At 36.2% G+C, this 144,179-nt stretch overlaps 11 protein-coding genes and 1 long non-coding RNA gene across 14 annotated transcripts in view; 7 read left to right on the top strand and 5 right to left on the bottom strand.

Annotated features, from left to right (window-relative positions):
• The first annotated feature begins 1,870 nt into the window (after positions 1–1,870).
• Positions 1,871–6,063, top strand: LOC114519768 (deleted in malignant brain tumors 1 protein-like). The gene is made up of 8 exons (XM_028539940.1): positions 1,871–1,937; positions 2,269–2,434; positions 2,516–2,589; positions 2,865–3,263; positions 4,021–4,341; positions 4,691–4,746; positions 4,850–5,003; positions 5,792–6,063. Exons 1-8 carry the CDS (start codon positions 1,871–1,873, stop codon positions 6,061–6,063), a joined length of 1,509 nt encoding a protein of 502 aa, XP_028395741.1.
• An 11,958-nt stretch (positions 6,064–18,021) lies between these two features.
• LOC114519767 (deleted in malignant brain tumors 1 protein-like) lies at positions 18,022–24,700 on the top strand. Its single transcript, XM_028539939.1, has 7 exons — positions 18,022–18,049; positions 18,269–18,576; positions 18,926–19,235; positions 20,515–20,763; positions 22,043–22,282; positions 22,693–23,007; positions 24,309–24,700. Exons 1-7 carry the CDS (start codon positions 18,022–18,024, stop codon positions 24,698–24,700), a joined length of 1,842 nt encoding a protein of 613 aa, XP_028395740.1.
• A 6,389-nt stretch (positions 24,701–31,089) lies between these two features.
• LOC114519766 (deleted in malignant brain tumors 1 protein-like) lies at positions 31,090–34,721 on the top strand. Its single transcript, XM_028539938.1, has 5 exons — positions 31,090–31,180; positions 32,628–32,942; positions 33,934–34,248; positions 34,424–34,651; positions 34,714–34,721. Exons 1-5 carry the CDS (start codon positions 31,090–31,092, stop codon positions 34,719–34,721), a joined length of 957 nt encoding a protein of 318 aa, XP_028395739.1.
• Positions 34,722–34,745: 24 nt separating this feature from the next.
• Positions 34,746–38,041, top strand: LOC114519680 (putative DMBT1-like protein). The gene is made up of 5 exons (XM_028539850.1): positions 34,746–34,822; positions 35,355–35,675; positions 36,045–36,371; positions 36,646–36,966; positions 37,735–38,041. Exons 1-5 carry the CDS (start codon positions 34,747–34,749, stop codon positions 38,004–38,006), a joined length of 1,317 nt encoding a protein of 438 aa, XP_028395651.1. The 5' UTR covers position 34,746; the 3' UTR covers positions 38,007–38,041.
• Positions 38,042–40,812: 2,771 nt separating this feature from the next.
• LOC114519823 lies at positions 40,813–52,413 on the top strand. The gene is made up of 13 exons (XM_028540002.1): positions 40,813–40,836; positions 42,291–42,420; positions 43,134–43,351; positions 44,736–44,819; positions 45,605–45,664; positions 46,025–46,083; positions 46,829–47,022; positions 47,750–47,914; positions 48,123–48,378; positions 49,168–49,385; positions 49,687–50,747; positions 51,250–51,378; positions 51,621–52,413. The coding sequence occupies exons 2-13, from the start codon at positions 42,297–42,299 to the stop codon at positions 51,726–51,728; spliced, it is 2,676 nt and encodes an 891-aa protein (XP_028395803.1). The 5' UTR covers positions 40,813–40,836; positions 42,291–42,296; the 3' UTR covers positions 51,729–52,413.
• Positions 52,414–54,760: 2,347 nt separating this feature from the next.
• On the top strand, positions 54,761–57,025 carry LOC114519779 (DNA-directed RNA polymerase I subunit RPA43-like). Of its 2 annotated transcripts, none has more exons than XM_028539951.1 (2): positions 54,761–55,320; positions 56,735–57,025. In XM_028539951.1, exons 1-2 carry the CDS (start codon positions 54,767–54,769, stop codon positions 56,985–56,987), a joined length of 807 nt encoding a protein of 268 aa, XP_028395752.1. In that variant the 5' UTR covers positions 54,761–54,766; the 3' UTR covers positions 56,988–57,025. The 2 variants fall into 2 exon arrangements, with proteins under 2 accessions (XP_028395752.1, XP_028395753.1); XM_028539952.1 differs by having other exon boundaries at positions 54,761–55,321; positions 56,742–57,025.
• Positions 57,026–59,510: 2,485 nt separating this feature from the next.
• On the bottom strand, positions 59,511–59,935 carry LOC114519780. The gene is made up of 3 exons (XR_003686612.1): positions 59,908–59,935; positions 59,663–59,779; positions 59,511–59,569 (listed from the first exon to the last, which is right to left on the bottom strand). It is a non-coding gene; the product is annotated as an uncharacterized LOC114519780 (long non-coding RNA).
• A 310-nt stretch (positions 59,936–60,245) lies between these two features.
• Positions 60,246–62,690, bottom strand: LOC114519765 (protein kinase C-binding protein NELL2-like; the record flags this gene model as incomplete). The annotated part of the gene is made up of 4 exons (XM_028539937.1): positions 62,490–62,690; positions 61,195–61,204; positions 60,720–60,845; positions 60,246–60,412 (listed from the first exon to the last, which is right to left on the bottom strand). Coding segments are annotated over exons 1-4 (357 nt in total), but the record flags the coding sequence as incomplete, so codon positions are not given.
• Positions 62,691–73,432: 10,742 nt separating this feature from the next.
• LOC114519778 (fibrillin-1-like) lies at positions 73,433–104,405 on the bottom strand. Its single transcript, XM_028539950.1, has 27 exons — positions 104,354–104,405; positions 102,350–102,451; positions 101,077–101,297; positions 100,409–100,418; positions 99,898–100,023; positions 98,964–99,086; positions 98,336–98,452; positions 78,842–78,958; positions 78,588–78,704; positions 78,325–78,441; positions 78,109–78,231; positions 77,883–77,999; positions 77,627–77,743; positions 77,366–77,482; positions 77,140–77,256; positions 76,883–76,999; positions 76,657–76,773; positions 76,395–76,511; positions 76,139–76,255; positions 75,913–76,029; positions 75,651–75,767; positions 75,395–75,511; positions 75,139–75,255; positions 74,913–75,029; positions 74,662–74,778; positions 74,451–74,567; positions 73,433–73,873 (listed from the first exon to the last, which is right to left on the bottom strand). Exons 1-27 carry the CDS (start codon positions 104,403–104,405, stop codon positions 73,548–73,550), a joined length of 3,306 nt encoding a protein of 1,101 aa, XP_028395751.1. The 3' UTR covers positions 73,433–73,547.
• A 16,116-nt stretch (positions 104,406–120,521) lies between these two features.
• LOC114519800 lies at positions 120,522–127,028 on the bottom strand. The gene is made up of 6 exons (XM_028539976.1): positions 126,950–127,028; positions 124,667–124,777; positions 123,563–123,777; positions 123,174–123,183; positions 121,811–122,043; positions 120,522–121,310 (listed from the first exon to the last, which is right to left on the bottom strand). The coding sequence occupies exons 1-6, from the start codon at positions 126,999–127,001 to the stop codon at positions 120,930–120,932; spliced, it is 1,002 nt and encodes a 333-aa protein (XP_028395777.1). The 5' UTR covers positions 127,002–127,028; the 3' UTR covers positions 120,522–120,929.
• Positions 127,029–136,764: 9,736 nt separating this feature from the next.
• Positions 136,765–137,697, bottom strand: LOC114519839 (protein ANTAGONIST OF LIKE HETEROCHROMATIN PROTEIN 1-like; the record flags this gene model as incomplete). The annotated part of the gene is made up of 1 exon (XM_028540018.1): positions 136,765–137,697. A coding segment is annotated over exon 1 (921 nt), but the record flags the coding sequence as incomplete, so codon positions are not given.
• Positions 137,698–142,437: 4,740 nt separating this feature from the next.
• The window catches only part of LOC114519825, a 6,962-nt gene continuing 5,220 nt past the window's right edge, over positions 142,438–144,179 (top strand). For both annotated transcript variants that reach the window (XR_003686618.1, XM_028540005.1), the window contains exon 1: positions 142,438–142,929. Coding sequence is in view for 1 of the 2 variants with exons in the window: in XM_028540005.1 (XP_028395806.1) it covers positions 142,512–142,929 (418 nt within the window). In the remaining variant the exon portion in view is untranslated. The remainder of the gene's footprint in view (positions 142,930–144,179) is intronic.

Here is a 144,179-nt window from a genome sequence, read left to right as displayed (position 1 = left end):
TTAATTGATTAAAATAAATCAATTTATTTTGAAATGTGTTTTCATCTCCGTCAAAGCCAAAACATTAATGAAACTACAATCATTTTTAAAAGTAGTTGGGCAATTACTATTTTTAAACAAAATCTACTATATATGATCATTGCCATACAACTCCCCCACCCTCCTTCCCCAATCAATGATGGTTACACGTTTCCAAAAAAATGTCCGTCTTCTTGGGACACAAGATTAAAAAGGGGCGTGAGGGATCTCAGCTCGTGTTTTAAATTGGAAATTTGGTTACCTGCCCCAAGCCTTTAGAAAATGATTGTAGGCTACACGGCAGAGGTCATAAAAACAATGACGTAATGACAAATGAAGAATATCACACAATATATCACGTCATAAACATTTGCCAGCAAAACTGCAAGAGGTCTTCATTTGGACACTTTACACCTAAGATGGATATCTATCCAACTTCCATTTATGCCAGGGTGTAATTCCTATAATCTCCAAGAATAACTTTACAAAAATTTATTAATATGATTGGAAGTTAGAGCTGTATTAATTTAATCTGACTTACGCTGGAACCGCCACTGGTCGCTTACTAGTCCGTTGTCGTATATTCCAGGTGTATCAATCCAGTTAAAAGGGCCTTCAAGTTCAAATGGTGTTGGTCGTGTGGAGATATTCTATAACGGAACATGGGGAACAATCTGTGACGACGAATGGGATATCGAGGATGCTCAAGTTGTATGTCGTCAACTTGGTTATCAGAAAGGTTTTGCGGCTTTTCAGGGAAATCTTGTTCCTTCTGGTTCTGGGCAGATATGGTTAGACGATGTTCGCGTTGTTCTGGGAATGAGCAAAATCTGGCCAGTTGTTCCCTTAAAGACTGGGGAGTCCATGACTGTCATCATTCTGAAGATGCTGGAGTAAAATGCTTTGGTAATCGGCATTTACATTTTTGTAACCAAATCTTATCAATCAGCTTTCTTCAATCTTCAGCCTTGTACCGAAGTGCTTTAGTAGAAAAACATATAACGTTGCGTTGAGCTACTATTTAAGTTCGTAATCACCGAGCTTGAGGCTAACTGGAAACAGCAAAACAACTACAGCTGTAGATTGTAAATTTTAACCAGGCATAAACATTTCCTAGCAATTTTTTTATGTTTATTGTAATATTCAACAGTTTCACATAAAAGCTGCGCACATTGGTACAAGTCTGGCAGGAGATTTGATGGAATTTACATAATAAATCCGACACGTACCTTTTCAAAACCCTTGAATTGCGTATTTTTATAGTTATCGCTCAGTTTTATGCTATCTTTTCACATTTGATTTTGTATTAAGTTTTTAAAGTAATTTTAAAAAAACGTTTGCGAAATTAGAGTTCAGAAAGTTGGTAATTACCAGTTTTTATTTGTTCAGATTTTGCGTGTACGTACAAATTTTGATGACCACGGCCCATTATATAGAATTTGGGCAACCTGTTACATACCCGCGTCACAGAATACATAAATAGGGAGATTTAGCATGAGGACGTGAACGTCAAAGACGACGTGAAAATTGCGAGTAAATGACGTGGCATGTCCATATTTGGGCGCATCACGCCATTTATTTGCCATTTTCACGTCGTCTTTGACGTTCACGTCCTAATGCTAAATCGACCTATGATCAGAAATATAACTTCGTGTCCCAAAATTTTCCAAAATGCAGACGTCATACATTGTGTTTTCATCTCCGTTAATGCCAAAACATCAGTGAAATACAATCATTTTTAAAAGTAGTTGGGCAATTACTATTTTTAACTAAATTTTGTAATATAGGATCATTGCCATACAACCCCCCCCCCCTTCCCCAAATCAAAAATGGTTACCAGTTTGCGAACAAAATGTCCGTCTACTTAGGACACAACATTGAAAAGGGGGCGCGGATGATCTGGGTTTGTGTTGAAATCGGTAATTTGGTACCATGTCCCAAGCCTTTTGAAAATGATTGTAGGTCACACGGCAAAAGTCATAAAAACAATGACGTAATGACAAATCAGTGAAGAATATCACACAATATATCACGTAATAAACATTTGCCAGCAAAACTGCAAGAGGTCTGCCTTTGGACACTTTACACCTGACATGGATGTCTATCCATGTTTATGTAATTCCTATAATCTCCAAGAATAATTTTACAAAAGCCTATTATTATGATTGCAAGTTAGAGCTGTATTAATTTAATCTGACTTACGCTGGAACCGCCACTGGTCGCTTACTAGTCCGTTGTCATAATTTCCAGGGCTATCAATCCAGTTGAAAGGGCCTTCAAGTTCAAATGGTGTTGGTCGTGTGGAAATATTCTATAACGGAAAATGGGGAACAATCTGTGACGACGAATGGGATATCAAGGATGCTCAAGTTGTTTGTCGTCAACTTGGTTATGAACAAGCCCTTGCAGCCCTTTGGTTAGACGATGTTCCTTTTCGTTCAGGGCAGATATGATTAGACAATGTTCGTTGTTCTGGGAATGAGCAAAATCTGGCCAGTTGTTCCCATGGAGACTGGGGAGTCCACAACTGTGGTCATTTTGAGGGTGCTGGAGTGAAATGTGCTCGAAAAGGTAAATTATCTGACGCTTACAATTTCATATCATGATATCCAAAACATTTAGCAAAACACTCATCTTCGGTCATACTGAAGATGCTGGAGTGAAATGCTTTGGTAATTGGCATTTAGATTTCTGCAACCAAATCTTATCAATCAGCTTCCTTCAATCTTCAGCCTTGTACCCAGGCGCTTTAGTAGAAAAACATGTAACGTTGCGTTCAGCTACTATTTAACAAGGCATAAACATTTCCTAGTAAATTTTTTTATGTTTATTGTAATATTCAACAGTTTCAGTTAAAAGTTGCGCACATTGGTACAAGTCTGGTAGGAGATCTGATGGAATTTACATCATAAATCCGGATGGTAAGGGTTCTTTTCAGGACTGGTGTGATATGACAACCAATGAAGGAGGATGGACGGTGATTCAGAGAAGGAAAGATCCAAGTGTGGATTTTTATCGTGGTTGGTCAGAATATAAAACAGGATTTGGCACTCTCTCTGGGAATTTTTGGCTTGGTTTAGACAAAATAAATCGTTTAACAGAATCTGGTCAAAACACATCAAGAATTATACTAAAGTCTGGTGATGCGATAGCTTCTGTAAACTATTCGATGTTTTCTGTGAGTTCTGAATCTGAGGGTTATAAACTGAACGTTGGTGGATTTTCCACAGAGGGTAAATATACAGGTAGCTACTGTCCAGAAATAGGCCAATCTCAACTAGGCGGAATTTTTCGTCTGATATTCTTTTCAATTATGAAAATTCGACCGTAGCGGATTCCCTTCACCGGTCAAAATTAAAAAGAAAATCGAAGGAAAAATTTCGTTTCGAAAAATTCCGCCTAGTGGAAAACTGCCCTGACACTGCAGTTGCGGTTGCAATTCGGTCGCGGTCGACCGCAAATGAAAGGAATACGTTTATAGCTTCTGTTCGGTTCCTAACGAAATTTTAAGAACAGCTGAGATATTCGACAGCACAATAAACATATCGAAAAAATCTTAAGAAATGTCTGTCAGACCGAGTTAATATAAGCCAAGGTGTTAAACCTCCGTCTCACCACGGTTTGACCTTGGTTTGAGCTCGATTCAACCGCGATGAGACCGAGGTTTAACGTAGATTAACCTTGATTTGTTAGGTTACTTCTGGACAGTACTGTAGTCAACTGGGTTTTCGAGTCATTTCACAATTTTAGTGTGGAGTCAACCCTGTGTATAGTAACTGAGGGTTTGTTGCATGCATGGGTTCTTGCAATCATAATTTATAATGTATCAAAAAGCTGGTCAACTCTCTTTCGTGGCAAGTATTTTGTATTTAACTAATGTTTAAAATGGCAGGCAAAAATTTAGGCTGAATTTTAATTTGCCAGCCATAATTAAGAAGATGATAACTATGACGTCATCTCAAAAAGTCAGCCGTTTTATTATTATCGCATCTTCATTTTCAGGACCAACTATCAGGCTGCGGGGGGCATTAAGATCAAATGGTACAGGTCGTGTGGAAGTATTCCATAACGGAAAATGGGGAACAATCTGTGACGATAACTGGGATATTAAAGATGCTGAAGTTGTGTGTCGTCAACTTGCTTATAAAAAAGCTAAAGAAGCCTTGCAAGGAAAGTATGTTCCCTCTGGCACTGGACCGATATGGTTAGACGACGTTCATTGCACTGGGAATGAACAAGAACTAACTAATTGTCCGTCTAAGAACTGGGGAAGCCATAATTGTCAACATTCTGATGATGCTGGGGTAAATTGTTCTCAAAAAGGTGAATTTGATAATCCAACATTCCTTGGAACGAAATCATTGCAATTAGCTTTTTTCTGCTCGCTTGTCTTGGTCAAGAGCTAGTTCAATGAGGAAACACTGAATGTTTAATTGTTTACGTACTGCAGTTTAATGAACACGTTAATAAAGGCATGTCAAAGTCCGCAAAAGCATTTTGATTGAATCCTACTCAATAATTCTAAAGCAGAGAAAATCGTAATTCTTAAGTTAGCCCGGAATTACTAAATAATTATTTTGCTCTTTGGAATGATATTTAGGTCCTAAATTTACTAAGTGTTGGTTTAGTGAGCTGTTGGTAATAACCCTCAGGATCATTGCCATAATTTTAGATCAAACAGTGAGGCTGCAAGAGCCATTAAGTTCCATGGGTATTGGTCGTGTGGAGGTATTTCATAAGGGAACATGGGGAACAATCTGTGACGACAAATGGGATATCAAGGATGCTCAAGTTGTGCGTCATCAACTTGGTTACCCTTGCGGTCCTTCAGGGAAATCTTGTCCCCTCTGGTTCAGGGCAGATATGGTTAGACGATGTTCGTTGTTCTGGGAAAGAGCAAAATCTGGCCAGTTGTTCCCATGGAGGCTGGGGACTCCACAACTGTCATCATTCTGAAGATGCTGGAGTAAAATGTGCTCCAGAAGGTATGTAATATGTAATCCATCATGATATCCAAAAAATTTATAGCAAATCAGTTTTCTTCACGTTTTCACGTGGAAAACAAAATGAAATCACATGCTTTACCTCGCTCTTATTGTTCTTGCTTAGGCTCGCCCCATGATGCTTAGCATCTTCCTAGGTCTAGTTACAATGACAAGGCAAACCGAATAGTGGAGAATTAATGGCTTGTTTTATAAAGCATGATAACTTACGAGAAACTCATGATAAAAAAGTGGAATTGCTTTTAATAGAAATGTAATTTTTTGTCTAGGAGGTGAATTTGCACTAGTAACTGATAAGATTGATGTAATAGTAAAAGTCTGGCCGACTTTGGACTGCCATAAATTTAGGGCTGTTTTCCATGGTGGCGTTTTTTGTTCGTACGTACACGCACGTAAAATTAAAAATTTAAGGCTGCTTTTCATGCACTTACGCGTTTTTTATACGCACGTATTCGTACGGAAAATTTTATATGCTTTTAAATTTTTATTATTTAACATCTAGGTCAACTAATGCGTACTAAAATATATATAGAAAACTAAGTTCATTCGATTTATTCACTTGACCTTGGTGTTAAATAGTAAAAATTTAGGAGCATTTAAAAATTTCCGTGCGTGTACCTGGGTATAAAAAACGCGTAACTGCATGGAAAGCAGCCGTAAGGCCTAAAAGAATAGTTAAATTTAATATTCTCATGATACACTGAACAAGTTTGTGCCGTTGTATCCGCTATAGTAAATACGAACTGAAAATCAATAAAATTTAATTTCAGAAAATGCTGGAGATTCGTTGATTGATAATAACGGGGCAAAATTCAGTACCAAAGATAGAGATAACGACATGTCAAGTGAATTTAACTGTGCTGTTCTCCACACTGGTGCATGGTGGTACAGTAACCATGACAACACATGTGGAAACTCCAATCTCAACGGTTTATTCCCCAGGGCAGGTATATCTTCAGGTGGAATGACATGGTACAACTGGAACAACAATCGACGATCTATGACAAAAAGTGAGATGAAACTCCGGCAGGCTGATTTGTAGAACAGCATTCCACGCAAGATTGTTGGTAATTTACAACACAGGCCTAGAAAACATTATTTCACTGAGTAATTGCAGTTAAATCCTGTAACAGAGGGTTGTAGAAATGATCATATTAAGGTTATTAATTGCTGCGGAGCGAGCGAGCCTGAAGCGAGCGAGCGTAGCAGTAGTCTAATTTGTGCAGAGAGGGGGTTTTGAGCTAAATTTTATTTAGCGCAAGGAATTGTGGTCGTGCGCGTTTTTTATGCGTAGAACACAAATTTTAAACTCGCTGAATGCTCATATCCATGTGCTTTTTTATTTCGATGGACAGGGTCTTCAAATTTTTGTTAAATTTTAAAGCTTCTGTTCTATTTTGACTATTCAAGGTAAGATATTTTCATCTTTCGTTCACATGTTACGTTTACAGTTACGTTTACAATTTTAACTTGTATATATTTATGAAACGCTAAAAGCATACAATCAATCACAGCTAGATTCATGCTGTTTATATACGAACTATATAAATTCTTCTAGAATATTAAGATGTACTATCCAATTTGCTAATTCGCTTTGCTTGAGCAGTTGAGCTGTCAGTGCTGTGAAGCAAAAGTCTTTTTTATCCATTGACATTTGCATTGTTTTGTTGATTTCCATATTTTGCATCAAATGATGTTTCAAGTATGCGGCTTGACGCTTGCGAGTCGTGTTTAATAACATCTGGAATAACATGACATAGTCGCAGATAAAATATGGAATTGATCGTCTAAATTGCCTGACTGAATCACTCAGATTCGTGCAATGTTTGACTTATTTTATATTAGGTTACTGTAAGCATAGGCATATGTTTTTATTCCTATTTTACAATGAGCTAAATGTTTTTGATATTTAGTGCTTTTACCGTGGTTTCTGATTACACGTCTTCTCGAGCGCGTTCAAAGTTCAAAGTATTAAGGAGAGAACGTTGTCTTGCGAGTTACAGCTCGTTGAAGTCAAAGTCTTTAGAACTTAGAAGCAGCTAGATTTAAAAATATTTTAACATACGAATCACAACAGGAATATTAAAGTGCCTATATCACTTGTGGGGTCTTTACGGATTTGAAAAGGCTTGAAAAATTAGTTTATAAGTTCTACAACCTTTTTTGATATAATTAAATAGTTTTGAAAATACGTCGGTTGGGGGGACTGGAACTCAGGAATGATTTGCAAACACGCCCGTCTTTTATAATGTAAACATGAAGAGTTTCACTGGCGATATAGTTTGCTCTTTTCAAGAAAAAAATGCGGGAACGGTGCGTTGTGTATGGCTGTAGCAACTGGGCGAGTTTTTCTCAAAATATTTTACGTTATTGGGAGATCGAAGTAAAATTACAATTGATTATATTATGTTTGAAAAGAACTCAGTCGGTTCCTGAGTCCCAGGCCCCCGAGCACGACGGAAATTTAGGCAAATCGTCATGTTTGGATGTAAATATTTCCGAAACTATTCAACTTTATCAAAAAGGGTTGTAGAACTTATAAACTAATTTTTCAAGCTATATTTAGCCTATTTAAATCCGTAAAGATCCCACTAGTGATATAGGCACTTTAACAATAATAGTAATATTTGGTAGAATTTTGCGCGCGTATTTATAGCGACATTTTCCCCGCAACAAAGTTGAAAGTATTGTACTTTTCAGTTTCCGCGCAGAAAATATTGTTTGGGCGCAAAATTCCGCCTAGCGAAAATACAGGCCCTGAGCAGTAGCATATGTTTAACAAAATAAAACATTTTTTTGGAACATGGATATTTGTTTTTGAAATATGCTATTTGTCTTTGTTGTAAGAGCCCATGTAAGTGTTTGGCCTCATGTGAAGAGTAACAAAACATCACTTTACCCTTGACAGCGGGAAAAACACTCCCGGGTCTATCCAACACCGGAGAAATTGCTATTCATGACACTGTAAAATGGCTATTTTCTGATGATTCGTTTTTGCCGAGTGCAATCTACAAATCTTTTGGGCAATTGAACATTTATAAATCTTTTTTCTTTATAGCAAATTTACTCGCGAAATCATAATACAGGGTGTATAAAAAAAAAGTAGACAATTTTGAAATGTTTAGAAAACTATGAATTTATCAAAATATCTCATAGATTTGTGCTAGTATGGGTACTTTGGCATCTTCAGGTCATTCTAACACTAAAAACAAACAGAAAAATTAACCTCGAAAAATGGAAGAGCGGTTTGTGGAAGCATCATTTTGAATTGCTTGTGCAAACATGAATGAGAGGTTTAAAATCCAATTTGAATTCAAGGGCTGAACGTTTGGGTATTTTTTTACAAAGAATCGAAATTTCAGAAATTTTGATGAAAATTAAGTCAGCCGCGCAACTGCGTAAAAGTGGGCTTTTTTTTTCTGCTACTCGCAGCTTGAGTAACTTTTTTCACAACACCATTGTTAGTTTAATCACCCGAGCAATCACTCATACATGAAATCGTTCGTGCATGAAAAAAGTTACTCAAGCTGCGAGTTAAACGGAAAAAAGCCCACGTTTACGCAGTTGCGCGGCTGACTTAATTTTCATCAAAATTTCTGAAATTTCGATTCTTTGTAAACAAATACCCAAACGGTCAGCCCTTGAATTCAAATTGGATTTTAAACCTTTCATTCATGTTTGCACAAGCCATTCAAAATGATGCTTCCACAAACCGCTCTTCCATTTTTCGAGGTTAATTTTTCTGTTTGTTTTTAGTGTTAGAATGACCTGAAGATGCCAAAGTACCCATACTAGCACAAATCTATGAGATTGATAAATTTATAGTTTTCTAAACATTTCAAAATTGTCTACTTTTTTTGATACACCCTGTATAAACCAGCCTATTTCAAAACAATTTCGAGATAAAAGTTAGAACTTGATATAGCATGTAATTACCTACATATTGACGTCATTGACAGTGTTCTCGCTAACAGGTGTTAATTCGTGTACAGCCCCAGCGAGTTAACGCTCAATAGAGGTTCACTTTACGTGTTTTAAACCTGCTATTACTATTAGTTAAAACGGATTTCGTTTACTAACATTTCATATAACAGTTCACTTGTAGCCTAAAATGCTTGCAGCAATCCCTACCTTGCAGGTAACCTAGTTATTAGACTAATAATGAATGTGTATGATACTATGATATACAATTGTAGGAATATTTCACGAGGCGAAAGATGGAATGTTTTTTCACTGAAATAGACATGGAAACATATAATACGACAGGTGTAGCCTTTCTTAATCATAACTATAAATTAAGAATTATGTTTCTTCTTCTTCTTTTGACTTATAATTTATCATATTGAACGCGGGGATGTTTATTTTAGAAAATCGCTATAGATTTGAATAAAGAGATAAAGACAAATTTATATCCGGATTATTTCTCAATGACAACGTCATTGTACAGTATATAATATTATTTTTAGTATAATCCTACAATAATTTAGCTAGACTCGCTTATTCAATAAACAATAAGAAAAACCTGCAAAAATAAAAACGTTTTTCAGAAATCTATCATTTTCTGCCAGGCGCTTCCTCACAAAATAAAACCACCCCAAGCACCACCGCGTGCTTGGCTTCTTTCAGCTGACCTCTATATAATAACTGAATGCAACGTTATATTATTTACAATGTTTTTTATTAAAGCGCCTGGGTACGAGGCTAGCTTTGGCCCTCCCAGAAAACGTTTTAGTATCAAAACAAATGTGTTTTCGTTGAAAAAATCATTAATTCAAACATTTCAAAACCTTGTTTCGGGTGCCCGGTTATTGGAAGCTTGCAAATGGTTGTATAGCTTTACATAGACACATACAAAAATAACAATTTCCTAGTCTCGTGTCTTCACTCGTACTTCCGCTTGGGGTTTCTACAGGCACTACAGGCGGTTCAGGGTTAGGCGGAATAAATTTCTACAGCTCAAAATCGTAATCGCATTGGTTGATTTTTATTTTAAAATATTCTTTAGAATCCATGACCAATATCGTTGTTTTTAAGGTATTTTGAGTTTTAAATTTAACCTTTTAATTTATTCCGCCGCTACACCCGTGACTAGTGACGTCACAACAAACCTTTAAAATCAGCTGGAGATTTCAGCTGTCCTACACTTTCCCTACCGAAGAAAACATTTATCATCATTTGGTGAATTGTGAAGCATCAAGTTTTTATCCCTGGCTTGTACGCAGGTATTTTCATAACGCTATACATGATTAGAGTAGACATTATATAATATGCATTAGCCCAACAACAACAACAACAAAATTATAGGCTATTTTCAATCTTAGCAAAAATTGGATTCTGTCTTAGACTGTGCATCACCAGATGTATATGGCAAAAGAGCTGTGGCTTTTGTAGCTTGTACTTTAATCATTTTACATCTATTTTCAGTTTTATGTCGAGTGTGATTATGAAAAACTAAATAGAACTGTTGCATTAAGCACAGACCCCGGGCATTAAGCAGACCGCTATAGTTTATAGGTAAAAAGGTAGTGGTTCTGTTGTCTGTCTTGGGAATTTTGTACGATCTGCTAAACTAAAAAATATGTTACTTTAAATTATACCTCTATCAACGAAATTACGAAATCAATCATTATCCGTTCAAATATTGTGATTCTGATAGTAAATTAAAGGCCTAGGTTAAATGTCGCATTTTGATCGCGTCGAATGCAATTCGAACATTAGAGACCTTTAGTTTGACGTTTACGGCAAACGCCAAACCGCTAACAAAGTTTGTGTTTTAACTCCACTCTCCTTAAGTGTGCGGCAATTTCGCTAAATTACAAACGTTCTACATAAAACTTGTGATGTTCAGCAGTAATGTAAGAAAGCAATAGGCTATTTCTGATGTATTTAGCAAAACAGTAAATTCAGCTTTGCCGTATGTGTTTCACGTTGGCCGTATAAAATTTAATGCTTGAAAGACTGCATACACCCTCAGCCGTTCAGGCATTGAATTTTATACGGCGAACGTGAAACGTATACGGCAAAGCTGAATTTGCTGCTTTTCCAAATACATAAGAAATAGCCTATTGCTTTCTTACATTACTGCTGAACATTACAAGTTTTATGCAGAACGTTTGTAATTTAGCGAAATTGTCGCACACTTAAGGAGAGTGGAGTTAAAACACAAACTTTGTTAGCGGTTTGGCGTTTGCCGTAAACGTCAAACTAAAGGTCTCTAATAGTTAATGGATGTTAAACTCATTATCATCTATTGTTTGAATTGCATTCGACGCGACTAAAGTGCAACGTTGAACCAAGGCCAAAGTCTGATGTACGATGAAATTTCGTTCAATATAATATTAACTTTCGTATTCATGGCACAGTTTTTTCTGAAGGGAGTGTTTCTTCAACTTTAAAATAATCAGTCTCATCAGGCAGTTTAACCACATTATACACATTTGAAATGTTTTGTATAACGGATTAAGAAGGCACTTTCTGTTTGGCTTTGCTTATCTTTGCGCCCTAACCTATCTCTGTAACATAGCTTTTTGGCCCTTTTTACAATGCAGTCCCGATATCACTGAAAATTAGCAATGTCTGCATGTGCGAGTTTTAATCCCAAAATTATGATAGCATGATTACTTTAGCATGATATGGCAAATGAAGAAAATCTGGGTACGGGGATACCGTAAAACAAGTTAAACTGATGTCGTTACTATGTGAATCCGGCATAGTGTAAACGGTCTTTGATGGCAGCTGTACATCATGTTAGCAGACAGTAAAAAAATCAATTTCAAAAGAAACTAATGACGCTGAACGTGAATAATTATATTAATATTAGCCCCCAATTCAAGTGCCGCAGACATCAAAAATACGGATGCATCAGTCCGAAAAACGAAAAAATTTTAAAAGCATTTTGAATGTTGATCTATATATTTTTTAACCGATGGCAGTCAGTAACAGAACACTGGTAATAGCAATTTTCGCGACATCACGCAAGGGAGTCAGTGTAAACTCATTGTCTTATTTCCTGGGGTTATATGCTGTTTTGTTCACAGTATTTCAAATATTTTCGACCGCAGACCCAAATCTTATCAAGATTATTTTAATTTTATGTTTTGCATTGTTAAAAAAGAAAATTCTAAAGAATACGAGCCTTAATTTGAAGCGTGGTTTGAAGCGAGCCTTTTTTTTTAATAAGTGCGCCCAATATTCAAAGGTGACAACTGAAAATTGTGCTCGGTTTAGCATATCGTGAAGAGCCTCTAGCTGACGAAGAATGGACAGAAATCTATGGCGAATAAAACAAACTCATATTAAACACAGAACAAACTGCATAATTTCTAACGTTGAATTCCGACAAGCAAAATTTTAAGTTCATGGACGCCAGAGCATTCAAAATATAATATTATCGGTAAATAATCAACAAGAATGTACGTATAGGGAACGGTTAAACTTTCTTTGCTTTTGGAGTTTTTAAACTCTTAAAAATCGCACCGCGTTGTTAAAATTAACCAGCGGGTTGTCTGTGCGTCCTGTCTTTTGCAAAACAGCATTACTGAAAATCATAGAAATATGCTACATGCATCCTTATCGCGACACGTACCAATTTAAAACACTTATAAGCTTGCAGATGATAAATTATACAATAATACTATACATGATTAGAGTAAACATTATATAATATGCATGCATTAGCCCAAAAAACAACAAAATTATAGGCTATTTTCAATCTTATCAAAAATTGTATTCTGTCTTAGACTGTGCATCACCAGATGTTTATGGCAAAAAAGCTGTGGCTTTTCTAGCTTGTAATTTAATAATTTTGCATCTATTTTCAGTTTTATATCGAGTGTGATTATGAATGACTAAATAGAACTGTTGCATTGAGAACAGACCTCGGGCATTAAGCACACCGCTATAGTTTATAGGTAAAAAGGTAGTGGTTCGGTTTGTCTGTTTTGGGAATTTTGTACGATCTGCCAAACTAAAAAATGTGTTACTTTAAATTATAGCTCTATCAACGAAATTATGAAATCAATCATTATCCGTTCAAATATTGTGATTCTGATAGTAAATTAAAGCCTAGGTTAAATGTCGCATTTTGATCGCGTCGAATGCAATTCGAACAATTGTTAATGGATGTTAAACTCATTATCATCTATTGTTTGAATTGCATTCGACGCGACTAAAGTGCAACGTTGAACCAAGGCCAAAGTCTGATGTACGATGAAATTTCGTTCAATATAATATTAACTTTCGTATTCATGGCACAATTTTTTCTGAAGGGAGTGTTTCTTCAACTTTTAAAGAATCAGTCTCATCAGGCAGTTTAACCACATTATACACATTTGAAATGTTTTGTATAACGGATTAAGAAGGCACTTTCTGTTTGGCTTTGCTTATCTTTGCGCCCTAACCTACCTCTGTAACATAGCTTTTTGGCCCTTTTTACAATGCAGTCCCGATATCACTGAAAATTAGCCATGTCTGCATGTGCGAGTTTTAATCCCAAAATCATGATAGCATGATTACTTTAGCATGATATGGCAAATGAAAAAAGTTTGGGTACGGGGATACCGTAAAACAAGTTAAACTGATGTTGTGACTATGTGAATCCGGCATAGTGTGAACGGTCTTTGATGGCAGCTGTACATCATGTTAGCAGACAGTAAAAAAATCAATTTCAAAAGAAACTAATGCCGCTGAACGTGAATAATTATATTAATATTAGCCCCTAAATCAAGTGCCGCAGACATCAAAAATACGGATGCATCAGTCCGATAAACGAAAAAATTTTAAAAGCATTTTGAATGTTGATCTATATATTTTTTAACCGATGGCAGTCAGGAACAGAACACTGGTAATAGCAATTTTCGCGACATCACGCAAGTGCATGAGTCAGTGTAAACTCATTGTCTTATTTCCTGGGGTTCTATGCTGTTTTGTTCATAGTATTTCAAATATTTTCGACCGCAGACCCAAATTTTATCAAGATTATTTTAATTTTATGTTTTGCATTGTTAAAAAAGAAAATTCTAAAGAATACGAGCCTTAATTTGAAGCGTGGTTTGAAGCGAGCCTTTTTTTTTTAATAAGTGCGCCCAATATTCAAAGGTGACAACTGAAAATTGTGCTCGGTTTAGCATATCGTGAAGAGCCTCTAGCTGACGAAGAATGGACAGAAATCTATGGCGAATAAAGCAAACTCATATTAAACCCAGAACAAACTGCATAATCTCTAACGTTGAATTCTGACAAGCAAAATTTTAAGTTCATGGACGCCAGAGCATTCTAAATGTAATATTATCGTTAAATAATCAACAAGAATGTACGTATAGGGAACGGTTAAACTTTCTTTGCTTTTGGAGTTTTTAAACTCTCAAAAATCGCACCGCGTTGTCAAAATTAACCAGCGGGTTGTCTGTGCGTCCTGTCTTTTGCAAAACAGCATTACTGAAAATTATAGAAATATACTACATCTTTATCGCAACACGTACCATATTTTAAAACACTTATAAGCTTACAGATGACAAATTGTTTTTCTTACTCAGTCTTAAACTGTATCCATATTCTTCTTATATACTAGTTCTTATTATAGTTATCTTTTATCTTGTTTATGTTTTATTTTGTAAGACGTTTATGAAACGCTTTTACAAAAAAGTTTACTATACGAAATGACAGTTAAATTGCTGACGTTCTCATTGAAATACAAACTTTCTGTCTTAGCCAAACGCAAGAACGTTGTTGATTACCAGTCGTTACACGCGCAAGCGCATAACTGAAAAAATGGTCGACCGTCCACCGTCCATGACATAGAATTTGGACAACTTTGAATTCCGCTACGTTCTCCCAAATTCCGGGTGTAATTCCTAAAAATCTCCGAGTGGAATTAGTACCGATAAGGTTTATATATGTACTAGGGTTTTTAATACACTAGCGGTCAAAAAGAACTGCTCAAATGTTGCTATTGTCGTATGTAACAGGAATCGTAAGAATCAATCTTTTATTGTACACTAGCTGTCAAAAAGAATTGTTCAGATACAAACTCATAAAGAAGAAGGGAATTTAGGAGAGAGCTACATAGGCATTTTGGATAATTCTCTTATTCCAAGCAATATTCACATATATACAATATTCCATATGCACAAGAGTTTTTCAGTAATATAAGCACGAATTCCAAAGGGTAAGACAGTCATATATAAGTGAAAGTCATCTCCGTAAGTAAACATGGTTTATTTACATCTTCTAACTTCTTCTTCAATCTTCGAACTTCTATATACTTTTCGTAGTACCTTGTGCCGTCTGAATTCGAATTATGTTTGCAACGCACCTAAATAAATATGAACCGTATAGTGTTTATCCTCATGAAAGGACAAGGACATATTCACAAACATAAACAAAGCGATGAGAAACGAGCTTTAAATTTATGCATTGCTTTAATATTTTGGCCCTTTTTTAGCCATGATTCGCGAGCGCGTGTAGGCGAGGCCTTTTTGTATTTTTTACCAAATTGTACTTAAAGCCCGGTTTCGGATGAGAAAAAGGAAACATCGAGGTTTTAGACAGAGGTAAAGACGTTTATGATTTGACCTCTTTGATGTCTATATTTCATTTTATATATTATATGTAACATTTTTATACGATGCTTGCCAACTCTTTAATACTTCTATTTTTGACAACTCTTTAATACTTCTATTTTTGTAGTGATTATAGTGAATTCAATACATAATGGCAGGCCTGTAGAATGAAATTTCAAACTGGAAGAGAAACATATGATTTCGGGCTATTATATTTTAGTTATCAACTAATACGTATTTTTATACACGCTATACATAATGACTAGTTTGCGCTAGGAACCTGGAAACGAGTCGCACAATTGCAATGAAACACTGCAGTATTGTGTTGTCGGATTTTGTTGGCAGCTAATGTTGATATTTTTTACACTGATCAAAACTCGAAAGCTTGTTTTAATGTTGAATTCTAGTCTTGTTGGCGCGGACATGACCACATGAACAGATTAATATCAAGAGTATGTGTGCTCCTTTAGCTGTCGTTCACACTCAATGATTTCAAACTACGTTAGCATTTCGATTCTGAACTTCAGTGGAATATTGTTTTGTATAAATTATTAGTTAGTTCAGATTCCTGGTTTTCTACGCAAATTACACGAATAAGCAAAATAGGTTTACTTGAAAAACGTATTTTCCTGCGGGAGTAGCCTATATCGCATTGATGAAAATGAGTACACGAATTTTTATAGGGCTAATAAGAGTGAGTGTGAACAATACTGTAGTAGCATCACGTGTAGCTCGTACGCCCCGAGAACCATCTGATTTTTTTCGGTGAAGGCTATTTCACATATGTCAGAGCACCTCGGTACCAGGCCTCCAACCCGTACGCGGCTATACTTTTTACCTATTGTCAATTTTACCTATTGTCAATATTTTCATCCTGTTGCCAATTTTTCCTGATTGAACCTAATTATTTGCTGACAAAATATCGATATTATCTCAACAAAGGGTTGTATATAAACCTGTCTAATTTAAATTAAAAATAGTAATTCCATATTAATCACTTTCTGAGTAACTCAAAGGTGCTCGGGCAGTGGGGGAGCCTGCCCTATATATACATGCTCATGGACATTGGATGTATGAATCTTACCAGTCTAACTTTTCCAAGTTAGGATTGTCTAGTTTGTTGCTTTTTGCATGTTCATAATTTCAAATAATTGAATAAAGACAGACTTATTGGATATTTTAGCCGCGTACAGGTTGGAGGCCTGGTACCGAGGTGCTCTGACATATCTGAAATAGCCTTCACCGTTAACGGATTTATCAAATGTTGTAATAATTTATGGCATAAATAATTTTCATAGAATGGGAATTGGACGTAACCGACGTAAACCAATCATATTTGGCAACTGTAAAGAAGTTTTACACACGGTTATAATGATTTATTTTGCCACAAACCTCGTTATTGGGGAAGAAGATGAGACTGAGTTTTGTGAAAGACGGTGGTCTGAATTTGTTGAAGACAGAAAGCAATGGGAAAGAGAATGTTTAAATGACGATGTTATCAAAATATCGCAGTGTTGTAACGAGACATTTCACTATCTTGATGAAAGATTTAATGACTACATAAAGTTGTGTCCCATTGTGGGTAGGTTTTTTGTTGTGATTGCTAATGTCACAGTTGTTGTCATTTTGCTGATTGATTGATTGATTGATTAATTGAATAATTGATTGATTGATTGAATGATTGATTGATTGATTGATTAATTGATCACCTCTTCGAAATATTTCCCAGCTATGCAGAAGCTTGCTAAGCTTTACTGGAAAAATATTTTGGCTCTTTATGTTTTAAACGTAACAAAATAAGTAAACAACAAAAGCATTTAATAAACTATTATTCTAATCAGGATTGATTTGATTTTTTTATTAGAAGGCAAATGCACATGCGATATTCTAGAGAAAAAAATTGACCGTATTACATACCGTAACATGTCAGACCCAGTATCATGGATGAAACCAAATATTTCATGCCAGCACAAGTTTCAACTCCGTCGTCTAAAAGTGGAGCCAGACGTAAGATCACCGCACAGTTTTCCTGTTGGTTTTAATAAAATCAAGAATATATTTCAACTGTATGGAGGGCGGGAGAAATCATGTGACATTATGGTTTATGTTCGCTCCTGTAAATATGAAGGCAAGTATTTATTTATGGAACACATTCAAGAATTGGATCATTCAAAAATGTTGACGGCCACGCTTAGCTTGTTTTAATTAAGGCTGCTTTCCATACGCACGTGAAGGTCTAAATCCTTATAAAATTACATGTTAATAAAAGAGTGTTTAAATCGGAAGAACTTAGTTTTGCAGCCATGCGTCATCCCTCTATGCATGTGTATGTAAGTATCTGCATGTTAGTATACCATATGCTGTATAGAAAATCTCATTTTCATAGTAGTTAAGTTACGACATTATACACGTTTTTAACATAATATTTAGGGCTTAAAGAAATGGTCAAGAACTTTGCTAACAGAAGAGGTATAGAACTACACTAGCTTCTTATTATTGCTATCAGGAACGCCCGAACAGAGAGGACGATATAGCTGCCCCGCCCCTCCCCTTCTCTTTTTATCAGCAGGGACAAATGGGGCAAACATATAATACGATACCTTCCATTTTAAAGAATTACATTCTATATCATAATGCAATTCTATATCATTTTATGAACTTTTTAATGAACAAGTGCATTGCACAAAGTTTCAGATTGCAAAAAAGATATTTTCGTTCTTTGGAACAATTATAATTTTGTTGGCTTAAATCCACACGTGAAAAGATTCTTGAAGAATTTTATCAGAAATAAGAAACTGGGCGTGGAGGAACATGGAACACATCTTGGTTTCATTAGCTTCTCAAGCTACAACACAGGAAGAGAATTATTGAAAATCGGGGAGCTTAGGAATAAAACAGAATTGATAAAGTGGTTGGATAGTTTTGAAAATAGCACTGATCCGAGCAGAAATACGACCATCATAAGAAAATCATATGAACTCGAGCACGTAAATAATGTAAGTCAAACCCACTGCCTGAAGTACTCAGAAACTCCTGGAATATCCGTCATTTTCTCAATATTCTGTAATCAACTGTTGAAAGTTTCCCTCTTCTACTGCATTTGCTTGCTTTTAGCCTAAAAATGGTCCAAATTAAATGTGAATCAGTAATCGTTTCAAGGAAATACTGAATCATCAAACATAGACTTTTATCAGTATACGATTCCATTTTCACTGATTGTAGCCAACAATTAATTAAGGTTGAATAATTTTGTGTTCGGAATGCCTGCTCCTTTCAGGCTCGCTCGCTCAATGAAAGGAAGAGAGAAAATAATATAAACCGACAAATTCTCATCTTCAATTTAAGGTGTTCAACAACGGCAGTATCAACAAAACTTCCCGTCCTAACGTGGATGACGTCATTTTGTTGCTATTATTGAGCAACGGAACGGACGCTAGGGTGGAAAATCAAAGCAGATTTAAAGATGAGTTTATGACAACAATAAAGGAAAATGTCACCATTATTGCCTTAGTTGGAAGCATTGGAGACGAGATAAAAGACTTGAAACTTCACATCAAGCGTCGGTCGTCACCACAGCTAGTGTTTAACTCAGTACTCTCGGACAATTTTGACAATGTTGTGCATAAAATTGTCGATGCTTTGTGCACACATTCAGGTATGCAGATGATGTTAAAAGTTAAAAAATGAAAAAGTTACGAAGTAAGCGAATAAAAACTCGCTATAAACCGACTTTTTAGACCAAAACTTGTACCCGCCGTTTATTATTTTTGCTGGTCATCATTTTTAAAACAGATATATAGATATATGTAAATATTTACATCCTGCGATGTCGGAATAAAAAATATTTTCCCGCCGAGAATTAAACAAAAAGTTGTATTATATAGGTTTTACCCTGAGCTTACAAAAGGGGTCCATTGGCTTATTCTATTGTGTTCTATTGCATTGTTCGTATAATTTATGAATATTGCCTCAAATAACAAACAAACAAACAAATAACTTTATTTACAGAGGGTAAAACACATAACAGTATCAACTGATAAACCTGTGGCCCTCTAGGAATTTACAAGAATACATAGGATAGAATATTAATAAAATGAAATATTAAAAAAATTACTAATTATGAAATATACTAATAGAATAAATATTCAAGTAATGTTAAAGTGATCGACTTCCAAATATTTGTCCCTAAAATACTGCATTATTGCCTTCTTAAAGTTTGATAAGCTTTGGATAGTTTTTATTTTGTCTGGGAGATTATTCCAGAACCGTATTGAGGCAACAGTGAAGGACTTCCCGCCTTCGGTTTCTCTTTTAAATCTCGGGCACACAAGATTTATATTACCACGCCTGGTTGATCTGTTGTTTACATCCACATTTAGTGGTAGCATTTGTGTCAGATAAGCAGGACAGTCACCATAAGTCTTTTGTGTACCAGCATTGCCCTGTTTACCTTCGCTTCATCAAAGAAAGGGATCCATCCAAGTCGTTTATGCAAACGATTCAAATGCCTGAATTCCTCAATTGTTTTAGAAATGTAAAAAATTATTGGTTGGACATTACATGCAAAACTTTGAAAATCTATTTCATCACTTTCAACGTTGACGATTTATAAGGAATAAGCGTAATGACAAGTAACTAACAAGAAGGGATTTCGTTTTAGACCAATCAGCAAGTTTGTTTTCATTTTCAGTAATCCAATCAGAATGTATAAATTTTTATAACTATAACATAATTATACCTTTTTATATGATTACCTTTGCCTAAAAAATGTAAAAAAATATGGCGATTAGTTTAAAACGAAATTCCTTCTTGTTCAAGTAACTCACGTATTGCTAAATTATGGTTAGCTCCAAAAGACGCGATTCTGATTGTCCATTTATGTCACTAGCAATGAGTAACAGCTTCTTTAAACAACCATTTTCCCTTTTTCTTAGAAGGATGTGGGTGCATAAGTGAACAGGAGTTCATTGCATATTCTAAACCAGGAGCCCTCACTGGATTGGTTAATTGGACAATACCCGAAGTCACATGTTCTGATTACAAAAGGGGCCAGGTTGATCCACCTGATCTCACACCTCCTGCAAATTTCTCAGTGGGCAAGCACGTGATTACCTACCCGTACTCGTATAAACGTGGTGGCAAAATTGTTCAATTTAAATGTTTTGTCAACTTTACTGTTGTTCGTGAGTATTTAGCCGGTTTCATTTATTCACAACCGGGGTTAGTAACGCAGATACACTGGGCTAAGGTTAATGCTGCTTTCCATTGTCGTGTTTTTCATACGCACGTACACGAATGTAAAAGTCTAAATGCTTATACATGCTATATTTGAAAAAGCCAGCTGAATGAACCGAAAGAACTTACTTTTTAAAATGTATTTGTTGAATCACGTGGCAAATAATAAAAATTTGGAAGCATATTTAAACTCAGCCCGTGAAAAATTAAACGTGACAGGGGAAAGCAGCCCTAAGAGCTATAGAGACAACAATCCCTCAGTTAGATCTATTTTTTTCTCACCTAATTCTAGAGTTAACGTTAGAATTCTATTTTTCCGATTGAAGCCCTGTTTACACTACAGTCAATTTATCGGCACGGCACGGCTAAAATGGGTACCCGTGCTCAATTTTACTAGTGCTCAGGCTACCAAAACAAAGGCCGGGCACCGATGAAGTGAGCACGGGAACCCATTTTAGCCGTGCCGTGCCAATAAATCCAGTGTATTGTAAATGGGGCTTGAATTTGAAAATTTTAATCACGTATCAGTTGCATAATTACATACAAACAGATGATGACGGACGCTCGGCTACCATAGGGTGACTGCATGTTAAAAAAAGTTTGCCTTTTATATTCCAATTAGCCGTGATTTGATTGGGTTCACCATGGTGTTACATCACACCATTAGAATTATAATACATGCAATTCCCAAAGAAAACAAGATTTATCTTTTATACGGGAAACATAATTATGTCGCTTTTTCCGAAGGAGAATTGAAGATGAATTTTCTTCGACTTTGCGCCAAACGTATGGAATACCGATGTTTGCGCAAGAAACTCGTTTTGTTAAACATTGTAAAATATTTTTTCATATTTTTCCATCTGAAAGTTTAAAAATAAAATATTTTACCCAACTGCAAGCCGTCAAAACTACCTCAGAAAAATGATTTGAAGCGCTTTCCATTAAGTGGCCAAAATGATCAGACCGGTCGTATTTTGAATTGAAATACAGGATTTCGTTAAAAATATATTAGATGTAAATAACATTAAATCTGAATGCAGATTTCTTAAAATAATTTAAAATACCAGTAAGCTGTCTCTACGGAAATACAACAGGACCGGTCTGGCCGTTTTTAACGTATAAAAGGAAAGCGCCTTTAGAACTTTGTACCGATCAATTGCTATTTTGGTATACAGAATCCTTAGTTGTTTTCTTTTCTTCGTGCTTAAAAACGTTTTGCTTTTTTAGCCTGTGAATGTCCATGTCCGCAAACAGTGGAAAAAATTGTAGCCGTTTCGGGAAGGGCCTTTGTCAGTTGGGTAGAACCTAAACCGAATTGCCCAACCATACAAAGTTCGGGTAATCCGATCACAACCAATGGATATTTTGGTGTTGGAAATTACACACAGAACTACAGCTATACGTACAGCAACGAGATTCAATCATTTGTTATTGAATGTCATGTAACAATTGTAGTAGTAACTAAAGGTAGGTTAACAGCATTTTAACTAACATAGTAACGCCGATGTATTTATTATATTTTGAACTGGTTAATCTAGGGGGCTTCATCAGTTAATTAATTAACTGATTAATAATGGTAATTGCACTGTGTGGAGGGTGATTTGGTGTGAAATCAAACGCAGGATTACAAAATCGCACGACCGCGAAGCGGGAGTGTGATTTGTAGTAACAAGTGTGATTTGTAAACAAACGTAATTGGGTAATTACTATTCTTAACTAAAATCTTCTATATACGATAATTGCCATAAATCTCTCCCCACCCCCCTCCCCCCCAATCAGCGTTGGTTGCACGTTTGCGAACAAAATGTCCGTCTATTTGGTCTGCATTTGGACATTTCACAGTTGGTCGCTTACAAGTCCGTTTTTATAATTTCCAGATCTATCAATCCGATTAAAAGGGCCATCAAGTTCAAATGGTATTGGTCGTGTGGAGATATTCTATAACGGAAAATGGGGAACAATCTGTGATGACCAATGGGATATCAAGGATGCTCAAGTTGTGTGTCGTCAACTGGGTTATCAGGAAGTCTTTGCGTCTCTTCAAGGAAAACTTGTTCCTTCTGGTTCAGGGCAGATATGGTTAGACAATGTTCGTTGTTCTGGGAATGAGCAAAATCTGGCCAGTTGTTCCCATAGAGGCTGGGGAGTCCACAACTGTCGTCATTCTGAAGATGCTGGAGTGAACTGCTTTGGTAATCGGCATTTACATTTTTGCAACCAAATCTTATCAATCAGCTTCCTTCAATTTTCAGCCTTGTACCCAGGCGCTTCAATAGAAAAACATATAAGATTGCGTTCAGCTGCTATTTAGGCTCGTAATCACCGAGCCTGAGGCTAACTGGAAACAGCAAAACAACTACAGCTGTAGTTTGTAAATTTCAACCAGGCATAAACATTTCCTAGTATTTTTTTATGTTTATTGTAATATTCAAGAGTTTCAGATAAAAGTTGCAGACATTGGTACAAGTCTGGCAGGAGATCTGATGGAATTTACATCATAAATCCGAAAACCCTTCAATTGTATATCTTTTACAGATATTGCTCAATTTTATCCAATCTTTTCACATTTTATTTTGTATATAGTTTTTAAAGCACTTTTACAAAAACGTTTGCGAAATTACAGTTAATTTTGTATTTTGCCATGCGATCAGAAAGTTGCTAATTACCAGTTTTTATTCGTTCAGATTTTGCGCTTACGTACAAATTCTGATGATCACGGCCCATTACATAGAACTTGGGCAACCTGTTGCATACCCGCGCCACAGAACACGTATTATCAAAAATGTAACTTCGTGTCCTAAAATTTTCCCGAAAGATTGATGTCATACAGAAGCCATCATTCCTTGTCTTTTTTTATTATTTCTCCGTTTAATTTTAATAGTAGTTTTTCGGTTTTAATCGATAAAATTAAATTCATTAATTTTGAAATGTGTTTTCATCTCCGTAAATGCCAAAACATTAATAAAACTGCAATCATTTTTAAAAGAAGTTGGGCAATTACTATTTTTAAACAAAATCTACTATATATGATCATTGCCATACATCTCCCCCCAATCAATGATCGTTACACGTTTGCGAAAAAAATGTCTGTCTTCTTGGGACACACGTTGGAATGCAGGCGCGGGGATCTGTGCTCGTGTTTTAAATCAGAAATTTGGTTACCTGTCCCAGCCCTTTTGCAAATGATTGTAGGTCACATGCACGGCAGATGTCATAAAAACAATGACGTAATGACAAATAAAGAATATCACACAATATATCACGTAATAAACATTTGCCAGCAAAACTGAAACAGGTCTGCCTTTTGAAACTTTAAAGCTGAGATTGATATCTATCCAGCTTCCCTTTATGCCAGGGTGTAATTCCTATAATCTCTAAGAATAACTTCACAAAAATTAAATAATATGATTGCAAGTTAGAGCTGTATTAATTTAATCTCACTTACACTGGAACCGCAAGTGGTCGCTTACTAGTCCGTTGTCATAATTTCCAGGTCCATCAATCCGGTTAAAAGGACCTTCAAGTTCAAATGGTGTTGGTCGTGTGGAGATATTTTATAGCGGAAAATGGGGAACAGTCTGTGATGACCAATGGGATATCAATGATGCTCAAGTTGTGTGTCGTCAACTTGGTTATCAGAAAGCCTTTATGGCCCTTCAGGGAAATCTTGTTCCTTCTGGTTCAGGGCAGATATGGTTAGACGATGTTCATTGTTCTGGGAATGAGCAAAATCTGGCCAATTGTTCCCATAGAGGCTGGGGAGTCCATGACTGTCGTCATTCTGAAGATGCTGGAGTGAAGTGTGGTAATTGGCATTTACATTTTTGCAACCAAATCTTATCAATCAGCTTCCTTCAATCTTCAGCCTTGTACCCAGGGCTTTAGTAAAAAACATATAACGTTGCGTTCAGCTACTATCTAGGCGCCGCTCGTAATCACCGAGCCTGAGGCTAACTGGAAGCAGCAAAACAACTACAGGTGTAGATTGCAAATTTTAACCAGGCATAAACATTTCCTAATAATTTTTTTATGTTTATTGTAATATTCAGGTGTTTCAGATAAAAGTTGCGTAAATTGGTACAAGTCTGGCAGGAGATCTGATAGAATTTACATCATAAATCCGACACCTACCTTTTCAAAACCCTTTAATTGCATATTTTTTATAGCTTTCGCTCAATTTATCCTATCTTTTCACATTTTATTTTGTATAAAGTTTTTAAAGCACTTTTACAAAAACGTTTGCGAAATTACAGTTAATTTTGCATTTTGCCTTGCGATCCGAAAGTTGCTATTTACCAGTTTTTATTCGTTCAGATTTTGCGCCTACGTACAAATTCTGATGATCACGGCCCATTACATAGAATTTGGGCAACCTGTAACATACCCGCGTCACAGAATACCTATTATCAGAAATATAACTTCGTGTCCTAAAATTTTCTTAAAACACCGACGTCATACAGAAGCCATCATTCCTTGTCATTTTTCATTATTTCTGCCGTTTAATTTTAGTAGTAATTTTTGAGCTTTATTTAATAAAAGTAATTATTTTATTTTTAAACGTGTTTTCATCTCCGTAAATGCTAAAACATTAGTGAAAATACAATCATTTTCAAGCAATAGTTGGGCAATTACTATTTTTAAACTAAATCTACTACATAGGATCATTGTCATACATCCCCCCCACCCCCCTCCCCCCAATCAATGTTGGTTACAGTTTTGCGAACAAAATGTCCGTCTTTTTGGGCACAACATTGAAGAGGGGTGCGGGGGATCTGGGCTCGTGTTTTAAATCGGAATATTGGTACCAATCCCAACCTTTTGCAAATGATTGAAGGTCACACGGCAAATGTCATAAAAACAATGACGTAATGACAAATGAAAATATCACACAATATATCACGTAATTAACATTTGCCAGTAAAAGTGCAAGAGGTCTGCATTTGGACACTTTACACCTGAGATTGATATCTATCCAGCTTCCCTTTATGCCAGGGTGTAATTCCTATAATCTCCAACTGAATAACTTTACAAAAATTTATTAATATGATTGCAAGTTAGAGCTGTATTAATTTAATCTGACTTACGCTGGAACCGCCACTGGTCGCTTACTAGTCCGTTGTAATGATTTCCAGGTCCATCAATCCAGTTAAAAGGGCCTTCAAGTTCAAATGGTGTTGGTCGTGTGGAGATATTCTATAACGGAAAATGGGGAACAATCTGTGACAACCAATGGGATACCAGGGATGCTCAAGTTGTGTGTCGTCAACTTGGTTATCAGAAAGCCTTTGCCGCCCTTCCAGGAAATCTTGTTTCTTCTGGTTCAGGGCAGATATGGTTAGACGATGTTCATTGTTCTGGGAATGAGCAAAGGCTGGCCAATTGTTCACATAGAGGCTGGGGAGTCCATGACTGTCGTCATTCTGAAGATGCTGGAGTGACGTGTGGTAATTGGCATTTACATTTTTGCAACCAAATCTTATCAATCAGCTTCCTTCAATCTTCAGCCTTGTACCCAGGCGCTTTAGTAGAAAAACATATAACGTTACGTTCAGCTACTATCTAGGCTCGTAATCACCCAGCCTGAGGCTTATAACTGGAAGCAGCAAAACAACTACAGGTGTAGATTGCAAATTTTAACCAGGCATAAACATTTCCTAATAATTTTTTATGTTTATTGTAATATTCAGCAGTTTCAGATAAATTTTGCGCACATTGGTACAAGTCTGGCAGGAGATCTGATGGAATTTAAATCATAAATCCGACACCTACCTTTTCAAAACCCTTTAATTGTATATTTTTTTAAAGCTTTCACTCAGTTTTATCCTATCTTTTCACATTTTATTTTGTATAAAGTTTTTAAAGCACTTTTACAAAAACGTTTGCGAAATTACAGTTAATTTTGTATTTTGCCTTGCGATCCGAAAGTTGCTAATTACCAGTTTTTATTCGTTCAGATTTTGCGCCTACGTACAAATTCTGATTATCACGGCCCATTACATAGAATTTGGGCAACCTGTAACATACCCGCGTCACAGAATACGTATTATCAGAAATGTAACTTCGTGTCCTAAAATTTTCCCAAAATACAGACGTTATACAGAAGCCATCATTCCTTGTCATTTTTCATTATTTCTGCCGATAAATTTTAGTAGTATTTTTTGGGTTTTATTTAAGAAAAGTAATTAATTTATTTTGAAACGTGTTTTCATCTCCGTAAACGCTAAAACATTAGTGAAAATACAATCATTTTCAAGCAATAGTTGGGCAATTACTATTTTTAAACTAAATCTACTACATAGGATCATTGTCATACATCTCCCCCCCACCCCCCTCCCCCCAATCAATGTTGGTTACACGTTTGCGAACAAAATGTCCGTTTTTTTGGGCACAACATTGAACTGGGTGCGCGGGGGATATGGGCTCGTGTTTTATTACCCATCCCAACCTTTTGCAAATGATTGAAGGTCACACGGCAGAGGTCATAAAAACAATGACGTAATAACAAATGAAGAATATCACACAATATATCACGTAATAAACATTTGCCAGCAAAACTGCAACAGGTCTGCATTTAGACATTTTACACCTGAGATTGATATCTATCCAGCTTCCCTTTATGCCAGGGTGTAATTCCTATAATCTCTAAGAATAACTTTACAAAAATTTATTAATATGATTGCAAGTTAGAGCTGTATTAATTTAATCTCATTTACACTGGAACCGCCACTGGTCGCTTACTAGTCCGTTGTAATACTTTCCAGGTCCATCAATCCAGTTAAAAGGGCTTTCAAGTTCAAATGGTGTTGGTCGTGTGGAGATATTCTATAACGGAAAATGGGGAACAATCTGTGACAACCAATGGGATATCAGGGATGCTCAAGTTGTGTGTCGTCAACTTGGTTATCAGAAAGCCTTTGCGGCCCTTCAGGGAAACCTTGTCCCTTCTGGTTCAGGGCAGATATGGTTAGACAATGTTGATTGTTCTGGGAATGAGCAAAATCTAGCCAATTGTTCCCATAGAGGCTGGGGAGTCCATGACTGTCGTCATTCTGAAGATGCTGGAGTGAACTGCTTTGGTAATCGGCATTTACATTTTTGCAACCAAATTTTATCAATCAGCTTCCTTTAATCTTTAGCCTTTTACCTAAGCGCTTTAGTAGAAAAACGTATAACGTTGCGTTCAGCTTCTATTTAGGCTCGTAATTACCGAGCCTGAGGCTAACTGGAAACAGCAAAACAACTACAGCTGTAGATTGTAAATTTTAACCAGGCATAAACATTTTCTAGTAATTTTTTTTATATTCATTGTAATATTCACCAGTTTGAGATAAAAGTTGCGCACATTGGTACAAGTCTGGCAGGAGATCTGATGGGATTTACATCATAAATCCGACACCTACCTTTTCAAAATCCTTGAATTGTTTATTTTTTATAGTTATCGCTCAGTTTTGTCCTATCTTTTCAAATTTTATTTTGTATAAAGTTTTTAAAGCACTTTTACAAAAACGTTTGCGAAATTACAGTTAATTTTGTATTTTGCCATGCGATAAGAAAGTTGCTAATTACTAGTTTTTATTCGTTCAGATTTTGTGCGTACCTACAAATTCTGATGATCACGGCCCATTACATAGAACTTGGGCAACCTGTTACATACTCGTGCCACAGAATACGTATTATCAGAAATGTAACTTCGTGTCCTAAGATTTTCCCTAAATACAGGCGTCATACAGAAGCCATCATTCCTTGTCATTTTTCATTATTCCTGCCGTTTAATTTTAGTAGTAATTTTTGGGTTTTAATTGCTAAAAATAAATTCATTTAATTTGAAATGTGTTCTCATCTCCGTAAATGCCAAAACATTAATGCAACTACAATAAATCTTAAAAGAAGTTGGGCAATTACAATTTTTAAACAAAATCTACTATATATGATCATTGTTATACAACTCCCCCCAATCAATGATCGTTACACGTTTGCGAAAAAAATGTCTGTCTTCCTGGGACACACGTTAGAAAGCAGGCGCGGGGGATCTGTGCTCGTGTTTGAAATCAGAAAGTTGGTTACCTGTCCCAACCCTTTTGCAAATGATTGTAGGTCACACGGCAGAGGTCATAAAAACAATGACGTAATGACAAATGAAGAATATCACACAATATATCACGTAATAAACATTTGCCAGCAAAACTGCAAGAGGTCTGCATTTTGACACTTTACACCTGAGATAGATATCTATCCAGCTTCCCTTTATGCCAGGGTGTAATTCCTATAATCTCCAAGAATAACTTTACAAAAATTAAATAATATGATTGCAAGTTAGAGCTGTATTAATCTCGCTTACACTTGAACCGTAACTGGTCGCTTACTAGTCCGTTGTCATATATTCCAGGTACATCAATCCAGTTAAAAGGGCCTTCAAGTTCAAATGGTATCGGTCGTGTGGAGATATTCTATAGCGGAAAATGGGGAACAATCTGTGACGACCAATGGGATATCAATGATGCTCAAGTTGTGTGTCGTCAACTTGGTTATCAGAAAGCCTTTATGGCCCTTCAGGGAAATCTTGTTCCTTCTGGTTCAGGGCAGATATGGTTAGACGATGTTCATTGTTCTGGGAATGAGCAAAATCTGGGCAATTGTTCCCATAGAGGCTGGGGAGTCCATGACTGTCGTCATTCTGAAGATGCTGGAGTGAACTGCTTTGGTAATCCGCATTTAAATTTTTACAACTAAATCTTATCAATCAGCTTCCTTCAATCTTCAGCCTTGTACCCAAGCGCTTTAGTATAAAAACAAATAAAGTTGCGTTCAGCTGCTATTTACACTCGTAATCACCGAGACTGAGGCTAACTGAAAACAGCAAAACAACTACAGCTGTGGATTGTAAATTTTAACCACGATAAACATTTCCTAGTAATTTTTTTATGTTTATTGTAATATTCAACAGTTTCAGATAAAATTTGCGAACATTGGTACAAGTCTGGCAGGAGATCTGATGGAATTTACGTCATAAATCCGACACCAACTTTTTCAAAACCCTCAAATTGTATATCTTTTATAGTTATCGCTCAGTTTTATCCAACCTTTTCACATTAATTTTTACTTTGTATAAAGTTTTTAAAGCAAGAGTTTTTTATATTTGTATTGTGCCATGCGATCAGAAAGTTGCTAATTACCAGTTTTTATTCGTTCAGATTTTGCGCATACGTACAAATTCTGATGATCACGGCCCATTACATGGAATTTGGGCAACCTGTTACATACCCGCGTCACAGAATACGTATTAGTGAGCTTAAGCAAGTGACGTTTTTGACATCACAAACGGCATGAGTAACGCCAAAAGACTGGGTCAAGAATTGTGATTGGTGAAAAATAAAAACTTTACTTCCGGTCAACGTACGTGTTGTCAAAAACGTCACTTGCTTAAGCTCACTATTATCAGAAATGTAACTTCGTGTCCTAAAATTTTCCCAAAATACAGACGTCATACAGAAGCCATCATTCCTTGTCATTTTTCATTATTTCTGCCGTTTAATTTTAGTACTAATTTTTTGGTTTAAATTGACAAAATAAATTATTTATTTTGAAACGTGTTTTCATCACCTTAAATGCCAAAACATTAGTGAAACTATAATCATTTTTAAAATTAGTCGGGCAATTATTATTTTTAAACAAAATCTACTACATAGGATCATTGCCATACCTCTCTCCCCACCCCCCTCCCCCCAATCAATGTTGGTTACCCGTTTGCGAACAAAATGTCCGTCTTTTTGGGCACAACATTGAAGAGGGGGCGCGGGGGATATGGGCTCGTGTTTTAAATCGGAAATTTGGTTACCCATCCCAACTCTTTTGCAATTGATTGTAGGTCAGACGACGGAGGTCATAAAAACAATGACGTAATAACAAATGAAAAAATATCACACAATTTATCACGTAATAAACATTTGCCAGTAAAAGTGCCAGAGGTCAGCATTTGGACACTTTACACCTGAGATGCATATCTATCCAGCTTCTCTTTATTCCCGGGTGTAATTCCTATAATCTCCAAGAATAATTTTACAAAAATTTATTAATATGATTGCAAGTTAGAGCTGTATTAATTTAATCTCACTTACACTGGAACCGCAACTGGTCGCTTACTAGTCCGTTGTCATATATTCCAGGTCCATCAATCCGGTTAAAAGGACCTTCAAGTTCAAATGGTGTTGGTCGTGTGGAGATATTTTATAACGGAAAATGGGGAACAGTCTGTGATGACCAATGGGATGTCAATGATGCTCAAGTTGTGTGTCGTCAACTTGGTTATCAGAAAGCCTTTGCGGCCCTTGAGGGAGATCTTGTTCCTTCTGGTTCAGGGCAGATATGGTTAGACAATGTTCGTTGTTCTGGGAATGAGCAAAATCTGGGCAATTGTTCACATAGAGGCTGGGGAGTCCATGACTGTGGTCATTCTGAAGATGCTGGAGTGAAGTGTGGTAATCGGCATTTACATTTTTTGAACCAAATCTTATCAATCATCTTCCACTAATCTGCAGCCTTGTACCCAGGCGCTTTAGTAGAAAAACATATAACGTTGCGTTCGAATTCAGCTACTATTTAGGCTCGTAATCACCGAGCCTGAGGCTAACTGGAAGCAGCAAAACAACTACGGCTGTAGATTGTAAATTTTAACCAGGCATAAACATTTCCTAGTAATTTTTTATGTTTATTTTAATATTCAGCAGTTTAAAATAAAATTTGCACACATTGGTACAAGTCTGGCAGGAGATCTGATGGAATTTACATCATAAATCCGACAACTATATTTTCAAAACCCTTGAATTGTATATTTTTTATAGTTATCGTTCAGTTTTATCCTATCTTTTCACATTTTATTTTGTATAAAATTTTTAAAGCACTTTTACACAAACGTTTGCGAAATTACAGTTAATTTTGTATTTTGCCATGCGATCGCTCCGAAAGTTGCTAATTACCAGTTTTTATTCCATCAGATTTTGCAAGTACGTACAAATTCTAATAATCAGCAGCCCATTACATAGAATTTGGGCAACCTGTTACATACCTGCGTCACAGAATACGTATTATCAGAAATGTAACTTCGTTTCCTAAAATTTTCCCAAAATACAGACGTCATACAGAAGCCATCATTCCTTGTCATTTTTCATGATTTCTGCCGATAAATTTTAGTAGTAATTGAGTTTTATTTAGGAAAAGTAATTAATTTATTTTGAAACGTGTTTTCATGTCCGTAAATGCCAAAACATTAGTGAAACTACAATCATTTTTAAGGAATAGTTGAGCAATTACTATTTTTAAACAAAATCTACTATATAGGATCATTGCCATACATCTCCACCCACCCCCCTCTCCCCAATCAATGTTGGTTACACGTTTGCGAACAAAATGTCCGTCTTTTTGGGGACAACATTGAAAAGGGTGCGCGGGGGATCTGGGCTTGTGTTTTAAATCGGAAATTTGGTTACCTATCCCAACCCTTTTGCAAATGATTGTAGGTCACACGGCAGAGGTCATAAAAACAATGACGTAATAACAAATGAAGAATATCACACAGTATATATCACGTAATAAACATTTGCTAGCAAAACTGCAAGAGGTCTGCCTTTGGACACTTTACACCTGAGATGGATATCTATCTAGCTTCCCTTTATGCCAGGGTGTAATTCCTATAATCTCTAAGAAAACTTTTACAAAAATTTATTAATATGATTGCAAGTTAGAGCTGTATTAATTTAATCACACTTACACTGGAACCGCAACTGGTAGCTTACTAGTCCGTTGCCATATATTCCAGGTACATCAATCCAGTTAAAAGGGCCTTCAAGTTCAAATGGTATTGGTCGTGTGGAGATATTCTATAGCGGAAAATGGGGAACAATCTGTGACGATGAATGGGATATTAATGATGCTCAAGTTGTGTGTCGTCAACTTGGTTATCAGAAAGCCTTTGCGGCCCTTCCGGGAAATCTTGTTCCTTCTGGTTCAGGGCAGATATGGTTAGACAATGTTCGTTGTTCTGGGAATGAGCAAAATCTAGCCAATTGTTCCCATAGAGGCTGGGGAGTCCATGACTGTCGTCATTCTGAAGATGCTGGAGTGAAATGCATTGGTAATCGGCATTTACATTTTTGCAACCAAATCTTATCAATCAGCTTTCTTCAATCTTCAGCCTTGTACCGAAGTGCTTTAGTAGAAAAACATATAACGTTGCGTTGAGCTACTATTTAAGTTCGTAATCACCGAGCTTGAGGCTAACTGGAAACAGCAAAACAACTACAGCTGTAGATTGTAAATTTTAACCAGGCATAAATATTTCCTAGTAATTTTTTATGTTTATTGTAATATTCAACAGTTTCAGATAAAAGTTGCGCACATTGGTACAAGTCTGGCTGGAAATCTGATGGAATTTACATCATAATACCGACACCTAACTTTTCAAAACCCTTGAATTGTATATTTTTTTATAGCTTTCGCTCAGTTTTATCCTATCTTTTCACATTTTATTTTGTATAAAGTTTTTAAAGCACTTTTACAAAAGACTTTGCGAAATTAAAGTTAATTTTTGTTTTTTTGCCATGCGATCAGAAAGTTGCTAATTACTATTTTTAAACAAAATCTACTATTTAGGATCATTGCCATACATCTCCCCACCCCCCTTCCCCGAATCAATGATGGTTACACGTTTGCGAACAAAATGTCCGTCTTCTTGGGACACAACATTGAAGAGGGGGCGGGGGGATCTGGGTTTGTGTTTTAAGTCGGTAATTTGGTTACCTATCCCAAGCCCTTTGAAAATGATTGTAGGTCACACGGCAGAGGTTATAAAAACAATGACGTAATGACAAATGAAAATATCATACAATATATCACGTAATAAGCATTTGCCAGCAAAACTGCAAGAGGTCTGCCTTTGGACACTTTACACCTGAGATGGATATGTATCCAGCTTCCCTTTATGCCAAGGTGTAATTCCTATAATCTCCAAGAATAACTTTACAAAAATCTCTTAATATGATTGCAAGTTAGAGCTGTATTAATTTAATATTACATGCGCTGGAACTGCCACTGGTCGCTTACTAGTCCGTTGTCATAATTTCCAGATGTATCAATCCAATTAAAAGGGCCTTCAAGTTCAAATGGTGTTGGTCGTGTGGAGGTATTCTATAACGGAAAATGGGGAACAATCTGTAATGACCTTTGGGATATCAAGGATGCTCAAGTTGTGTGTCGTCAACTTGGTTATCAGAAAGCCCTTGCGGCCCTTTCGGGAAATCGTATTTCTTCTGGTTCAGGACAGATATGGTTAGAAAATGTTCGTTGTTCTGGGAATGAGCAAAACCTGGCCAGTTGTTCCCATAAAGGCTGGGGAGTCCATGACTGTGATCATTCTGAAGATGCTGGTGTGAAATGCGTTGGTAATTGGCATTTACATTTTTGCAAACAATTCTTATCCGTCGGCTTTCTTTAATCTCCAGCCTTGTACCCAGGCGCTTTAGTAGAAAAACATAGAACGTTGCGTTCAGCTACTATTTAACAAGGCATAAACATTTCTTAGTAATTTTTTTTTATGTTTATTGTAATATTCAACAGTTTCAGTTAAAAGTTGTGCACATTGGTACAAGTCTGGTAGGAGATCTGATGGAATTTACACAATCAATCCGGATGGTAATGGTTCTTTTTATGTCTGGTGTGATATGACAACCAATGGAGGAGGATGGACGGTGTTTCAAAGAAGACAAGCTGCAAGTGTGGATTTTTATCGTGGTTGGTCTGAATATAAAACAGGATTTGGCTCTCTCTCAGGGAATTTTTGGCTTGGTTTAGACAAAATACATCGTTTAACAGAATCTGGTCAATACACATCAACAATTATACTGAAGTCTGGTGATGGGATAGCTTTTGTAAAATATTCCATGTTTTCTGTGAGTTCTGAATCCGAGGGTTATAAACTGCACGTTGATGGATTTTCCACAGAGGGTAAATATACAGGTACTGTCCAGAAATAACCTAAGGCCGATTTTCCAGTAGGCGGTTATTGTTCGCTTCCAAACGGAATGTTAGGAACAGCTGAGAACGACAGCACAATAATCATATCGGAAACATCTTAGAAATGTCTGTCAGACCGAGTTAATTAACAGGGCGGGGTGTTAAACTTCCGTCTCACCACGGTTTGACTTCGGTCTGAGCTCGATTCAACCGCGATCAGACCGAGGTTTAACGTAGATATACCTTTATTTGTTAGGTTATTTCTGGACAGTACTGTAGTCAACTGGGTTTTCGAGTCATCTCACTATTTTAGTGTGGGGTCAACCCTGTGTGTAGTAACTGAGGGTCTGTTGCATGCATGGGGTTTTGCAATCATATAATGTATCAGAAAGCTGGTCAACTCTCTTTCGAGGCAAGAATGACAGGCGAAAATTCAGGCTGAATTTTAATTTGCCAGCCATAATTAAGAAGATGATAAATATGACGTCATCTCAAAAAGTCAGCCGTTTTATTATTATCGCATCCTCATTTTTAGGACCAACTATCAGGTTGCGGGGGCCATTAAGATCAAATGGTACAGGTCGTGTGGAAGTATTCCATAACGGAAAATGGGGAACAATCTGTGACGATAACTGGGATATTAAAGATGCTGAAGTTGTGTGTCGTCAACTTGGTTATCAAAAAGCTAACGAAGCCTTGCAAGGAAAGTATGTTCTCTCTGGCAGTGGACCGATATGGTTAGACGACGTTCATTGCACTGGGAATGAAAAAGAACTAACTAATTGTCCTTCTAAGAACTGGGGAAGTCATAATTGTCAACATTCTGATGATGCTGGGGTAAATTGTTCTGAAAAAGGTGAATTTGATAATCCAACATTTCTTGCAACGAAATCATTGCAATTAGCTTTTTTTCTGCTTGCGAACAGACTTCAGTTAAACCATGTCTTGGTCAGGAGCTAGTTCAATCAGGAAACACTGAATGTTTAATTGTTTATGTACTGCAGTTTAATTAACACGTTAATAAAGGCATTTCAAAGTCTTCTTTGTAAAAGCATTTTGATTGAATCTTACTCATTAATTCTAAAACTGATAAAATAGTAATTCTTAAATTTTCCCGGAATTACTAAAGAATTATTTTGCTCTTTGGAATGATATTTAGCTCCTAAATTTACTATATGATGGTTTAGTGGACAGTTTGTAATAACTCACAGGATCATTACCATAGTTTTAGATCAAACAGTGAGGCTGCAAGGGCCATTAAGTTTAATGGGTATTGGTCGTGTGGAGGTATTTCATAACGGAAAATGGGGAACAGTTTGTGATGATTCTTGGGATATGAACCATGCTCAAGTTGTGTGTCGTCAACTTGGTTATCTAAGAGCCCTTGCAGCACTTCAGGGAAAACTTGTTCCTTCTGGTTCAGGAGAGATATGGTTAGACAATGTTCGTTGTTCTGGGAATGAGCAAAATCTGGCCAGTTGCTCCCATAGAGGCTGGGGAGTCCACAACTGTCATCATTCTGAAGATGCTGGAGTGAAATGTGCTCCAAAAGGTAAATTATCCAACGCTTACAATTTCATATCATGATATCGAAAACATTTAGCAAATCAGCCTTCTTCACGTTTTCACGTGAAATATTTTTAGTTTTTCTTAATGTCATCAGAAAACAAACACGGATAACATAATGTTGCATGTTTCGGAAATAGATTGGAAGAAATTTTTGAAATTTTGGTCAGGAAATACGCGCGGTATTTTTGTTTCAAGGAAATCTTTTCGCTGTTAACTTAAATAGGTGATAACTCACAGGATCATTACCATAATTTTAGATCAAACAGTGAGGCTGCAAGGGCCATTAAGTTTAATGGGTATTGGTCGTGTGGAGGTATTTCATAACGGAACATGGGGAACAATCTGTGACGACGAATGGGATATCAAGGATGCTCAAGTTGTGTGTCGTCAACTTGGTTATCAGCAAGCCCTTGCGGCCCTTCAGGGAAATCTTGTCTCTTCTGGTTCAGAGGAGATATGGTTAGACGATGTTTATTGTTCTGGGAATGAGCAAAATCTGGCCAATTGTTCCCATAGCGGCTGGGGAGTCCACAACTGTCGTCATTCTGAAGATGCTGGAGTGAAATGTGCTCCAAAAGGTATGTAATATGTAATCCATCATGATATCCAAAACATTTATAGCAAATCAGTTTCCTTCACGTTTTCACGTGAAAAATGACAAAATGAAATCACATGTTTTACCTCGCTCTCATTTTCTCGTTGTTCTTGCTTAAGCTCTACCCATGATGCTTAGCATCTTCAAAGGCCTAGTTACAATGACAAGGCAAACCGGATAGTGGAGAATTAATGGCTTGTTTTATAAAGCATGATAACTTACGAGAAACTGATGGTAAAAAAGTGGAATTCCTTTTAATAAGCGTTGTAAATTTTTGCCTAGGAGGTGAATTTGCAGTAGTAACTGATAAGATTGATGTAAATTTAGGACTGTTTTCCATGGTGGCGTTTTTTGTACGTACGTACACGCACGTAAAATTTAAAAGGAAACTTAAGGCTGCTTTCCATGCACCTAAGCGTTTTTTATACGCACGTATTCGTACGGAAAATTTTATATGCTTTTAAATTTTTATTATTTAACATCTAGGTCAACTAAATGCGTACTTAAATATACACAGAAAAACTAAGTTCCTTCGATTTATTTACTGACCTTGGTGTTAAATAATAAAAATTTAGGAGCATTTAAAAATTTCCGTGCGTTTACGTGTGTACAGAAAACGCGTAATTGCGTCGAAAGAAGCCATAAGGCCTAAAAGAATAGTTAAATTTAATATTTTCATGATACAATAAGTTTGTGTTGTTGTATCTGCTATAGCAAATACGAACTGAAAATTAATAAAATTTAATTTCAGAAAATGCTGGAGATTCGTTGATTGATAATAACGGGGCAAAATTCAGTACCAAAGATAGAGATAACGACATGTCGAGTGAATTTAACTGTGCTGTTCTCCACACTGGTGCATGGTGGTACAGTAACCATGACAACACATGCGGAAACTCCAATCTCAATGGTTTATTCCCCAGGGCAGGTATATCTTCAGGTGGAATGACATGGTACAACTGGAACAACAATCGACGATCTATGACAAAAAGTGAGATGAGACTCCGGCAGCCTGATTTTTAGAACAGCATTCCACGCAGGGTTGTTGGTAATTTACAACACAGGCCTACAAAACATTATTTCACTGAGTAATGGCAGTTAAATCCTGTAACAGAGCGTTGTAGAAATGATCATATTAATGTTATTAATTATTAGACTATGATAATAATGAATGTTTATGATATACAATTGTAGGAATATTCCACTAGGCGAAAGATGGAATGTTCTTTCACAGAAATAGACATGGAAGCATAGTATGACAGCTGTAGCCTTTCTTAATCATAATTATGAATTAAGAATTGTGTTTCGTTGTACCTTTCTTTTTTTAGATATATGTTCCCCTCTTCTTCTTTTGACTCATAATTTATCATATTGAACGCGGGGATGTTTACTTTAGAAAATCGCTATAGTGGCTAGCGCATGTGATGAAACTGCACACAAATGACAAAAAAACCTATAATAAATTTTGTTCGTAAAACCAAATCCTGTGCTCTGTGGAGCCGAGCGATTGAACTTTTTTATATTTATGATTAGCTAGTCATCAATCACTTTGTGGATAATTGTAATACTCGCTTTTGGTTCTGATTCTACTCGCAACAAACACAGTGTGAATCAATTATATTTATATAATTATTTATTCCTTAACTTTCCAATAACAGTAATTAACGTCTCTATAAGATTATGACCTTAAGAATATAATATATCTTTAAACGTTTGAATTATATCTCTGTCTGAGCACAGCTCCACAAAGCCTTGTCTTCAACTTTAACTCCTTTTGTTTTTGTTTTATTGTTTAGTAATTCTTCATTTTACAATATAGTATTTAGGCACTGACTACTGAAGCCTTATGAAGAATGTTGTACGCATTTCTCTCTCCGTGGTTGGTTGTGCTCAGACTTTTTACGCTTGGCCAGGGGCGGACTGGCCTATACATGATTCACCGGGAAAAATAAAAAAGGGGGCGCCATTTGTAGCTCTAACATGAGCAACAGCTATTGAAAATACGTGTGCTGCCATGTCGCGTTTAAAATTTGACCACTACAATGTTGGCAGTTTCAATTGATACATGATTTAGAACAGATTATCTTTCCTGCATGTGTTTTACTTTCAATGGTTTTATCATTTCTTCCATAATTTTCTCCAAAATGGGGCGCCAAACGGCATGTAAATCAAGGGCGCACCGGGAAATTTCCCGGTATCCCTGTGGGCCAGTCCGCCCCTGCGCTTGGCTACACTAAAACTTCAAGTCATTTCCTCTACGCAATACAGTGCGTTGTAGCACATGCATGCTATCGTGGTTTTTGGGAAAAGGTGTGGATAGCTATTTGCTTACTCATGCATGTAACTATACAGTCTATACAGTCTATACAGTCTATACAGTCTATACAGTCTATACAGTCTATACAGTAATATATTCATATAACCATAGCATACTCTTCAGTCAGACTTACAGTCTGACTGAAGAGAATGCTATGGTTATATGAATATATTATATAAATTGTTATAAGATGATATAGTGATTATGCGTAATATTGTGAACTAGCTATTACCAAAACATGTCAAGATTACAAATAAACCAACAAATCCATATAGACGTACAAAGACATCGCGATTTCAGTGCGACTAACAAGGAATGTTCAGACTAATATAGTTTGGTTTTCATTTTGTAGTGGTAGTCAGTTGTGAACATCATGTCAAGGTGCTGATGTGTTAAAATATTTCTAGATGTATGTGCACCGATTGCCACAGAACCATGGCCGATTTGAATAAAGTGATAAATACAAATTTATTCGGATTATTTCTCAATGACAACGGGGGCATCAACTAACTGAGACTTTATGTGCAAGAAGGAGGCATTTTCTCTTGTTTTTTCCAGAATGACTCAAAAGTTTGACTTGACGGAAGCTAAAAAAAATGGAGGAAATGAAATTCAGTTTTAAGGCTCTGGATTTTTATTGGCTGATTTTTTTTTCACTCGAATTCGAGACCTTTAGCGATTAATTTTTGTTCTCACCACAACCTCATTCTCAGGGGGCGTTTAGGGACTTTATAGGGGGTGTTGGGGCTGGGAGGGGAGGCTGGGAGAGAATAAGAAACCCCCTGGGATCGGCCGTTCAAAATATCCGCATTTCGTGGGTATTTTGAATAAGCATAAATTAACAGACTCAAGGTAAATGCCCTGGGAACGAGGTTGGTGGAGTCTTGTTTTCTGAAATTTATCGCACTCGTTTCGAAATAATTATAAAATATTCCGCAAATTACACATAAATTAGGAAAATTCATTTAATAAATTAGAATTCAAATCTGGCCGATCCAGGACCTTTTACCGCAGCGCACAATCAAGGTAAAATACCCTGGGAACGAGTTTGTTTCTCACCACGATCTCTATTGAATGATTGAATGAACTCCTGAATACTGTAATAGGGAGGTTAAAATCGGCTTCCGCTACGAGTACCGATAGCAATAATCAGTCACGCGCATGCGCAGATGTAACAATCGTCCAAAATGTGACAACACTGGAAGTCTATGTAAGTGAAGTAGAGGGGGGATTGCTTCTTAACTACCCGAACCGCAAATTTCGCTCGTGTGAGCGAAATATCAGGCCCTGTTTATATGAACTAATAAAATCGTTATAAACGGCAAATGCAGAGTCGAGTCGAAGAAAACCGACTTGTCTATTCAAACAAAAATTTTCATCTCGCCATGGTAAAATTTTTTTGACCATATACGCCACTTCTTCTCCAGGCCTGACTCTCCCCTCTCTCGCTATTGGCTTTTCCATCCATCGGGGGGGGGGTTGCATTAAAAACCATCACTCAGAATCTTTTAAGATGGCGACAGATATTATATAAAGGTACGTGCTTCTTTGAGAATTTGGGATAGCAAGTTGTACAGAATGAACAGGTAATTTTGCTTGTTCAAGTCGTCCTATTGGTTTATATCTTTAGGTAAAATCAGGGGCAAGTTACTACAATTTTGCAATTTCTCCCCTTACCAAAAACAGAATATTTGACCAAGTTTCTAATTCCAAATTTGCCACTGTTAGAGGTTGTTTGCGTCCATATTGTATGTAGAGAAGTCAGTAGATGTAGTGGTCTCTAAAATTGACTTTAATGGAATTTTTAGTTCTATATAACTTATTTCTCAGTGATATAATTTAGTGTAGCTTGAAAATTGAATCGAACAAATTTTGATCGATATATATTTGATAATTTATGATGTTATACTCATTTTACTGCCCACTAATAATAGGCTAAATTTAAAATCATATAACTATTTATTTTAACGCTAATACACAACTAAGCAACAAGTGCCTTCATGTCTATCTGCCTTATACTTTACCTGTTATTCCTAATGGATATATATGTGACATACCTCTGAAGCTCAGGTCCTCTCTGTGACTCTGTCACTGGACACCATTACACCCCTAGTTCTTTCACTGTTGACAAATGTTCGCTCTTAAGCGCACCAGTGTTTCTTTTCTATTTCTCAAAATCTAGCATTTGTGATCTTGACAAACAACCCCATTATGAGTTCTTTCATTCTATATAGTATAATTAGAAATAATTAAATTAATGTTACAAATTATATTTTGTTACTTGATATTGTCTTGCTGATTGCAATTTTGTTAACCTAATTGGTTTTAAATATTTTAAAAAATATAAAAGAAGTCCTGCATGTTCATATACAATTAAGGTTCACCATTTAGTAGTAGACCTTAATATCAGGGGGAGGGCAACATCAGAGGGAATATTGTATATTAATTGTTATCACATGGGTTTAATTTAAATTAGCAAAGCCAACATAATGAAACCTAGATGTCTTTTCAGTGTCAATGTTTAAGATGGTTATCGAAAATCTAATTTGAAGTATGCACATCAATTTCACCTGATGGCTGACTCAATTTGCTAAAAGTCTAAATTACATTTTATGATTGACTGGCATAAAAAGTTAAACTTTCAGCGTGGCTATTGTTTGGAATGGATTACTAGACCTAATTAAAGCGAGAACAAAAAAATTTAAAAGAGATGAAGTACTTATATACATATTTGCACAAATAGGACAAGTAAATCTTGATAATTTAATGACTTTCAATCAGATTTAAAATAATCATTCTGCCTTTCTTGGGGAGGAATTAACAAACAGATATTATAATGTTAGCATATTGATTAACTGTATGTGACAGAGTGTTCTAATTCAATTTACAGGGTAAAAAAAATTAAGAGCACAAGAAGCGAAAAGGGAATTTTATATGAATTCAGACAATATAATCTTCCAGAGTTTATAAATTATATATATATAATTTAGATAAAAATGGATGATAGCAATGATGATTCAGAGAGTGAAGTTGGGATTCCCAAGAAACGGAAGTATAATATATTGAATGATGATGATACTGATAACAGTGATGAAGATGATGATGAAGATGAAGATGAAGGTATTGTATAGTATGCAGTGATTCAAACACTTCCATAATATTGTAAGGTAGAAAACTAAATGTTTATAGTGTATGCATGTGGCAGTGCATGTTATACTGTACTAAGATGCCTGCTCAAACATTCACTCGGGCTACAGTTATCTTGCTTGAGCTTGTAGCGCCTAATTTTTGGTGTTATCACAGAGTAAGTAATAGATACAGACTACAGAGATCTGACTAACTTGCGCACAGTAATCAAAAGTGACGTTTTTATGTACCCACCCTTTTTGTGCGCGTGAGCTAAAAGCAAGCAACTGCGCTGTCTGCGCATGCCGGCAAGCGCATTGCAACTAAAAGGCTCGGCAACTGCGCATGCTCGGCAAGTGTTTATACTTTCCATCTCAGGCACTTGCCGAGCACGCGCACTCAAAAAGTGGGTACACTAGCGAGAAACGATCCTAGGACGATTTCGATTCGTTCGAGGACTTCGTGTCGCCCACGCGTGATTTTCGTAAATTGGCGACGCAAAACAAAAAATCGAGCCTATTTTTCAACTCCTTCTACCTACGGTAGCCGTCCGGAGTAATAACCTGATTTTTCATAATATTTTGTAACGTAAAGAATTGTAGCACACTGAATCATAGAAAAAACAGCAGATAAACACGGCTATATAATTATGTTGCTGAGTTCATTCCGGGATCCACAAGTTACCATAACGTGTATGTATTTTGTAGAAAGTGACAGCGATGATGATGATGACGATGATGATGATGATGACGATGATGAGAGTGATGAGTATGAAGATAATCCTTGTGTGGATGGTACATTCACTGATGACGTCAACAATGACCAGTGTGCTGTATGTTTAATGGAGTTTACTGATCAAAAAGTGGGGATACCCAACATCTGTACCCATGTTTTCTGTCTCGTCTGCATACAAGAGTGGGCCAAGGTTTGTGTGGTTAATCGTTCTTACATCAACACCCTTAATTATGAAATAGTTCACGTGAAAAAGAGCTTAGTGTAAAAACGAACAAGCATCAGGCCATGCAAGATAGTTAAGTAGGGAGGGGGGGGGTAATATTCAAATATGTTAGCAGACCGTAAAAGCAATCCTACTAAATATTAATGTGGAAGGTGAATTAACTATTATTATTATTATTATTAAAACTTTATTTCATGAGGGGTTCACATTGTTACCTTAAGGTATTCTTCCCAATGGCCCTCGAAAGGTAATATGAAAGGTTTCATCGCGAGAAACATTGGCAACGAATGATATGCTTGCATACAGTGCAGCTAAATTCATTAACATGGTCTACTTCATTGTTTAATTGAAGAAAAAAGGTTTTAAGCTTTTTTTTAAAAGAGTTAGGTGAATAATTTTCAACGATTTTTAACTCAGAAGGTAAAGAATTGAATAGACTTGCACCACTATAAGATATCTTAGATTTAGCCTGCTCGGTCTTGACTAAAGGGATCTTTAAGTCAGTCATTGTCGATCTTGTTTGAATTGGATGACAGTCGCGAACGTAAACAAACAACCTTCTAAGATCTGGTGGCCAAGAAGTTTTTAAAGTATTGAAAACCATAAGAATTTTTCTCATTTTTATCAAGTTGAAAATAGGTATCCAATTAAGTTGGCGGAAAAGTAATATTGAGGGTACTTCGGTTGGTAATTCAAGAATTAGTCTTGCAGCTCGTTTCTGTAGTTTTAGTAGGCACGTTATTAGTTCTTTATTTGCGTTTCCCCAGAGTGTACAACAGTATAATAGATGTGGGTAGATTAGTGCAGAGTAAAACTGAATACGACATTTTAGAATAAGGTGACTGCGTATGCGTTTTAATAGATATAGTCTAGAGTTTATTATGTTGTAGATAGTGTGAATTTGCCTATCCCATTTCAAATATTGATCAAATGTGACACCAAGTAGAACAGCAGAAGAGATTTCCTTAATAGTATGGTTGTTGATCTCAATAGTTATTGGGTCAAGATCTGAAAATTTGTGTTGGGAGAATATTTTCATAATTTTAGTCTTTTTCGAATTGAGGGACATTTTGTTGTGAGTAGCCCAATGTGACACTGAAGTAACGTCCGACTTTAGGGAGTCACTATCGATCTCCCGTGCCCTCTGCAATCAAAGCTGTTATGAATATGCTCGTAGATCATAGGTTTTACTTTTACTCCAACAGCTGAGGATGCATGTGTGTATTAAAAAGGGTAGTCTGCCAGGGAAGTGAAAGACGTTTTGTGATAGCCATTCTTTTTGGAATAAAACTGTAGCATGTAATACAGTATATACTACGTGTCAACTTGTTCGTTCTCAACTATTTTACAGAATATCAACACATGCCCAGTGGATCGTAAAGTGTTCTATACAATCACAGTTAAAATAGCAAACAATGAAGAAACAGTTGAGGAGGTAATGTGGCAAATATATATTTATGAATATGAAAATATGTAAAAACCCGGGAGTTTGTCGAAGCGAGGCTGAGGTCTACTGTATGTATGTGAGCCACCCGGAGTTGTGATTAAAAGAAATAGAGATGACCGCCATGGTTTATTATACAATTACTTAATTGTTTCCGTGTTTGGATGGTTTGATCCAAACACGCGGGAATGTTGCGAGAGTTAAGAAAAGCGCGGGAAACACGAGCCGAGTTAAAGGCAAGTGATTTAGCGAGGTTTCCTTTACTCAAGCAACACTCCCAAGTGTTGGGACAGGCCATTTAAACACGGGAAACCATTAAATAATTGTATTATAAAATAACAACATCAAGGTGGTCTTCCAAGTTTGATTTTAAAAAGCGAATTAAATTTCCGTGGTTGGATGGCCTGAACACGGGTTTCGACCAATTAGAACACGCGTTATATACATGTTATTTTATAAAAGTATTTCCACTGAATCACAGTGAAGCGCTTGTGAATATTGGTCGATCGAGTGTCACATACAGTGTGGAGAAACATGATGTTTTTTTTTTTTTTTCGTGGAAAATTTTGTTTGGTCTTAATTAATTTTTGTGGTATAACTTTCGTATGTCATTTATCAGTAACTGGGATAATTTCATGCTAATTTTTATTATCATAGTCTATAGACATTGGAACCGCTCTGATTGTTCGCTACTCAGTGTATGTCACGATTGTATTTATGTACGGTCCTTTTTGATTGCAGTTTTGATCAAATCTATTTTTCATTCGGACCGGTAGATCAAAGTCGAAGATCGAACTCAAATCAAGGATGAATACGAAGATCCAACCACCTGTGAGGTATAATTATTAATGTTTGCTCCGTTTATTATATTTCTGTCTGAAACTCTTTGTATGTTTATGCAACTTTTTTTAAACATTGTAATGTCGTAAGCGTGATTGTTAGTCAACTTGCACCTTATGAAAATCGAAGGACGAGTATAGTAGCTACTACTTAAGACCTGTTTTCCACTTCAATCGTAACGTAACGTATTTCTTTGTTTCCGAAGTATTCGGCCAGAACTAATGACTTTAAAGCAATGAGATACGCTACGTTTCGCTACGATACGGTTGAAGTGGAAAACGGCCTTAAGATTGCGTGTATATCAATAATGCACGGATCTTGTTGTTTCTGAATAAATATTTAGTTTCTTATCTTAGATATGTGGCACTGGCGATCGTGAAGATAGAATGTTACTTTGTGATGGATGCGATAGAGGGTAAGTTGTGGTGTGATGACATTAAAATTTAGTTAACATGTAGTCGAATATATATCTGTCCTTTATCGATGCATGAAAACAATCTATAATCTTGTCAATCACATACAGCTTGTACTTCGTTCAGCAAGTTTCCCATCATTAGTTACAACACTATCGTGATTAAAAACTGCAAACTCAAAAAGACGCAATTCCACAAGACAGTTTAAGACAACGGTTAAGACGGTTAGAGTGTGTGAAATTTAGTATGATGGTGCTACTCTTTGTAACCAAACGGACAACCTGAAAATTATTCTGACTGCGGTGGAATTAAGCCAGCGATCTTTAGCTTGCTAGTACAATCCTTTCCCGCCGACTGAGCTACAATGTAAACTCAAAACTGTTCAAAACTCAAAGACACACCTCCATAAAGCTTCAGTGTGCGTCAGGCTTCACCAGAATACTTCTAGTTAAAGTATTTTTATCTTTCCAATCACAGCCGGAACGAATCAGTCTAAAGGCCCGTCTATCCAACTTTGTCGAATCCAATTCACTTCTGATGGATGGAATGTACAGTAGTTTGTTATTGATAAAGCAGTACCGCATTACAATTGATATGCCGCTCTTATACATTGCAAGTAAAAAAATTACAAAACATCCATCAGAAGTAAATTGGATTCGACAAAAGTTAATCATGTGAACAGTCCTGAACTGATATGTTGAGATTTTAATAGTTATCAGACATAATCCTGGTTTATTGTTTCTTTAGATTTCATCTTGAGTGTTTAACTCCGCCTTTGGACAGTGTTCCAGAAGAAGAATGGTTCTGTCGTGATTGCTTTCTGGATAATACGCAGCAAAATATACTGGATAACGACAGCATTGATTACTCCCAGCATGCTATTGCTTTCTCTGACGATGAACTATCGCCGACTCTGGAATCCCGATCCAAGCAATTCGCAGGTACTTTGTGGGATCCCTCAACCGAGTGATCTGAAATGGCGGGAAGGGACCAGGACTAGTTGACAAAAAAACAACATTTCTTTGTTAAAACAACTTAATATCACTCAAAACATACTTTACTTCGGTTTCAAACTTATGTCACGTAATGCCGGAGCTATTCATATTGGGAATGAAGTCATATTCATAACGAGTCGGACGTGACATAAAAACAGCCGCTAGTGTTACGAACCAGTTTACTTTAATAATTGTTTTACATGATTCGGATCTTGTTCACTAAAGGAGTCATGTTATGCAACTGAAAGTAACGGCAGTGTTACTTCACGTCTGCGTCGTAGATTTGGTGCATCTTAAACAGAGTTAAAAAAGAAGACAGCCATCATGAGTGGCAAGAGTCTTTCATTCAACCATTTCCCAGGCTTTATGGCTTTTCCGATATCGTAATTGTATACTACAGTATAACTGCATTATATTCTTTGTTTGGATTGAAATAATTTCGGCTGCTTGTATAAAAACCAATCATATTCGCGTAATTTAGAGCACAGTAGACGTTTGCTGTTATTGAATTGTGATGTGATGGAAATTTTTTCCAAATTCAATTAAATGGAAGCAGAAATCAATAACAGCGGCGGCACTTTTGTTTGACAAATGGTAGTCGTATGGAGGAAGTGGCTATTGATATAATTGTGGCGTTAGATATAATTGTCTCTTGTCTTACTTCACCGTATAGATAGCAGCGTATCTTCCACCGCTAGACCTTCAACATCGCAACAACGTCGTGCGCGAACTGTGGCGACATCAAGACGAAGGAGACGACGGCGAAGAAGAAGAACACAAGGAAGTCGTCAAACTGGACAACAATCAAAGAAAAAGAAAACAAACACGCTAGTTAAAGGTATATTTTCATTTAAGATCGTTGTTGACTGAAGGTCGATATATTTTCATTTAAGGTCGTAATTTATACACACATCGTCGTGTATTGTAGAAGATATTCATGGAATTGGCCAATCTGAATCGCGGATTTCAGGAGTATAGTTACGTTTTAACCAGCGGAAATTTAGTTCGAAGTTTAAACCTGACTTGAGCTTTAATTTTCAATTTAGGTGAAAGCTCGACAACAACTCGTACTACAAAACAGAAAAGAAAGAAGAGGAAACGAAAGAGATCGCGAAGAAAAAAGATAAAGGCCGATGATGATGCGGCAGCTGGAAGCTCAAAAACCACTGACAGATATCTCTTACCTCGTGAGATGGAGCCAACGGCAACCTTTTCTTTATTTGGAAGCGATTTTGATCTTGAGTATCTTCCAATAGTCGAATCACCAGCTCCAGTGGTCACGACACACTCCACGCCACTCATGTAAGTCAGTAAATGTTGATATGATAATGTTGATACATAAGAAAAGCGTAAGCAGCGAATACGAATATACGAGTTGCAAAATATCTTTTCTGCTGACTTGCAAAGTATTCGTCTTGATTTGATTTGATTTGTTTTGATTGTATAGTCATAGTCGTACACGTGCAGCAACATTACATACGTACATATTTAACATGGTTCAATTACCTTCATGTCATCCATTTTAGTTGCGCTCTCATGCATCATGCAGCATGGCATTTGCGCATGTTTAACTATAAAAAATGTCATGTCATGCATGTTTAACTATTATAAAAATTGTCCAGTAGTTCTAACTTTTCGTCGTTGTCATTTTCTTCTAAATACTTCCTTACCTTTCCATAACGTGTGCTAACCAGCAGTAGTCACACTGACTCGGCCATCAAAGCGTATCTAACCATATCTTGCGAAAGCTGGTTGTTATGCAATTTATGTGCCGCTCTAACTTATGTTTACTCAATGCCCTAGACGCGCGATACAAAATGTATCCGCATCTTTACTAACGTCATGTAGGTTCAGACGTCGATTGAACGTACTGCAGACTGATAGTTGTTTTTGAGTTCGTATTTGGCGTTTTTAAAAATGTGTTCAGTGTAAAATGTTTAGGAATTCGAACTCGTAAAAAGAAGGAGGCTTTAATTCGAGGATTCCCTTAATTAGGTTTCGTGCGTAGTCCATCTAATATAGGTCAGTGGATGGCGTTTTAAACCATGCATATGAAATTCTACTAATATTGTTTCGGTATGTGTTTTATAGATCAACTGCCACGGGCAATCCTGACGTATTAGGTTCTATATTTACTGGATTGGATACTCTGCATAGCGAATCTCTTACGGTTGATAAGGATGGAAGAGTGAGGATTGAAGAAAACAAAATGGCACGTCAGTCAGAAGCCAAACCTAAAGTGTTAAGAAAACAAAATACTTCAAAGGAAAAAAAAGAAAAAAAAGACCAACGATCCAGCTCATTATTAGGTATATCATATTTTGTCTTATCCTGCACGGATGAAGGTTGATTTTTACATTTAAGTCACTAGTGTACATAGCTAGAATTGCAATTTACGTTCCGTTTCATCTTCAGACTGGCAATGTTGGAAACGATTAGGCCATTTTCATTTGTGTGACATTATTTCTTCTACATTATACATACAATATCTCTTATATTTTGGTATAATTATAGTAAATTATTGTAGCAAAATTGTTACACTATTTCCCCCAATTCTACTCCCTGCCATGCCTGGAATTTTTCATTTTGTATTTTTGGGCCCTTTCCTAGGCTCTTCAGCTCGTTGTTGTTCAAGAGAGATGTTTGGCCGATGCTCCATTCATAGAAATAGAGCGAAGGGCGATTCGAACAGTTCATCCCCGAGAAAATGTAAAGGAAATGAAACAGCCGTGAGAGAATTTGTCAATGACAAACGGTTAAAACGGTTTGGGGCAAGTTCCAGCTCAAGCGTCGTCAACATGCCAAGTGATGATCGATCTCACATGTCTGTTGCTAAAAGCAGAATAAACCCTCCAAAGACGATTACAGATAAGGACATCGAGAAAGAGGAAAATACGAAGTTCTCACAAGAGCCGTCGAAGGCCATGCCGAAAGCTAGCCAACACTCTTTTACTTCGTACAAAATACCAAAGAAAAACCCCACTTCCACAGCACCTAATATTCCGGTTGTAAATGTGCAGAACGCAGAATCATTCAACTTTAAGCCCACTAGTGTTGTGTCTAAATCACCAATGAAACCGCCAAGAATCAGACGTAAAAAATTAAAATTACCCGAATTTCCTGAGGAGAGTTCAGGTATTTTACATCTCTTGCCAACCGGTACAGCAACGAAAACCTGGTTGGATAATAAACAAAAGATTTTGGAACCTGGTCCAACGGCCCTGAAGACCAATGATAAAAAAACTGTCCAGAGCTCGTGGTCAGAGCCGAATTCCAAGTTTCTTAACCTCGGTGATAGAAATTTATCACAGGGAACTGGTTATCACATAAGATTGTCTTCATCAAAGAAAAGTGAAAGTAAAGAAACCTCAAGTAATCCATCAGTTTCATGTTCCACTCCAAGTACTGCTAATATTCGTAAAATCAATAATGGAATCAATTCTCAAAGTATAAAACAAAATCCTTCATCACAGCACGGTAATAATTCCAAGCAATATTTAGAGAATTCTACTACGGCTGCGAATATCGCAAAAGCTCGTTCTTCCACAAGGCAAACTACGGCGGATGTCCAGTCCTCCCGGCCTGTTGCTGTTGTCTATCCGACAAAAATCTCGGGAAAAGTTAGTGAAGGAAATTCTTATGAGACAGAGGCTGCTAAAAGACGCAGAGAGGTACTTCATTTAAAGTATGTAAACAAATGACTTAGAAATTATTTGGAAGATGTTCATGTACAATCCTATATACACTGTCTCGAGGAAATTGTTTTACCGTTTATATAGGCTTCGTCTTTAATTCATAAATTTAGTTTTCCGAATACATTTTTTATTTTATGTTTTAACAACTTTTACTGGTCCTTCTGGTTGAATGCTTGTCTTGTTCTGTTACATACGTGTATTTTCTGTTGTGTTGTTAAACTTACGAATAGTCTTACAAGTTACAGTATAGTAACTTACACTTATTCCAACCGTCTGAAAGGTATTCGAGATTTTCCCATCGAAACCTGCAGCCAGTACTTCGTAGTTCGTATCTTCTTAAACTCGAACCGTCGAGGAAGACGAGATTACCATTTAATCCAGTCAATTTTGATAGACTTTAAGCTGATCGGAAGCAATGCAGTGAACAAATGACATATTTTGTTGTATTTTTCATGCAAAATTCTGTGTCTTTTTTCAGGGAATAGAGAGGTTAAAGCGAAAACAATTGATATCAGATGAGTTAAAAGAAGCTTTGAAACCATTTTACAGACATAAGGAAATATCGAAAGACGATTATAAATATATTTACGGACGTGCTTTTGAAAAGGTTAGTTTATATTATTGGTTCAAACTGAAGAAGTACCTTCTATCATTTATCCTTTATTGTTGCATTAAATAACGCATTAAATACTGTGTTCAAAAACTTTTTTACTTTATTGATCAGCGACAATGATCGTAGGATATCGCCTATTATTTGCGAGTGATAAAACCCAGGTCTTATTAGCCACTCTTATATACGGCTATCATACATCTTCATCAGTCTTCATACTTCTTTCATCAACTTTGTAGATCAGCCAATCACCTCTTCCAGTTGTGTCACGTGATGTTGCCAGTTTAGTGAAGAATTACGTGAAAAAACTCAAAGGACGTCAATTGAGCGCGAAGGCCAAGGGCTAAATTTACAATAAACGGCTCTGTAGCATTGCATGGACAAGTTTCTTGATGACTTGGGGCCACTTTTAAATTAAACATTTCAGCTTATGGCATCTTATATTACATTGTTCTTTATCTAGCGAATCGGTCGGTGAACAAGTAAAAATGAACTTTTAAGTTTTAAATGAAGTTTTTTGTTGTTTTGGTCATGCTGTCCAAAACGTTTTAACAACAACAAAACTTTTACAAAACTGTAGTTGGTTTTGGCTAATCTAATTACGTCATCAAACGCTAATTTAATTACGTCACGAGTGCGCTCAGATACGGCTGGATTTTCATAATTTTAATAGCAAGGGCTATTTTCCACAAGCCGGAATTTTTCGATTGGACGACTTTTCGCTTGATTTTTTTCTGGCAAATATGACAGGTCAAATGAATCCGCTATGGTCGAATTGTCACTATTGAAAAGAAGAATTTCTTTCGATCTCAACCTGTACCGGCTGCACGTCGTCTATAAATACTGCGATTTCCAGTTGAGCGTGGAATTGCGAAAGTTTGTTCGTTAAGTTTTGTAGTTTCAAAGCAATGTTTGTGACGTCATCTAATAATGTTGCCAGGGAACGCTGACCAAGTTATCATGGAAAAAATGTCAAGTTTTTGACTAACGGCTTTAAATAGATACTGTAAAAATAGCGGCTATTACTTGCTATACAGATCTTCTATTTACAGTCACAAAATTGACAGTTTCCCTTGAAAACTTGGTGAGCGTCGCATAACAACATTATTAGATGACGTCACAAACATTGCTCTCAAATTACAAAACTTAACGAACAAACTTTCGCAATTCCACGCTCAACTGGTAATCGCAGTAAGGTACTACCATTCCATGATGCAAGGAATAAAGGAATAAACGTTTTTCTTCTTCGCCATTTCGCCTTATTTGTTGGCTAATCAGAGTTCAGCCTAAGAGGTAAAAATATAAGAAATGACAGTCTAGATTTTTGCATAACGTTCGTTCTTCGTTTGTAAAGCAGCGCGACAGAAATTGGTGTTTGAAGTTTTAAGCCGAAAATGTAATCACAGCTTCACAATTGTGCATTTCTGTATCGCTCTCAAAGAGAGTGCTATTAAATATAAGCTCGTCATACACATCTGACAGCCGTGAAATGGTCATATTGAGGCTTAAAGTATACACAAGGTAATTAATTCACACGATTCGTTTTTGCCGTGTGCAAGCTTCAAATCGTTTGCGCAAGTTATATTTTGTAATTTTGTTTAGCATCGGTAAAGGCGCTGTTAAACTATGCAATTTTTCTTGCAACTTGCAATGCAATTATGATTTTTGAGGGATGTAAATTTGTAAAGAGTGTTCGAAATGCAACGAAAACGTAACGTTGGCAGATAGTAACAAATGTTTGTAATTCATACCTTTACTTAGATGTCTCAGGAGTAGAATTGCATTGCAAGTTGCATAGTTGCTGCATAGTGTAACACCGCCTTAAATCTTTTGGCTTTTTTGCTCACAAAATTTCAAGTTTAAAGTGCTACTGCAACGAAATTTTCGACCCCATTTTTATTAGCCTAAACAAATATTCAGTCTTTTAGAAACAATTTGATGTATGTATGACTTTTGTGTGTTAAGTAGAAGTTGACTAATTTTGCCCTCAAACCTCGGTATCAAATGCGAACTTTTATAGCCGCCATGTTTGCTGATGTGACGTCATAACGAGTACCGATGTTTCGAAGCTTATGGTAATATATATAGCTTGTGTGTTGTCTGTTTCGAATATTCGAGCTTGACGCAGAGAACCAAATCATTTCATTTTGAAATGGAAGTTAAGTCTGTTACCTAACATATATTCAAGGAATGTCTGGTAAAGGGTCTGAAAATATACGCCGATTTGTTAGAAAATTCAAATTAGTCTTAGCCCGTCTGACAGGGATATAATGTAGTAATATATGCCATATATAAGCATGTATATGTTGTGCCGCAAAGTCCTTTATGCCACAAAGTCCTACATAAGACGATCTTGAAGAACTTAAAAAAACTGCTTAGTCTTTCAATAAACGAAGACGAAGGCTATGATATGATGTCGTTGTTACTGATAATATTGGTGTATCACACTATGCGAAATATTCCCGCAAATCATAAACAGTAATATGATACTGCACTATTGTAAATGCCACATTGCCACTGTTTTGCAATAGCGCGTATCGAAATATATCAAAGAAACACTAACACAGGTCTGTTCATAAATACTCAAGAAACACCATCCTTGCTGATTTAAATTGAACTTCAATGTCTCAAGAAACGACACTGGCCGTGCACATTATGACACCAAGGCCAACATCACTATAATTCATCATGAATGCATGTGCGCGCGAAGTATCTTCGCATTGATGATAAAATCAGCCTTTGCCAATATATCTGTTAGCTTTCAACTTGTGCTACGATTCTTCAGACATCAAATGTATGCACAGAATCTTCTTTAAATACTCTTTTATTTAAGGGATCTTGCTAAACAAGAGTCATATACAAATCATTGAAATTGACTTAGCCGCGCAAAGAACCGCGAACCATGAAGCAGAAAGTCGGAATAAAATTTAATATTTTCTTCGACTTTGGTGATCCATCTTTTCGTTAGGAACATATGTATATAGATATTTAATAATTTTGATGAATACTGGCTTAGTAGGGACTGTAAGAAACGCAGCTTCTTCGTCGACGAAGCTACTTAACACTAGTATTTTTACGCCATGCTAAGAATCGGTACTCTTTTCTACGTCACAAACCACAATATGGCGGAGCAAAAGTTCGCACAGGAAGTGGCAAAAATCGCGACTTTGGAGAGCTATAAAAATCTTTTGAGAAAGCCAATTTTGATTCTGTTTTCAGAAATGAAATCAGGAAAGTGAGCACTTTAAATTGAGCCAATAAAAAAGGGGTCGGAAATTTCGTTGCAGTAGCACTTTAAAACCACTGATACCAATTTCCGCGGTGTCGTAAAACTGATCTCAATATAACGAGATATGCGCCACATTCACGTGTCGTAAAAATCAACATGGCGTATGACACAGCAAGCAATATCTGGTCTTACGCTGAGGCTAAACAAAAATGCAGCGAGAAATATTCATGCTTTGTTGAAATAGAGACTCAAGAACACATAACACTATCTCCGTATTATATTGGCCGCATTAAACAAGGCATTCAAGAACAAATTGAACATAAAATACAACGCTGGAAATTTCGTGATGATTATGGTGGAATAATTGTTGCTTACGATCATATAAAATTACTGCAAAGATCAGCCGAAGTTTTTGATGAATCTCCACTGCTTCACTTTGATATTAAAGTAAACTATATTATATTCAAACCAGAGGTTGGAAAAAAGTTAATTGGCGTGGTAAATAAGACGAGTTCCAGCCATGTCGGCTGCCTAGTTCATGGTAGGTTTAATGCATCGTTAGCTAAATCAAGATCGGGTAAGAATGGCTGGATTGGCAGTGATTTAGTGATAGGGAGTGAGTTTGTTTTTCGTGTGGGAGATTTAAGAACTGTTGCAGGAGTGTTGTCTATTGCGGGTCATATTAAGGAAAAAGACATGAAGTATATCAAGTGAGTACTTATTTAATTGATAGATATGTACCTTTGTCACCAGGTATGCAGATTTTTTAACCAAATCTACTGAATCTAGTTGGACTGCCCCTCCTGGTCTAAATATGATAATTTTTAGAATCAGGCGGTGCTGTCTATGTTCCAACCTATTGGATCTGGCAATTAAACAATGTACCAGATCTGGTCAAACTAATAAATATTAGTTTGATAGGTTGTCCCAAGTTGATAAAAATAAGTTTCCGTACTGTTGTGCTGCAATTAACCCATAAGACAAGTTGCAGTCCATTTGTAATCTATGCAAACCACAACTATTAGTTCCACTAATAATGTCATTTGGATTTTAAAAAGCACCTATTAAACCATGCTTTGACAGCATAACGCACTTATAATTCTCCGCATGAGAAGTGCATAAAATATGGACACCATTGTGTCCAGATTGAACTGTGCAATAGCTTACATGTATTGCTACATGTTGTAACAATGTCTTGAGTTTGAACAAGCGACAGAGTGTTAACTATATAAATTATACACTACATTTTTGACAACCATATCTGTAATACTTGCTGTTCAATAATATTGTTCAGTTTCTATGATATTTACTAAGATTTGGATTATAGATCCTATTAAATTGAGTGATCAGATTTGAAACCTGAATATTTTTTTACCTGAGTGAAACCTGAGCTACATAAATCTGATCTTTGTTTTAAGAGTAGGGTAGCTTACATATAAGCCTATAAAGCAAATATAGTTCCTGGATCATATATCTGGTTTACAGTATAATTAGTTTCCAGTATTTTGGTACGTTAGCTAACATTATATTTAGGATGAACAGAAAATGACAACCTAATATGAACCTATATTGTATTGGTCCTGGTTATTTACCTGCAGGTCTCAGAATTTGTAAAAAATTAAATGAACAATATGTTTAATCCACATAAAAGATAGAGTAGGTTTATCTCTGGTCCTTACAGGGTTTTGCAAAAGAATATTTATTTCTAGATATTGAGCATGTAATTAATAAAGTAACACAATTGAATGCTGTTCCTTGACACTGACTAACTACAGTACTTGCAAACTGTGAATTTTGGTTGGTTTTTATACACTTTCAATCTATATCAAAAGCATTATTGGCATCAATAAAAACTGTTTTTGTCATATCTAATCATTAAGGCTTCATAAATTTTCATATCATAATTGTAATATTATATTCATAATGATAGCATATTTCAGTCTTGAATACAATATTTTTTTTCTAACCTCTTGTGCAGATCGAAGTACACAGCATAAAATTCTAAATTCAAAAAAAAAACTATTTTGGTGAGCATAGGGCAATAATATTAGGCTAAACATGCCTGAAATGTTTTCTGTCTTGTGTCCCAAGCGAAAGGATATAAATATTGTTATATATTGATAGGCAGGGCCAGGGAAATTTTGTGTCACTTGATGACTCCGACAGCAGTGCTACACAAAATCATGGCGGGAAAAATAAGTCACTTGAAGGAAATTTCGAAGAAACTGAACTCATCCAAGAGGCTCGTACAAAAGAAAAAACGAAACGTAAAAAATACGATGCCCAGTCTCAAAATGACATCAAATCAGAATCGGGGTCTGAAAGAAACGATTCCTCAGTTAGAAAACGCAAAAAGGAAAAGTCAGATAATAAATAGATCGATGTATTGTATAATATTCCAGGTTCTCATTAAATGTGGTTATATTAAAGATAGTTGCCTGCAAAATATAAACTTATCTACGAAAGCTCTTAGGTCGAAATATCAAACAGTTTTTATGGTGTTTGACTGGACTTTGTACTGATCGTTGTGGTTATGAAACTGCATTTAGCGTATTTTGTACCTCCTCATGTGTGGTACAAAGATATTATGCGCTGTTTCTAAATGTCTCTCCATTTTAAAGCAATTATCCCGGGTATAATTAGTCTAATTAGCTTTTACTCCACTACGTTTTTAATTTTAATTATTCCTATTGCCCTCAACGTTTTTCTGGAGGCCCTTTGCCATGCATTGCAGAAGATCCTTTCTACGTGCACATTAAATAGATTAATTTACCATTTGATTAATTCCACACAGGTTTCCCACGTTTTCGCAATTTTCTTACGGAGAAAACTCTAATACGATCATAAATAATCGCACATAATTTAAAAATAGGAGAAAACTTTAGGCGCAATCTACAGTGAAATCTTCGCTGTGACCACAGTTGTGGATTGTCCATCCAGGGTGTCTGCAATCCCAAATATAAGACTCGTTTCCGAAACACTTTACGTCATCCAGTAAAATGGGACCAGTTCCTTGACCATAGTGTGCGTAATCATGAATATGAGTAGCATTCTGATATCCAAGCTGACGACAAATTATATGACCATCCTGCAAATTCAACCCATCATCACACACTGTTCCCCAACCATACGACGGATGATAGATTTCTACTCGGCCTTTGTTTGAAACATTTTTGCCAGCCAATCTTATTCGGAACGAAGAAACGCCTAAACAGTAAAAAAATATTCCTTTTTCTCTTCTTTCTAAATAAACCATGCATTCTCCAAGGAGAATCTGGAGGGGCGTCCTAAAAAATTGCGCTCGCTACTTCTAGAAAGGTGGAATCGTTGAAATCAAATCAATTGCCGAATACCGTGCGCAGCAGGCCTAAGGAAAATATTTGCAAAGAGACAGTAGCGTAGCCAGAACGATAATTGGGGGGGCCCATATTCATATATTCGTGATATGCAGGAATAATTTCTTTTCAAATTAATTGTCTTTACAGTCTGTTAAAATGAATAGATGAATATGCCCCCCCCCCCCCCCAATTATCGATGCTGGCTACGCCACTGCAAAGAGACAAGGCAATTTATTTCGTGAAACCAATGAACCAATAAACAGACAAAATACTACAATTCCTAAAATTAAAAAACTGACGCGGAATATAATATTGGGTATTTTTGGTAATAATTCATACTCTAAATAATGAATATTCACACCCTTGATTTCATAGCTTTCAATTTACCTTATTTTAATTTCCTACGCTATTTTCACAAGCATGCAGTCAACCACACTAAGCTATTGCTTGGTGAAAATTAATTATTATCTTCTATGACATAGAAATACAGCGTGCCACGATTGCGTTTGAGCGCCTGGTTTGACAGTTTATTTTACTATATGCCTAGTAAAACAACGACATAAATTCGACATTGCGTTTAATTACCTATTTTGGACATGAATTTGAATTATGAATAAATTGTATTTTGCATTTAAAATATACGTACAAGATTTCCCGTCACCTTCATAACCACTTCGGCACTGACATGTGTAGGAACCAACTGTGTTAGAACAATCAGCATTTGAAGAGCATGAATGTGTTCCCAGAGAGCACTCGTTAACATCTGTCAACGCAATAATTACAAACATACTAACCATGAACAATTCTCTTTGATAAAAAACCAATGACGAAATCATGCTCGTGTGTGAGACGTTACCTGAACATGTTTGACCATTTCCAGAATAACCACTTCGACACTGACACGTGTAGGAACCAACTGTGTTGGTACAATCAGCATTTGAGTCACAGACACTAGAAGTGCACTCGTTCACATCTGTCAACGCAAAAATTGGAGGTATATTAACAAGGAACAATTCTTTTTGATAAAAAACCAATGACGAAATCATGCTCGTGTGTGAGACGTTACCTGAACATGTTTGACCATTTCCAGAATAACCACTTCGACACTGGCACGTGTAGGAACCAACTGTGTTAGAACAATTGGCGTTTAAAGAGCATAAATGTGTTCCCAGAGAGCACTCGTTAACATCTGTCAACGCAAAAATTACAGGCATACTAACAAGGAACAATTCTTTTTGATAAAAAACCAATGACGAAATCATGCTCGTGTGTGAGGCGTTACCTGAACATGTTTGACCATTTCCAGAATAACCATTTCGACACTGACACGTGTAGGAACCAACTGTGTTAGAACAATTCGCATTTGAAGAGCATAAATGTGTTCCCAGAGAGCACTCGTTAACATCTGTCGAACAAATAATTACAGACATATTAACAATGAACAATTCTCTTTGTTAAAAAACCAATGACGAAATCATGCTCGTGTGTGAGACGTTACCTGAACATGTTTGACCATTTCCAGAATAACCATTTCGACACTGACACGTGTAGGAACCAACGGTGTTAGAACAATTGGCGTTTAAAGAGCATGAATGTGTTCCCAGAGAGCACTCGTTAACATCTGTCAACGCAATAATTACAGACATACTAACAATGAACAATTCTTTTCCATAAAAAACCAATGACTAAATCATGCTCGTGTGTGAAACGTTACCTGAACATGTTTGACCATTTCCAGAATAACCACTTCGACACTGACACGTGTAGGAACCAACTGTGTTGGTACAATCAGCATTTGAGTGACAGACACTAGAAGAACACTCGTTCACATCTGTCAAGTCAAAATCAGAATGAATTAACGAAAATTAAATTCACTCTTGAAAAGAGCACTGATTAGAGTGAGAAAATATGCTGCAAATCCAGTAGTGAGAGTTATGGAAACGCCTGAAGAAACTATACCTGAACATGTTTGACCATTTCCAGAATAAGTCAAAATCGCAATGAAATAAACAAACACTAATTATTCCGGCGTCAGCGATCGACGGAATTAGGAATTCGCCTAGGTTTTGTTTTGTTTTTTGTTTTTTTTTATTATTTTTCGTCGTTCCAAGTGTGTTTTGGCTCGAAATATACTAGTATTTGAAATGTGTATGTGACCGTATTTATCCACGTCACAGTTTTGTCTCCCCAGAGTTGTGGTGCACAGCTCGAAATCTTTGGATGATTTTCCGATGCGCGATTTGATTTCGCTCTCATGATACGGCAATTCCTCCAAGAGGAACAAATAAACCGTTCTTTTGATGCTGTTCGATTAAGTTTGGTTGGTTTAACTGGTATTTACCCATGCAAGCGTTTCCGTCACCTGTGTACCCAATCTGACAATTACAATTGAAGGAACCATCAGTATTGGTACAGTTGGCATTTTCATCGCATGTGTGTGCTCCCTCAGAGCATTCATTAACATCTGAATCAAAATTTATTACTCTAGTTAATCATACAAACAATGACCTCCACAATAAAAAAAATAATTAGCGCAAATAGTTATACCATTACATATTATACCAGGGACATAATTAGACCAGTACAAGTGACATAATTATACCTTTACAAGTGACATAATTATACCAGTACAAGTGACATAATTATACCTGTACAAGTCACATAATTATACCAATAGAAGTGACGTTAATTATACCTGTACAAGTGACATCATTATACCAGTACATGCAAGTGACATAATTATACGTGTACAAGTGACATAATTATTATACCTGTACAAGTGCGTCCATCCCCGGAGTATCCGTTAATGCAAAGACATTGATAGGAACCTGGAGTGTTGTTGCAATTTGCATTTCCATCGCAATCATGGCTTGATTTATTGGAACACTCATCAATGTCTAATAAGTAATTATTACAAGAAAGTAAAAGTCAACAATGGTTGTTAAGCTACTGGTGAATATAGTTCTTGAAGCTAGGTTTCAACTTTAAAAAAGTTTCTTTCGTGGAAATCTTTTGGTGAAATTAGTACCCTTGCAGGGTTCTTTGCGCCGGCTCAGGTATAACCTGAAGTTTTCAACCTGAGCTAGGCTGTGAGCGAACCTTAGAATGCAGACAAAGAATTGTAAAATATACGAAGACGCCACATTGAAAATCAAAAGTATTTGCAAAATTGTTGCAGTATTCAATTATACCTGTTTATATAGAGATACTTCCACAGACATCAATATTTTTTAAAATTTTGCTTACCTTGCGTTACCTAGAGGGAAAAAATAAAAACACATAAGTTAAGATAATCGGTAAACCTGTGAATATGGCATTGATCGCATTTTAGTATTTGTCAAGTGATAAGCTAAGGTGTAAGTTAACTTCCTTCCAACCTACCGCGACGCAATTTTTCCTTTCGTAAACTGTCGCGCATTTAGTGAGGCCAAAGAATACGTATTATAAGAAGTGTAGCTATAGATTATTTTTGTGTCCCAAATTGTACACGTCATGCACACGCCACGGGGACATTTTTTACTATTTCTGCCGTTTTACTAGTAATTTGTTGGCTTTTAATTGATATAAATTAATAAATTTCTTTTTAAATAAATTTTTATCCCCGCAAATGGCAAACCGTTAGTGAAATAGGTCGCACGGCTGAGAGCTATGACGAGGCCGAGAAAGTTTGAATATTTTTCGTCAAAGGTTGCGTTAACATGGCTAACATATCTTATGAATATATATATATATATATATATATTAATATATATATATATATATATATATATATATATATATATATATTAATATATATTAATATATATTAATTAATATATATTAATATATATTAATATATTATATATATATATATATATATATATATATATATATATATATATATATATATATATATATATATATGTTAGAGCAGTCCTGCGCATCTGTTCTGCTCATAAATCAGCGTGGAGACTTATTCATGATTTGAAAACTGATTTCTTAAACTTTGCATACTTTAGCGAGCATAAACTTTGCGACGAATTTATTATAAACATTTTATACTGCAATTTGCGTTCAAGCTTGAAGTGTGCAAAATGTTTCACGTTTGTTTACGTTTAAAACACAACGTTTCGGGAGTAATCAGACCCGTTTGGCCCAATGATGTTGATTCGTTATGAGCATCCAACGGTTATTATTAGAATGGTTTGATTCACAAAACAGCACGTTTGAACAATTTTACAATCAAATTGCGTATTTCATTGTAGTTATTATATTTATATAACGTTTATTAGCTACCAAACGTACTGTTTTGTCGATCAAAACATGTCATTTTCGTTACTATAATTTCCGTGTTGCATGCTCATATTAAGGAATCAATATCATTGGCCAATCGTGTCTAATTATCCTCGAAACGTTGCGTTTTAACGTAAACAAACGCGAAATATTTTGCACGCTTCAAGCCTGAACGCAAATCAGTGGCAGTTATATGTTATGATTTTATACACGTGAAAAACAAAAAATAAATATGAAACCTTCGTCTATTTTTACATGCTAAATCTTACCAGAACATCCTCGTAATATGTCCAAGTTCCATTCTTTTTTCTTGTTTTGTTCATTGTTACAGTGCTATTGCTCAATTGACAGTTTTTGCTATAAATATTGCTGTCCGATCTGAAGTTGTAACCATAGCAATTTTCATGACCTGTGCAGAGAATATGGCATTCCCCCACAAGGTGGACATTGTGACTGGAGATCAAGTTTAAACGACGTATCGCTTTGTTTCCTAATATTTAAATTAAAAAATAACAATTTTTTCCACACAATAGCGAGGATTCTTCTCGTAGGGTAGAAAGTTTTCAGTTCAGCTGGTTTCCAAGCCATTTTAGTATTAAAAAAGTGTCACATATACATTCCGAAGAAAATTATATGCATGTTATAGCGGAGTTCTGATTTCTCTTTTGCTAATCTAAACTCCCATGCACAGTTTTAACAATACAACAGTAAATCCGAACATGATTATAGAAAAAAATAAGTTTAAAAATGCACTTAACGTATGTATATAATTATAAGACTTCTTTAATCTTAACTGAAAAAAATAGCAAATTATTTTCAAACTATGAAAACTTACCAACAATGATTTTTCTAAAATGTCGCCATGTACATGGTTTGTCGTCGTTCATGCAAGGTTGTTGTCCATGGGATAACGACAGTATCATCACTAATAATCCACCTAAAATTAACGCTAAATTTAGCGTCACAAAGGTCAGGGGCAGTTGTGTTTTTCAGTACAAGAGAACAAGATGAAAACTGAGGCTGGAGCCAAAAAACTGCGCCGAAACAGCTCTAAACACAATTTATATTGGCCGCAAGGTTTAGATGTCATCCGGCTTTGAAAGAATTCGCTGAAAATTACTGTTAATATAAATCTACAAATTAACAATCGGATTATAATTATAGTAGATTTTTATTTAAAAATTAAACGTCTTTAGATAACAACTCTAGCGGGAAGAGCCGCGGCATCATGCTATGGTTCTTGCATGGAACAGGCCGAACAGCTCCTTGGTTATACTTTGGAAACGTAAAGCGTTTGAAAAACATAGAGATGTTTTGATGAATTAATGTTTTCATTGCAACTGAACATCCTTTTGCTGTTAGAAGTATGTTTTATGCAAACCCAGTAAAACTCGTATTTGTACCGGCTAAAGGAATAGAAACTCAACGCTTAGGCTATATGTGCACATGGTAAAGTTTTCCATTATTTACACATTGGTTTTCATTCCAAAACGGTTTCAAACACCGTCATTTTACAATAGACGTTGAAGCTCATTTAACTTGGCATAATTCTTTTTCCTTGGATCGTGTGGACAGGCCGGACGTCAAAACAATAATATAGATAAAAAAGATTTTAAAATTGATTTCATAAAACTTTGGCCGCTCCAGGTGTGAACTATGTTTGGAAGCTGTCAAGTTGGCAGGGAAGTTGTCAATTCCATTTTGTAATTCGCAGCGAAGTTCCGAAGTTCGATTCGAACTTCGGAATTTCAAATCGCACTTTGCGGGCAATTTGACTAAATTGCAATAAAATGCAGGCCACTATAAAATCTCAGCTCGGGCAAAGCAATTTCAATGAAGCAAAGAGATATTATTGTAATTGCTTTGCCCTAGTCAAATTGCCGCGAAGTTCCCAAATTTCGAATAATAGTCAGAATAGCTATTTTAGTATATCAATAATAAAATAAAGTTCATAAGGAAATGTTCATATCAAAGTTTGTCTTCGGTTTTGGCGAAAACATATGTTTGCGGGCGGCATCAGTGTCAGACATACGAGGTTGATGTCTTAGAGGCTAGCTAACTTTATACCTATTCTCATTGGGAGTTTTCCCTCATATTGCCAGATAACAGAAATATTTATGCGAGAGGAAATACGTAGGCAGTGGCAATATACCACGTGATACCCGGTTAGTATAAATCTAGCGTGTAATGGGGTATTTGAGGCTTTTCCGCTCTTTCACCACCGAAAACCAGAAGATCCGTTGAAAAAAATTTGCCCACCCTCCTCCTCTCGGCTGCGACGATATCCGCATTTTTGCCTTTGGCTGAAAATTATTTACCCCCAATCTGAATTCCTCTTCAGTCGAAGGCATTGTGTGGGAAGGCGAGCAGTGAGAATATATACCTATGTAGCGTGTGCGCATACATGACATGCGCTTTAGCCCTAAGTCCTAATGCATGGGAGAGTATAAGCCTCCGGAAAACGATTTAAAGGCCTTTTAAGAACGAGTGTTTGGGATGAAAGATAGAATGACAATATAGAATTACATCCTATAGGAGTGCTTCTGCCGCAAAAACGTGTGTGTATTGTTTTTCGCAGAAAACCCGCATGCTAGTAATCATTACAACGGCTTTGATCATTAATGATTTTAAAGCTTTAGATTATATGAATCCCTCATTGATGAATGTCATAGAGACCTATAATATTATTAGACCGAAAAATATTTAATATTTATACTAAAAAGCGATAAAACTTACATTGTCGCATGACAAGAAATACACTCTTCAGTAATCCGGGAAATCCGAGCATTATTCTACGAAATTAACAATATTTAACACGTGGTTATCGTGATAAGAGAACACTCTTCTTTGATTGAGTGTCTTATCATTTCTTTGCTAACCTTTCAAGAATAAACAATTCTTGTTCACTTTCATGTCATGCATGATGACGCAATTTTTTTGAGGTAATATTTAACACTTATTTACTGCGAACGAAGGAAACATTATGTTTTGTGGACCCGAGACCTGTCGATATTTCACGAGGCGAAGCCGAGTAAAATATCGATGGTCGAGGGTCCACAAAACATAATGTTTTCTGAGTTTTCGCTAAAAAGGTTTTTTATTTTATACCACTTGTCAAAGAAAAACCAAACAACGAAATATCTATTCATAAAAGACATAAATTCAAATGGATAAACGTTGTTATTTCGCATGAGATAACACGTTATCTCACTCTGCAGGGGGTCGCACTGGCGACATCAAAGTTTCGTCACTCTCGCGTGATTCGCACTCGACCAATGAAACGCTACAAAACAAAACTTTGACAAGTGGTATATAATAATTGATTATATTAATAGCATTTAGCGCTCAAATTTTTTAGGGCTGACGATACGCGCTTCAAGATAATTGTGACTATTTGAACAATCAAAACATTGTATGCTCCAATCAGGTGATTCTGCTATCCCTATGTCTTTGTTTCATAGGTGAATGGCACAGGATGAACACAAAATACATGATCTGGATTTCCCTCGATGTTCGCTTTCAAACTTTCCTAACAGCACTGCGCGAATATGTCTACCGGACGCGCTTGATGCGGCCAGGCAAAGCGACACATATAAATAAAATTCTGGAAACACAATTTAGAATCTATGGACGCCAGAGCAGTAAAAACGTATTATCTTTAAGTAATCTACAAGAATATTATGATAGGTTAAAATTTATTTGCGTTTGGAAAAAAAACTTTGAAAAATCGCGCCGCGTTGCCAAATTGCGTCCTATCTTGTGTGGGCCTTGACCGTGGCGTTAACATGCACCAAATCTACGACGTGATGTATTACTGCTGCATGTTTTTTCAAAATTTCACAACAGGGGTGGAACACATTACAAATTTGACTCCTTTTGGTTGACAAAGTCAGAGCCGTGCGATGGTGTAACTAAATGTGTTAAACGCTTCCGGACGTAGTAAAAAGTATATATACAAAATTGGCTACTTCGCATGGCTATATTTTCCGTATAGTAATACTTGACATTTTGCAGCCAAACATGGCAATTATACTAATTTCGGTATGTTCTTCTAGCTGTGGTGAATTCTTTCTTGTTGCCTAGATCGTAAGTTGCTCTATATTATGCAAAAGGTCCATTGAATAGTCAAACAAAATTTTAAAATTCATTATTTGCTTGATGCGTGAATGTACCAATGCCAAGAAAGTAATTTTAATTCACACCACTAAAATGAAACAAAAAATATGGTTTTGGAGGAGCAATTTTTTACACACGATGAATTAGTTGTTTCTACTGGCCATCATGACATGAAATAAAATTTCCAGAAAGCTAAATATTTATCAACCAAAACTTTTATTTTCTATAAGCGATCGAGGTTGGTTCAAACTTAGGGTTAATTTTTATACTTAGCGTGATATTCTTTTAGCTCTCGAATCTTCACGTATTTTTTGTGTTGTCCCTCTTCAGGGATTCTTCTTTTAACTCCGTTGACGCGTTCCCTGGCTGGAACCCCTTCTGAATTAGGTCTTGAACGTCTAATGACGGTCAAGTGAATTGACATATGCACGACGTTCAACCCGTAGCATTCTTGTTGTTTCAGGCTTCAAAGCTGCCTAGCCTCGTGCAGGTAATGTCGCGACAATGTTTACAGGAAACAACATTTTTAAGAATCTACTTCGAAGTATTATTAAAGTTAATAGTGCATGACTTTATATGAAAACTTATATCAACTATTCCTCCTTCGAATATATTCGGCCTTCAGTAGAGTTTTTAATTGAAATAAGCCACCTCAGCGTTTAAATTTACACAAGATCTCAACCTTTATTAATAAATAAAGAAATTATCTTTATCGTTCCCTTAAACGCGCGTGATTATACACAAGAGAATTTGATAGAATTTTATATTAGACTATACTAGTATACTACTACATATTTAATTTACCACTCAGACGCAGTTTACACTACACCGGATGCGCATTGTCACGATATCAAAATTGGCCATGTGAAAGCGAGTTTTAACCCCGAAATGATGATAGCATTATTGCTTTAATTATATCTGCCAAATGAAAGTTTTTTTTTGCACGTATAACGTTACGCGCACGTATGAAGCTCAAAACTTTCTAAGTTGCTGTATATAGTTAGTTTTATGCCAAAAAACACACCAAATCATCAACAGAATATAGCCTTATTCATGTATTCAATTGTTGATCTCATAAGTATCATTTAAATTATTCTAAAATTTACGTGCGTGCACGTACGAAAAAGGGGACAGTCGAAAACAGCGGTTAGGCTGCGTCCGCACGACCGGATCCTCTTGTCACGACATCTTCGTGTACCTGTGTAAGGCAACGATTCTTAGCAAATGCTCGTTAATTTAAAAGATTTGGCATACTTATTCCAGTCTGGAACATTAAAGACCTTAACTGTGTTTTATTTTATTGACACGTTCCCTGGCTGGAACCGCCCTCTGAATTAGGTCTTGAACGTCTAATGACGGTCAAGTGAATTGACATGCACGACGTACATCAACCCGTAGCATTCTTGTTGTTTCAGGCTTCAAAGCTGCCTAGCCTCGTGCAGGTAACGTCGCGACAATGTTTACAGGAAATAACATTTTTAAGAATCTACTTCGAAGTATTATTAAAGTTAATAGTGCATGACTTTATATGAAAACTTATATCAACTATTCCTCCTTCGAATATATTCGGCCTTCAGTAGAGTTTTTAAGTGAAATAACCCACCTCAGCGTTTAAATTTAACAAGATCTCTAACTTTCGGCAATAAGTTATTCATACCGACCAAGATACCATTTCACAACAGCAGGTGATACTTTTTCCGTAATTAATATTAACTCAAATTTCATTTTATAATGATCATAAAAAACCTTAGGAATAACAAGTTATTTCGGCAGGAAATGATCAAAGATCATCCGTTATTGCGTGAAGCCTAGGATATACATGCAGGGTGTCACTATAGAGATAAAGGTTATTTCTTAACCTTTAATAAATAAAGAAATTATCTTTATCGTTCCCTTAAACGCGCGTGATTATATGCAAGAGAATTTGATAGAATTTTATATTAGACTTGTAGTATACTACTACATATTCAATTCACCACTTAGACGCGGTTTACACTACACCGGATGCGCATTGTCACGATATCAAAATTATCCATGTGAAAGCGAGTTTTAACCCCGAAATGCTTTAATTATATCTGCCAAATGAAAGTTTTTTGCATGTATAACGTTACGCGCACGTATAAAGCTCAAAACTTTCTAAGTTGCTCTATATAGTTAGTTTTATGCCAAAAAACACACCAAATCATCAACAGAATATAACCCTATTCATCTATTCAATCGTTGATCTCATAAGTATCATTTGAATTATTTTAAAATTTACGTGCGTGCACGAACAAAAAACGGGACAGTCGGAAACAGCCCTTAGGCTGCGTTCCCACGACACCGGATCCGGGATCCGCTTGTCACAACATCTTCGTGTGCCTGTATGAGGCAACGATTCTTAGCAAATGCTCGTTAATTTAACAGATTTGGCATTGGCAAAAAATATATATTTTTGTTAATTTTGAATTGCTAGAACTGTCTGTTATTGAATTATGGTTTACTAAAAGCAGTGTATTGAACGGTGAATAAAAGCAAAGTTTTGAAAAAAAAGCAATATAGAGATCTCCGCACCCTAATATTGTGATAAATAAATGCGTTATGCATTCTTTCTGAGATACTTTGGCACAGAGTAATGTATAGAGTATAGAGCGTATTATGTCAGTACATGCACTTTCGTTTTAAATCGCTGCTACAAACTTTTACAAATTTACCAACAATGACGTTTTCCAAATGTTTTTAAGCAGTCGGCACTTATGTATTTAATGTCGTTTGTTCGTCTTGAACTGTTGACAGTTTGCTAAGTACATATGATTATTTTTTTAAATACATGATTATTTTTTTAACTACATCTGCATATATGTCACCTGTATATAATGGCGATATACTTGCCATAACGATTGAGTTAAATTCGACATACATTTTGTGGCGTTTACCCAATCCAAAATATTGAAAAACGAACTTCGTTTTTTGTTGTAAACTAAGAATTCACGAATTTGATAAAAATTAGGTTGTTCACTTCTTCCTAGTTTGTAGACAAGAATGTGGGAATTATGACATCCGTGGGACAACTGTAATATATTTTATGCATATTCATCCATGCAGTTTCGCATGAACAACACCTGCCTATTATGACGTCATCAAAAGTTACACTATGGTTCATACTAAAGTAGGAAGTTGGGGAACTTATTCATGTAGTGTTTCGTCCTTTCTAAGCTTAAACGAATTCTCATTAGAAAACTGAAACCTAGCTGACTGGTGCATTGTATGTTGGGAAGTTACTTTATTTTATTCAAAATTGTTCAGGAAGAAGGGGGAATTGAGCATTGAAGGTCATTCATTAAGTAATTTAGGGAAAATGTACGATTATAGCATTTTATAATAGATTTTTAGTCAAATTAACAAAGAGTCTCCAAGTAATTTTTCCATGATTGTAGCTGTTCTATATATACCAAGCAAGCCAAAATTGTATAGCAGTAAAATTTCTAAACTATGAATTTATAATTTTCTTTTTTTGGGAATTTTGTTCCTGGGAAAGTTCACACTCTCTGGGTATATCTATCTAGGTCAGCTTTTTATAAATCAAATTATGTCATTATTATGCAGAAATGCTAGCTTCGTATTGTCGGCTACTGAAAGGGCGCGTGATTATTTCTTGTTCTCCCAAACTCCCACGCGTGTTTCTATAACTGTATAGAAACACAGAAAATGTTTTCTATTTCTTAAATATAGAAAATATTTAAAAACAACGAGGTTTCGCACAAAATAAAAATTTCCAAAAAACCTAGGAGGGAAATATTCTCGAAACGGGCTAAGGTTTGAGCCTGGTCAGTGGTAACTACCCTGGCAAATAAGAAGCATTTGGCGTGTGTATTGGCCTGTGTCGTCATTCTGGCGTCAGCAAATGCCAAAATCCGCCGACCGCTATGTTGTTTGCTTCAAAAAGAGGCAGCCATTGAAGGTGGCAAGCTTCTGAAATTCGAGAAGCACTTTCTCCAGATATAACTATTCAAATATTCCAACATTTATCACAGAAATTAAAGAGGCATTTCAGTATGCCTTGTGGAAGCACTCGTCCGGTCCCTAGTTGTAGTTGTCTTGTGTTGGTTCATCGATAGCCACTGACAATCTGTGAAGGTCTGTTATATTTTCATTTTAGGTCATTATTTATATCATACATTGTCGTGTATTGTAGAAGATATTTATGGAATTAGTCAATCCGAATCACGGATCAACTAAAATTTGTTGTTGGAAGTTTCAACCTGACCTGAGCTTCAATTTTCAATTTAGGTGAAAGCTCGACAACAACTCGTACTGCAAAATAGAAAAGAAAGAAGAGGAAACGAAAGAGATCGCGAAAAAAAAAGATAAATGCCGATGATGCCGCAGCTGGAAGCTCTAAAACTACTGGCAAATATCACTTGCCTTGTGAGATGGAACCAACGGCAACCTTTTCTTTATTTGGAAGCGATTTTGATCTTGAGTAGCTTCCAATAGTCGAATCACCAGCTTGAGCGGTCACGACACACTCCACGTCACTCATGTAAGTCAGTAAATGTTGATAATTATAATCATGCTCATCTCATCTTGTTGTACTTCAGAAAATGATACATAAGAAAAGCGTTAGCTGCGAATACGAATATACGAGTTGCAAATATCTTTTCTGCCGACTTGCAAGGTATTAGGGAGCTTTAGCAGTGACTACGAGTACGACTACGAGTACGAGATTCGTCATCCTCGCGCCCTGTTTGCTTACGTTATCAGCCAAAACTCGTAGTCGTTGGGCTTTTAAGTACGAGTTTTTTGGCAAATTTCGTACTCAAAAGCCCGGCGACTACGAGTTTTGGCTGATGGCGTAAGCAAACAACGCGCGAGAATGACGAATCTCGTACTCGTAGTCGTACTCGTAGTCACTGCTAAAGCTCCCTATTAAAATCAGACGGTGCTGTCTATGTGCCAATTAACCTATCAGATCTGGTAAACAATGTACCAGATCTGGTCAAACTAATTTCTGTACTGTTTCATTGATAAAAATAAGTTTCTGTTGTGAGCTGCAACCGACAAGATTGCAGTCCATTTGTAATCTATGCAGACCACAACTATTAGTTCCACTAATAATGTCATTTGGATTTTAAAAAGCAACTATTAAACCATTCTTTGACAGCATAACACACTTATAATTTTCCACATCAGAGAAGTGTATAAAACATGGACGCCATTTTGCCTAGATTGCACTGTGTGATAGCTATGTATTGCTACATGCTGTAACAATGTCTTCAGTTTGAACAAGCGATAGAGTGTTAACTAGAAATGTATATTACATTTTTTGACAACCATGGCTGTAATGCTTTCTGTTCAATAATATTGTTCAGTTTCTCTGATATTTACTAAGATTTGGATTATAGATCCTATTAAATTGAGTGATCAGATTTTGAAACCTGAATATTTTTTAACCTGAATGAAACCTGAGCTAAATCTGATCTTTGTTTTAAGAGTAGCTAGGTAGCCTACATATAAGCCTATAAAGCAAATGTAGTTCCTCATATATCTTGTTTTCAGTATATTTAGTTTCCAATATTTTGGTACGCTAGCTAACATTAAATTTAGGATGAACAGCAAACATGGCGAGAAATTTTGGACACGCACAGGGGGGTTCTAATTTATTCTAACGAATAAATTGTTCTAATTTATTCTAACGAATCACAAGTGAAATACACACGATATATCACATTCTAAATACCCTAAAATGCGACAAAAAAGTTCGAATATGCCTTAAAACCATGGCAACAGGTCAAGGCTTGGTTGCCTAGCAAATATGGACGATGAAGAACAATTTCAGTTATTTTTTGAAGAGTTTTTTGGGGAAAAAGGTCAGTTTTGATGAAAATATAACGTTGAAATTTGCTGATTTTGAAGCTAAAAACCGCAAGACATATATATTCTTCACATTTTTGCACTGATGGGTGTTCAAAATCATCGCTCGGAGTTTAGAAAACCGATAGAACATTTTGGTCATCGTGGCCCGATCGCGCGAAAATCTTACAAGTTCAACGGTCAAAACAACTTTCGACGCTATGAATGGTGTTTTTCTATACTTTAATAGCCGTTGGCTATTTCCTGCAAAACTGCAAGAAGTATTAACATCTAAATATCATCCATGATATCAAAATATCAAGTTTTACGTCTAAAAACAGAATCAGATAGAACATTTTCACATTTTTAAAAAGTTTAGAGGTAAGGCCACATTTTTAATATAACCCTAATAAAGCCGTGTGATTTCGCGTGGCCATATTGTTTCGAATCTCCCGAAGTCTGTGTATCTACCGCGCGTGCGTGTCCAAAATTTCTCGCCATGACAACAACACGACAACCTAATATGAACCTATATTGTATTGGTCCTGCATGGTTATTTACCTGCAAAAAAGGGGAAAATTATAAATCATAATTTTTTATCTGCAGGTCTCAGAATTTTTGAAAAATTAGGTGAACAATATGTTAATTAATGCACATAAAAGATATAATTGGTTTATCTCTGGTCCTTACAGGGTTTTGCAAAAGAATACGCAAAAGAATGGTGTTTGAATGGATTTTATTCGTTAATTTATAAATCATCGTAATATTTTGCATCATAATAATTTGATTTTTGTATTGAACGCTGTGGTTATAAAACTGCATTAATCTTAACGTATTTTGTACGTCCTCATGTGAGGTACAAAGATATTATGCGCTGTTTCTAAATGTCTCGGCATTTTAAAGCAATCATCTTGGTATACTCAGCTTTTATTCTACTACTACTACGTTGTAAGTTTCAATTATCCCTATTGCACTCAACGTTTTTCTGGAGGCTTTTTCCCTTGCTTTGCATTCCACGTGGACATTAAAAGGATTAATTTAATCATTTGACTAATGTCACACAGGTTTCCCACGTTTTCGCAATTTTCTTACAGAGAAACAGACCGGACGCGAGGCGGCAACGCGACGCGAATTTTCGGTTTTCAGAAGCATATATATTGAATTCTGGGATCAAAATTTTGAATCTATGGACGCTAGAGCAATCAAAATTTATTATTTTTATGTAATCTACAAGAAAATTTTGATAAGTTAAAATTTATTTGCTTTTGAAAAATATAAAACGTTGAAAATTCGCGCCGCGTTGCCAATTCACGTTCTGTCTGTTTGGGCCTTAATACGATTACAAATAATCGCACTGAATTTGAAAATGGGCGAAAACTTTAGTAGCAATCTACACTCGAATCTTCATAGTGATGACAGTTGTGGACGTTCCATCCAAGGTGTCCGCAATCCCAAATATAAGTCTCGTGTCCTGAACATTGTGTGTCATCCAACAGAATAGGACCAGTTCCTTCACCATAGTGTGCGCCATGATAAAAAGCAGTAGCTCCTTGGTAACCAAGCTGACGACAAATTACATGACCATCCTGCAAATCCAACGTATCATCACATACTGTTCCCCAACCATACGATGGATGATAGATTTCTACTCGGCCTTTGTTTGCAACACCTGCTGTGCCAGCCAATCTTATTCTCACAAAAACACCTAAACAGTAAAAAAGTCTCTTTCTAAATGAACCATACATTCTCCTAAGGGAACCTGGAGGGTTGCCCTAAAAAATGGGTAAATTTAGAAAGTTGGAAGAATTGCTTTCAACTGATGTTACGCAAGAGAAAACCAAAAAACAATTAAAATACAAAAATTCCAAATCACAATTACCAACTTAAGCGGAATATAATATTTGGTATTTTTGGTAATAATTCATACTCTAAATAATGAATATTCACACCCTTGATTTCATAGCTGTCGATTTACTTAATTTTAATTTCCTACGCCATTAGTCCACTGACTTATCAAACTTTTTTTGTTAACTCATTATGTTTAAGCAGTATTAAGCTTGTTAGTAACTATGAAAAAATATGTCCAGTCAAAATTATAATTTAATCGCATAAAAATACAGCGTGACACCATTGCGTTTGAGCGTTTACTTTGACAATTACTTTATTTTACTATGTCTAATAAAAGGAGATAAATTCGACATAGTACATTGCGTTTAATTACCTATTTTGGACATAAATTTGAATTATGAATAAATTGTATTTTGCATCTAGAATATACGTACAAGATTTCCCGTCACCTTCATAACCACTTCGACACTGACACGTGTAGGAACCAACGGTGTTAGAACAATCAGCATTTAAAGAGCATGAATGTGTTCCCAGAGAGCACTCGTTAACATCTGTCAACGCAAAAATTACAGGCATACTAACAAGGAACAATTCCTTTTTTATAAAAAACCAATGACGAAATCATGTTCGTGTGTGAGGCGTTACCTGAACATGTTTGACCACTTCCCGCATAACCATTTCGACACTGACACGTGTAGGAACCAACTGTGTTGGTACAATCAGCATTTGAGTGACAGACACTAGAAGAACACTCGTTCACATCTGTCAAGTCAAAATCAGAATGAATAAAAGAAAACCAAATATTTTCATGAAGAGCAATTATTTGAGTGAGAAAATACTGATAAGGTACTTTAAAATCAACAATCAAGATTACAGAAACGCCTCTTTGCACACACCTGAACATGTTTGACCATTTCCATAATAACCACTTCGACACTGACACGTGTAGGAACCAACTGTGTTAGTGCAATCGGCATTTGAATCACAGACACCAGACATGCACTCGTTCACATCTGTTGAATCAAGATAGCGAATTAATCAACGAAAACTAGTTTCATATTTTGAAAGCCTATTCTTAAGCTGACAACAAGTTGGCACTACAAATATGAATTTCCACTCTACCTGAACATGTTTGACCATTTCCAGAATAACCACTTCGACACTGACATGTGTAGGAACCAACTGTGTTTGTACAATCAGCATTTGAGTGACAGACACTAGAAGAACACTCGTTTACATCTGTCAAGTCAAAGTTACAATTGAATTAACGGAAATTAAATTCATTCTTCAAAAGAGCACTTAGCAGAGCGAGAAAAATATCGGTAAGTTACTTCAAATGCAGCAGTGAGAATTATGGAAACGCCTCAAGAAACTATACCTGAACATGTTTGACCATTTCCAGAATAACCATTTCGACACTGGCACGTGTAGGAACCAACTGTGTTGGTACAATCAGCATTTGAATCACAGACACTAGAAGAACACTCGTTTACATCTGTCAAGTCAAAGTTACAATTGAATTAACGGAAATTAAATTCATTCTTCAAAAGAGCACTTAGCAGAGCGAGAAAAATATCGGTAAGTTACTTCAAATGCAGCAGTGAGAATTATGGAAACGCCTCAAGAAACTATACCTGAACATGTTTGACCATTTCCAGAATAACCACCTCGACAATGGCACGTGTAGGAACCATCTGTGTTGGTACAATCAGCCTTGGAGTGACAGACACTAGAAGAACACTCGTTCACATCTGTCAAGTCAGGAATGGAATTGAATACCAAAAAAACTGTATTCACTCTTGGGAGATGGATTATTTAGGTGTTAAAATATAAATATGGAGTACTTAATTCGGGTCCAGCAGTTCAAATTACAAAACATCTGAATACAAGCTCTACCTGAACATGTTTGACCATTTCCAGAAAAACCATTTCGACACTGACACGTGTAGGAACCATCTGTGTTGGTACAATCAGCCTTTGAGTCACAGACACTAGAAGAACACTCGTTCACATCTGTTGAGTCAAGATAGCGAATGAATAAACGAAAACTAGTTTCATATTTGGAAAGGCTATTCTTCAGCTGACAACAAGATGAAACTACAAATATGAATTTCCACTCAACCTGAACATGTTTGACCATTTCCAGAATAACCATTTCGACACTGGCACGTGTAGGAACCAACTGTGTTGGTACAATCAGCATTTGAATCACAGACACTAGAAGAACACTCGTTTACATCTGTCAAGTCAAAGTTACAATTGAATTAACGGAAATTAAATTCATTCTTCAAAAGAGCACTTAGCAGAGCGAGAAAAATATCGGTAAGTTACTTCAAATGCAGCAGTGAGAATTATGGAAACGCCTCAAGAAACTATACCTGAACATGTTTGACCATTTCCAGAATAACCACCTCGACAATGGCACGTGTAGGAACCATCTGTGTTGGTACAATCAGCCTTGGAGTGACAGACACTAGAAGAACACTCGTTCACATCTGTCAAGTCAGGAATGGAATTGAATACCAAAAAAACTGTATTCACTCTTGGGAGATGGATTATTTAGGTGTTAAAATATAAATATGGAGTACTTAATTCGGGTCCAGCAGTTCAAATTACAAAACATCTGAATACAAGCTCTACCTGAACATGTTTGACCATTTCCAGAAAAACCATTTCGACACTGACACGTGTAGGAACCATCTGTGTTGGTACAATCAGCCTTTGAGTCACAGACACTAGAAGAACACTCGTTCACATCTGTTGAGTCAAGATAGCGAATGAATAAACGAAAACTAGTTTCATATTTGGAAAGGCTATTCTTCAGCTGACAACAAGATGAAACTACAAATATGAATTTCCACTCAACCTGAACATGTTTGACCATTTCCAGAATAGCCACTTCGACACTGACACGTGTAGGAACCAACTGTGTTGGTGCAATCAGCATTTAAGTGACAGACACTAGAACTACACTCGTTCACATCTGTCAAGTCAAAATCGCAATTGAATTAACGAAAATTAAATTCATTCTTGAAAAGAGCGCTTATTAGAGTGAGAAAATATCGGTAAGTTACTTTAATGCCAGCAGCTAAAATTGTAGAAACGCGTCCATGGTGACTATACCTGAACATGTTTGACCATTTCCAGAATAACCATTTTGACACTGGCACGTGTAAGAACCAACTGTGTTGGTACAATCAGCATTTGAGTGACAAACACTAGAAGTGCACTCGTTCACATCTGTTGAGTCAAGATAGCAAATCAATCAACGAAAACTAGTCTCATATTTGGAAGGGCTATTCTTGAGCTGGCAACAGGTTGACATTACAAATATGAATTTCCATTCTACCTGAACATGTTTGACCATTTCCAGAATAACCATTTCGACACTGACACGTGTAGGAACCAACTGTGTTGGTACAATCAGCATTTGAGTGACAGACACTAGAAGAACACTCGTTCACATCTGTCCAGTCAGGAATGCAATTGAATTGAAAAAAACTGTATTCATGCTTGGAAGAGCGATTATTTAAGTGTTAAAATATAAATATGGAGTACCTAATTTGGGTACAGCAGTTTAAATTACAAAACATTTCAATGCAAGCTCTACCTGAACATGTTTGACCATTTCCAGAATAACCACTTCGACACTGACACGTGTAGGAACCAACTGTGTTGGTGCAATCAGCATTTGAATCACAGACACTAGAAGAACACTCGTTCACATCTGTTGAGTCAAAATTACAATTGAATTAGCGAAAATTAAATTCATTCTTCAAAAGAGAACTTAGTAGAGCAAGAAAAATATGGGTAAGTTACTTCAAAGCCAGCAGTGAGAATTATGGAAACGCCTCAAGAAACTATACCTGAACATGTTTGACCATTTCCAGAATAACCATTTCGACACTGGCACGTGTAGGAACCAACTGTGTTGGTACAATCAGCATTTGAGTCACAGACACTAGAAGTGCACTCGTTCACATCTGTTGAATCAAGATAGCGAATTAATCAACGAAAACTAGTTTCATATTTGTAAGGGCTATTCTTGAGCTGAAAACAAGTTGAAACTACAAATGTAAATTTCCACTCTACCTGAACATGTTTGGCCATTTCCAGAATAACCATTTCGACACTGACACGTGTAGGATCCAACGGTGTTAGAACAATTAGCGTTTGAAGAGCATGAATGTGTTCCCAGAGAGCACTCGTTAACGTCTGTCAAAGCAATAATTACAGCCATACTGACAATGAACAATTCTCTTTGATAAAAAACCAATGACGAAATCATGCTCGTGTGTGAGACGTTACCTGAACATGTTTGACCATTTCCAGAATAACCATTTCGACACTGACACGTGTAGGAACCAACTGTGTTGGTACAATCAGCGTTTGGGTCACAGACACTAGAAGAACACTCGTTTACATCTGTCAAGTCAAAATCGAAAATGAATCAACCAAAATTAAATTAATTCTTTGAAAGAGCACTTATAAGAGCGAGAAAATATCGGTAAGTTACTTCAAAGCCAGCAGTAAGAATTAATTACGGAAACGCCCCAAGAAATTATACATACCTGAACATGTTTGACCATTTCCAGAATAACCACTTCGACACTGGCACGTGTACGAACCAACTGTGTTGGTACAATCAGCATTTGAGTCGCAGACACTAGAACTACACTCGTTCACATCTGTCAAGTCAAAATCGAAATTGTATTAACGAAAATTAAATTCATTCTTCAAAAGAGCACTTAGTGGAGCGAGAAAATTGGGTAAGTTACTTCAAAGCCAGCAGTGAGAATTATGGAAACGCCTCAAGAAACTATACCTGAACATGTATGACCATTTCCAGAATAACCATTTCGACACTGGCACGTGTAGGAACCAACTGTGTTGGTACAATCAGCATTTGAGTCACAGACACTAGAAGAACACTCGTTCACATCTGTCAAGTCAAAATCGAAATTGAATAAACAAAACACTAATTTCATTATTCGATTGCAAAAATACAGATAAATTAATAGTGCAGCAGTTTAATTGAAATTTTTTAATAAATCATGAAAGTAATAAAGAGAAACACGAGCGCCTACATACGTCTGAATGTGGTAAATATGCGTGTTCGGCAGGCATGGTGTAACTCGTATTTTCAATTATACCTGTGCAAGCGTTTCCGTCTCCTGTGTACCCAATCTGACATTTACAATTGAAGGAACCATCAGTATTGCTACAATCAGCATTTTCATCGCATGTGTGGGTCCCCTCAGAGCATTCGTTAACATCTGAGTTGAAATTTATTACATTAGTTAGTCAAACAATGACATCCACAATAAGAAATAATTAGCTCTAAAAATTATACCAGTACAAGTGAGGTAATTATACCAGTACAAGTGACATGATTATGCCAGTACAAGTGAGGTAATTACATCAGTACAAGTGACGTAATTATACCTGTATAAGTGACGTAATTATACCAGTACAAGTGACATAATTATACCTGTATAAGTGACATAATTATACCAGTACAAGTGACGTAATTATACCAGTCCAAGTGACATAATTATACCTGTACAAGTGACATAATTATACCTGTACAAGTGCGTCCATCCCCGGAGTATCCGTTAATGCAAAGACATTCATAGGAACCTGGAGTGTTGTTGCAATTTGCATTTCCGTCGCAATCATAGCTTGATTTATTGGAACACTCATTAATGTCTATTAAGTTATTACAAGAAAATAAAAGTCAACAATGGTGCAAAAAAGTGACTTTTGTAACAAAATACCAACTATCTTAGGGCTTGCTAAGCTACTGGTGCATATTTCTAAAATTTTGCTTACCTTGCGTGACCTAGAGGGAAAAAATAAAAACACAGAAGTTAAGATAATCTGTAAACCTGTACAATCACTCAAAGTGAATATGGCCGGCATTGATCGCTTTTCAGTAATTTGTCAACTGATAAACTAGGTTCTACGTGAAAAATTCGCTTCCAACACACGGCGAAGCAATTTTTCCTTTCGTAAACGGTCTTTGCTATCTTTGCTCGAGAGTTACGTTATGATTTTATACACGAATGAACAAGAAAAAGTAGATTAAATTTTCTAAAACTTCGTCTATTTTTACATGCTAAATCTTACCAGAACATCCTCGTAAAATGTCCAAGTTCCATTCTTTTTACTTGTTTTGTTCATTGTTACAGTGCTGTTGCTCAATTGACAGTTTTTGCTGTAAATATCGCTCTCCGATCTGAAGTTGTAACCATAGCAATTTTCATGACCTGTACAGAGAATATGGCATTCCCCCACAAGGTGGACATTGTGACTGGAGATCAAGTTTAAACGACGTATCGCTTTGTTTCCTAATATTTAAACCAAAAAATAACAAAAATTACCACACAAAAATACCAGCTAGGTAGTAAGTTTTCAATTCAGCTGGTTTCCAATCCATTAGTATGAAAGAAAGTGTCACATATACGTACATTCCGAAGAAAATTATATGCATGCATGGTGTAGCGGAGTTCTAATCTATAAACCCTCACAATTTTAACAATAAACAGTAAACCCGAACATGAATAGAAATAAATAAGTTTGAAAAAATGCACTGAACGTATGTATATAATTATAAGACTTCTTCAATCTTAACTGAAAAGAATAGCAAATTATTTTGAAACTACAAAACTTACCAACAATCATTTTCTTAAAATGTCGCCATGTACATGGTTTGTTGTCGTTCATGCAAGGTTGTTGTCCATGGGATAACGACAGTATCATCACTAATAATCCACCTAAAACATTGGTAGAGTATGATTTTGTGACGCTAAATTTAGTTGAAGTTAGGGCAGTTGTGTTTTTTACAACATAACGAGATAAAAAATTGAAGCTGGAGCCAAAAAACTGCGCCGAAACAGCTTTAAACACAATTTATATTGTACAGGGTGTCTCAAAAAAAGGTAATCCAACTTCAGCGCACTGGCGTGCATGAATTACTCCACAAACGACCGTAATTTTTGGAATCATGAAAGAACAGAGTGTTAGCTATAGGATGTCTTAATTGTTGTTTGAAAAATATGGAAGCAAAATGAGCAAATACAAGCGCGATGAAAAATCTCAGTCGAAATCACATTTTTTCACCTCTGGGAGTTTAGTACAAACCTTTTGAAAACAAACTTTGTTTTGGCCCTTTGGGACTTAGAAAATTATGCCCCAATAACTACGTGAATGAAGTGCATTCGCATAATCAATGTTATTCCGATTGCAATCACGTAAAGAGAAGATGGTTCAACTTACGACAGAACAACGCACGTTCATTGTTAAAAAAATTTACAGCGGCAGCCACCAGCACTCAAAACCATGTGGGCAAATGTGAGAAAGTTTTCACAACACGGCACGACTCTGAACCGAAACAAAGGAAACTCCGGGAGACGTCGCACTGGACGATCAGAGGCAAATATCGAGGCAGTGAGACAACGGTTGGAAGAACATCCAAGAGAAACAAGCGCAAGACGAAATGGTGTTGGTCTGCCACATGCCACATTTAACCGAATAACAAGGTTGGACCTTAAGATGCACCCTTACCGAATGCAAGTTCGACACCAACTCTTGCCCCAAGACTATGCTCGGCGCATGCAGTTTTCACAATGGCTAATAAACCGTTGCGCGCAAAATGAACAGTTCCTTCGGCCCTTTGTCATTGGAGATGAAGCTGGTTTCCAGATGAACGGCAGAGTGAACAGCCATAACGTCAGAGAGTATGCAGCCGCAGGAGAACCGCCAGAATTCAACTTTGATGTTAACATCAGTCGAGAGAAACTAAACGTTTGGATCGGACTGTCTGGAAACGGTCAGATAATCGGGCCATTTTTCTTTAACAGGAGTATCGATGGCTTGACTTATCTTCATATGATCAACAACGACGTAGTGCCTCAACTTCAGCAGAATTTTCAACAGCAAATCGATAGAACATTCAGAAGTCTCTGGTGGGTGCAAGATGGGTTCCGGCACATCGGTTAATTGCAGTACGTGATCGTTTGCGAGAGCTTTTTGGTCATCGTGTAATTGTCCTGTATCATAATGTGGAATGGCCCCCGCGATCCCCTGATCTAACCCCTTGTGATTTTTTTCTTTGGGGATACCTAAAGTGCAAAGTGTACACCACCCCTCCGGTTGATCTTGCCGACTTACAAAACCGAATTTCCAATGAAGTTGACGAGCTGAGGAACAATCGCGTGATAGTTAGAAGAGGCGTCCAATCAATGCTACACAGATGTCAACGTTGCATCGAGAGAAACGGTGGACACGTTGAAGGCGTGTAGCCTTTTAAATAATCGCGTGAAAATACGTTTTAATAAACATGAATAAATTAGAGCTAGTTTTGACATCTTTGTTATTAATTAGTCTTTCTTTTGTCTAACTTGACGCAAAGGTGAAAAAATGTGATTTCGATTGAGATTTTTCATAGCGCTTGTATTTGCTCATTTTTCTCCCATTTTTACAAACAGCAAGACATCCAATAGCTAGCACTCTGTTCTTTTATTATACCAAAAATTACGGTCGTGTGTGGAGTAATTCATGCACGCAAGCGCGCTGAAGTTGGATTACCTTTTTTTTGAGACACCCTGTATAACAAATCTAGCAGGAAGTTCCGGTTTAGCGGTCTGAGCACTCCCCCGATCTCCCCCGACTCCCCTTGTAGTTTGCGCATGCGTGAGTCAGCGGCAGCGGCTCATACGATTTTGTGTTGATCTGAATGGTCCCCCTCGCGCTCGATACACACACGTGCAGACGACTAATCGAAACAAGCTATTAGAAAAATACCCCCCACCACGTTGTTAAAATGGCAGCCAACGACCATGAAACTGATGAGATTGAAAATATTGTGTCTGGTGAGACAAGCGATCTCAGCGGGGAGAAACGTTTTAGTGAGCAACGAGAGAAATGTGAACGGATCATGTATTATTTAAGTCATGGTAAACATTTGGATGGTCCGACGAAAAACCAACAGAGAGTTGTTCGTGGCCAAGTCAAGCATTACGTTATGGATGAAACACGTAAGTAATTTATAGTTCTTCTTTCAGCTCTTTGGTTACTGTGGAGACGTAAACGTTTTGATCAATTAATGTTTTTAATTGCAAATCAACATCCTTTTGCTGTTATAAGTATATTTTATGCAAACCCAGTAAAACTCGTAATACTCTGGTATGTATTTGTCCGGGTTAAAGGAATAAAAACTTAACGCTTAGACCATGCACACGGTAACGTTTTCGATTCCAAAACGGTTTCAAACACCATCAATTCACAATAGAAGTTGAAGCTAATTTAACATAATTATTAAGCATAATTCTTTTTCCTTGGATCGTGTGGGACAGGCCGGCGTCAAAACAATAATATAGACAAAAACGATTTTAAATTATTAAAGACGCTCGAAAACGACGCTCGTGTATAACGCATATAAGATGTCCCCGATTAATAACAGCAGGAATGAACGATGTTGTTGTAGAGACAATATATATAGCTATTTTAGTATATCAATAGTAAAATAAAGTTAATAAGGAGATGTTCGTATCAAAGTGTCTTTGGCAAAAACATATGTTTGCGGGCGGCGTGAGTGTCAGACATAAGATTTCATGTTCTGTTGGGGTCATAGAGCTCGTAGTACAGACAATCTATATGTTGCTTTAGTAATAAAAAAATACAAGTTTGGGCTCGGGAGGAAGCGCTCCTGATTGTCTCGTTCATGCCCAATAGACTCGGCGTTAAGTTATTGTGAGTTGTAATCAAAGATCAGTCGAATCGTATACCGTCCAACTATAGCGCGTGTTAGTTAGTGAGGTTGATGTCTTAGAGGCTAGCTAACTCTTTCATAGTATGTAGGGTGTGCGCATACATGACATAATGCGCTTGTGCGCAGTTGCAGAGTCCTATAATGGGGAGAATATTAATGAAAAGATGAAAGATTGACCATATAGACTTACATCCTATAGGAGTGCTCCCCCCAAGCCCCAACTCCCACAAAAAATGCGTATATGCATGTATGTGTATTGTTTTGCGCAGAAAACCCGCATGCTAGTAATCATAACAAAGGCTTTGATCATTAATGCTTTTAGAGCTTTAAATTATATGAATCCCTCATTGATAAATAGCATAGAGACCAATAATAATATTAGCCAAATATAATTTAATATTTATATTAAAAAGCGATAAAACTTACATTTTCGCATGGCAGGAAATACACTCTTCAGTAATCCAGGAAATCCGAGCATTATTCTACGAAATTAAGAATATCTAACATTTGGTTATCGTCATGAGAGAACACTCTTCTTTGATTCAGTGTCTTATCATTTCTTTGCTAACCTTTGAAGAATAAACAATTCTTGTTCACTTTCATGTCATGCATGATGATGCAATTTTTTTGAGGTAATAATTGATTTTATTATTTATTTAAAAGAATTCACAGTCCGTGATTGGCTAATAGCTATGTGTGAAATCGTCATATCCAACGTGTGACGTCATAACGTGTGATACGACTTTCTTTAGTGTGATAAATAGTCGTATCCCACGTTTGACGTCACACGAATGGCGAAGACATCAATACAATGGCTTCCTCAAGTGAAAGGTTCGGCAACTTTGAGGAATACATGTTCGTTCTTTTAAATAAATAATAAAACATTTATTGAATTCGGTTTTCACATGATATGAAGAATTATCAAGTCTCAGCCTTCGGCTTCGGTTGATAATGACAAACTTCGGCTTGATAATTCTTCATATCATGTTCAACCTCAATCAATAATTTATTGCTAAATATTAATTAATAGCATTTTGCGCTGTAATTGTTTAGCGCTGACGTTACACTGTGACTATTTGGACAGGCAAAACATTGTATGCTCCAATCAGGTGATTCTGCTATCTCCTGATTGAATTTGTTTAGTGAATCGAAGTTGAAAGTTTTGCACAGCTGAGTGAAATTAATTATATGAGCGTAAGGTCACATTTTGAATATATTAACATTTTAAAAAGCCCTTAAGAAAAATCGTTTCCACCTTGCGATCTTGTCATGAGATATTAAATCATCATCATGACAGAATCCTCTTTTTGTCTTTGTTTGCTACGCGTGAATGGCACAAGATGAATACAAAATACATCCCTCGGTGTTCGCTTTCAAACTTTTCTAACAGCCCGTGCTCCATGCACTGCGCGAAAATATGTGGATTTGAAGGCCGACGCAGACCGGACGCTCAATGCGGCGAAGCGACACGCATATAAATTGAATTCTGGAAGCAAAATGTAATTATCATAGAATCTATGGACGCCAGAGCAGTAAAAAATAATGTATCCTCGTTAAGTAACTACAAGAATATTATGATAAGTTAAATTTTTTTAGCTTTTGGAGAAAAACCTTTGAAAAATCGTGCCGCGTTGCAAAATTGCATGCTATCTGAGTGGGCCTTGACCGCGGCCTTGAAATGCACCAAATCTACGACGTGACGTAATACTGCTGCATGTTTTCCAAAATTTCACAACAGGCATGGAACACGGTACAATTTTGACTCCGTTTGGTTGAAAAAGTCAGAGTCGCAGGTGAAACAAATTGAAACAGTCCGGTTCCTACTGAGTAACGGATGTTTTCGCATGTGACCATCGCGTCGTAGTTTTGGTGCAGGTAGTTTACAGTCGCTAATGCAAACAAACACCTCTTTTGCATTTTCAACAATGTATTTTTAAATTAAAAATATCAAGAAACGTTAGAAAATTTGACACTATTGTGGGTCGCTATATACTTCTATATGAATATGAATTTATATTCAGAGAAGTAAGAAACGTGCTAATTTTAAATCAAGTAGTCTAATGTAACTCAATATATTTTAGCTTTGTTCCTGTCAAATGAATGTACATATTGTTTTTTTGACATTTTCAACTCTCGTTCATACTTCTTTATTGATTGTATATACAGTGTGTGATTGTATTACACTCTCATGCAGTGTCTCAGAAAAACGGAATTAACATAAATTTTACCTTAGACAGCTTTTTAGTTCGTAACTGCAAGGAATGTGATGAAATACTTAAAAAATGAAATAAATAATCGAAATCAAACATGGTGTAATGGACCTTTTGCATAATAGACCAACTTTTGACTTAGGCAACAAAAAGGGCATACTAAATTTCGGAAAAGTGAATACTGAATGTATTATATATATGATTTTTTGATGAAGGAATATTTGCTATGACTCGATGCAGTTAAATTCTAGTAGAGGGTTAAAGGGTCTTAATTTCGAGTGGAATTACACACACTTCAAATTCAAGCCAGCAACAGTTGATGGAAAAATGAATCAATTATTGGTCCTCCGACAGAAATCGAACCTACGCTTTTGCGATGCCGTTTCAAGAGCATGCCGGTGCCATGCAGGTTCGATTGCTCATACTAAATTTAGTAAAACTGCCAAGTTTGGCTGCAAAATATTGTAAAGTACAGAAAATATAGCCATGCGAAGTTAGCAATTTTGTATACTTTTTTACTACGGTTGGAAGGGTGTAACTAAATTAGTTAAACGCGTCCGGTCGTAGTAAAAAGTATACAAAATATGCTACTTCGCATGGCTATATTTTCCGTAATACTTGTCAATTTGCGGCCAGACTTGACCATTATACTAATTTCGGTACGCTCTTTTTAGTTGTGGTGATTTATTTCCTTCTTGTTGCCTAGATTGTAAGTTGGTCTATTATGCAAAAGGTCGATTGAATAGTCAAACCAAATTTTAAAATTCATTATTTGCTTGATGCGGGTATATATGTGCCAATAAAAATGTAATTTTAATTCATACCATTAAGATGAAACCAAAAATATGGTTTTGGAGCAGCAATTTTTTACACACGATTAATTAGTTATTTCTACTAGCCATCACCACAAGAAATGAAATTTCAAGAAAGCTAAATAATTATCAACAAAAACTTTTATTTTCTATACGCGAGGTTGGTTTCCAACTTAGCGTTAATCATTTTACATTTAGCGTAATAGTCTTTTGGCTCTTCGTACGGAGGCTCGAATCTTCCCGTGTTTTTTCTGTTGTCCCTCTTCAGGGATTCTTCTTTTAACTCCGTTGACACGTTCCCTGGCTGGAACCCCCTTCTGAATTAGGTCTTGAACGTCTAATGACAGTCAAGTGAATTGACATATGCACGACGTTCAACCCGTAGCATGCTTGTTTCAGGCTTCAAAGCTGCCTAGCCTCGTGCAGGTGACGTCGCGACAATGTTTACCGAAAACAATATTTTTAAGAATCTACTTCGAAGTATTATTAAAGTTAATAGTGCATGACTTTATATAAAATCATTTATCAACCATTCCTCCTTCGAGGATATTCGGCCTTCAGTAGAGTTTTTAAGTGAAATAAATCGTCTCAGCGTTTAAATTTACACAAGATCTCTAACTTTCGGCAATAAGTTATTCATACCGACCAAGTTACCATTTCACAACAGCAGGTGATATTTTTTCCGTAATCAATATGAACTCAAATTTTATTTTATAATGATCACACAAAACCTTAGGAATAACAAGTTATTTCGGCAGGGGATGATCAAAGATCTTACGTTATTGCGTGAAGTCTAGGATATACAGGGTGTCCCAAAAAGGTGACAATATAGAAATTATCTTAAACGCGCGTGATTACACACAAAGGAATTTGATAGAATTTTATATTAGACTAGTAATATATTGCCACATATTCAAAATATCACTCAGACGCCGTTTACACTACACCGGATTCGAATTGTCACAACATCAAAATTATCCATGTGAAAGCGCGAGTTATAACCGCGAAATGATGATAGCATTATTGGTGTAATATGATCTGCCAAATGAAAGTTTTTTGCACGAATAACGTACGCGAATATTAGAACTTTCTATTTTGCTGCGTATAGTTAGTGTCATGCCAAAAAACCCCAAATCATCAACAGGATATAACCCTTTTTATCTATTCAATCGTTGATTTCATAAGTATCAATTAAATTGTTTTAAATATTTGATTTACGTGCGTGCCGAACAAAAAACGGGACAGTCGAAAACAGCCCTTAGGCTGCGTCCGCACGACACCGGATCATCCGACATTCTCGTGTGCCTGTATGAGGCAACAATTCTTAGCAAATGCTCGTTAATTTAACAGATTTGCCATACTTCCCCAGTCTCAAACATTAAAGATCTATACAGAGACTGTCTTTTACCAACTTCACAATTTTACTTGTTTCAATATCCGCTAAAGTTAAGAAGAAACGTCACTAACAAATATATTTTTATTACTTTTAAATTGCTAGAACTGCCTCTTATGGAATCATGGTTTTACTTAAAGCAGTGTATTGAACTGTGAATAAAAGCAAACTGTGCGTTGAAAAAAAGGCAATATAGAGATCTCCACACCCTAATATTGTGATAATCAAATGCGTTATGCATTCTTTAGCACAGGCTAATGTATAGAGTATAGAGCGTATTATGTCAGTACACACTTTCGTTTTAAATCGCTGCTACAAAACTTTTACAGACTTACCAACAATGACGTTTTCCAAATGTTTTTAAGCAGAAGGTTGAGCTTCCGTGGTGGTGATAAAATTGTGGATAAAAGAAGAACAACGGCCTCTCATTAAGTGGTCGGTGTTTGTTTCAATTTAGTTGCTCTGCAGTTTACTGCATTCTTGAGGTGGGATGAAATTGTGTTGTATTATGTGTTCTACAAATGTGCGGTAGTCGACATTTATGTCTTTATAATGACTTGTCGTTTGTTTGTCTTGAACTGGTGACAGCTTGCTAAGTACATATGATTATTTTTTTAACTACATCTGTATATATGCATGTCACCTGTAAATGACGATATACTTGCCATAACGATTTAGTTAAATTCTGTTTTTGTGGCATTTACCTAATTCATGCAAAATATTACAAAACGAACTTCGTCTTTTGTTGTAAACTAAGAATTCACGAATTTGATGAAAATTAGGTTGTTCACTTCTTTCTAGTTTCAGGCAAGAATGTCGGAATTATGACGTGCGTGGGACAACTCTAATCTATATTTATGCGTATTCGTCCATGCAGTTTCGCATGAGCAACACCTGCCTATTAGCCTATATGCCGTCATCGAAAGTTATATATACCGGCCTTATATATATATATATATATATATATATATATATATATATATATATATATATATATATATATATATATATTTATTGAAAGACTAGCTTAGCTACTCGGAGTTTCACGCTATAAAGCGATCATCAGGCTAATGGCAGGTCTGGTTGCTATTCTCTATATTTACATCGTGATATAAGGTGTCGAATTACGTGTCTACATTTCGTAAAGAGTTCAGAGCGTTTGTTCAGCAGTGTTCTAGTTTTGTCTTTCATGATATGGAGTTTCTCCTCAAGGCAGAGGTTGCATCTTCTTGAACCGGCTTTGTAGGCTGGGACAGTTTTCAGTAGGGACCATGAAATCGAAAAATCTTTCTTAGCTTCCTTCAGCTTCCATATGTGTTTCGACAGTTCCGTCTCCTTGGCATACTTCTTATTCGCGAAAGATTTTGCGTGATTTCGGTAGCGTGTTTTGAAAACGTCCGCAGTGACTCCGATGTACCTGGCTGGTGGATCGTTGTTGCGCGTGGACACTTCGGCTTGGTAGACTACGTTTGATGTGAGGCATTTACCTTCAGCTGGGCATTTTTCCGGTAGTCTGCAGTTGCATTGTCGTTGTTTGCTTGTGTCGTTTGTGTTTGCGTTTGTCTGTTTTGTGTGTTTGTTCAGTATTTTCTTGTTGTGTTTGTTTATGAATGAGCGCATGTTGTCAAGACAGCCGTAGCTGATTCGTACGTTATGTCGATTGAAAATTTTATGGAGTTGATTGGAAGGTGGGAAGTGTTTGTCTAACAGATGTAGGAATTGTTGTCCGATGTTCGTTTTTACGTTTTTCGAATAAGGGGGGTTATACCAGATTATATGGCGATGCCGTTTACGTTTTTGCGTTGTGTTGCTGCTGTCGATGTCTACGTTGTTGGTTGGTTGCTCGTACGTAAGTGTTGCGTCGTAGTTGCTTTGTCTCAGTGCGTTGTTGTACAATTGAGACGCAGCGTCAAAAGTTGTTTTGTCGCATGATAATTTGTTGATCCGCTTGTTGATGGATGATGGAAGTTGTCGTGTGATAGCGGGTGGGTGATTGGAAAGGCGGTTGATGTATAGTGGGTCGTCGTTGGGTTTTCTGTAGGGTTTGTATGTTCCGTTAGCCAAGTCAAGTGTGACGTCAAGAAAATTTACCCGCTTCAAGTTGGCCGTGGCGGTGATTTTCAGCCCGAAATTCGAGAAAGTTTTAGTCAACTGTTTTCTGGCTTTGTCACATAATCTGCCTGATGTAGTGCGTATAACGGCGAGGCCGTCATCGCGGTACAGTCCGACGTTCTCCAGTTGCCCTTCAAGTTTATTCAAGATGAATAGACCGACGAGTTCGCAGATTTCGGCCCCATCAAAACTTCCCATCGTGACATCAAAAGCGTTTGCGGCATTCGACTTTGTCCACGTTTGGTTGTTGTTGAATAATAGTGATTGTCTGGCGTGCTTGATTATTTTGATATCCTGATCGCTAATTTTGGAAAACTGTTTAGCCCATTCAATTGCTTTGTCGAGTAGTTGCTCAGTAATTGATGGGTAGAATTCACATATGTCAAAGTTCAGGAAAGTGTGTTTGTCCTTGTTTTTGATATCCTTGAACCACGCGATCGTGTCATCGGTGTTGCGCCATTGGTTGCTGTTTGTCTGCTTGCGGATGTTGTTGTTAATACTGTCGAGGATTGTCTTACTAACCATTCCGAGGTTGCTCTTGGCAGGATTAATAAGACGGCATTGCGGGTTATTTTCGAAGTTTTCTTTGTGGTCCTTAAGTGAGATAAACGCTGGTGTTTGGGCCATAGGTTCGATGCGATTATCGATTTCGAGTTTGGAGGCAATGGTTTTCAGTTCGTTATTGATGTCCTTCGCGGTGTTGACGTTGGCTATCTTGTATGCCTTGGTCACATTATCTGATAGTATTTTGGTGTAGGCGGTCGCGCTCATCTCGTACATGTTGCGTGTCTTGTCGGCTGGGATGAAAACATTGGGAGATGTGCGGATTCTTTGTTTGTCGTCTTCTAGCTTCTTGATGAAATCGTCATTATATCTGCGGAATTTGATATTCACTAACATTTTCGCGACATCATCTTCGAATGATTTCATCTCAGGAACTTGTGGTGGTGTTCGCTTCGATCTCAGGCCGTACGTTTCTTTTCTGGTCGTTTGCTGTTCTTCATCGTTTTGTAGGAAGAAGTGCGCTTTCCAGCGCATTCTATGGATGGCTGATTCCGTTTTATTAATAAGGTCCCGTTGGTATTCATCGTGTGAGGGAAGTCCGATATTTTTAAGAGAATAGTTAAACCGAATCTGTTGCATGTCTTCTGTATTAGAACCAATCCAAGTAGAGCGCTCGACTAATATAAGGAGCGATAATATCCAAATAATTGACTGTAACAAAAAGATCACAGAACTTGACAATGGTTGGAGAGCGCTCAATACCATTACTGGCAGAGCGATAATATATATTTATTGAAAATCACCGCCACGGCCAACTTGAAGCGGGTAAATTTTCTTGACGTCACACTTGACTTGGCTAACGGAACATACAAACCCTACAGAAAACCCAACGACGACCCACTATACATCAACCGCCTTTCCAATCACCCACCCGCTATCACACGACAACTTCCATCATCCATCAACAAGCGAATCAACAAATTATCATGCGACAAAACAACTTTTGACGCTGCGTCTCAATTGTACAACAACGCACTGAGACAAAGCAACTACGACGCAACACTTACGTACGAGCAACCAACCAACAACGTAGACATCGACAGCAGCAACACAACGCAAAAACGTAAACGGCATCGCCATATAATCTGGTATAACCCCCCTTATTCGAAAAACGTAAAAACGAACATCGGACAACAATTCCTACATCTGTTAGACAAACACTTCCCACCTTCCAATCAACTCCATAAAATTTTCAATCGACATAACGTACGAATCAGCTACGGCTGTCTTGACAACATGCGCTCATTCATAAACAAACACAACAAGAAAATACTGAACAAACACACAAAACAGACAAACGCAAACACAAACGACACAAGCAAACAACGACAATGCAACTGCAGACTACCGGAAAAATGCCCAGCTGAAGGTAAATGCCTCACATCAAACGTAGTCTACCAAGCCGAAGTGTCCACGCGCAACAACGATCCACCAGCCAGGTACATCGGAGTCACTGCGGACGTTTTCAAAACACGCTACCGAAATCACGCAAAATCTTTCGCGAATAAGAAGTATGCCAAGGAGACGGAACTGTCGAAACACATATGGAAGCTGAAGGAAGCTAAGAAGATTTTTCGATTTCATGGTCCCTACTGAAAACTGTCCCAGCCTACAAAGCCGGTTCAAGAAGATGCAACCTCTGCCTTGAGGAGAAACTCCATATCATGAAAGACAAAACTAGAACACTGCTGAACAAACGCTCTGAACTCTTTACGAAATGTAGACACGTAATTCGACACCTTATATCACGATGTAAATATAGAGAATAGCAACCAGACCTGCCATTAGCCTGATGATCGCTTTATAGCGTGAAACTCCGAGTAGCTAAGCTAGTCTTTCAATAAATATATATTATCGCTCTGCCAGTAATGGTATTGAGCGCTCTCCAACCATTGTCAAGTTCTGTGATCTTTTTGTTACAGTCAATTATTTGGATATATATATATATATATATATATATATATATATATATATATATATAAGGGGTATATATATAATATATATATATATATATATATATATATATATATATATATATATATATATATATACCCATTTGCAAAAACATTGGCCGCAGATAGATAGATAGATAGATACTCGAAGCCTAATTAGAATTGCATATGATTACATTTGTATGGGATTTCACAACATATGCAATTCTAATTAGATTTGGAGTATCTATCTATATATCTATCTGCGGCCAACGTTTTTGCAAATGGGTGTATATATATTTAAACAGTGGGTGTATATATATATAAAGCATTTATTTAAACACGATAAAATTACAAATGTACTGATGTGGTCGTGTGTTTACAATTAAGAGACAATTAAGCTATATACTATAAAAAACCCCTATTCATTCAGTCCCATGCAAACAATATATAGATTAATATTTAACTGTTTTTAAAGTCTTTTTAAAACTAGTAATGTTATTTGAAGCCCTATGCTCATTCGATAAAGAGTTCCACAGACTAGCCGCTATAAAGGATATTGAATTCCTAAGATAGTTAGATTTAGGCACTGGTAATACTAAACTAAACTTCCTTCTAAAATCATATGTGTAATTACTTTTTTAACTATACATTCCAATTGTTTTGGAACGTGACCATAGTAACAATTATATGCAAAGCATAACAATCGTTTTGAGTTCATGTCTCTAATAGTGTTCCAATTAGCCTTCGACAACACTTGGTCGCCAGGAGACGTTTAGTACAATTGTTTGCAAATCTAATAGCCTGAAGTGGACCGGTAAATTTCCCTCGACCCAAAAGCATGTACTCGTATATATATACTTATATATATATATATATATATATATATATATATATATATATATATATATAATATAATATATATATTATTATATATATAATATATATATTATTATATATATTATATATATATATATATATATATATATATATATATACTTATTCATGTAGTGTTTCGTCGTTTCTAAGCTTAAGCGAATTCTCGTTATAAGACTGAAACCTGACTGGTGATTTAAAGCCATTAATTAGTTTTTGTTTGCACGTGCAGGCATGACTAGTGGAATTATTTATTTATTTATTTATTTATTTATTTATTTATTATGCTTTGCCATTTGAATACAACATACAATATTACAAACACGAACAGCACAAAATCAATACAAATGCATGAATATTCACAATAATCGAGGCAGGGTATTGCTACAGCTCACGCCAATTACAGCAGCCCTTTCAAAACAAATAAAACAGACATCATACAATCTCCACACAATATATAGTTCACACTTAGGAAAATCTTCCTCGTGATAGGAGCAGTATAGAATTGTGCTCCGAGAGTAAAATGACTGCTCACATCCCACAGGAAGATCCACCTTTAAGGAAATTTACGTGTAACAATGCTGGACAAAACGAACACAAGGACACACATTTGAATTAATAGCAGCATGAGTTAGAATTAGACAAATTACGGGACGCGTTACAAGACAAACAAACAGACTTCCAAGTTCTAGGATTTTCGGCGTCATATATATTCAAGGCCGAATGGTAATAGTTATAAAGATCGTTTTTGAATCGACAAAGGCTTATCTTCTTCGTTGTCAGCCCTTTTGGAAGAACATTCCATACTCTTGCGCACCTAGAAAAGAATGACTTCTGGAATGTTACAGTCTTGCACTTTGGTGTGATGAACGTCAAGCACGCGGGGTTGGCTGATCGTGTTGATCTCTCCCGGTTCTGAATTGATGGTAGAACACTATCTTTAACTTTTATTATCCCATTGATGCATTTAAAGTAGAACACTAGATCCAAAAATTCGTGCCAATAGCAGAGTGGAATAAGGTCTAACATTTCGAGTCGCCTACTGTAGGTAATGTCGCAGATAAATGGTAGATCCAAGATATACTTGCTCGCGCGCCTCTGAATTCTCTCCGTCCGTTTAATCAGTTCCACAGTTTGTGGCGCCCAGACTTGAGATGCATAGCATAGCTTTGAACGTACAAGAGACAAATATAGAGTACGACGAACCAAGATAGATTTTATATCCAGTGTAGACCTCCTAACGTATCCGAGCATTCTCGTTGATTGAGCACATTGGTATTCAACATGTTTGGACCAAGTCAAATTGGAAGAAGTCCATACTCCTAAATCACGCTCTTGATCGGTGCTTTCTAGGACGGTATCATGTAGTTTGTAGGGATATTCTATTTTCTGATGTTTTCGGGTTATTCGGAAAACTTTACATTTTTCAGCGTTTAATATCAGGTTAACGTTACTAGAAAGTTCTTCAAAATTTGTTAGATCGTCTTGAAGCGAGGATGCATCACACATATTGTCGACTGTTCTAAAAATCTTTGTGTCGTCTGCAAAGGTTGCAATGCTAGATTTGTCCACGCTTTCGGACAGGTGGTTTTCGTACAAGAGAAACAGTAGTGGACCGAGAATCGAGCCTTGTGGGACTCCGGATGTCACCGGTAATGGTCTTGATATTGCTCCACCAACTGCTGTCTGTTGATAACGATTGTTGAGATAAGATGAAAACCAGTTTAGAATGTTACCTCGAAACCCGAACTCGCGCAATCGGTGCAAGAGCTGATCGTGACTTACTTTATCGAATGCCTTCGACATGTCCAAGTAGATTACGTCTATTTGCTTACCATGGTCTTTGTTTATTTATGTGGGTAGTCACGTGCAATACACTGAGAGATATCTAGCTGTTCTATATTATGCCGAGTTTTGTATAGCAGTAACATTTCAAAATTAATATAGCTAAAATTTTCTATTTTTGGAAATTTTGTTCCTGGAAATGTTTACACTCTCTGGGTATATCTAGGTCTGCTTTTTATATAAGATAAAATATGTCATAATTATGCAGAAATGCTAGCTTCGTATTGTCGGTTATTGAAAGGACGTGTGAAAATTGAGGAGGAAAATTCAGTTAATGATATAGGTTCCTATCAATCTATCACAAGTTGCAGAGTCTTTCAATGTGCGCTGTTAATTAGATTTAATGCTTTTTTGTTTTAGAGATATTATGTGCTGTTTCTAAATGTCTCTCCATTTTAAATTACAAGTACCCCGGGTATACTCAGCTTTTACTCTACTACGTTGTAAGTTTTAATTATTCCTATTGAACTCAACGTTTTCTGGAGGCTCTTTGCCATCCATTGCGGAAGATCCTTTCCACGTGCACATGATAAAATAATTAATTTAACCATTTGATTAATTTCACACAGGTTTCCCACGTTTTCGCAATTTTCTTACGGAGAAAACTCCAATACGATCATAAATAATCGCACTGAATTTGAAAATGGAAGAAAAAATTACAAGCAATCCACACTCGAATCTTCGCCGTGACCACAATTATGGTTGCACCAACCAAGGTGTTTGCAATCCCAAATATAAGTCTCGTGTCCCGCACATTGTGTGTCATCCAGCAGAATGAGACCAGTTCCTTGACCATAGTGTGCGCTAAGATAAACAGCAGTAGCTCTCTGGTATCCAAGCTGACGACAAATTACATGACCATCCTGCAAATCCAACGTATCATCACATACTGTTCCCCAACCATACGATGGATGATAGATTTCTACTCGGCCTTTGTTTGAAAAACCTGTGCCAGCCAATCTTATTTTCAACGAAGAAACGCCTAAACAGTAAAAAAATATTATATTTTTCTCTCCTTTCTAAATAAACCATACATTCTTCAACGAGAATCTGGAGGGGCGTCCTAAAAAATTGGTAAAATTAGAAAGTTGGAGGAAACCTCGCTACTTCTAGAAAGGTGGAATGGTTCAAATCAAATCAATTACCGAATACCGTGGCGCAGCAGGCCTAAGAATAATATTTGCAAAGAGACAAGCAAACTGGGCGAATTATTTCTTGAAACTTCTAAATCAATAAACAGACAAAATGCTAAAATTCCTAATTTCAAAAACTGACGCGAAATATAATATTTGGTATTTTTGATAATAATTCATACTCTAAATAATGAATATTCACAGCCTTGATTTCATAGCTTTCAATTTACTTGATTTTAATTTCCTACGCCATTTTCACAAGCATGCAGTCAACCACACTAAGCTATTAAGGAGGTTAAGATCGACTTCCACTACGAGTACCGATACCAAAAATCAGTCACGCGCATGCGCAAACGTAACAATCGTCCAAAATGTGACAACACTGGAAGTCGTGAGTACCGTTCTGGGGCTGAAATTGGAAGTGGATAGGTAGGCGAAGTACCAAATTATATTTACTGTATTATTGTCATTTTCTGCAGTAGTTTTCTAATAATATTATTAAGTTTTTAATTGTATAATGTTTTTGCTTTGTTTGGTGATACTTAAGGATTGTGATTAGAGTTTTTGATATGAATATAGCCGCTATACTCCGCCATGTTTATTTACTTCTTACGGAAGTCACAATCTTAACGCTTTAAAATTTCCGCCCTGCCAAACTGTAATACGTCATGTATTGTCATATCGGTACTGGTAATGGAAGTAGATCTTAACCTCCCTATTGCTCCAGCTGCGACTTCGCAACCTCCCCAAGCACCCCCACGCGCTTACTGCTTTTCTTCGCGAAGTACTTCAAAGAGCCTGAGAACGAGGCTGCAACATCCGTATTAATAGGACTTATCAAAACGTTCGTCTAACTCATTATGTTTGAGCCGCATCAAGCTTGTTAGTGACTATCAAGTCTGTCATCGTACACTACACTAGTGGCTACAATGTCATATTGCTGTAAATTGTATTTACATAAAAAATTTCTAAGCTGCCTTTCATCGTTTATCTACGAGCATTCTAACATCGTCAATAATCGTGTTTAGTGAAAAATGTTTAGTCAAAAATTATAATTTATATCCTAATACTATGACATACAGCGTGACGCGATTGCATATGAGCGCCTGGTTTGACAATTTATTTCACTATATGCCTAATAAAACGAGATAAATTCGACGCTTTGTTTAATTACCTATTTTCGACATCAATTTGAATTATGTTGTATTTTGAAACGAGAATATACGTACTCGGAAAAGGTTGCCCGTCAGCATTTCGACATTTGCAGGTGTAGGAACCACCGGTGTTAGAACAATCAGCATTTGAAGAGCATGAATGTGTTCCCAGAGAGCACTCGTTAACATCTGTCAACGCAATAATTACAGGTACTACAATGAACAATTGTCTATGATAAAACCAATGACGAATCATGCTCGTGTGTGACGTTACCTGAACATGTTTGACCGCATTTCCAGAATACCACTTCGACACTGACACGTTAGAACCAACTGTGTTGTACAATCAGCATTTGAGTGCAGACACTAGAAGAACACTCGTTCACATCTGTCGAAAAAAAATAGAAAATTCTAACAAAAACTAAATCCATTTCGGAAGTGCATTTATTGAGCTGATAACGTACAGTACTTTTATATGTACAGCAGTTCAAATAATAAATTCTATTTAACACTGCACCTGAACATGTTTGACCATTTCCAGAATAACCACTTCGACACTGACACGTGTAGGAACCAACTGTGTTGGTGCAATCAGCATTTGAGTGACAGACACTAGAAGAACACTCGTTCACATCTGTCAAGTCAAAATCGTAAGTGAATCAACGAAAATTAAATTTACTCTTGAAAAGAGCACTGATTAGAGCGAGAAAATATCGGTAAGTTACTGTAAAGCCAGTAGAGAGAGTTATGGAAACGCCTCAAGAAACTATACTGAACAAGTTTGACCATTCCAGAATAAGTGAAATCGCAATTAATAACAAACACTAATTACTCCGGCGTCAGCGATCGACAGGTTGAGAATTCGCAAAGGTTTGTTTTGTTTTTGTTTTTTTTACTTTTCGTCGTCGCAGTGTGTTTTGGCGCGAAATATACTAGTATTTGAAAAGTGTATGTACCGAATTTATCTACGTCACAGTTTTGTCTCTGCAGAGTTTTGGTGCACAGCTCGAAATGTTTGGATGATTTTCCGATGCGTGATATAATTTCGCTCTCATGATACGGCATTCAAGAGGGACAAATAAACCGTTCTTTTGATGCTTTTCGATTAAGTTTAGATTAGTTTGACTGGTTTAACTGGTATTTACCTGTGCAAGCGTTTCCGTCACCTGTGTACCCAATCTGACATTTACAATTGAAGGAACCATCAGTATTGCTACAATCAGCTTTTTCATCGCATGTGTGTGTCCCCTCAGAGCATTCGTTAATATCTGAATTCAAATTTATATATTTTTTTGTTTTAAAACAATTTTTGCACGTTGTCACTTGTCATTCATACTTTCATGAATGGAGAACCTGTGTACCCAATCTGACAATTACAATTGAAGGAACCATCAGCATTGGTACAGTTGGCATTTTTATCGCACGTGTGGGTTCCCTCAGAGCATTCATTAACATCTGAGTTGAAATTTATTACTCTAGTTAATCATGCAAACAATGACATCCAAAATAAAAAAAATAATTAGCTCAAATAATTATGCCAGTACAAGTCAGTGACATAATTATACCTTTACAAGTGACATAATTATACCAGTACATGCCAGTGACATACCTATACCTGTACAAGTGACATAATTATACCAGTACATGCCAGTGACATAATTATACGTGTACAAGTGACATAATTATACCTGTACAAGTGACATAATTATACCAGTACAAGTGACATAATTATACCTGTACAAGTGACATAATTATACCAGTACAAGTGACATAATTATACCAGTACAAGTGACATAATTATACCTGTACAAGTGACATAATTATACCAGTACAAGTGACATAATTATACCTGTACAAGTGACATAATTATACCAGTACAAGTGACATAATTATACCTTTACAAGTGACATAATTATACCAGTACAAGTGACATAATTATACCAGTACAAGTGACATAATTATACCTGTACAAGTGACATAATTATACCAGTACAAGTGACATAATTATACCTGTACAAGTGACATAATTATACCAGTACAAGTGACGTAATTATACCTGTACAAGTGACATAATTATACCTGTACAAGTGCGTCCATCCCCGGAGTATCCGTTAATGCAAAGACATTCATAGGAACCTAGAGTGTTGTTGCAATTTGCATTTCCGTCGCAATCATGGCTTGATTTATTGGAACACTCATCAATGTCTATTAAGTTATTACAAGAAAGTAAAAGTCAACAATGGTGCAAAAAGGTGACTTTTGTAACAAAATACCTATACTATCGTAGGGTTGCTAAGCTACTGGTGCATATGATACTTATAGGTTTCAAAAAAGTTTAAAAAAGTTTCTTGGGAGGAAATCTTAACGTGAAATTAGCACGGTTCTTTGCGCCGGCTCAGGTATAACCAGAAGTTTTCAACCTGAGCTAGGCTGTGAGCGAACTTTAGAATGCAGACAAAGAGTTGTAAAAATATGCGAAGACGCCACAATGAAAATCAAAAGTATTTGCAAAATTGTTGCAGTATTCAATTATACGTGTTTATATAGAGATACTTCCACAGACATCAATATTTTTTAAAATTTTGCTTACCTTGCGTTACCTAGAGGGAAAAAATAAAAACACATAAGTTAAGATAATCGGTAAACCTGTGAATATGGCATTGATCGCATTTTGGTATTTGTCAAGTGATAAGCTAAGGTCTAAGTTAACTTACTTCCAACCTACCGCGACGCAATATTTCCTTTCGTAAACTGTCGCGCATTTAGTCAGGCCAAAGAGTACGTATTATAAGAAGTGTAGCTAAAGAGATTATATTTGCATTTGTCCCAAATTGTACACGCCATGCACACGCCACGGGGACACTTGCTGGAAACATGGCTGCCTGTGAATTTTTTAATATTTCTGCCGTTTTACTAGTAATTTGTTGGCTTTTAATTGATATAAATTAATGAATATTTTTTTAAATTAATTTTTATCTTCGCAAATGGCAAAACATTAGTGAAAAGGCCGAGAAAGTTTCCAATATTTTTCGTCAAAGGTGGCGCCAACATGGCTAAAATATCATTTGAATATGTTATAAGTGCGGTCCTGCGCATCTGTTCTGCTCATAAATATCGTGGGGACTTATTCATGATTTTAAAAATTGCCTAAACTTTGCATACTTTAGCGAGAATATTGTCATGATTTTATACACGTAAATAAGAAAAAATAAATTAAATTATATAAAACTTCGTCTATTTTTACATGCTAAATCTTACCAGAACATCCTCATAAAATGTCCAAGTTCCATTCTTTTTCCTTGTAGTGTTCATTGTTACGGTGCTGTTGCTCAATTGACAGTTTTTGCTATAAATATTGCTCTCCGATCGGAAGTTGTAACCATAGCAATTTTTATGACTTGTGCAGAGAATATGGCATTCCCCCACAAGGTGGACATTGTGACTGGAGATCAAGTTTAAACGACGTATCGCTTTGTTTCCTATAATATTTTAATCAAAAAATAACAAAATTTACCACACAATGGCGAGGATTCTTCGCGTTGCGCTGCTCCAGGCCAGTTAGAGTACCAGCTAGGGTAGAAAGTTTTCAATTCAGCTGGTTTCCAATCCATTAGTATGAAAGTGTCACGTGTACGTACATTCCGAAGAAAATTATATGCATGCATGGTGTAGCGGAGTTCTAATCTAAGGCCCTGTCTACACGATGCTGGAAGAATTTGAAAACGCAAAAATATTTATCCGTTAAAATATTTATCCGCGTCCACACGTAAACACAAAAACGATCCGAAAACGGTAAAGTTATTTGATCCCGCAATACACCTGCATGTTTTCCACCCGCGTGTCACAGGTTGGATGTCGAATTCAAAGCAAAAATCTACCAAATCCAAATTAAAAAACAAAAATGACGACTTTGTTTGGACAGACGACAAGCCGGAACACATGAATATTGTTGTTGAGTATCTATTAAATGCATGTCGTGAATAAGAAATTGTGTTTAAACCATACTACGACATTTTGGAAATGTTTCTCTCGTAAAATACTTCCGCAAATACTAAAAGAATTGGCGAAGATTTTACTCACCATGAACATAACCTAAATAAGACTTATTTGAGGTTAATATAATAATATAAAGTTGAGCATAAGCCACCAGACTTGAAACAGCCTCATTAATATGGAAACGACTTGATACGTGACGTGATCGTTTTAAAATTTATCCGGCAAAGCTATCCACACGTATCCGCTCAGCCGTCCTTTTTAAATTCTTCCACTCTGGAGAGCGTTTTCAGTAGGCGAAAACGCCGGATACGTGTGGACGATACGCGTAACCGTAAATTCATTCTTGCGTTTTCAGATTCTTCCGGCATCGTGTGGACGGGGCCTAAACTCTCACAATTTTAACAATAAACAGTAAACCCGAACATGAGTAGAAATAAATAAGTTTAATATGCACTGAACGCATGTACATAATTATAAGACTTCTTCAATCTTAACTGAAAAAATAGCAAATTATTTTGAAACTATAAAAACATACCAACGATAATTTTCTTAAAATGTCGCCATGTACATGGTTTGTCGTCGTTCATGCAAGGTTGTTGTCCATGGGATAACGACAGTATCATCACTAATAATCCGACTAAAACATTGAGAGAATATGATTCAGGATCAGTTGTGTTTTTCAGTACAAGAGAACGAGATGAAGAACTGAGGCTGCATGCAGCCAAAAAACTGCGCCGAAACAGCTCTAAACACAATTTATATTGTATAACAACTTCAACAACTCTAGCAGGAAGTGCGGGCAAATGCATACAGTGGTTGGAACAGCTCCTTGGTAACTGTGGAGACGTAAACAATTTGATCAATTAATGTTTTAATTGCAAATGAACATCCTTTTGCTGTTATAAGTATACTATTTTATGCAAACTTAGTAAAACTCGTATGTATTTGTCCGGGTTCAAGAAATAAAAATTTAACGTTTAGACTAGGCGCACACGGTAACGTTTTCGAGCGCTTTCACTTTCGTTTCATTCCAAAACGGTTAAAAACACCGTCAATTTGCAATAGAAGTTGAAGCTAATTTAACATAATTATTAAGCATAATTCTTTTTCCTTGGATCTTGTGGACAGGCCGGGCGTCAAAACAATAATATAGACAAAAACGATTTTAAAGACGTTCGAAAACGACGCTCCAGTATAACGATAAGGTTTAACGAGTATAACTGACACAGTGGCGCAACGGACGAAGATGGGGCCCTTGTGTATATTTGGTGTGGAGGCCCTAGCTGTTTGTTATGTTTTCACTTGAAAAATAATTTGAGAGCTGAAGCTTGTAAATTTACATTAGTGTATTACTTCATTAGTTATAAAGTAATAGAACATGGATAATAGAATAGAAAATTCAGCCATGGTCGATGGATACTCTATTATTAAATCTACCATCATAATTGCTGCATTTTCCTTTGCAATCCACCTCATACCCTAGGCCTATCTTTGGCATAGAAATTTGTTTTTAACATGACTTTTTTATGGGATACACTGACACGCCGTTTTTCTTTAAGAATCGTGGCGATAGACGGCAATCAATGGGGGCCCTCTTGGGCCCCAACGGTCGGGGGCCCTTAGTTCTTGTCCTAACCCTACCATACGTCAGTTACGCTACTGAACTGATAAGATGTCCCCGATTAATAACAGCAGGAATGAACGATGTTGTTGTAGAAACAATATATAGCTATTTTAGTAAATCAATAATAAAATAAAGCTAATGAGGAAGCGTTCGTTTCAAAGTGTGCCTTCAGTTTTGGCAAAAACATATGTTTGCGGCGGCATGTCAGACATAAGATTTAATGGGCGAGGTATAGCTCATAGTATAGACTGTCTATAACCATTGTCTGTAATCTATAGAGACAAGTTGACGACGCGGCGGTACAGTGACTCCTTAACTTACAATGTCTAAAATTAATATAATGTCATTCTGTTGCTTTAGTAATAAAAAAATACAAGTTTGGGCTTGGGAGGAAGCGCTCCTGATTGTCACGTTCAAGCCCATAGACTCAGTTTTTGTAAGTTATTGTAATCATAGATCAATCGAATCGTATACTGTCCAACTAGCGTGTGTTGGTTGGTCAGGTTGATCTCTTAGATGCATGCTAGCTACCTCTTTCATAGTTTGTAGCGTGTGCGCATACATGACATAATGCGCTTGTGCGTAGTTGCAGAGTCTTAATGGGGAGAATATGGGAAAACGATTTAAAGGCCATTTAAGAACGAGTTTTTGGGATGAAAGATTGACCATATAGAATTACATCCTATAGGAGTGCTCCCCCCAAGCCCCATCTCCCACAAAAAACGCGTATGTGCATGTATGTGAATTGTTTTGCCCAGAAACCCCGCGTGATAGTAATCATTACAACGGCTTTGTTCATTAAGGCTTTTAAAGCTTTAGATTATAAGAATCCCTCATTGATGAATGTCATAGAGACCTATAATAATATTAGCCAAAAATTATTTAATATTTATATTAAAAATCGATAAAACTTACATTGTCGCATGACAGGAAATACACTCTTCAGTAATGCAGGAAATCCGAGCATTATTTCACGAAATTAAGAATATTTAACACGTGGTTATCGTGATGAGAGAACACTCTTCTTTGATTCAGTGTCTTATCATTTCTTTGCTAACCTTTGAAGAATAAACAATTCTTGTTCACTTTCATGTCATGCATGACGACGCAATTTTTTTGAGGTAATAATTGATTATATTAATAGCATTTAGCGCTCAAATTGTTTAACACTGACGTTACACTGTGACTATTTGAACAGTCAAGACATTGTATCCGCCAATCAGGTGATTCTGCTATCTCCTGATTGAATTTGTTTAGTGAAGTTGAGAGTTTTGCACAGCTGGGTGAAAGTAATTATATGAGCGTAAGGTCACATTTTGAATATATTAACATTTTAAAAAGCCTTTAAGAAAAATCGTTTCCATCTTGCAATCTTGTCATGAGATATTAAATCATCGTCATGACAGAATCCTCTTTTTGTCTTTGTTAGATACGCGTGAATGGCACAAGATGAATACAAAATACATCCCTCGGTCTTCGCTTTCAAACTTTCCTAACAGCCCGTGTTCCATGCACTGCGCGAATATATGTGGATTTAAAGGCCGACGCAGACAGGATGCTCGATGCGGCAATAAGCGACACGCATTTAAATTAAATTCTGGAAGCAAAATTTAGTTATATAGAATCTATGGACGCCAGAGCAGTAAAAAATTAATGTATTATTGTTAAGCAATCTACAATTTTTTAGCTTTTGGAGAAAAACCTTTGAAAAATCGCGCCGCGTTGCCAAATTGCGTCCTATCTGTGTGGGTTTTTACCGTCGCCTTAACATGCACCAAATATACGACGTGACGTAATACTACTGCGTGTTTCCAAAATTTCACAGCAGGCATGGAACACGGTACAATTTTCACTCTTTTTGGTTGACAAAGTCAGAGTCGTGTGTAAAACAAATTAAAACAGTCCGGTTCCTACTAAGTAACGGATGTTTTCCTTTGTCACCGCCGCGTTGTAGTTTTGTTGCAGGTAGTTTACAGTCGCTAATGCAAACAAACACCTCTTTTACATTTTCAATAAGATATTTCTAAATTAAAAATATCAAGAAAGATCAGAAAATTTGACTCTATTTTGGGTCGCTATATATATACTTCTATATGTATGAATTTATATTAGCACGTTTCTTACTTCTCTGAATATAAATTCATATTCATATAGAAGTATATCTTCTATATGAATATGAATTTATATTCAGAGAATAACAAATAACGTGCTAATTTTAAATCAAGTAGTCCAAAGTATCTTGTTTTGGCGAGTTTAGTAAGAATGGAACGCAATATATTTTAGCTTTGTTTCTGTCAAACTAATGTACATATATTGCTTTTTTCGACATTTTCCACTCTCGTTCATACTTCTTTATTGATTGTATACACAGGGTGTGATAGTATGTATATACTCTCAGTGTATCAGAAAAACGAAATTAACATAAATTTTACCTTAGACAGCTTTTTAGTTCGTAACTGCAAGGAATGTGACGAAATACTTAAAGACATGGTCTAATGGACCTTTTGCATCATAGACCAGCTTTTGATTTAGGCAACAAAAAGGACATACTAAATTTCGGAAAAGTGAAAACTGAATTTATTATATAATTTTTGATGAAGGAAAATTTATTATGACTCGATGCAGGTAAATTCCAGTAAAGGTTTAAAGGGTCTTAATTTCGAGTGGAATTATACACACTTCAAATTCGAGCCAAGAACAGTTGATGGAAAAATGAGTCAACTATCGGTCCTCCGGCAGGAATCGAACCTACGCTTTTCGATGCCGGTACAAGAGCATGCCGGTGCAAGGGCATGCCGGTGCAAGGTTCGATTGCTCATACTAAATTTAGTAAAATTGCCAAGTTTGGCTTCAAAATATTGTAAAGTACAGAAAATATAGCCATGCGAAGTTAGCAATTTGTATACTTTTTTACTGCGGTTGGAAGGGTGTAACTAAATTAGTTAAACGGTTCCGGCCGTAGTAAAAAGTATACAAAATATGCTACTTCGCATGGCTATATTTTCCGTAATACTTGCCATTTTGCGAGCATACATGGCAATTATACCATTTTGGTATGCTCTTTTTAGCTGGTGAGTTGTTTTCTTCTTGCTGCCTAGATCGTAAGTTGATCTATTATGCAAAAGGTCGATTGAATAGTCAAACCAAATTTTAAAATTCATTATTTGCTTGATAAGTGTATATATGTGCCAATAAGAATGTAATTTTAATTCGTACCATTAAAATGAAACAAAAAATATTGTTTTGGAGCAGCAATTTTTGACACACGATGAATTAGTTGCTTCTACTGGCCATCATGACACGAAATAAAATTTCTAGAAATTAGGCTAAATATTTATCAACCAAAACGTTTATTTTCTATACGCGAGGTTGGTTTCCAACTTAGCGTTCCATACTTAGCCCTGTCTGCCTTGTCCCTCTTCAGGGATTCTTCTTGACGCGTTCCCTGGCTGGAACGCCCTTCTGAATTAGGTCTTGAACGTCTAATGACTGACGAGTGAATTGACATGCACGACGTACATCAACGCATAGCATATTCTTGTTTCAAGCTTCAAAGCTGCCTAGCCTCGTGCAGGGGACGTCGCGACAATATTTACGGAAAACAACATTTTTAAGAATCTACTTTGAAGTATTATTAAAGTTAAAAAGTGCATGACTTTATATAAAATCATTTATCAACCATTTCTCTTTCGGGGATATTCGGCCTTCAGTAGTGTTTTTAAGTGAAAAAAGCCATCTCAGCGTTTAAATTTAACAAGAGCTCTAACTTTCGGCAATAAGTTATTCATACCAAGATACCACTTCATAGCAGCAGGTGATATTTTTTCCGTAATTAATATATGAACTCAAATTTTATTTTATAATGATCACACAAAACCTTAGGAATAACAAGTTATTTCGGCAGGGAATGATCAAAGATCTTACGTTATTGCGTGAAGCCTAGGATATACAGGGTGTCCCAAAAAGGTGACACTATAGAAATTATCTTAAACGCGCGTGATTACACACAAAGGAATTTGATAGAATTTTATATTAGACTAGTAATATATTACTACATATTCAATTTATCACTCAGACCCCGTTTACACCACACCGGATTCGGGTAACCGCGAAATGATGATAGCATTATTGCTTTAATATGATCTGCCAAATGAAGTTTCTTGCGCGAATAACGTACGCGCGCACCTCAAGTTTAAAACTTTTACTAAGTTGCTGCGTATAGTTAGTCTTATGCCAAAAACCCCCAAATAATCAACAGAGTGTGGCCCTATTCATCTATTCAATCGTTGGTTTCATAAGTATCATTTAAATTGTTTTAAATATTTAATTTACGTGCGTAGAGGAACAAAAAACGGGACCGTGGAATACAGCCCTGCGTCTCCACGACACCGGATCCTCTTGTCACGACATCTTCGTGTGCCTGTGTGAGGCAACGATTCTTAGCCAATGCTTAAGTTAAAATGAGTTAATCTGTGCCAAAGTATCTCAGAAAGAATGCATAACGCATTTATTTATCACAGTATTAGGGTGTGGAGATCTCTATAAATTATTGCCTTTTTTTCAAAACTTTTATTCACAGTTTATTAATACACTGCTTTTAGAAAAACCATGTTTCCATAAGAGACAGTTCTAGCAATTTAAAAGTAATAAAATATATTTTTTGCCAGTGACGTTTCTAGTCTTCATGTATAGAGTATAGAGCGTATTATGTCAGTACATGCACTTTCGTTTTAAATCGCTGCTTCAAACTTTTACAGACTTACCAAAAATGATGTTTTCCAAATGTTTTTAAGCAGAAGGTTGAGCTTCCGTGGTGGTGATAAAATCGTGAATGAAAGAAGAACAACGGCTTTGGTTTCAATTTAGTTGCTCTGCAGTTTACTGCATTCTTGAGGTGGGATGAAATGTTGTTGTATTATTTGCTTCTACAAATGTGCGGTAGTCAGCACTTATATCTTTATAATGACTTGTCGTTTGTTTGTCTTGAACTGGTGACAGTTTGCTAAGTACATATGATTATTTTTTTAACGACATCTGCATATATGTCAACTGTAAATGACGATATACTTGCCGTAACAATTGAGTTAAATTCGACATATTTTGTCGCATTTACCTAATCCATGCAAAATATTGGAAAACGAACTTCGTCTTTTGATGTAAACTAAGAATTCACGAATTTGATGAAAATTAGGTTGTTCACTTCTTTCTAGTTTTAGATAAGAATGTGGGAATTATGACGTGCGTGGGACAACTGTAATATATTTTATGCATATTCGTTCATGCGTTTCGCATGAACAACACCTGCCTATTAGCCTATATGCCGTCATCAAAAGTTATCTATATATATATATGGTTCATGCATACTGAAGTAGGAAGTTGGGGAAATTATTCATGTAGCAGTGTTTCGTCCTTTCTATAAGCTTAAGCGAATTCTCGTTATAAGACTGAGACCTGACCGGTGATTTAAATTAAGCCATTAATTTTTTGTTTGCACGTGCAGGTATGGCTAGTGGAATTATTTATGTGGGTAGTCACGTGCAATACACTGAGAGATATCTAGCTGTTCTATATTATGCCAAGCTTTGTATAGCAGTAACATTTCAAAATTAATCTAAAATTTTCTATTTTTGGAAATTTTGTTCCTGGGAAAGTTTACACTCTCTGGGTATATCTAGGTGTGCTTTTATTAATTATTGAAGATGGTAAAATAATTTACAAAATACTTTCAAATCCCTAAAACTTAATACCTAGTCTAGCTACTTATTTACATTAAAAATGAATTGTCTTAATTAATAAATGAAATTAAATAAATATATAAAATATAAGATAAGGCAAAAAAAAGGATAATCTATATATATATATAAATTTCCCAAAATTTGAGATTAAAAATTCCCAACAAAATCTATTGAGGTTATATGCTTAGTAAAAAGACAGTCCAGCTGTGTGTGAGGCTAGTGCAAAGTCCTCTGAAACCTCACGTGGTTTAAAAGGTCTTCTCGATCCTCGGATACATTTATGTGTACTTCTCAGGATGGCAACCGAGAGTTGTATGCGTAGCCTTGAAATAACATTGGCGTACGATTCATTTTTCTTGCGTGAAATCTTCTCTGCAAGAGTTCTAAGGAAGTTCTGACAGTCTGCTCCCATGCCTCCGTTTGTACCCACCACTAAAGGTGTGAAAGTTCCCATTTCATATAAATTATGCTTTTTATATAAATTAAATTATGTCATAATTATGCAGAAATGCTAATTTTGTATTCTCGGTTATTGAAAGGGCGCGTAAAAATTGAGGAAAAAAATGCAGTTATAATGATATAGATTCATATCAATCTATATCGCAAGTTGCAGAGTCTTTCAATGTGTGCTGTTAATTAGATTTAATGCTTTTTTGTTTTCATTGAGTTGAGTTGAACCTACATGCAGTAAAACCGACACGAGCAAAAAGCGCTAGCATAAAGACATTCTGTTTCTAAATGTCTCTCCATTTTAAAGCAATTACCCAGTACTTAACCATTTGATTAAGTTCACACAGGTTTCCCACGTTTTCGCAATTTTCTTACGGAGAAAATTCTAATACGATCATAAATAATCGCACTGAATTTGAAAATGGAAGAAAACATTAGTAGCAATCCACACTCGAATCTTCGCCGTGAGCACAGTTGTGGACGTTCCATCCACGGTGTTCGCAATCCCAAATATAAGACTCGTTTCCCGAACATTTTGTGTCATCCAACAGAATTGGACCAGCCCCTTGACCATAGTGTGCGCCATGATAAACAGCAGTAGCTTTCTGGTATCCAAGCTGATGACAAATTATAGAACCTTCCAGCAAGGAAAACCAATCATCACATACTGTTCCCCAACCATACGACGGATGATAGATTTCTACTCGGCCTCTGTTTGCAACACTTGTGCCAGCCAATCTTATTCTCAACGAAGAAACGCCTAAACAGTAAAAAATATTCCTTTTTCTCTTCTTTCTAAATAAACCATACATTCTCCAATGAAAATCTGGAGGGGCGTTCTGAAAAATTGGTTAAATTAGAAAGTTGGAGGAAGCCTCGCTACTTCTAAAAAGGTGGAATAGTTCAAATCAAATCAATTACCGAATACCGTGGCGCAACCGGCCTACGGAAAATATTTGCAAAGAGACAAGCATACTAGGCAATTTATTTCTTGAAACTTCTAAACCAATAAACAGACAAAATACTAAAACTCCTCATTTCAAAAACTGACGCGGAATATAATGTTCGGTGTTTTTCGTAATAATTCATACTCTAAATAATGAATATTCACACCCTGGATTTCATAGCTTTCAATTTACTTGATTTTAATTTCCTACGCTATTTTCTCAAGCATGCATTCAACCACACCAAACTATTGCTCCAGCTGCGAGTTCGCAACCTCCCCAAGATACCCCACGCGCTTACTGCTTTCTCCGCGAAGTACTTGAGCCTGGGAACGAGGCTGCAACATCCGTATTAATAGGACACTTTTAGTGGTATATATAAGTGGGCCAAGGGAGAGTGTTGTCTAATCTCTTTCCGCTATTGCTATAACCCCTGATTTATCAAAACGTTCGTCAAACTCATTATGTTTGAGCGCATCAAGCTTGTTAGTGACTATCAAGTCTGTCATCGTACACTACACTGGTGGCTACAGTGTCATATTGCTGTAAATTGTATTTAGTGACTATCAAGTCTGTCAATCGTACACTACACTGGCTACAATGTCATATCTGTAAATTGTATTTACATATAAAACTTCTCAACCGCCATTCATCGTTTATCTACGAGCATTCTAACATCTTCAATGCATATTGAATATGTTTAGTCAAAATTATAATTTATTTCCTATGACTTGCAAATACAACATGACGCGATTGCGTAATCAGCGCCTGGTTTGTCAATTTATTTTACTATGCCTAAAAAAACGAGATAAATTCGACGCTTTGCATGGTTAATTACCTATTCTCGAAATCAATTTGAATTATCAATAAGTTGTATTTTGCAACCAGAATATACGTACTCGCACAAGATTTCCCGTCACCTTCATAACCATTTCGACATTGGCAGGTGTAGGAACCAACGCTGTTAGAACAATTAGCGTTTGAAGAGCATGAATGTGTTCCCAGAGAGCACTCGTTAACATCTGTCAATGCAATAATTACAGGCATACTAACAAGGAACAATATTCTCTTTGATAAAAAACCAATGACCAGCGGCGTAGCCAGAAAGATAATTGGGGGGGCCCATATTTATATATTCGTGATACGCAGGATTAATTTCTTTTCAAATCAATTGTCTTTACAGTCTGTTTACATGAATATATGAATATGGACCCCCCAATTATCGATGCTGGCTACGCCACTGCCAATGACGAAAACATGCTCGTGTGTGAGACGTTACCTGAACATGTTTGACCATTTCCAGAATAACCATTTCGACACTGACACGTGTAGGAACCAACTGTGTTGGTGCAATCAGCATTTGAGTCACAGATACTGGAAGAACACTCGTTCACATCTGTCAAGTCAGAATCGGAAATGTATTAACGAAAATTAAATTTATTCTTCAAAACAGCGCTTATTAGAGCTAGAAAATATCGGTAAGTTACTTCAAAGCCAGCAGCGAGAGTCACGGAAAGCCTCTTGAAACTATACCTGAGCATGTTTGACCATTTCCATAATAACCATTTCGACACTGGCACGTGTAGGAACCATTTGTGTTGCTACAATTGGCATTTGAGTGGCAGACATTAGAACTACACTCGTTCACATCTGTTGAGTCAAGATAGCAAATCAATCAACGAAAACTAGATTCATTTTTGGAAGGACCATTCTAGAGCTGACAACACGTTGAACCTACAAAATTGAATTTCCACTCTACCTGAACATGTTTGACCATTTCCCGAATAACCATTTCGACACTGACACGTGTAGGAACCAACGGTGTTAGAACAATTAGCCTTTGAAGAGCATGAATGTGTTCGTAGAGAGCACTCGTTAACATCTGTCAAAGCAATAATTACAGGCATACTAACAATGAACAATTCTCTTTGTTAAAAAACCAATGACGAAATCATGCTCGTGTGCGAGACGTTACCTGAACATGTTTGACCATTTCCAGAATAACCACTTCGACACTGACACGTGTAGGAACCAACTGTGTTAGAACAATTAGCGTTTGAAGAGCATGAATGGTTTCCCAGAGAGCACTCGTTAACATCTGTCAATGCAATAATTACAGGCATATGTATTATGTATTTATAGTAATGTTTATTACAGTTCACTGAGTACTACACAAAAAAAAATCTTCTGTGATCAAAAAAAAAAAAATAATTACAGGCATAATATACTAACAATGAACAATTCTCTTTGATAAATAACCAATGACGAAATCATGCTCGTGTGTGAGACGTTACCTGAACATGTTTGACCATTTCCAGAATAACCACTTCGACACTGACACGTGTAGGAACCAACTGTGTTAGAACAATTAGCGTTTGAAGAGCATGAATGGTTTCCCAGAGAGCACTCGTTAACATCTGTCAATGCAATAATTACAGGCATATGTATTATGTATTTATAGTAATGTTTATTACAGTTCACTGAGTACTACACAAAAAAAAAATCTTCTGTGATAAAAAAAAAAAAAATTACAGGCATAATATACTAACAATGAACAATTCTCTTTGATAAATAACCAATGACGAAATCATGCTCGTGTGTGAGACGTTACCTGAACATGTTTGACCATCTCCAGAATAACCATTTCGACACTGACACGTGTAAGAACCAACTGTGTTGGTACAATCAGCGTTTGGGTCACAGACACTAGAAGAACACTCGTTTACATCTGTCAAGTCAAAATCGGAAATCAATGAACGAAAATTAAATTAATTCTTTGAGAGAGCACTTATTAGAGCGAGAAAATATCGATAAGTTACTTCAAAGCCAGCAGTGAGAATTACGGAAACGTTTCAAGAAATTAAATTATACATACCTGAGCATGTTTGACCATTTCCAGAATAACCACTTCGACACTGACACGTGTAGGAACCAACTGTGTTGGTGCAATCAGCATTTGAGTGACAGACATTAGAAGAACACTCGTTTACATCTTTCAAGTCAGGAATGGAATTGAATTGAAAAAAACTGTATTCATTCTTGGAAGAGCGATTATTAAGTGTTAAAATATAAATATAGAGTACCCAATTTGGTACACAGACATCAATATTTTTAAAATTTGGCTTACCTTGTGTTACCTAGAGGAAAAAAATAAAAACAATGACTTGAATCAGTTAAGATAATCTGTAAACCGTTACAATCACTCAAAGTGAATATGGCATTGATCCCACTTTAGTATATGTCAACTGATAAGTTAGGGTCTAAGTGAAAAATTCCCAACGACGGCAACGCAATTTTTCCTTTCCTAAACGGTCTTTGCCATCCCTGCTCGAGTTTCCCATCTCTCTCGGGAGCTCGTAGTTCTCTCCACGCGGGCCGCCGTGCATTTTGTGAGACGAAGGAAAACGTATCACAAGAAATGTAGCTAGAGATTATTTTTGTGTCCCAAATTTCCCCCCATTTACGCCTTGCACATGCCACGGGGACAGTTGCTGGAAACACAGCCGCCTGTGAATTTTTTACTATTTCTGCCGTTAATACGTTCTACTAGTAATAGTAATTTGTTGGCCTTTTTATTGATATAAATTAATAAATTTATTTTTAAATGAATGTTTATCTCCACAAATGCCAAAACATTAGTGAACTAGGTCGCACGGCTGAGAGCTATGACGAGGCCGAGAAAGTTTGAATATTTTTCGTCAAAGGTTGTGTTAACATGGCTAATATATCGTTTGAATATGTTACAGTGGTCCTGCGCATCTGTTATGCTCAGAAATCAATGTGGAGACTTAAATTGCCTAAACTTTCCGACTAAATTATTATATAAACATTTTACTTTAATTTAGAGTTATGTCATGATTTTATACGCGTGACTAAGAAAAAATAAATTAGATTATATGAAAAATAAATTAGAAATTACATGCTAAATCTTACCAGAACATCCTCGTAATATGTCCAAGTTCCATTCTTTTTTCTTGTTTTGTTCATTTTTACAGTGCTGTTGCTCAATTGACAGTTTTTGCTGTAAATATTGCTCTCCGATCGGAAGTTGTAACCATAGCAATTTTCATGACCTGTGCAGAGAATATGGCATTCCCCCACAAGGTGGACATTGTGACTGGAGATCAAGTTTAAACGACGTACCGCTTTGTTTCCTATAATATTTTAACCAAAAAATAACAAAATTTAGCGCACAATAGCGAGGATTCTTCGCGTGGTAAGGGTAGAAAGTAGGAAGTTTTCTAGGCTAGGGTAGAAAGTTTTCATTTCAGCTGAAAACCATTATTGTATGAAAAAAGTGTCACATATACATTCCGAAGAAAATTAGATGTATGCATGGTGTAGCAGGGTTCTGATTTCTCCTTTGCTAATCTAAACTCCCACATTTTTATTAACAATAAACAGTAAACCCGAGCATGAATAGAAATAAATAAGTTTAAAAATGCACTTATATACCCAACGTATATAATTATAAGACTTCTTCAATCTTAAGTGAAAAGAATAGCAAATTGTTTTGAAACTCTGAAAACTTACCAACAATGATTTTCTTAAAATGTCGCCATGTACATGGTTTGTCGTCGTTCATGGAAGGTTGTTGTCCATGGGATAACGACAGTATCATCACTAATAATCCACCTAAAACATTGGTTGAGTATAATTTTGTAAATTAGCGTCACAAAGTCAGGGGCAGTTGTGTTTTTTACAAGATAACGAGATAAAAAACTGAGGCTGGAGCCAAAAACAGCTCTAAACACAATTTATATTGGCCGCCAGGTTTACATAATCCAGCTTTGAGAGAATAAACATCTACAAATCAGCAATCGGATTAATATAGATTTTTTTTAAAATCAGCGGCATCATTGTCAAACATAAGATTTCATGTGAAGAAGGGAAAAGTCGCCCGCACACGAGAGCAAATGGCTTACGCCAATGCCCACGAGTGACTTTTTGCTAAGCGCATATATATAGCTCTAGGGTGCGCCGGCCTTTAGATTGCTTGTAATGCTAGCAATCATTATAATTATAGAACAGCTTTGATCATTAATGCTTTTTAAAGCATTAGAGTATAAGAATCCCTCATTGATGAATAGCATAGAGACCTATAATAATATTAGCCAAATATAATTTAATCTTTATATTACAAAGCGATAAAACTTACATTGTCGCATGACAAGAAATACACTCTTCAGTAATGCAGGAAATCCGAACATTATTCTACGAAATTAAGAATGTTTAACATTTGGTTATCGTGATGAGAGAACACTCTTCTTTGATTCAGTGTCTTATCATTTCTTTGCTAACCTTTGAAGAATAAACAATTCTTGTTCACTTTCATGTCATGCATGATGACGCAATTTTTTTGAGGTAATAATTGATTATATTAATAGCATTTAGCGCTCAAATTGTTTAGCGCGGACGTTACGCGCTTCAAGATAATTGTGACTATTTGGACGGTCAAAACATTGTATGCTCCAATCAGGTGATTCTGCTATCTCCTGTTTGAATTTGTTTAGTAAAGTTGAAAGTTCGGCACAGCTGGGTGAAGGTAATTATATGAGCGTAAGGTCACATTTTGGACATTTTGGATAGATTAACATTTTAAAAAGGCTTTAAGAAAAATCGTTTTCACCTTGGGATCTTGTCATCAGATTTTAAATCATCATCATGACAGAATCCCCTTCTTTTTCTTTGATACGCGTGAATGGCACAAGATGAATACTGGATACATCCCTCGGTGTTCGCTTTCAAACTTTTCTAACAGTCCGTGTTTCACTGCGCGAATAAGTGGATTTAAGGGCGGACAAAGACCTCAAGCGGGATGCGGGAAAGCGACACGACGGGACGGGACGCTCAATGCCGCAAAGCGACACGACGGGACGCTCTATGCGGTGAAGCGACACAACGGGACGCTCGATGCGGCAAAGCGACACGATGGGACGCTCAATGCGGCAGAGCGACACGACGGGATGCTCAATGCGCCAAAGCGACACGACCGGATGCTCAATGCGACCAGGCAAAGCGACGCACATATAAATCAAACTCTGGAGACACAATTTAGAATCTATGGACGCCAGAGCAGTAAAAATGTATTATCGTTAAGTAATCTACAAGAACACCATGATAAGTTAAAATTTATTTGCTTTTGGAAAAAAACCTTTGAAAAATCGTGCCGCGTTGCAAAATTGCGTCCTATCTGTGTGGGCCTTGTCTGTGGCCTTGACATGCACCAAATCTACGACGTGACGTAATACTACTGCGTGTTTTCCAAAATTTCACAACAGCGTTGGAAAACATTACAATTTTGACTCCTTTTGGTTGACAAAGTAACAAATTAAAACAGTCCAGTTCCTACTGAGTAACGGATGATTCCCCATGTCACCGCCGCGTCGTAGTTTTGTTGCAGATAGGTTACAGTCGCTAATGCAAACAAACGCTTCTTTTGCATTTTCAATCAATATCAAGAAAGGTCAGAAAATTTGACACTATTTTGGTTCGCCTCGTACGCATGCACTTCACGTGTTTTTTCTATTTTCCCTCTTCAGGATTCTTGTTTTTACTCGTTGACGTGTTCCCTAGCTGTAACCCCCTTCTGAAGTAGGCCTTGTCTAATGACGGTCAAGTGAATTCACATGCACGACGTTCAACCCGTATAGCATTCTTGTTTCAGACTTCAAACCTCGTGCAGGTCACGTCGCGACAATGTTCACGGAAAAAAATATTTTGAAGAATCTACTTCCAAGTAGTAGTTAGTGGCTAAAGCTAGTGACTTTATATAAAATCATTTATCAACCATTCCTCCTTCGAGGATATTCTGCCTTCAGTAGAGTTTTTATATGAAAAAAGCCACCTCAGCGATTAAATTTAACAAGATCTCTAACTTTCGGCAAAACGTTATTCATACCGACCAAGCGAGTTTTGACCCCGAAATGATGATAGCATTATATTGGTTTAATATGATCTGCCAAATGGAAGTTTTTTGCACGTATAACGTACGCGCACCTAAAGCTTAAAACTTTCTAAGTTGCTATTTAGTCAATTTTATGCCAGAAAAACCACAGCAAATCCTCAACAGAATCCAACCCATGCGTCTATTCATTTGATTTTAAAAGTATCATTTAAATCAATTTAAATATTTACGTGCGTGAACGTAGCCTACAAAAAACGGGACAGTCAAAAACAGCCCTTAGGCTGCGTCCGCACGGCGCCGGATCCTCTTGTCACGACATCAACGATTCTTAGCAAATGCTCGTTAATTTAACAGATTAGGCATACTAGTACATTTCCGGTCTCGAAAATTTTAAAATGATCTTTAAAAAGATCTCCACTGACACTTCTTTTATTAACTTCACAATTTTACCTGTTCCAACATCGGCTTCAGTTAAGAAGAAACGTCACTGACAAATATATTTTTATTACTTTTAAATTGCTAGAACTGTCTCTTATGGAATCATGGTTTTTCTAAAAGCAGTGTATTAAACTGTGAATAAAAGCAGTGAAAAAAAGGCAATATAGAGATATCCACACCCTAATATCTATTGTGATAAATAAATGCGTTATGCATTCTTTCTGAGATACTTTGGCACAGATTAATGTATAGAGTACAGAGCGTATTATGTCAGTACAAACTTTCGTTTTAAATCGCTGCTACAAAACCTTTACAGACTTACCAACAATGACGTTTTCCAAAAGTTTTAAAGCAGAACGTTGAGCTTCCGTGGTGGTGATAAAATTGTGGATAAAAGAAGAATAAAGGCCTCTCATGAAGTGGTCGGTGTTTGTTTCAATATAGTTGCTCTGCAGTTTACTGCATTCTTGCGGTGGGATGAAATGTTGTTGTATTATGTGCTCCTACAAATGTGCGGCAGTCGGCACTTATGTCTTTATAATGACTTGTCGTTTGTTTGTCTCGAACTGGTGACAGTTTACTAAGTACATATGATTATTTTTTTAACTATATCTGCATATTATATGTTACCTGTTTAATGATTATAATTGCCGTAACAAATGAGTTAAATTCGACATATTTCGTCGCATTTAGCTAGGCCAAAATAGTCGAAAACGAACTTCGTCTTTTGTTGTAAACTAAGAGCTCACGAATTTGATAAAAATAAGATTGTTCACTTCTTCCTAGTTTGTAGACCAGAATGTGGGAATTATGACATGCGTTGGACAACTGTAATATATTTTATGATATTCGTCCATGCAGTTTCGCAACAACAACTGCCTATTATGCCGTCATCAAAAGTTATACTGTATATAGTTCACACTAAAGTAGAAAGTTGGGGAAATTATTCATGTAGTGTTTCGTCCTTTCTAACTTAAGCGAATTCTCGTTAGAAGACTGAAACCTGACTGGTGATATAAAGCCATTAATTTTTTTTGTTTGCACATGCAGCACTGTGCATGGCTACTGGAATTATTTATGTGGGTAATCAGGTGCAATACACTGAGAGATATCTAGCTGTTCTATATACCAGGCTTTGTATAGCAGTAAGATTTCAAAATGAATCTATAACTTTCTTTTTTTGGAAATTTAGTTCCTGGGAAAGTTTACACTCTCTGGGTATATATCTAGGTCAGCTTTTTATATAATTAAATTATGTCATATGCAGAAATGCTAGCTTCGTATTGTCGGTTATTGAAAAGGCGCGTTAAAATTGAAGACGAAATTCAGATGTTAAATAGATTCCTATCAAGGTATCACCACTTGCATGCAGAGTCTTTCAATGTGCTGTTAATTAGATTTAATGCTTTTTATTTTCATTTTCTCTGCATGCATTTTTGGATGATCCGAAATTAAAAAATAACATTTCAAAAGCGTTGAGTCGAACCTACATGCAGTAAGGCCGACACGAGTAAAAAGCGTTTAGATCAAGAGTTCTAGAAACATCCAACTGCAAGCTTGCTGGTCGCTAGCATTGTATGACAGCTGAATGTATCTTAAAGACATGCATAAATAAGTATAACCTCCATTGTACAAATAATTACCATATAATTTATACACCCTTGTAGAGAAATTGAAACCAAATAATTATGACAGCCATGCATGATGAACCAATAAGGTATATTAATTTGGGACGATTTCCATGTAAACTATTTATGTTTCATCATAATATTATCATGTTGCATAGAATTACTATCCCGATATTGAAGCAGATATCTTTTATGTTATAAAAACCTTTTCCACCGCACAATATGAAAAAGTCAACATCTGCATGGTAAACTCAAATACGATTAGTAGAAAAAAATTGTTTAAACTTTACAATAAGCTGCCTGACATATTACATACAGCTTTGAATAAGTGGTGAATATTTCACTAAACTTTGACTTTTGACTTGAAATTTTGACTAAATTTTATATTCCTTACATTTTACGAAGAACGCATGTCTTGAAAAGTGTTTATTCCACGTTTTCTAGTTACTTACTGTCTGTATATTTCAGTTTATGTCTTATAACTATTTTTCTATACTTTTATCCAGTGACTTTCCACCAGCTTTCATTATTTTTTTCTTGTCGATTTTATTTGTCATCCATATTTCAACCTTCCTGGTTGCAATTGTCTTCATTCAATAAATACTACCAGCAACCTGTCGCCGAATTGACCATAGCGAAAAAGATGGCCAAATGATGGTGAGAAAAGCTCTTAACGATGCAGAAATTTATCACAAGGAGGAAAACAACCTCTTGTTTAATGCCTGTTCTTCTAAAGCCGTGAATTCGCTTTTTTAAAAGTTTCCACCACAATACATTCTGGTTAAATGTACATCCGCCATCTTTTTCGTTTTGGTGAATTAGGGTAAGTCAGAATAATTTCCAATTTGAACATCCAAATATTAAATAATAACACTATATTAGTTAAAAATATTTATTTCTAACGAAATCATACCAATTTGTGTCGAATTCGTGCGAGTACAATTGCGAGTACACTTTAGATTTACTGGTATACTAGTACGAGTTATGTTTAAAAATTTTACGAAAGTTGAATGAGCTGCTGGTGCGAGAAAAAAATTTTAAGCTGATCCAGACACTGGGAAAGTTAAGTAGCATCCAGTAATTTATCATGCTAAATGTTTTTTACCAGTTACGCGTTTTTCACGTACGCGCACGAGAAAGTCAATAGGCACGTAATTATTTACTATTTCAAAAAGCCAGGGGCCGGTTATTTAAGCGTTATGTACAAGCGTTTTGCATTAACCCTGGGTTAGGTTAGCTGTGTTTTGAACAACTTGCCCCAGGTTGATAAATGGAAAGAACTTAGTGTTCGGCATATTTTAGTGCGCATTTATTGGCGTGTACAAAGTTACCGTATACCCTACATTTTTTCACGACCCCTTGGTTGAATTTTACAATATTTTTCGAGTTCTAGCGAATTCCTACACTTATCAGGCGATTTGGTTTTGGCTCATGACCATTCTCATTGAAAGCGACACCTTTGTAGTCTTGGCGTGAGACAACAGATGTACGAAAATATGCAGACGATTTGTCACCACACCAGTGATTGCAACGTTTGTAGCAGTTATTGGTATATCCAGAGAAATGAAGACCCTTAAAGAAGGATGTGTCACAAATAAGCATTTGATATTTGTATTCCGTCGTGGCCACACCATCTTCATTTGCTGTCCATAAGCCATATGATCCTGCATTCTTATTGTAATTACCAGCAAATGTGATAGGTGGACCATCATCTTTGGTGAAAGCTGCCTTTTGTTTAGATACTTCATCGACAAACATCACCTCAGTGAACTGAAATAAGCAATTGTTCAATTTTGGTGGTTAATGGGAGAATATCACGAAAAATGTTTTCTTTAAACTGTTCTGGTGCGCACAACTAACGCTTATAGCAAACCTCTTATTAGCTAACTAGAGGACATTAAAGGGCAATTCGTATTTGCAGCCGGATACTTTCATTATAATTTCATCACGTTGAAATATTCCAAGAACAGTTTAAAAGAAACGTATTATGAAGCAAGAAAGGGAGGAATTGAAAGGAAAGAGATTTTTGATACTTGAAACTTCTAAAATAATCAATTTTGTGATCACAGATACTGTAGTCAAGTGGATATAATGCGCGCATTCTCTGTATTTTTCTTAGAAATAACTTTCCCCAATAGTTAGCCTGAGCAATACTCTAGTTATTTCAATGGTTGGAACCATTCATTGCTTAAACAAATATATGGTAAACATTGTGATTTTGAACTAGCCAATTCTGACTTTTATGATTTAGAAAATAAATAAATACACACCGGAATGTTGTTACAGTCTGCTCGATATCCCAGTTCAGGTGTTGTGGTGAGTTCAGTCTTTATATTGACATGACTGTCTGTTGTATAACACATTGTCCATCCACCACCAAATGACGTCATATCACAATTCACTTCGAATGACCTGCCTTGGCCATCTCCATCTGGGTCGATCAAATATTTTCCGTCTGAGTACCCTGCACTTTTATTCCTAATGTGAAGACAACTAGAACCACCTAGAAAACAAGAGAAAAAGATTCTGCTTTTAAATCCAGAAGTTTCTTTAAAAAGTACATAATAACCTTCCTCTTCAGACCTAACTTTTACATTTAACTTGTCGACGCCTAATAAAAAACACAAATTTTAATCTAAGATACAAATTTTATTTATTTTTTTAGATTATGACTGCTAAAACATTACATTAGTTAAAACGTTCGGCATAGAAAGTTTATGTTGCTTGTAATTGCTGTAAAGAATAACATATTTAATAATAGCATGGGTTCATATTGCAAATCAGTATATGGGTTTTAAAAGGCAGTTGCGTGATTATATAATGTTTCCCGAAATTTCATCATTAAATTATTCAGCTAATTGTACTTTTCACGATGTTTTGAACTTTGGATTTTTATTCTGGGTTTCTGGACGATGGAAAACAACTGAAAATGAAGACACTGGATGAAAACTCACAATGAAGACAATGGATAACAACTGACAATGAAGACAATGGATAACAACTCACAATAGAGACAATGGATAACAATTCACGATGAAGAAAATGGATAACCACTGACAATGAAGACAATGGATAACAACTCAGAATGAAGACAAGCGATAACAACTTACAATGAAGACAGTGGATAACAACTCGCAATTAAGACAATGGATAACAACTCACAATGAAGACAATGGATAACAACTCGCAATGAAGACAAGGGATAACCACTGACAATGAAGACAATAGATAACAACTCACAATAAAGGCAATGGATAACAATTCACAATGAAGACAATGGATAACCACTGACAATGAAGACAATGGATAACAACTCACAATGAAGACAAGCGATAACAATTCACAATGAAGACAATGGATAAATACTCACAATGAAGGCAATGGATAACAACTCACAATGAAGACAATGGATAACAATTCACAATGAAGACAATGGATAACCACTGACAATGAAGACAATGGATAACAACTCAGAATAAAGAGAAGCGATAACATCTTACAATAAGACAGTGGATAAAAACTCGCAATTAAGACAATGGATAACAACTCACAATGAAGACAATAGCTAACTGACTAGAATATTTTTACCTGTAGACGGAAATTCCACAATCATCAACTAAATGTTTTGCTTACCTTCTCTGACCTATAGCATGGACAATAAATATTATGATGAGAAAAATATATGCTTTAAGTAAGTGTGATTTGGTTAGCATTATAACATTTATTTAGTAATAGCTATATTTGTGTACTGTACATTATATAATAACGCTGTATGATGTGGTAATATGATGTTCAACTCAAGGCATGCTGGATCACTTTAAATTATTAGATCGCTACCACATGTCTTTTGCTGTTCCGTGATATCATTTTTTGCGCGCATCCAAAAAGCTAATTTAACCACATCCTTCAGTCCAAAGTACAAACAAGTGGAGATATACATGTGGTAGATTTGATATGAAATGAAAATTCGGATAATTTCATATTCATACATATTAAGAATATAATTATTAGGATAATCTTACCAAAACGTCTTCGTAATATGTCCAATTTCCAACGTTTGTTTGGTTCATTTTTACAGTGCTTTTGCTTAGTTGGCAGTTTTTGCTATAAATGTTGCTTTTTTCTCTGAAATTGTAACCAAAGCAATTATCATGACCAATGCAGAGAAGATGACATTTTCCCAAGTGATGAACGTTGTGACTGGAGATCAAGTTTGAAGGAGGTATCGCTTTGTTTCCTATTCAAAAACAGAAAAAACGACACGGTAGTCGGTATAGAACACTATATTCACATCCAAAGCAAAGAAACTAACAAATTAGTATTTTTAGAAATTATTTCTGAAGTTACATTTCTATTAACTGCTCCCGGCAAATCTTAAGTAAAAAATAACATAATTATAAGTTTTGGTTCTACTCTAGGACTCAAAAGCTCTGTCATTGTGTGAAAATTAGTTAAAACTCTCTCAGGGTCAGACCGTCAGGGGCACACGAAGAATGGCAGGCCTAAATTGTCATCGTTGGCCGCAATTTTCCAGCAAAAACATCATAGAAATAGGCTAGCATACTCGCTGGTAAATTTAATTTTGTATATTTCGCACCACCACTCACCACCGCAGTCATCGACGCGGCGACGCCAGATTCATTTTCAGGAATCAAGCACAATCTAAGCAGGGTTTCGAGGATACCAATTTAGAGTACAGCAGACGGGATTTCCAGCAGACAATTTAATGAAATGCATGAAAAAATATTGGCATACTCTGAAAATTACCGCAATTGAAAATAAAGTTGCAATATCATAAACTCATATCGTGAATTTAAAATTAAAAGATGTTGTTTTTCCGGGCATGTTTTTTCTTTAACTTCTCGCTGATTTGAGTGATTTCAACAAACAATTGCTTTAATTTTTTTTAATTGATTAAATTAATTTAATCGATAAAATTTTTTCATGAATTTTGTTGAATATCAAGTAATTTGGGGACTTAATAGTGAATAAATCATAACTAAACGGGCCAAGCTATAGGGAGTACAGACAGTCATGTAACCGTTTTGATAAAATGTAAAATTTATTATTCAGATAATTAAATCTATATAAAATGTTCAAACTTGGCGTAAATTTTGGAGGCTCACCAACAATTATCTTCTTAAAATTTCTCCATGTACAAGATTTGCCGTCCTCGGAATAAGGTAGTTGTTGTACTTGTGCATTTGATGCTGACAGTACCATCGCTAACAATCCAACTGAAATTAAGAGAAATGCCTGATAATCGTATGACTAATGCTTAGAAAATTATTCAAATAAACAATACTAATGCCTGTATTCTGAGAAGCTTATTCTGCTCACACCGTGACACTTGACACTCATTGAGACGTATAAATTTTGCTATTATAGTGATCATTGAAGTTCAAAGTGATCATAATTTTATCATGCATTGAAGTTCTTTCTTGATATGAAAAAGTTAAAGGTAAAACACTGAAAATCAGGCTTTTATTCGACTGAATGATCGTCAGGGAACGTTGAAGCCTGTTGCCTAACGGTCAACGATCTCTTCTTTACAAGTTTTTGATTAATTGGCTAACACAGAAAGTTTTTATTTCAGTTGGTGCAAAATAAAATTGGAGGAAACAAGACAGAACAACAGAAAACTATGAAATGAGATAATTCAAAATCTACAAGCTTTTAAGTGTTTTAAAAGGATACGTCTTTACATTTATTTTTCCGTTGTAAGTTAAAAAACGCTGTATGTTTCAAGTGTGGGTTGGCGTTAGAAGCTCTGTCCAGCTCTCGATTTTGTTTACTTTAGGGCGTTGACGTACTAGTCGAGTTAGTCTTTAGCTTAATCGATCATTGTTAAAACTTGACGTTCAAAACTTAAAATATTTATCGTCAACTTAAAGTACAATTACCAAATTATTATTCTGTAAACCATATCTCAAACTTATGATCTATTTTACTGATAATTTTATCGAATTAGGCTTTTCGTGACGCAAAACTTCAAGTGCTTAACCGAGCAAAATATAACAAAGAAATGATTGACACATATCATTTATTACAACCTAGTATCCGCCTAGAACTTATGTTCTTGAGTTGTGACACTTGTTTCTTTCACACGACAGTACTATTGTTATCGAGGAAATCCCATGGGCTGTCAAAAGTAATTTTGTGATTCCGAAGGGTCATAATAATATTTACTTTACACTTCATTTTATGTGACATGTTCCCCAAGTAATTTCCTTGTCGATATTGACCTTCTATTTTTTTAACAATGTAAATTACATTATATATGCGCATTTCGTAAAAATACTTTAAAATGAATGAACTATGAATTCGTGTAATTAAAAATATGCTAATTATTTGTCACAAGGTTCGTGTCAAACTGTTTATAAGAATAGCGCTTTTTCTCGAAGAATCTATCAAAGAAATTCCAATTGAATTGTGTTTGTTTCTGATACTATCTGTGACGCTATATGTAGCTAATATATCACCAAAATTTAGCAAAACACGCATAGAAATCTTCATTTTTGCTACTCAATATATTAACAAAAATAAACAATGCTAGCTAACATGTAATTCTATGAAATAGAGCCGAGAACTGTGGTGATAAAGTTGATATAGCGTAGCAAGTTCAACATGTTCCATATGAAATAGAGCTGTTTGCTGTAGTAACGAAGTATAAGTGTAACTCGTGTGTGTCATCTTGTGTATCATGCCCTTTTCGTAGGCATTGAAAATTCTATCTACACGATTCTGCATCATTTGCTACTACGCTCCAATAAGATTATATAGAAAATAAAACTGAAAATATTCAAATTTATACAGCAGAGCCGAAAACTTTCTAGAAACCTGACGCTTTTCTTTGCGATGAATGTTTAAGAGGAGATATTTTTCTATGTCGCGTTATATATGCTCAAAACCTCAGTTATATCTTCATGAAACAGCACTAAAATTTTCAGCATTAAAAAATTTTTTGCAAACCTGAAAAGCATCCACAAAGTATGTTTACTGTACAATCTCGAAATATTGTGAAAATGAAAAGATTTCTCGGGATACGCCGAGAAGAAAATAACACTTGAATAGAAGCTACTTTTGTATTCATCTCAGTTATAATAGCGTTGACGTTATAACATTGTTGATAGCCGCATTATATTTTGTAATAACTCCTTTGTTTGGCGGTGTTTTGCATTCACCAAATACAGTTCAAAACTTAGTTCACAACATAATCGAAAGAATAAAGGTAGAATAAATTAATTTTGAGCGGTACACCGAAAAGATTTTAGGTTTTGAGCGTTTTCCCGCCAGAATACGTGACATAATAAAAAAATTTCCTCTTAATAAAATAAGGTGCAATAAAATACAACCACGGCGTATAATCAACTAGATATAGTATAAATAGTATAAAAAGCAAGACTTACATTGTCGCATAACAGGAAATTCACATTGAGATGAACTAGGAAGTCCAAACATCCATGAGATTAGAATTTTTAACGCGATCATTACGGAGGATGATTCACTATACTGAGTTAAGATCGACTCATTATATAGCTAAGACTGACATACGCCTTCAGTGTTTTTTTTTTGCATGTAAATTAAAGCCGCCTTTCAATTAACAAACTTATACGTTTCGCTTCGGATGTCGTCACAGACACTAACAAAAATTGAATTTGAAGAAATTTAAATTTTCGTGTACTGCATGCAATTTCACAATATATAGGCAACCGTATCTCTGATTATATTTTAAAATATTAGGTCAAAATAGTAAGTCAAAATTTACTCAAATGCACTCATTACAATTGAAAATTTTGTAGTCCTCTCGAAATTACCATAACTATGAGGGTATTAAACCGTGAAACTTTTGGATTGTTTTGATACATCATTTCAAAAATAATTTTGACCGGCGTTGATATGAAATTGCCGCAGTATAACAAACTCAATAAAATTTCTATTGCAAGTATATCGTTTCTTAATGATTAATTACATTACCCTGAGGATGAGAACTTTATATTTTTCACCGTAGGCATAATATTATTAAGTATTGCGTGTTACTATTTTATCAACAATGAAACTTTCCGGCATAACAACGTCACAACAATACATTATCGTTGTTCATTACGGGAGTAATTTTTCCTAGAAAAATCCGAATCAGATCCTATAATAAATAAAATATTTCGCTAAATTTTTCACCTGACAGATCATGATTAAACGGAAATTCAAGCTGAGTTTAAAACTTGTTTTTATCGAAGAACTCCAGCAGGTGAAAGACCCCTGACGTTTCCAGCGGAGGCGGCAATTATTCAAGCATGAAAAGAAATTAAACTTCATTTAACAAATAACAACATATAATATATAGAAGAGACGATTTGAAATACAATAAACTTGGTTTCCTTCATATGATTTTATTCACTACAAATTTGTTTCGTACTATAAGGCTCTGCAAAACTAAATTCACGACGTTCATAATGTATAGATATATCGTTTATTTTTGCAGCTGCAATCGCGATGGGCTGCATTATGCATGACTTTTCAGGCGTCCATTGGAATAACGCTCAGTTAAGTCAGTTTCGGCTGTAGAAATCACTCACTGAACCTGTCTATAACCGTATATTTTCACTGACCAAAATCAATTCTTGCTATAAAATAACATTATTATTGAGCAATTCTCATTGGGCATTTCCTTGACCAATCAAACTTGTTTCCGAAGAAAGGAGTTTTTCTGTTTTGAAAAAGTTTTTAACCTTCTTCAAGAAATTGACAACTTCTATCCATGCACGTAGTTTCAAAGCTCACTCACACTGACACTCGATCTTTGCCAGCTGATTTGTGATCAGGACGTCATAAGGCGCTTAAGACCGAGTAATCAGGCGCCTGAAGTAATAAGGGCGAAAATTTTAAATTAATTAAGTGGGAAAACCGACTTGTTTTAATCCAATTTATAGCGGAATGATAAATTGATAATTATTTTCCATTGTCAAAGTCAAATGAAATGAGGAAATGATAATTCAGTTTGGTCGACGATCTGGCTTCTGATTGGTTGATTTTTACACTCAGATCAGCTTGTGAGTGTGACATATAAATTTTATAATTACTGATCAATAAGAAAGGTAAAACATTGAAAATCAAGCTTTTATATCCCCCCCCCGGCGCAATGAACCGATCTAGCTACCGCCTTGGCAATAGGAATCTGCTGCAAGGAAAAAAAAACAAACCACGACAACCACATTTTCTTTCGAAAGAGTTTTTATTGCCCACAGAAAAAAAGCAAATAAGCCAATTCGAAGATCGACCATTGTGCTCTCAAATAATCATGAGACATGCGCGCCGTATTGAAAGTCAGGGTAAATTAATTAAAGTTTAATGATTTCATGAAACTAGTACAAAAACTACTAATTTTCATTGGCGTTCAACTTTAGAGGATATTTAGTCATCTTTTCCTAGAAATCGAACTCTAAGTTTGACCATAAAATACAGGGATTAAATAAAGCTCAGATTATAACACTGGATTATAATCATCAGGAAATTTGAAATAACCCTACAAAATTAATACTACTTCCAGAACATGCATAATTATCACATTATATGTACACACTCAAGTCAACGCGTGAAGTGGTTTTGTGGTTATATTTTGGAGTGTCGGTTTTCCACCAGGTTGAATTCTTTGATTAAATGAAATTTTTCTTTTTATCCTTTTTACGATGACCGGTCAAGGAAATCAGCTAGGTAAAAATTCTCATATAAGAATTCGAAAATCTTTTCATCGAAAAATTCTGCCAAGTGGAAAATCGCCCTAAGGGAATTATCAGGCGTTCCAAAATAGACCCACTGATCTCAGTCAGGGAACGCACGGAACTTTTTTTCTGTAGCACGTTTTGCGTATTCAAGTACGTTGAATAAACAGGAGAAAAAACACGAATGACTCCTCCATGTCATGCAACTTTTCATGACTATAATTTTACCGCCATAGCTGAAACAACGAAATGAATTATTGAATACAATGTATTTACTGGATTATAACATTTATAATTCATTCATTCAATAAATTTTATCCTGACGAAGACGTTTATTTGGGCTAGTAATGGGCTCCGAAATGGCTTATCATGACTTGAAGAAAGCAACTGTGAAGGCAACGAAAGCTGCCGTACCAATGTATCATGTATGTACGAATGTCGTGGTAATCTCCAAACTTTTTGAACATTCCTATGACATGTGACTTATCTGAAGGAAAAGAAAGCAAATGAATTATTGCTGGTCAGTTGAGGAAAACGCGTTCAAATGATTAATGAGAATAACTCACCATTATTCTTAAGAAGATCAGGATCCATGAGTTGGGCAATAACGTTTGGATAGACAACTTTTATAGTAAATACACCATTGAACTGCATCCCAGGACCTCCAATTAACCAATGGAAAATATTCAACTTCTCTTCTTACCAAAAATGCCCCAACACCAGACAGTCCACCAACTGTAGCAGAACATGGCTAAATGGGCAGGTACAGTGATTGTTAATTATTATCAACTCTGAATATCAGTGAATACAGGATGATACTAATACCTAACAACTATTCTTTTAAGATCAGACATATTGCTTTAGGAACCCAAAAACATGTTTACAATATAATACTGAAGAAATATATTAATTTACAACTCAGAACCCCAATCACCACTAGTTCTAGCAAAATATTCTAGCAATTCCCACCATGATCAAGCTAATTTTTCAGCTTGTCCAGTTGGACCAACTCTGCATAAGGGTAGTACCATCATAATAAATTCACACGAGTCATATGTACTGTCACTTAGCACATGCATATGAGACTAGATTAAGTTCCGAAATATCACATATTCTAAATGACTTGACCTAGTAGCACAGTTGGAAGTCTCTTCCTAAAATCATTAATATTATATTAATTAATGGTCTAATTAGAATAGCAAACTCAAGATCGCTGTTGAATCTCATGGTGTTCAAACTAATTTTTCAGCTTTCCCAATTAGTAACTCAGAGTATGTAGCACCATCACATTATTTCTCATACACTTTTGCCCCTGAGCTCTTCTGAAAAAAAGGTGCTTGACCTACCCAGCATTGGTACAGCCTGCAGCTATGTTGAGGTAGATTTATACAAAAAATTGTTCCTTTCTCATCACATGTCTATTGTATTTTGCACAGGTAAACCAATAGGAATTTTGTAATTAACATATTTTTCAAAATACAATAGACACATGACCAGTAAGGAACCATTTTTTGCATAAACCTGGACAATAACATAGTTAATGAGTTGTATTGTACTTTTATTTAGTCTCCAAACCATGTATATTCTATTAACTGTGAACTAATTGGCTTTTCAGCACATGAAGTTCGTATCTATAAATTGAAATTAGTTCCATGCAGTAGCAATATAGCTATATTTTAAAATGTTTTTGTGACAAATATTAAAAACCATATCCCTGTTGTAATAATTATTAACCTTTACACAACATGGTTCGTTTGAGTAGAATCTAAACATTATAAGCTCTAATTTGCCTGCGAGCCTGTAGCAATCCTGTAAATTCAACATAGCTACAACCTTGATAACATGCGTAAGTGCAGTAAAAATGGAGCGATTTAACATCTGAAATATAAATGATTCGCCTCGTAAGAAGTTACTGTAATCTAGCCTATCATTAGCGCCGATAAAAGTCGATATGAATTAATTCCCTCTTTCTAATTCATAAGTAGGAATACCCTATTAAGCAGCTTCAACCTTAGAAATTCTCAAACTCTTTGGCTTTTCCAAAGCCAAAAAGAGAATTTCTTAGAAGGAGTTTTAAGTATAGTGCCGCTTTGGAACAATCGTCCGTCTGAAACCAAGCAAGATATAAATCAATTTTTGAAATATTTTAAAGCACAATGTCAAGGTTGAGTTTCCAGCTAAGTCATCGATAAAAATGTAACGAAGGCTAACACTTTGAGGATGGATGGATAATACGTTATTTTTGAAAACTTGTTTCTGTTTCGTTGTTCTGTACTACTCCGCTCGATGTGCTTGTCATTTGTGTATTTTGAAGAGCACAGGTGCCAAATTATTAACTGCGTCTGCGTATATAATTAATGTTTTTATCGATATCATCAAATACTTGTATCGATAATCATACTTCCATGCAGTGAACACTGAATGAAATTAATTATATTACTTTTTTGAAAGTTCATCAGAAGCTAATTATTTTAGTGCTCATTTTGTCTTAAGGTAGCTCGATACAGTTTCTCGAATTTTTTTCCGTCTCATTTTAAACAGGGATACTAAGCTCCTACATATTTCGCTATAAGGCTAAAAGTTAATATACTTTGCTGGAAACATACCTAGAGCGGAAATATTCTCAGAACTTTTACCTGGCACCCGTTACCATGGAAACAGAGACGTCTCAAAATGGCCGCCAAACAAGGTTTTTTCGTGTTTATATGACAAACAAGTTCGGTGACCCCCAATTTTTTTTTGCATTAAACGTTTACACTATAGATTATATATCTATGAAAAAGTTTTTTTTAATACGCAAAAACAACGTTTTTGCAAATAGAAAAAATTCCCCATGTTAGAATTTTTTTAAGACTTTTTTATAGATAAAGCATTTATGGCGTAAACGTTTAATGAAAAAAAAATTGGGGGTCACCGAACTCGTTTGTGATATAAACACGATTAAACCCTGTTTGGCGGCCATTTTGAAACGTCTCTGTTGCCATGGTAACGGGTGCCAGGCAAAAGTTCTGAGAATATTTCTGCTCTAGATATGTTTCCAGCAAAGTATATTAACTTTTAGCCTTATTGTGAAATATTTAGGTGCTTAATATCCCTGTTTAAAATGTGCATCTAAAAATTTCGAAAGATTGTATCAAGCCACCTTAACGCGAATTCTTGCTGGAAAACTGAAACGTGACTGGTGACATGGCGTGAGGACGGTAACAGGTTAATATCGGTTACAATTATTTGTGTTTCCGAATCCTGTGTCCAAAATTTTTCCGAATACTTTAAATTTTCTCTCCCAAACTGAAAAAGGTGGTCAGCGAGCAAGATGGCGGTAAATGTTCACCCACAGTGGCTCGAATTATTAACTACGGGTTATCTGACGAGTTTAACATTCAGTTTATTCAGATAACTTGTCTCATTTCGGTTTAATAATTCAATTACTATATATTATCTTTGTATTTTATATTTGATTACGCCAATAAATTATTATTATTATGCAATATTTCATCAGGATAATTTTCGCGCGTAATTTTTGAAAATTGTAATGCCCAATGTTGTTTTCGTAGTTTTCTGTGATTGTCACGAGTAAGCGTGACAGCATAGCTATTTTTTCTGACAACGATGCTGGTTGTGGAAGTTTTAAGCTCGGCCATTAAAACTCTATACTCACATTCGTCAATGCAGATCAATTATTTAATATTATTATTATTATTAAAAATTTTATTTACAGACACTAGCCCCGTCAGTTACCACTGATTTCCACGGAGGGCGTCTACTTAATTACATTATGGGCGTCTACTTAATTACACTATACAAATATAAACTACAGGGTGTCCCAAAAAAAACGAAAACTATTTAAATCACCCATAACAATGCAATTGTTAGAGTTTGAATGCGTAAGCACTCTGTTGGGACCTACAGGTGTATAAATGTTTGCCATACGCATTTTTATGCATGCATATGATGCAGTAAAACTTGCTTGTGCGCAAAAATTATATTTATTAACAATATTTACAGTTTACAAATATGGATAACAATATTTAAATGTGCATCTCAAGGACCATCACCTTCATTCAAATTTTAACAATGAGTGATTTCAATAGTTTTCGTTTTTTTTGGGACACCCTGTATATATAATATGCAGATTTAACTACTTGAATTTATGAGCCTCTTGAAACAATGAATCGATTGAGCAGACTTAGCTTCACGCGAAAGACTATTCCATAATACAGCTCCTCTATATTTAAAACTTCTTTTGAGAAACTCTTTCTTAGGTCTCGGGATTGATAGATCAGTATCGTGATGCCTCAGGTTATAACCATTTTCAATTACACTACGCTCAGAAAAGGATTCGCGAAGGCACGGAGCAGTACCGTTATTTAGGATATTATAAACGAGAACTGCTTTGTTAGTTTTATATTTAGTTTCGAGATTTTTCCATCTAAGCTGCTCCAGGAGTTCAGAGGAGCTTGTATTGTAGTCTGCCCCCGTTAACACCCGAGCAGCCCTATTTTGAAATTTTTGCAACTTTTCTTTCAATAATAGACCGCAATTGTCCCAAAGAGGGGAACAATAGTCAAAGTATGGTTGAATTAAAGCTTTGTAAATGGTGTGCATGGTTTCTTCAGGAACAAAGGGTTTAACTCGTCTCATTACACCTATTCCCGCGCCTACCTTTCTGCTTATTGCATTTATATGGGCTTCCCAATTAAGTTGTTCATCAATCTCGACGCCCAAACATTTACAAGATCTATAACGGGTTACTGGTACATTTTCAAAGATCACTGACTTATTTCCTAGTTTATTTTGAATGTTATACGAAGAGCCTACAAACAAAAGTTTAGTTTTGGTAGTATGATGTTGCAATTTATTATCACTAAGCTATTTACTGATATTTTTTAAATCAGAGTTCAACATGTCTACTAAGGCTATTTTCCACTTCGCCCGTACCGTACCGTAACGTAGCGAAACGTATCGTTGAGCATGCGCAGTTTTTAAATTCTTGAATGGCACGCGTATCTATAAGGGCTACGCGGATTGAAAAATAGAGTTCGCTTTCATTCAACTTTTGCGAACCGGTAACGAAGTACGTATTGAATAAACCAATCACAGGACAAGTTTTCACTTGGCTACCAAGGATTATTTTACAAAATGGCGTCAACAACAGGAGTGCGGTCAAATAATAGTTTCATTGCTGATGACTTAAATTGTAGTTTAACGCTTGATATCGATCTTGAAGATGACGATATGAATAATTCTCATAACACAGAAGAAATGGGGGCGGTTCAAAATCTTCAAACCACTGAAGGAAGGCAAGATTCGTCATTTTCGATGAACTTGATTGAAGAGGTGAGAAAATACCCCTGTGTTTGGAACGTCTCACTGCAGTCTTATAAAGACAAGCCGAAGAAGATGGAGGCATGGCGCAGAATTTCTACATCGTTAAAAGTAGCAGGTCAGAGAGCCCTTTCAGTATCTCTTTATCTTGAAAATTAGAGCTATACGTTTCAGTGTTGGCAAATCTTCTTGTATTATTTTTTCCCTTTATTTTCTTTTATAATAAAGAAGACTTTCATTTTCAGAAAATTTCTTCTTTACTATATATCTTTTATATTATTTTGATTGAAGACAAATCAAGAAGTTTTGATTCAGCTTTTAATTTAGATGAGGATTATTTGGTATAATGTATGGACCATAGGAGAATTCAGCAAAATATTTCACTCATAAATATCTATACTGAGGAGAAACATTTTAGCAAATTCCCTGGGACAAGCAAAGGAAGACAATATATAATAAAGATTTATGTTATCATCATTACTTTTAATTGTGTAATTCCAAAAGTCTTCTTTTATTAATGAATGAAAAAAGAAGATATTTTTCTGGAAAAATCACCTTTTATCCAACCCTGATACATTTCATTGAGACTATATACCAGTATGATACAATGGGAATGCCCTTAGATTCATTCAGTGTGAAAAAGTCTCCTAACCATACAAGATAGAAATGCACCATTTTAGGCTTTTATAAATTTGTATTTTGTTCATAATAGGATAGCCACTGGTAGAAAAACAATTCAATACAATCAAGATTCTATGGCCTGTGCTGTGTATCATAAATTCAAATGCTAGACAATTTTATTGATCAATGTAGTATTAATTTATTAACTTTGGCAGTTACAATATATGCAATGTTCAGTTTCAACCCTCCATTTGTTGTATAAACTCTGCCATTTGTCTGTAGTGATTTTATAATTTACAGTGGTACATAAATTATAAAATTCAAGTGAATGCATTATTGATACAAATGCAATTGTTTAATATTTCACTTAGTTTTGAAAATGTATTGTCTAATTTTAGAAAGTAAAGCAGTCAAAGAATTTGACAGGTTGAAAGACAACTTTAGAAGGTGTATTAGGAAAAGGGAAATGGCTTCACGTTCTGGATGTGCTGGAAAAAAGCTACCAACATGTGAATTTTTTGCCGAGCTTTCATTTCTGAGGGATGTTATGACCGGAAGGAAGACTGACACAAACATTGTTGTTGATGTGGAAGCTCCCATTCCAACCCCAGCATTAGCAGAAAATTATCAATATGGTCCGGCATTTTCACCATGTGATGCTGACAATGATTTAATTCAACCTGAAATTCCTTCCCAAGCTGTGTCCCAATTGCTGTATCGTTGTCAACAAATCTGAATGGACAGTAGTTTGTTTCATGTGAGAATTTCCTGCCAGCCATAAGATAGTTGTGTAGAACTACTACAGCTTTGGTGATTCTAGTAACCATTTCCACTTTTGCATGAATGGGACGTCGGAAAACTCTGAACCTTGCAGCTGCAATGCCAAACGTGTTCTCAATAATGCGTCTTGCTCTCGACAATCTGTAATTACTCCGGCGTCAGCGACGGAGTTGAAAATTCGCCCCGGTTTTTTTTTTATTTTTTTTTTTTTTTTATTTTTTTTATTTTTCGTCGTCGCAAGTCTGAATGGCGCGAAACTTTGTAGTATTTAAAATGTGTATGTAACTGTATTTATCTACGTCCCAGTCTTATCTGCTAAGAGTTGTGGTGCACAGCTTTGGCTAATTTTCCGATGCGCGATTCGATTTCGCTCGCATGATACGGCAATTCCTCCAAGAGCAACAAATAAACCGTTCTTTTCATGCTTTTCGACTAAGTTTAGATTGAATTGGGGCAAGAATATATTTAATACATGCAGAGTTTGGTCCTATTTTAATAATATCGTTGCTATTTCGCCGTTTAACAAGATGATGTGGTCGTGTATGGGCGCGTTGAACGTCGTAGTTTGCACAGGATTGAAGATTTAATATTACTATATAAGCGCGAATTCCAAAGGCAAAGTGTAAGACAAAGCGAATATATTATGCGGTTTATTTACATTTTTGAACAATTGGCTTTCTATACTTTTTAAAGTACGATGTCCTTTTGAATTTCGCGATCGAACATTTAGGTTCGCAAGGCATCTAAATGCGAATATGAACTGTATTGTTTATGTTCAGAAGCTCTATATTGAGGACTGGCACGTGCGCCGGAGTTAACGCCAGAACAGGCGTCTTGTTGAAAATTCTTTCAAGTAAACCGAGAACTTCTCTTGGGAAAGGTTTCATGAGATGTTCTTGCAATTGGAATGCCTCGTCTGCCACTAAAACGTACGGATACTTTTTAGGAGAACCAGGCAATGCAGCTGGATCCGGAATGTCTAAGTGGTTTTTCTTAATTGCTTCACCCATTTGACAGTGGTTAAATACACCTCCGTCACTGTTTCGACCAGATTCACCAATATCGACAATGGTGAATTGGTAACTGGCATTGCAAATTGCCATTAAAACAATTGAATGCGTTTTTTTATAATTAAAAAACATGGATCCGGAGTTTCCCGGTGCTTGCATGACGACGTGTTTTCCATCAATAGCACCGATGCAGTGGGGAAAATTCCATTTCGTTTCAAACTCGTATGCGATGGTTTTCCATTCATTTTGATTATTGGGACACTTGAGGTGGCTTGCTGATAATATTTTCCACAATGCTTCGCAAGTGGTAAATATAATTCTTCCGATAGTTGTTGGACTGATTCGATAACACAGGGCTGTTGTTGTTTGTGAATCACCATTAGTTAAATACCGTAGAGTTGCACAAAGCCGTTCACTTGGCCCTATACATTCTCGCGTGACACTCGACTTCTGAATTTCTGGAGCAATCATTGCTAAAAGTTCCTCAAATTTTGCAGCATTCATACGAAAGTACCTGAAAAACAATTCATCGTCGAACAAACGTAAATCTTGTACAAGGAGGTAGAATTCCCCTTTTGAATGACGCTCTTGAAAAAGTTTACGCACCCACATTGATTTCCTATATTTATTTTTCTTTCTATTTCTTTTTAACAAAAAGATCATTAGTGTTTTTTTACTTATGATAGCCATGTTTGAAATTGTAGCATTGGCGCGAAATCTTTCTATGTTATACGCCTTCGTACTATTCGTTCAAAGTGGATAAAGTACAACGTACAAGTATTCGCTACGATTTGCTACGTTACGGTTCGGTACGTTACGGTACGGGCGAAGTGGAAAACAGGCTTAATTCATCAAAGTTATCCGACGACGCAAAGATTTGGGTGTCGTCTGCATATATTCCAGGGGTAGTAAATTTTAGGTACTCTGGTAAGTCATTGATATACAGCAGAAACAACAGGGGACCCAGAATGGAACCTTGGGGAACTCCACTTATTATTTCTTTGCGAGTCGATATATAGCCATTCACATAACACACCTGCTCTCGATTAGTCAAATAGGAAGCAAACCAAGCAAGTTCGGAGTGTTTTATTCCAAACTGGTTTTTCATTTTTATCAGTAGGATTTCATGATCAATTGAGTCAAAAGCTTTTCGAATATCTAAGGAAACTATACCAGTAATTTTACTCTCGTCCATATTTTCCAACCATTTATCACACATTTGAAGAAGTAGAGTTAATGTTGAGTGTTTTGGTCTAAAGCCAGATTGAAATTTTGAAACCAGTAAGTTCTCTGACAGATAGTCATATAGTTGTCGAAAAATTTCTTTCTCAAATATTTTGCTAACAATTGGCAAAATGGAGATCGGACGGTAATTTTCACACTTTCTCCTATCTTCGGATTTATAGATTGGTTGGACTCGTGCTATTTTCCAATCATTGACAAATTTCCCAGTATATAATGATAGATTAAAAATGGCAGTCAGTGATCGAGCAATTATATCCGCAGATAGTTTAAGTACTTTTGCTGGAATTTTATCGAATCCCGTAGCTTTAGAAACTTTTAAAGATTTTAGATTATTTACAATTTGATCAATACTTAGACCTGAGAAGCAAAATGTTGAACGGCAAGTAGAATCCTTAACATTTGTTTTGTAGGCAGCGTTACAATTTGTCACTTCAGCCGCTAGTGACGGGCCAATATTAACAAAATAGTTATTTAGTTGATTTGCAATTGAAACTCCGTCTGTAATAACACTACCGCCGGTATTGAGTTCATTGACAATTGTAGATTTACTACCGTCTTTACCTAGAAGAGTATTAATTAATGACCAGCTTTTTTTAACATTTCTCTGCTGAGAGGATTCTGAAAATTTATTATGAAAGTAGTTAGCTTTAGCTTTTCTTATTTCAGAATTCACTTTGTTTCTGATGGTTTTATACTTTTCCCAATGCGCTTCAGAGCCAAATTTTTTAGCCAATTTCTGATGGAGGTCTCTTTCCCTCATAAATTGCTTTATGGATGCATTCACCCATGGCATTGATTTAGTTTTAGTCCGCCTACTCTGAATTGGCGCATGCCTATCGAGTGTCTCTAAAAAAATAATTTCCAAATCTGCCAGCTATCATTTGGGTCATTAAATTGGTTCACATAATCCCAGGGAACCGTATTTAAGTCTTCGAGAAACTGTCGTTCATTAAAATTTTTAAAGTTTCGAAATTCCTTAAAGGCTTGTTTTTTCTTTGGAAACACCATTTTTTTGACAGCAAAAATTAGGTTATGATCGGATATCCCCAAATTAATTACTCCATAGTTAGAAATACTCTCAGGATTGTTAGCTAGAACCAAGTCAATTAAGGTTGCAGTTGTTTTAGTCACCCTAGTTGGTTCTTCTATCAGTTGTTTCAGCTGATACAACGTACATATATTTAATAATGTTTGCGTGTGACTATCATATGGGGATTTACTAACGTCACAATTAAAGTCCCCTAAAGCTATTAATTCTTTATTTTCCATATCACATTTTTGAATAAAACGTTCAAAGTTATCAAACAAACTTATATTAGCATTAGGAGGTCTGTACCAAGAACAAACTAAGAATGGCTTGCTATATTGACGAAAAATTTCAATGCACACCATTTCAAGCGAATTTGGAACCAATTCTGTACGTTCAACACATGAAAAGCAGTTTCTAACATATAAAACGACACCCCCACCGTGTCTATTACGATCCTTTCTGAATAAATCGTATCCAGGTATTTTAATTTCATGGTCTGAGACAAATTCATCGATTTTGGACTCATTGATGGCTAAGACATCAATCGGACATTTTTCCAATATTACTCGAAGCTCATCGATATGCTTCAAGAGGCTATTAACATTTAGGCTAGCTATTCGAAAACCTTTGAGATTAGCAATTTCGCTAAGAGCAGATTCAGAATTACAATTTACTATTGCCGGGTCATTCAACAAGTCATTTAGTTGATTATCGGAGGTTATTGCTGAAATGTCCGGGGAAATATCATGTCAATTAGGTATATTATTTGCAAATTCTCTTAAATTGTCCTGAAGAATTGAGCTGCCTACATTATTTAGATGAAGGCCTCTGAAGTTCAAATGGGAACTATTAATGTTAGCATTTTCTAAATACGATATTTGGGAGTGTTTACAATGACTTCTTAGCATATCATTAACTTGTTTTACCTTACCAGCAAGTTCTTGATTATCATTTCTTACCACAAGTGCTGAGACACCTACAACTGTATCTGGAGAGGAGTGCTTGATTGTGTTCGTAAGATCTACGATAGAATCAGCAACAACTTTTGCGGACGAACTCTTAAGATTGTTGGTTCCAACGTGAAGAATCAACTTATCTGGTCTTTTATTGATTAGCGGTTTAATAAAGTCGTTCATGTCTTCAACAGTTGCTCCTGGAAAGGGCTTTACCACATAGAAGTGATCCCTATCTACATTACTCATTTTTGCACCAATAACATTTTTAACCATGGAGTCACCAGCGATGACAACGGTTTTCTTTTTTCCTGGGTGTATCGTCGTTCGGTTGAAGGCAGTTTTTGACGCAGCCATATCATCGGTTGTTGCTGACTTTACAGTTTGCGTGGCCGACGTTGCTATTGACGTATTGATCTTTTTCTTTTTAATTTTTGGTGTTTGCTTTAGGCCTTGTTTATTGGACGTATCGCCATAAAAAGCATCCTTATCATTATCGTTGCTTGTAGATACATTGGAACTATTGCCAGATGCTTCATCATTCAGGGTCATATATCTGTTGGAATCCTCTACAACAAAGCAGTCACGGTCATTACTCTCAGCAACACGAGCGGGCATCGCATTTCTCTCTTTAACTTGAGTCCAGCCATTCTGTTTGATAACATTTGATGATTGATTATTTCCCGAGGTTTTACTTTTCGATGAAGATTGGCGATAGTCATCATGTATGAGGCTTATCGCAGTTATCAAGCTCGCCTTTTCGTCTTTTAATATTTTGATTTTGGTATTCAAATCAGAAAGAACATTAGCGAGATTACTCATGCATTCAGTATTTTCGGCATATTCCTTCAGGAGATTTTCATTCTGTCGTTGAAGTTTCTCATTTTCACGGCGAAGATTGTACATTTCGAGACTTTCTTTGCCAGATGCCGATTTTATACTTACAGGTAAAGCCTTAATGTTAGATATTGAGGCTTTGTTTTCTTCAATACCTAGTTTGAGCTGCTCGATTTGTACTTTAATCTCATTAACTGCTTCAGTGATCATCTCACCATACATGTGCTCGGCTTGATATTTTTTTTGCATTTCATCGTATATTTGAGGACCTTCTTCTGGTTGAACAGTTTCGTCTGCTTTCCCAAAACTTTGTGATGAAGCTATACTGTCTCCGTCGTCTTTGCCTTCGGCAGAAACCAACTCGTCATCTTGCGAATCCCCGTCACTTTCGTCCATTGAATTCGCGATCAGTTTAAGCTCATTGCGAAGCAACTCGCCGTCTTGACCTTTAATTATCAATGAATTACTTGTTGAGTACCATCTGATCGTTATATCTGCATTTTCAAATGATTTACATCCACCTCTGGGCACGAACCATTTTGAATCGATCTTCAAGATTTTATCGCAAGTCTTTTTAAGGTCTTCAAAGCTGCCTAACCATTTGAAAGAACCTCTAGTTGTAATAAACAAATTAGCTTGAAAATTATCTTGATTCATCGCTATAGCGAAGCACGAAGATGCACGAAGATTAGATTCTTAAAAAGTAATCAACTTAGCAGAGCTCTAAAAACACGTATATCAAAATCTCGCTTTCGACTAATCAAGACGGGATTGACTAATCAAGACGGGATTATTAGCGCTCAGTTCAACCGGAGTTCTCAGTTCTCAGTTTTTAATTCCTGTTTTCTATGTTTAAGACCTCTGTTTCGTTTTACTGGAATAGGGTTTGTAATTGTTTTAAATTTATAAAATTACTAAATATCTTATAGCGAACATTGCCGGCTTTATAAGATCTTCAATTTTCGTATCAACAAAAATTTGGTAGTTAACGAGCAGCACAATATTGGTGCTTCGATCCATTGGCGGATCCAGGATAAAGCAAGTTACTAAACCTGAATAAGATGCAGGTCGTAGCTTGAAGCTTAATTGGGGGAGTGTATATTCAATATTCGTCCTATGCCCGACTGATTTCTTTTGAACGCTATTATTCCTATGGTATATAAACATGAATATATGAATTTACACCCCTCCCCCCCCCCGAATTAAGCCGTCTAGCTACGGCCCTGATAAGTTGGGTGAAACAGTCTTTGAGGCAAAGCTCAATTTAATATATTGCCTGCAATTTTTGCAGTTAATGGAACATTTTTCAAAGAAATCAAGAAATTTTCAATATGCTTGTGGAAGCACTTACAGCTGTTGTAGCTGTCCTTTGTTGTTTCATCGATTAGCACTGACACTCTCTCATGGCTTAGCAAGTTTTAACTCTTAATAAGCTACAAAAATTACTTGAAATGGCTTTGATGATCATTGGCATTGGGGCACTTGTTGCTAGTCCTGTTGTATATGCAGTTATCACATCAGTTGGACCAACTGTTGTTGAAACAGCTAGTCAAACATACGATGATCTTAGTTCAAAGGCGGCCGAAGGGATCGCCGTGATAAGAAAAACGTGTGACAAAATTAGTGGGAGATTTGACCAAGCTGTTAGGAATACCGAAAAAATTGTCTTTTGGGGTATTCTTAACTTGAAAGCGGTTGGCCTGATTATTTGTATTGGTTGTGCGAAGCTATTGCAGGATATGTCAATGAATATCATATTTCAACTGGTTTACGTCGGAAGCAGTGTTTTCACGCTTATCTTTATGATTTTAATATTCGTGGACTTTTTCAACTTTTTTTCGGATTGTACATTACAGTATGCCAAGAAAGGTAAGGGATATTTTTTATGGTTATTTAGGTGAATGTATTTGTTATAAGGGATTATATACAAAATTGGGGAAGTCCCCTTCACGTATAGAATGCTGACTAAGCTTATAAACCAGCGTTGATGATGCACTTACAGAAAAAAGATATGTTCTGTTTTCGTTGCTTATGAGATGGACACATTTATATATATATATATATATTGTATCGTAGCTTGTATTATTTTTCTACTGCGATTTACGAAATAGAAAGCAAAAGTGTTTAGACTGCACTTTCGTTTCCATACAGCTGATTTCAGCCTCATTAACTATTTATGTTGCTATGGAGGCAGAGCAAGATTCATTAGTATACTTCATATGTATTTACATATAAGATCTAAAAATACTATAATATACTATATTTGTGTAACACTCGCGGGCTTATTATGAATCTCATTAAAATGATTTCTTAGAAATTGTGGAGAACTGCAAGGAAATGAACGAATATATATTTAGTAGCTGTACAAAAATATGATGTTAACGTTCAGGTTTTCCAAGGACATAACTATTTCAAACGAGCTTACCAACGCTCATGCATCAAATACAATACCTAGGTATATTTAAATTCAAAAACCCGCAGATTTGGAAACGTTCCACTTTTTTTCAATCTATCAGTAGTTCCAAAAAATAAATTGACTCAGTTTTTGTGTTATTCCCAAATAAACTATTACGCAACCATCCCGCAAGTATCTTTAGATTAGCAGTAAGTTTATTCAGCCTTTGAGGCATAACAGAATAATACGCATACCGTATCACACGCATACCTTAAATGCTGCAATCTCGAATTATCTTAGATAAATCGTTCACATGTAGCCAAAAGCAGCAAAGGGCCTAAATTCACCCTTGGGTGACGCCGTGGAAATTGGTAAGACTTATGCTTCGAACTTGGTGAGAGACTTACACAAAAGATTAGAAGCTTGCGATTGCACATGGCAAAAACGATATTCGTCTGACTTATAATAACTTTGTGTATACTTTAAGCCTCAAAATGGCCATTTCACAGCTGTCAGATGTTAGTCAACAGTTTTCTCTTTGATAGCGATACATAAATGCACAATTGTGAATCAGTGATTAGATTTTCGGGTAGAGACTTCATGAACACCAATTTCTGCGGTGTTAACTTGGATCCAGGTGGTACCCACTCAATCACCAATTCACTATTTGATAAGACACCATATATATAAATACCACCATTCAGCTTATTTCTAGTGGAGCAAA

The sequence above is a fragment of the Dendronephthya gigantea genome, unplaced genomic scaffold (genome assembly GCF_004324835.1).
Source record: "Dendronephthya gigantea isolate DGI-Jeju-01 unplaced genomic scaffold, DenGig_1.0 000014F, whole genome shotgun sequence".
NCBI classification, from domain to species: domain Eukaryota; kingdom Metazoa; phylum Cnidaria; class Anthozoa; order Malacalcyonacea; family Nephtheidae; genus Dendronephthya; species Dendronephthya gigantea.
This window is presented reverse-complemented; position numbering and strand designations above follow the sequence as displayed.

Coding starts and splice junctions, on each gene's coding strand:
- LOC114519767 (XM_028539939.1), top strand. CDS start 18,022: ATGGTCAAGAACTTTGCTAACAGAAGAG. Junction 20,764..22,042: donor TGTCAACTTTACTGTTGTTC/GTGAGTATTTAG, acceptor TTGCTTTTTTAG/CCTGTGAATGTCCATGTCCG. Junction 22,283..22,692: donor AATTGTAGTAGTAACTAAAG/GTAGGTTAACAG, acceptor TATAATTTCCAG/ATCTATCAATCCGATTAAAA.
- LOC114519778 (XM_028539950.1), bottom strand. CDS start 104,405: ATGCTCGGATTTCCTGCATTACTGAAGAGTGTATTTCCTGTCATGCGA. Junction 77,483..77,626: donor AAATGGTCAAACATGTTCAG/GTAGAGCTTGCA, acceptor CTGACTGGACAG/ATGTGAACGAGTGTTCTTCT. Junction 76,030..76,138: donor AAATGGTCAAACATGTTCAG/GTTGAGTGGAAA, acceptor TTGACTCAACAG/ATGTGAACGAGTGTTCTTCT.
- LOC114519766 (XM_028539938.1), top strand. CDS start 31,090: ATGCTCAAGTTGTGTGTCGTCAACTTGGTTATCAGAAAGCCTTTGCGG. Junction 32,943..33,933: donor TGCTGGAGTGAAATGCATTG/GTAATCGGCATT, acceptor CATAATTTCCAG/ATGTATCAATCCAATTAAAA. Junction 34,249..34,423: donor TGCTGGTGTGAAATGCGTTG/GTAATTGGCATT, acceptor AATATTCAACAG/TTTCAGTTAAAAGTTGTGCA.
- LOC114519823 (XM_028540002.1), top strand. CDS start 42,297: ATGGATGATAGCAATGATGATTCAGAGAGTGAAGTTGGGATTCCCAAG. Junction 43,352..44,735: donor GCATACAAGAGTGGGCCAAG/GTTTGTGTGGTT, acceptor ACTATTTTACAG/AATATCAACACATGCCCAGT. Junction 46,084..46,828: donor TGTGATGGATGCGATAGAGG/GTAAGTTGTGGT, acceptor TTGTTTCTTTAG/ATTTCATCTTGAGTGTTTAA.
- LOC114519768 (XM_028539940.1), top strand. CDS start 1,871: ATGTCCGTCTACTTAGGACACAACATTGAAAAGGGGGCGCGGATGATC. Junction 3,264..4,020: donor CACAGAGGGTAAATATACAG/GTAGCTACTGTC, acceptor CTTCATTTTCAG/GACCAACTATCAGGCTGCGG. Junction 4,747..4,849: donor TGGGTATTGGTCGTGTGGAG/GTATTTCATAAG, acceptor GCGGTCCTTCAG/GGAAATCTTGTCCCCTCTGG.
- LOC114519800 (XM_028539976.1), bottom strand. CDS start 127,001: ATGTTTGGACTTCCTAGTTCATCTCAATGTGAATTTCCTGTTATGCGA. Junction 124,778..126,949: donor ATTTCCTGTTATGCGACAAT/GTAAGTCTTGCT, acceptor TCTTAATTTCAG/TTGGATTGTTAGCGATGGTA. Junction 123,778..124,666: donor TTTTAAGAAGATAATTGTTG/GTGAGCCTCCAA, acceptor GTTTTTGAATAG/GAAACAAAGCGATACCTCCT.
- LOC114519680 (XM_028539850.1), top strand. CDS start 34,747: ATGTTTTCTGTGAGTTCTGAATCCGAGGGTTATAAACTGCACGTTGAT. Junction 36,372..36,645: donor AGTGAAATGTGCTCCAAAAG/GTAAATTATCCA, acceptor CCATAATTTTAG/ATCAAACAGTGAGGCTGCAA. Junction 36,967..37,734: donor AGTGAAATGTGCTCCAAAAG/GTATGTAATATG, acceptor ATTTAATTTCAG/AAAATGCTGGAGATTCGTTG.
- LOC114519779 (XM_028539951.1), top strand. CDS start 54,767: ATGGCGTATGACACAGCAAGCAATATCTGGTCTTACGCTGAGGCTAAA. Junction 55,321..56,734: donor AAAGACATGAAGTATATCAA/GTGAGTACTTAT, acceptor ATATATTGATAG/GCAGGGCCAGGGAAATTTTG.